Consider the following 121,896-nt stretch of genomic DNA (forward strand, 5'->3'; position numbering starts at 1 on the left):
TATAGAATTCTTAAGCATTCTGTGTATGTTTGTTAGCAAAATCCATTTTGTCAATTTTTTGCAAAATGGCGACAAGTATTAAAATTCAATCACTTATAACTCAGTAGTGTTGAATTTCGTCAAAAAAGTCTCTATACATGAAATGTTCAGAAGCCTAAAGTTCATCAGAATAAAATATAAAAAATATATATTTTTGCTTGAAAACAAGCGATGTATCAGTTCGATCGTACCCCCATACTAGCCATTTTGAGACTTTCGGAAGAGTTAACGCTCTTAACTGTTTGGTTTTTAAGATAAAAATTTAAATTTTGAGTATCGCATAGAACTAACGTGCAGCCCCTATACGTTATGTTTAAAAAAAATATATAAAATTTTTTTTCAAAATGGCGGCTAATGTAAAAATTCAAAGTGTCATAACTTTGCTAAATCAAATCCTACTAAAAAATGTCTAATGCAAAAAGTGTTTGGAATTTTATTTTGCATATAAAAACAATTTTTAATTATTTTTTTTTTAATAAAAACCGAGTCTTACCATATATTGACCGAGACCTCGAACGAGCTTTTATGCGACTCTGCATATAGTTAATGCTCGTACGAGGTTTCTATTTAAGAAATCGACTTGAATTTTTAATACAAAATAGAGCTTTCGACTATACTTACGATACTATAAAAAAAAATTAAAAATTAAAAAATAAAAGTATTTTTTTTTCAAAACACGTTTAGTGTGATGAGTCGATCGACCCACCATACATACGCTCATAAGATTTTCAATATAGTTAAGGTCAGTGTGAGCTTATTTATACATATTTAAATTTTAATTTTTGTGACAGTATAGAATTCTTAAGCATCCTGTGTATGTTTGTTAGCAAAATCCATTTTGTCAATTTTTTGCAAAATGGCGACAAGTATTAAAATTCAATCACTTATAACTCAGTAGTGTTGAATTTCGTCAAAAAAGTCTCTATACATGAAATGTTCAGAAGCCTAAAGTTCATCAGAATAAAATATAAAAAATATATATTTTTGCTTGAAAACAAGCGATGTATCAGTTCGATCGTACCCCCATACTAGCCATTTTGAGACTTTCGGAAGAGTTAACGCTCTTAACTGTTTGGTTTCGAAGATAAAAATTTAAATTTTGAGTATCGCATAGAACTAACGTGCAGCCCCTATACGTTATGTTTAAAAAAAATATATAAAATTTTTTTTCAAAATGGCGGCTAATGTAAAAATTCAAAGTGTCATAACTTTGCTAAATAAAATCCTACTTAAAAATGTCTAATGCAAAAAGTGTTTGGAATTTTATTTTGCATATAAAAGCAATTTTTAATTATTTTTTTTTTAAAAAAACCGAGTCTTACCATATATTGACCGAGACCTCGAACGAGCTTTTATGCGACTCTGCATATAGTTAATGCTCGTACGAGGTTTCTATTTAAGAAATCGACTTGAATTTTTAATACAAAATAGAGCTTTCGACTATACTTACGATACTATTAAAAAAATTAAAAATTAAAAAATAAAAGTATTTTTTTTTCAAAACACGTTTAGTGTGATGAGTCGATCGACCCACCATACATACGCTCATAAGATTTTCAATATAGTTAAGGTCAGTGTGAGCTTATTTATACATATTTAAATTTTAATTTTTGTGACAGTATAGAATTCTTAAGCATCCTGTGTATGTTTGTTAGCAAAATCCATTTTGTCAATTTTTTGCAAAATGGCGACAAGTATTCAAATTCAATCACTTATAACTCAGTAGTGTTGAATTTCGTCAAAAAAGTCTCTATACATGAAATGTTCAGAAGCCTAAAGTTCATCAGAATAAAATATAAAAAATATATATTTTTGCTTGAAAACAAGCGATGTATCAGTTCGATCGTACCCCCATACTAGCCATTTTGAGACTTTCGGAAGAGTTAACGCTCTTAACTGTTTGGTTTCGAAGATAAAAATTTAAATTTTGAGTATCGCATAGAACTAACGTGCAGCCCGTTATGTTTAAAAAAAATATATAAAAATTTTTTTCAAAATGGCGGCTAATGTAAAAATTCAAAGTGTCATAACTTTGCTAAATGAAATCCTACTTAAAAATGTCTAATGCAAAAAGTGTTTGGAATTTTATTTTGCATATCAAAGCAATTTTTAATTATTTTTTTTTTAATAAAAACCGAGTCTTACCATATATTGACCGAGACCTCGAACGAGCTTTTATGCGACTCTGCATATAGTTAATGCTCGTACGAGGTTTCTATTTAAGAAATCGACTTGAATTTTTAATACAAAATAGAGCTTTCGACTATACTTACGATACTATAAAAAAAAATTAAAAATTAAAAAATAAAAGTATTTTTTTTTCAAAACACGTTTAGTGTGATGAGTCGATCGACCCACCATACATACGCTCATAAGATTTTCAATATAGTTAAGGTCAGTGTGAGCTTATTTATACATATTTAAATTTTAATTTTTGTGACAGTATAGAATTCTTAAGCATCCTGTGTATGTTTGTTAGCAAAATCCATTTTGTCAATTTTTTGCAAAATGGCGACAAGTATTAAAATTCAATCACTTATAACTCAGTAGTGTTGAATTTCGTCAAAAAAGTCTCAATACATGAAATGTTCAGAAGCCTAAAGTTCATCAGAATAAAATATAAAAAATATATATTTTTGCTTGAAAACAAGCGATGTATCAGTTCGATCGTACCCCCATACTAGCCATTTTGAGACTTTCGGAAGAGTTAACGCTCTTAACTGTTTGGTTTCGAAGATAAAAATTTATATTTTGAGTATCGCATAGAACTAACGTGCAGCCCCTATACGTTATGTTTAAAAAAAATATATAAAATTTTTTTTCAAAATGGCGGCTAATGTAAAAATTCAAAGTGTCATAACTTTGCTAAATGAAATCCTACTAAAAAATGTCTAATGCAAAAAGTGTTTGGAATTTTATTTTGCATATAAAAGCAATTTTTAATTATTTTTTTTTTAATAAAAACCGAGTCTTACCATATATTGACCGAGACCTCGAACGAGCTTTTATGCGACTCTGCATATAGTTAATGCTCGTACGAGGTTTCTATTTAAGAAATCGACTTGAATTTTTAATACAAAATAGAGCTTTCGACTATACTTACGATACTATAAAAAAAAATTAAAAATTAAAAAATAAAAGTATTTTTTTTTCAAAACACGTTTAGTGTGATGAGTCGATCGACCCACCATACATACGCTCATAAGATTTTCAATATAGTTAAGGTCAGTGTGAGCTTATTTATACATATTTAAATTTTAATTTTTGTGACAGTATAGAATTCTTAAGCATCCTGTTTATGTTTGTTAGCAAAATCCATTTTGTCAATTTTTTGCAAAATAGTGACAAGTATTAAAATTCAATCACTTATAACTCAGTAGTGTTAAATTTCGTCAAAAAAGTCTCTTTACATGAAATGTTCAGAAGCCTAAAGTTTATAAGAATAAAATATAAAAAATATATATTTTTGCTTGAAAACAAGCGATGTATCAGTTCGATCGTACCCCCATACTAGCCATTTTGAGACTTTCGGAAGAGTTAACGCTCTTAACTGTTTGGTTTCGAAGATAAAAATTAAAATTTTGAGTATCGCATAGAACTAACGTGCAGCCCCTATACGTTATGTTTAAAAAAAATATATAAAATTTTTTTTCAAAATGGCGGCTAATGTAAAAATTCAAAGTGTCATAACTTTGCTAAATGAAATCCTACTAAAAAATGTCTAATGCAAAAAGTGTTTGGAATTTTAATTTGCATATAAAAGCAATTTTTAATTATTTTTTTTTTAATAAAAACCGAGTCTTACCATATATTGACCGAGACCTCGAACGAGCTTTTATGCGACTCTGCATATAGTTAATGCTCGTACGAGGTTTCTATTTAAGATATCGACTTGAATTTTCAATACAAAATAGAGCTTTGGACTATACTTACGATACTATAAAAAAAAATTAAAAAATAAAAGTATTTTTTTTTCAAAACGTGTTTAGTGTGATGAGTCGATCGACCCACCATACATACGCTCATAAGATTTTCAATATAGTTAAGGTCAGTGTGGGCTTATTTATACATATTTAAATTTTAATTTTTGTGACAGTATAGAATTCTTAAGCATCCTGTGTATGTTTGTTAGCAAAATCCATTTTGTCAATTTTTTGCAAAATGGCGACAAGTATTAAAATTCAATCACTTATAACTCAGTAGTGTTGAATTTCGTCAAAAAAGTCTCTATACATGAAATGTTCAGAAGCCTAAAGTTCATCAGAATAAAATATAAAAAATATATATTTTGGCTTGAAAACAAGCGATGTATCAGTTCGATCGTACCCCCATACTAGCCATTTTGAGACTTTCGGAAGATTTAACGCTCTTAACTGTTTGGTTTCGAAGATGAAAATTTAAATTTTGAGTATCGCATAGAACTAACGTGCAGCCCCTATACGTTATGTTTAAAAAAAATATATAAAATTTTTTTTCAAAATGGCGGCTAATGTAAAAATTCAAAGTGTCATAACTTTGCTAAATATAATCCTACTAAAAAATGTCTAATGCAAAAAGTGTTTGGAATTTTATTTTGCATATAAAAGCAATTTTTAATTATTTTTTTTTCAATAAAAACCGAGTCTTACCATATATTGACCGAGACCTCGAACGAGCTTTTATGCGACTCTGCATATAGTTAATGCTCGTACGAGGTTTCTATTTAAGAAATCGACTTGAATTTTTGATACAAAATAGAGCTTTAGACTATACTTACGACACTATAAAAAAAATTAAAAATTAAAAAATAAAAGTATTTTTTTTTCAAAACACGTTTAGTGTGATGAGTCGATCGACCCACCATACATACGCTCATAAGATTTTCAATATAGTTAAGGTCAGTGTGAGCTTATTTATACATATTTAAATTTTAATTTTTGTGACAGTATAGAATTCTTAAGCATCCTGTGTATGTTTGTTAGCAAAATCCATTTTGTCAATTTTTTGCAAAATGGCGACAAGTATTAAAATTCAATCACTTATAATTCAGTAGTGTTGAATTTCGTCAAAAAAGTCTCAATACATGAAATGTTCAGAAGCCTAAAGTTCATCAGAATAAAATATAAAAAATATATATTTTTGCTTGAAAACAAGCGATGTATCAGTTCGATCGTACCCCCATACTAGCCATTTTGAGACTTTCGGAAGAGTTAACGCTCTTAACTGTTTGGTTTCGAAGATAAAAATTTAAATTTTGAGTATCGCATAGAACTAACGTGCAGCCCCTATACGTTATGTTTAAAAAAAATATATAAAATTTTTTTTCAAAATGGCGGCTAATGTAAAAATTCAAAGTGTCATAACTTTGCTAAATGAAATCCTACTTAAAAATGTCTAATGCAAAAAGTGTTTGGAATTTTATTTTGCATATCAAAGCAATTTTTAATTATTTTTTTTTTAATAAAAACCGAGTCTTACCATATATTGACCGAGACCTCGAACGAGCTTTTATGCGACTCTGCATATAGTTAATGCTCGTACGAGGTTTCTATTTAAGAAATCGACTTGAATTTTTAATACAAAATAGAGCTTTCGACTATACTTACGATACTATAAAAAAAAATTAAAAATTAAAAAATAAAAGTATTTTTTTTTCAAAACACGTTTAGTGTGATGAGTCGATCGACCCACCATACATACGCTCATAAGATTTTCAATATAGTTAAGGTCAGTGTGAGCTTATTTATACATATTTAAATTTTAATTTTTGTGACAGTATAGAATTCTTAAGCATTCTGTGTATGTTTGTTAGCAAAATCCATTTTGTCAATTTTTTGCAAAATGGCGACAAGTATTAAAATTCAATCACTTATAACTCAGTAGTGTTGAATTTCGTCAAAAAAGTCTCTATACATGAAATGTTCAGAAGCCTAAAGTTCATCAGAATAAAATATAAAAAATATATATTTTTGCTTGAAAACAAGCGATGTATCAGTTCGATCGTACCCCCATACTAGCCATTTTGAGACTTTCGGAAGAGTTAACGCTCTTAACTGTTTGGTTTTTAAGATAAAAATTTAAATTTTGAGTATCGCATAGAACTAACGTGCAGCCCCTATACGTTATGTTTAAAAAAAATATATAAAATTTTTTTTCAAAATGGCGGCTAATGTAAAAATTCAAAGTGTCATAACTTTGCTAAATCAAATCCTACTAAAAAATGTCTAATGCAAAAAGTGTTTGGAATTTTATTTTGCATATAAAAACAATTTTTAATTATTTTTTTTTTAATAAAAACCGAGTCTTACCATATATTGACCGAGACCTCGAACGAGCTTTTATGCGACTCTGCATATAGTTAATGCTCGTACGAGGTTTCTATTTAAGAAATCGACTTGAATTTTTAATACAAAATAGAGCTTTCGACTATACTTACGATACTATAAAAAAAAATTAAAAATTAAAAAATAAAAGTATTTTTTTTTCAAAACACGTTTAGTGTGATGAGTCGATCGACCCACCATACATACGCTCATAAGATTTTCAATATAGTTAAGGTCAGTGTGAGCTTATTTATACATATTTAAATTTTAATTTTTGTGACAGTATAGAATTCTTAAGCATCCTGTGTATGTTTGTTAGCAAAATCCATTTTGTCAATTTTTTGCAAAATGGCGACAAGTATTAAAATTCAATCACTTATAACTCAGTAGTGTTGAATTTCGTCAAAAAAGTCTCTATACATGAAATGTTCAGAAGCCTAAAGTTCATCAGAATAAAATATAAAAAATATATATTTTTGCTTGAAAACAAGCGATGTATCAGTTCGATCGTACCCCCATACTAGCCATTTTGAGACTTTCGGAAGAGTTAACGCTCTTAACTGTTTGGTTTCGAAGATAAAAATTTAAATTTTGAGTATCGCATAGAACTAACGTGCAGCCCCTATACGTTATGTTTAAAAAAAATATATAAAATTTTTTTTCAAAATGGCGGCTAATGTAAAAATTCAAAGTGTCATAACTTTGCTAAATAAAATCCTACTTAAAAATGTCTAATGCAAAAAGTGTTTGGAATTTTATTTTGCATATAAAAGCAATTTTTAATTATTTTTTTTTTAAAAAAACCGAGTCTTACCATATATTGACCGAGACCTCGAACGAGCTTTTATGCGACTCTGCATATAGTTAATGCTCGTACGAGGTTTCTATTTAAGAAATCGACTTGAATTTTTAATACAAAATAGAGCTTTCGACTATACTTACGATACTATTAAAAAAATTAAAAATTAAAAAATAAAAGTATTTTTTTTTCAAAACACGTTTAGTGTGATGAGTCGATCGACCCACCATACATACGCTCATAAGATTTTCAATATAGTTAAGGTCAGTGTGAGCTTATTTATACATATTTAAATTTTAATTTTTGTGACAGTATAGAATTCTTAAGCATCCTGTGTATGTTTGTTAGCAAAATCCATTTTGTCAATTTTTTGCAAAATGGCGACAAGTATTCAAATTCAATCACTTATAACTCAGTAGTGTTGAATTTCGTCAAAAAAGTCTCTATACATGAAATGTTCAGAAGCCTAAAGTTCATCAGAATAAAATATAAAAAATATATATTTTTGCTTGAAAACAAGCGATGTATCAGTTCGATCGTACCCCCATACTAGCCATTTTGAGACTTTCGGAAGAGTTAACGCTCTTAACTGTTTGGTTTCGAAGATAAAAATTTAAATTTTGAGTATCGCATAGAACTAACGTGCAGCCCGTTATGTTTAAAAAAAATATATAAAATTTTTTTTCAAAATGGCGGCTAATGTAAAAATTCAAAGTGTCATAACTTTGCTAAATAAAATCCTACTTAAAAATGTCTAATGCAAAAAGTGTTTGGAATTTTATTTTGCATATCAAAGCAATTTTTAATTATTTTTTTTTTAATAAAAACCGAGTCTTACCATATATTGACCGAGACCTCGAACGAGCTTTTATGCGACTCTGCATATAGTTAATGCTCGTACGAGGTTTCTATTTAAGAAATCGACTTGAATTTTTAATACAAAATAGAGCTTTCGACTATACTTACGATACTATAAAAAAAAATTAAAAATTAAAAAATAAAAGTATTTTTTTTTCAAAACACGTTTAGTGTGATGAGTCGATCGACCCACCATACATACGCTCATAAGATTTTCAATATAGTTAAGGTCAGTGTGAGCTTATTTATACATATTTAAATTTTAATTTTTGTGACAGTATAGAATTCTTAAGCATCCTGTGTATGTTTGTTAGCAAAATCCATTTTGTCAATTTTTTGCAAAATGGCGACAAGTATTAAAATTCAATCACTTATAACTCAGTAGTGTTGAATTTCGTCAAAAAAGTCTCAATACATGAAATGTTCAGAAGCCTAAAGTTCATCAGAATAAAATATAAAAAATATATATTTTTGCTTGAAAACAAGCGATGTATCAGTTCGATCGTACCCCCATACTAGCCATTTTGAGACTTTCGGAAGAGTTAACGCTCTTAACTGTTTGGTTTCGAAGATAAAAATTTATATTTAGAGTATCGCATAGAACTAACGTGCAGCCCCTATACGTTATGTTTAAAAAAAATATATAAAAATTTTTTTCAAAATGGCGGCTAATGTAAAAATTCAAAGTGTCATAACTTTGCTAAATCAAATCCTACTAAAAAATGTCTAATGCAAAAAGTGTTTGGAATTTTATTTTGCATATAAAAGCAATTTTTAATTATTTTTTTTTTAATAAAAACTGAGTCTTACCATATATTGACCGAGACCTCGAACGAGCTTTTATGCGACTCTGCATATAGTTAATGCTCGTACGAGGTTTCTATTTAAGAAATCGACTTGAATTTTTAATACAAAATAGAGCTTTCGACTATACTTACGATACTATAAAAAAAAATTAAAAATTAAAAAATAAAAGTATTTTTTTTTCAAAACACGTTTAGTGTGATGAGTCGATCGACCCACCATACATACGCTCATAAGATTTTCAATATAGTTAAGGTCAGTGTGAGCTTATTTATACATATTTAAATTTTAATTTTTGTGACAGTATAGAATTCTTAAGCATCCTGTGTATGTTTGTTAGCAAAATCCATTTTGTCAATTTTTTGCAAAATGGCGACAAGTATTAAAATTCAATCACTTATAACTCAGTAGTGTCGAATTTCGTCAAAAAAGTCTCTATACATGAAATGTTCAGAAGCCTAAAGTTCATCAGAATAAAATATAAAAAATATATATTTTTGCTTGAAAACAAGCGATGTATCAGTTCGATCGTACCCCCATACTAGCCATTTTGAGACTTTCGGAAGAGTTAACGCTCTTAACTGTTTGGTTTCGAAGATAAAAATTTAAATTTTGAGTATCGCATAGAACTAACGTGCAGCCCCTATACGTTATGTTTAAAAAAAATATATAAAATTTTTTTTCAAAATGGCGGCTAATGTAAAAATTCAAAGTGTCATAACTTTGCTAAATGAAATCCTACTTAAAAATGTCTAATGCAAAAAGTGTTTGGAATTTTATTTTGCATATAAAAGCAATTTTTAATTATTTTTTTTTTAATAAAAACCGAGTCTTACCATATATTGACCGAGACCTCGAACGAGCTTTTATGTGACTCTGCATATAGTTAATGCTCGTACGAGGTTTCTATTTAAGAAATCGACTTGAATTTTTAATACAAAATAGAGCTTTCGACTATTCTTACGATACTATAAAAAAAAATTAAAAATTAAAAAATAAAAGTATTTTTTTTTCAAAACACGTTTAGTGTGATGAGTCGATCGACCCACCATACATACGCTCATAAGATTTTCAATATAGTTAAGGTCAGTGTGAGCTTATTTATACATATTTAAATTTTAATTTTTGTGACAGTATAGAATTCTTAAGCATCCTGTGTATGTTTGTTAGCAAAATCCATTTTGTCAATTTTTTGCAAAATGGCGACAAGTATTAAAATTCAATCACTTATAACTCAGTAGTGTTGAATTTCGTCAAAAAAGTCTCTATACATGAAATGTTCAGAAGCCTAAAGTTCATCAGAATAAAATATAAAAAATATATATTTTTGCTTGAAAACAAGCGATGTATCAGTTCGATCGTACCCCCATACTAGCCATTTTGAGACTTTCGGAAGAGTTAACGCTCTTAACTGTTTGGTTTCGAAGATAAAAATTTAAATTTTGAGTATCGCATAGAACTAACGTGCAGCCCCTATACGTTATGTTTAAAAAAAATATATAAAATTTTTTTTCAAAATGGCGGCTAATGTAAAAATTCAAAGTGTCATAACTTTGCTAAATGAAATCCTACTTAAAAATGTCTAATGCAAAAAGTGTTTGGAATTTTATTTTGCATATAAAAGCAATTTTTAATTATTTTTTTTAATAAAAACCGAGTCTTACCATATATTGACCGAGACCTCGAACGAGCTTTTATGCGACTCTGCATATAGTTAATGCTCGTACGAGGTTTCTATTTAAGAAATCGACTTGAATTTTTAATACAAAATAGAGCTTTCGACTATACTTACGATACTATAAAAAAAAATTAAAAATTAAAAAATAAAAGTATTTTTTTTTCAAAACACGTTTAGTGTGATGAGTCGATCGACCCACCATACATACGCTCATAAGATTTTCAATATAGTTAAGGTCAGTGTGAGCTTATTTATACATATTTAAATTTTAATTTTTGTGACAGTATAGAATTCTTAAGCATCCTGTGTATGTTTGTTAGCAAAATCCATTTTGTCAATTTTTTGCAAAATGGCGACAAGTATTAAAATTCAATCACTTATAACTCAGTAGTGTTGAATTTCGTCAAAAAAGTCTCTATACATGAAATGTTCAGAAGCCTAAAGTTCATCAGAATAAAATATAAAAAATATATATTTTTGCTTGAAAACAAGCGATGTATCAGTTCGATCGTACCCCCATACTAGCCATTTTGAGACTTTCGGAAGAGTTAACGCTCTTAACTGTTTGGTTTCGAAGATAAAAATTTAAATTTTGAGTATCGCATAGAACTAACGTGCAGCCCCTATACGTTATGTTTAAAAAAAATATATAAAAATTTTTTTCAAAATGGCGGCTAATGTAAAAATTCAAAGTGTCATAACTTTGCTAAATCAAATCCTACTAAAAAATGTCTAATGCAAAAAGTGTTTGGAATTTTATTTTGCATATAAAAGCAATTTTTAATTATTTTTTTTTTAATAAAAACTGAGTCTTACCATATATTGACCGAGACCTCGAACGAGCTTTTATGCGACTCTGCATATAGTTAATGCTCGTACGAGGTTTCTATTTAAGAAATCGACTTGAATTTTTAATACAAAATAGAGCTTTCGACTATACTTACGATACTATAAAAAAAAATTAAAAATTAAAAAATAAAAGTATTTTTTTTTCAAAACACGTTTAGTGTGATGAGTCGATCGACCCACCATACATACGCTCATAAGATTTTCAATATAGTTAAGGTCAGTGTGAGCTTATTTATACATATTTAAATTTTAATTTTTGTGACAGTATAGAATTCTTAAGCATCCTGTGTATGTTTGTTAGCAAAATCCATTTTGTCAATTTTTTGCAAAATGGCGACAAGTATTAAAATTCAATCACTTATAACTCAGTAGTGTCGAATTTCGTCAAAAAAGTCTCTATACATGAAATGTTCAGAAGCCTAAAGTTCATCAGAATAAAATATAAAAAATATATATTTTTGCTTGAAAACAAGCGATGTATCAGTTCGATCGTACCCCCATACTAGCCATTTTGAGACTTTCGGAAGAGTTAACGCTCTTAACTGTTTGGTTTCGAAGATAAAAATTTAAATTTTGAGTATCGCATAGAACTAACGTGCAGCCCCTATACGTTATGTTTAAAAAAAATATATAAAATTTTTTTTCAAAATGGCGGCTAATGTAAAAATTCAAAGTGTCATAACTTTGCTAAATGAAATCCTACTTAAAAATGTCTAATGCAAAAAGTGTTTGGAATTTTATTTTGCATATAAAAGCAATTTTTAATTATTTTTTTTTTAATAAAAACCGAGTCTTACCATATATTGACCGAGACCTCGAACGAGCTTTTATGTGACTCTGCATATAGTTAATGCTCGTACGAGGTTTCTATTTAAGAAATCGACTTGAATTTTAATACAAAATAGAGCTTTCGACTATTCTTACGATACTATAAAAAAAAATTAAAAATTAAAAAATAAAAGTATTTTTTTTTCAAAACACGTTTAGTGTGATGAGTCGATCGACCCACCATACATACGCTCATAAGATTTTCAATATAGTTAAGGTCAGTGTGAGCTTATTTATACATATTTAAATTTTAATTTTTGTGACAGTATAGAATTCTTAAGCATCCTGTGTATGTTTGTTAGCAAAATCCATTTTGTCAATTTTTTGCAAAATGGCGACAAGTATTAAAATTCAATCACTTATAACTCAGTAGTGTTGAATTTCGTCAAAAAAGTCTCTATACATGAAATGTTCAGAAGCCTAAAGTTCATCAGAATAAAATATAAAAAATATATATTTTTGCTTGAAAACAAGCGATGTATCAGTTCGATCGTACCCCCATACTAGCCATTTTGAGACTTTCGGAAGAGTTAACGCTCTTAACTGTTTGGTTTCGAAGATAAAAATTTAAATTTTGAGTATCGCATAGAACTAACGTGCAGCCCCTATACGTTATGTTTAAAAAAAATATATAAAATTTTTTTTCAAAATGGCGGCTAATGTAAAAATTCAAAGTGTCATAACTTTTCTAAACGAAATCCTACTTAAAAATGTGTAATGCAAAAAGTGTTTGGAATTTTATTTTGCATATAAAAGCAATTTTTAATTATTTTTTTTTTAATAAAAACCGAGTCTTACCATATATTGACCGAGACCTCGAACGAGCTTTTATGCGACTCTGCATATAGTTAATGCTCGTACGAGGTTTCTATTTAAGAAATCGACTTGAATTTTTAATACAAAATAGAGCTTTCGACTATACTTACGATACTATAAAAAAAAATTAAAAATTAAAAAATAAAAGTATTTTTTTTTCAAAACACGTTTAGTGTGATGAGTCGATCGACCCACCATACATACGCTCATAAGATTTTCAATATAGTTAAGGTCAGTGTGAGCTTATTTATACATATTTGAATTTTAATTTTTGTGACAGTATAGAATTCTTAAGCATCCTATGTATGTTTGTTAGCAAAATCTATTTTGTCAATTTTTTTCAAAATGGCGACAAGTATTAAAATTCAATCACTTATAACTCAGTAGTGTTGAATTTCGTCAAAAAAGTCTCTATACATGAAATGTTCAGAAGCCTAAAGTTCATCAGAATAAAATATAAAAAATATATATTTTTGCTTGAAAACAAGCGATGTATCAGTTCGATCGTACCCCCATACTAGCCATTTTGAGACTTTCGGAAGAGTTAACGCTCTTAACTGTTTGGTTTTGAAGATAAAAATTTAAATTTTGAGTATCGCATAGAACTAACGTGCAGCCCCTATACGTTATGTTTAAAAAAAATATATAAAATTTTTTTTTTAAAATGGCGGCTAATGTAAAAATTCAAAGTGTCATAACTTTGCTAAATCAAATCCTACTAAAAAATGTCTAATGCAAAAGGTGTTTGGAATTTTATTTTGCATATAAAAGCAATTTTTAATTATTTTTTTTTTAATAAAAACCGAGTCTTACCATATATTGACCGAGACCTCGAACGAGCTTTTATGCGACTCTGCATATAGTTAATGCTCGTACGAGGTTTCTATTTAAGAAATCGACTTGAATTTTTAATACAAAATATAGCTTTCGACTATACTTACGATACTATAAAAAAAAATTAAAAATTAAAAAATAAAAGTATTTTTTTTTCAAAACACGTTTAGTGTGATGAGTCGATCGACCCACCATACATACGCTCATAAGATTTTCAATATAGTTAAGGTCAGTGTGAGCTTATTTATACATATTTAAATTTTAATTTTTGTGACAGTATAGAATTCTTAAGCATCCTGTGTATGTTTGTTAGCAAAATCCATTTTGTCAATTTTTTGCAAAATGGCGACAAGTATTAAAATTCAATCACTTATAACTCAGTAGTGTTGAATTTCGTCAAAAAAGTCTCTATTCATGAAATGTTCAGAAGCCTAAAGTTCATCAGAATAAAATATAAAAAATATATATTTTTGCTTGAACACAAGCGATGTATCAGTTCGATCGTACCCCCATACTAGCCATTTTGAGACTTTCGGAAGAGTTAACGCTCTTAACTGTTTGGTTTCGAAGATAAAAATTTAAATTTTGAGTATCGCATAGAACTAACGTGCAGCCCCTATACGTTATGTTTAAAAAAAATATATAAAATTTTTTTTCAAAATGGCGGCTAATGTAAAAATTCAAAGTGTCATAACTTTGCTAAATGAAATCCTACTTAAAAATGTCTAATGCAAAAAGTGTTTGGAATTTTATTTTGCATATAAAAGCAATTTTTTATTATTTTTTTTTTAATAAAAACCGAGTCTTACCATATATTGACCGAGACCTCGAACGAGCTTTTATGTGACTCTGCATATAGTTAATGCTCGTACGAGGTTTCTATTTAAGAAATCGACTTGAATTTTTAATACAAAATAGAGCTTTCGACTATTCTTACGATACTATAAAAAAAAATTAAAAATTAAAAAATAAAAGTATTTTTTTTTCAAAACACGTTTAGTGTGATGAGTCGATCGACCCACCATACATACGCTCATAAGATTTTCAATATAGTTAAGGTCAGTGTGAGCTTATTTATACACATTTAAATTTTAATTTTTGTGACAGTATAGAATTCTTAAGCATCCTGTGTATGTTTGTTAGCAAAATCCATTTTGTCAATTTTTTGCAAAATGGCGACAAGTATTAAAATTCAATCACTTATAACTCAGTAGTGTTGAATTTCGTCAAAAAAGTCTCTATACATGAAATGTTCAGAAGCCTAAAGTTCATCAGAATAAAATATAAAAAATATATATTTTTGCTTGAAAACAAGCGATGTATCAGTTCGATCGTACCCCCATACTAGCCATTTTGAGACTTTCGGAAGAGTTAACGCTCTTAACTGTTTGGTTTCGAAGATAAAAATTTAAATTTTGAGTATCGCATAGAACTAACGTGCAGCCCCTATACGTTATGTTTAAAAAAAATATATAAAATTTTTTTTCAAAATGGCGGCTAATGTAAAAATTCAAAGTGTCATAACTTTGCTAAATAAATCCTACTTAAAAATGTCTAATGCAAAAAGTGTTTGGAATTTTATTTTGCATATAAAAGCAATTTTTAATTATTTTTTTTAATAAAAACCGAGTCTTACCATATATTGACCGAGACCTCGAACGAGCTTTTATGCGACTCTGCATATAGTTAATGCTCGTACGAGGTTTCTATTTAAGAAATCGACTTGAATTTTTAATACAAAATAGAGCTTTCGACTATACTTACGATACTATAAAAAAAAATTAAAAATTAAAAAATAAAAGTATTTTTTTTTCAAAACACGTTTAGTGTGATGAGTCGATCGACCCACCATACATACGCTCATAAGATTTTCAATATAGTTAAGGTCAGTGTGAGCTTATTTATACATATTTAAATTTTAATTTTTGTGACAGTATAGAATTCTTAAGCATCCTGTGTATGTTTGTTAGCAAAATCCATTTTGTCAATTTTTTGCAAAATGGCGACAAGTATTAAAATTCAATCACTTATAACTCAGTAGTGTTGAATTTCGTCAAAAAAGTCTCTATACATGAAATGTTCAGAAGCCTAAAGTTCATCAGAATAAAATATAAAAAATATATATTTTTGCTTGAAAACAAGCGATGTATCAGTTCGATCGTACCCCCATACTAGCCATTTTGAGACTTTCGGAAGAGTTAACGCTCTTAACTGTTTGGTTTCGAAGATAAAAATTTAAATTTTGAGTATCGCATAGAACTAACGTGCAGCCCCTATACGTTATGTTTAAAAAAAATATATAAAATTTTTTTTCAAAATGGCGGCTAATGTAAAAATTCAAAGTGTCATAACTTTTCTAAACGAAATCCTACTTAAAAATGTGTAATGCAAAAAGTGTTTGGAATTTTATTTTGCATATAAAAGCAATTTTTAATTATTTTTTTTTTAATAAAAACCGAGTCTTACCATATATTGACCGAGACCTCGAACGAGCTTTTATGCGACTCTGCATATAGTTAATGCTCGTACGAGGTTTCTATTTAAGAAATCGACTTGAATTTTTAATACAAAATAGAGCTTTCGACTATACTTACGATACTATAAAAAAAAATTAAAAATTAAAAAATAAAAGTATTTTTTTTTCAAAACACGTTTAGTGTGATGAGTCGATCGACCCACCATACATACGCTCATAAGATTTTCAATATAGTTAAGGTCAGTGTGAGCTTATTTATACATATTTGAATTTTAATTTTTGTGACAGTATAGAATTCTTAAGCATCCTATGTATGTTTGTTAGCAAAATCTATTTTGTCAATTTTTTTCAAAATGGCGACAAGTATTAAAATTCAATCACTTATAACTCAGTAGTGTTGAATTTCGTCAAAAAAGTCTCTATACATGAAATGTTCAGAAGCCTAAAGTTCATCAGAATAAAATATAAAAAATATATATTTTTGCTTGAAAACAAGCGATGTATCAGTTCGATCGTACCCCCATACTAGCCATTTTGAGACTTTCGGAAGAGTTAACGCTCTTAACTGTTTGGTTTTGAAGATAAAAATTTAAATTTTGAGTATCGCATAGAACTAACGTGCAGCCCCTATACGTTATGTTTAAAAAAAATATATAAAATTTTTTTTCAAAATGGCGGCTAATGTAAAAATTCAAAGTGTCATAACTTTGCTAAATCAAATCCTACTAAAAAATGTCTAATGCAAAAAGTGTTTGGAATTTTATTTTGCATATAAAAGCAATTTTTAATTATTTTTTTTTTAATAAAAACCGAGTCTTACCATATATTGACCGAGACCTCGAACGAGCTTTTATGCGACTCTGCATATAGTTAATGCTCGTACGAGGTTTCTATTTAAGAAATCGACTTGAATTTTTAATACAAAATATAGCTTTCGACTATACTTACGATACTATAAAAAAAAATTAAAAATTAAAAAATAAAAGTATTTTTTTTTCAAAACACGTTTAGTGTGATGAGTCGATCGACCCACCATACATACGCTCATAAGATTTTCAATATAGTTAAGGTCAGTGTGAGCTTATTTATACATATTTAAATTTTAATTTTTGTGACAGTATAGAATTCTTAAGCATCCTGTGTATGTTTGTTAGCAAAATCCATTTTGTCAATTTTTTGCAAAATGGCGACAAGTATTAAAATTCAATCACTTATAACTCAGTAGTGTTGAATTTCGTCAAAAAAGTCTCTATTCATGAAATGTTCAGAAGCCTAAAGTTCATCAGAATAAAATATAAAAAATATATATTTTTGCTTGAACACAAGCGATGTATCAGTTCGATCGTACCCCCATACTAGCCATTTTGAGACTTTCGGAAGAGTTAACGCTCTTAACTGTTTGGTTTCGAAGATAAAAATTTAAATTTTGAGTATCGCATAGAACTAACGTGCAGCCCCTATACGTTATGTTTAAAAAAAATATATAAAATTTTTTTTCAAAATGGCGGCTAATGTAAAAATTCAAAGTGTCATAACTTTGCTAAATGAAATCCTACTTAAAAATGTCTAATGCAAAAAGTGTTTGGAATTTTATTTTGCATATAAAAGCAATTTTTTATTATTTTTTTTTTAATAAAAACCGAGTCTTACTATATATTGACCGAGACCTCGAACGAGCTTTTATGCGACTCTGCATATAGTTAATGCTCGTACGAGGTTTCTATTTAAGAAATTGACTTGAATTTTTAATACAAAATAGAGCTTTAGACTATACTTACGATACTATAAAAAAAAATTAAAAATTAAAAAATAAAAGTATTTTTTTTTCAAAACACGTTTAGTGTGATGAGTCGATCGACCCACCATACATACGCTCATAAGATTTTCAATATAGTTAAGGTCAGTGTGAGCTTATTTATACATATTTAAATTTTAATTTTTGTGACAGTATAGAATTCTTAAGCATCCTGTGTATGTTTGTTAGCAAAATCCATTTTGTCAATTTTTTGCAAAATGGCGACAAGTATTAAAATTCAATCACTTATAACTCAGTAGTGTTGAATTTCGTCAAAAAAGTCTCTATACATGAAATGTTCAGAAGCCTAAAGTTCATCAGAATAAAATATAAAAAATATATATTTTTGCTTGAAAACAAGCGATGTATCAGTTCGATCGTACCCCCATACTAGCCATTTTGAGACTTTCGAAAGAGTTAACGCTCTTAACTGTTTGGTTTCGAAGATAAAAATTTATATTTTGAGTATCGCATAGAACTAACGTGCAGCCCCTATACGTTATGTTTAAAAAAAATATATAAAATTTTTTTTCAAAATGGCGGCTAATGTAAAAATTCAAAGTGTCATAACTTTGCTAAATAAAATCCTACTAAAAAATGTCTAATGCAAAAAGTGTTTGGAATTTTAATTTGCATATAAAAGCAATTTTTAATTATTTTTTTTTTAATAAAAACCGAGTCTTACCATATATTGACCGAGACCTCGAACGAGCTTTTATGCGACTCTGCATATAGTTAATGCTCGTACGAGGTTTCTATATAAGAAATCGACTTGAATTTTTAATACAAAATAGAGCTTTCGACTATACTTACGATACTATAAAAAAAAATTAAAAATTAAAAAATAAAAGTATTTTTTTTTCAAAACACGTTTAGTGTGATGAGTCGATCGACCCACCATACATACGCTCATAAGATTTTCAATATAGTTAAGGTCAGTGTGAGCTTATTTATACATATTTAAATTTTAATTTTTGTGACAGTATAGAATTCTTAAGCATCCTGTGTATGTTTGTTAGCAAAATCCATTTTGTCAATTTTTTGCAAAATGGCGACAAGTATTAAAATTCAATCACTTATAACTCAGTAGTGTTGAATTACGTCAAAAAAGTCTCTATACATGAAATGTTCAGAAGCCTAAAGTTCATCAGAATAAAATATAAAAAATATATATTTTTGCTTGAAAACAAGCGATGTATCAGTTCGATCGTACCCCCATACTAGCCATTTTGAGACTTTCGGAAGAGTTAACGCTCTTAACTGTTTGGTTTCGAAGATAAAAATTTAAATTTTGAGTATCGCATAGAAATAACGTGCAGCCCCTATACGTTATGTTTAAAAAAAATATATAAAATTTTTTTTCAAAATGGCGGCTAATGTAAAAATTCAAAGTGTCATAACTTTGCTAAGTGAAATCCTACTTAAAAATGTCTAATGCAAAAAGTGTTTGGAATTTTATTTTGCATATCAAAGCAATTTTTAATTATTTTTTTTTTAATAAAAACCGAGTCTTACCATATATTGACCGAGACCTCGAACGAGCTTTTATGCGACTCTGCATATAGTTAATGCTCGTACGAGGTTTTTATTTAAGAAATCGACTTGAATTTTTAATACAAAATAGAGCTTTCGACTATACTTACGATACTATAAAAAAAAATTAAAAATTAAAAAATAAAAGTATTTTTTTTTCAAAACACGTTTAGTGTGATGAGTCGATCGACCCACCATACATACGCTCATAAGATTTTCAATATAGTTAAGGTCAGTGTGAGCTTATTTATACATATTTAAATTTTAATTTTTGTGACAGTATAGAATTCTTAAGCATCCTGTGTATGTTTGTTAGCAAAATCCATTTTGTCAATTTTTTGCAAAATGGCGACAAGTATTAAAATTCAATCACTTATAACTCAGTAGTGTTGAATTTCGTCAAAAAAGTCTCTATACATGAAATGTTCAGAAGCCTAAAGTTCATCAGAATAAAATATAAAAAATATATATTTTTGCTTGAAAACAAGCGATGTATCAGTTCGATCGTACCCCCATACTAGCCATTTTGAGACTTTCGGAAGAGTTAACGCTCTTAACTGTTTGGTTTCGAAGATAAAAATTTAAATTTTGAGTATCGCATAAAACTAACGTGCAGCCCCTATACGTTATGTTTAAAAAAATATATAAAATTTTTTTTCAAAATGGCGGCTAATGTAAAAATTCAAAGTGTCATAACTTTGCTAAATGAAATCCTACTTAAAAATGTCTAATGCAAAAAACGTTTGGAATTTTATTTTGCATATAAAAGCAATTTTTAATTATTTTTTTTTTAATAAAAACCGAGTCTTACCATATATTGACCGAGACCTCGAACGAGCTTTTATGCGACTCTGCATATAGTTAATGCTCGTACGAGGTTTCTATTTAAGAAATCGACTTGAATTTTTAATACAAAATAGAGCTTTCGACTATACTTACGATACTATAAAAAAAAATTAAAAATTAAAAAATAAAAGTATTTTTTTTTCAAAACACGTTTAGTGTGATGAGTCGATCGACCCACCATACATACGCTCATAAGATTTTCAATATAGTTAAGGTCAGTGTGAGCTTATTTATACATATTTAAATTTTAATTTTTGTGACAGTATAGAATTCTTAAGCATCCTGTGTATGTTTGTTAGCAAAATCCATTTTGTCAATTTTTTGCAAAATGGCGACAAGTATTAAAATTCAATCACTTATAACTCAGTAGTGTTGAATTTCGTCAAAAAAGTCTCTATACATGAAATGTTCAGAAGCCTAAAGTTCATCAGAATAAAATATAAAAAATATATATTTTTGCTTGAAAACAAGCGATGTATCAGTTCGATCGTACCCCCATACTAGCCATTTTGAGACTTTCGGAAGAGTTAACGCTCTTAACTGTTTGGTTTCGAAGATAAAAATTTAAATTTTGAGTATCGCATAGAACTAACGTGCAGCCCCTATACGTTATGTTTAAAAAAAATATATAAAATTTTTTTTCAAAATGGCGGCTAATGTAAAAATTCAAAGTGTCATAACTTTTCTAAACGAAATCCTACTTAAAAATGTGTAATGCAAAAAGTGTTTGGAATTTTATTTTGCATATAAAAGCAATTTTTAATTATTTTTTTTTTAATAAAAACCGAGTCTTACCATATATTGACCGAGACCTCGAACGAGCTTTTATGCGACTCTGCATATAGTTAATGCTCGTACGAGGTTTCTATTTAAGAAATCGACTTGAATTTTTAATACAAAATAGAGCTTTCGACTATACTTACGATACTATAAAAAAAAATTAAAAATTAAAAAATAAAAGTATTTTTTTTTCAAAACACGTTTAGTGTGATGAGTCGATCGACCCACCATACATACGCTCATAAGATTTTCAATATAGTTAAGGTCAGTGTGAGCTTATTTATACATATTTGAATTTTAATTTTTGTGACAGTATAGAATTCTTAAGCATCCTATGTATGTTTGTTAGCAAAATCTATTTTGTCAATTTTTTTCAAAATGGCGACAAGTATTAAAATTCAATCACTTATAACTCAGTAGTGTTGAATTTCGTCAAAAAAGTCTCTATACATGAAATGTTCAGAAGCCTAAAGTTCATCAGAATAAAATATAAAAAATATATATTTTTGCTTGAAAACAAGCGATGTATCAGTTCGATCGTACCCCCATACTAGCCATTTTAAGACTTTCGGAAGAGTTAACGCTCTTAACTGTTTGGTTTTGAAGATAAAAATTTAAATTTTGAGTATCGCATAGAACTAACGTGCAGCCCCTATACGTTATGTTTAAAAAAAATATATAAAATTTTTTTTCAAAATGGCGGCTAATGTAAAAATTCAAAGTGTCATAACTTTGCTAAATCAAATCCTACTAAAAGATGTCTAATGCAAAAAGTGTTTGGAATTTTATTTTGCATATAAAAGCAATTTTTAATTATTTTTTTTTTAATAAAAACCGAGTCTTACCATATATTGACCGAGACCTCGAACGAGCTTTTATGCGACTCTGCATATAGTTAATGCTCGTACGAGGTTTCTATTTAAGAAATCGACTTGAATTTTTAATACAAAATATAGCTTTCGACTATACTTACGATACTATAAAAAAAAATTAAAAATTAAAAAATAAAAGTATTTTTTTTTCAAAACACGTTTAGTGTGATGAGTCGATCGACCCACCATACATACGCTCATAAGATTTTCAATATAGTTAAGGTCAGTGTGAGCTTATTTATACATATTTAAATTTTAATTTTTGTGACAGTATAGAATTCTTAAGCATCCTGTGTATGTTTGTTAGCAAAATCCATTTTGTCAATTTTTTGCAAAATGGCGACAAGTATTAAAATTCAATCACTTATAACTCAGTAGTGTTGAATTTCGTCAAAAAAGTCTCTATTCATGAAATGTTCAGAAGCCTAAAGTTCATCAGAATAAAATATAAAAAATATATATTTTTGCTTGAACACAAGCGATGTATCAGTTCGATCGTACCCCCATACTAGCCATTTTGAGACTTTCGGAAGAGTTAACGCTCTTAACTGTTTGGTTTCGAAGATAAAAATTTAAATTTTGAGTATCGCATAGAAATAACGTGCAGCCCCTATACGTTATGTTTAAAAAAAATATATAAAATTTTTTTTCAAAATGGCGGCTAATGTAAAAATTCAAAGTGTCATAACTTTGCTAAATGAAATCCTACTTAAAAATGTCTAATGCAAAAAGTGTTTGGAATTTTATTTTGCATATAAAAGCAATTTTTTATTATTTTTTTTTTAATAAAAACCGAGTCTTACTATATATTGACCGAGACCTCGAACGAGCTTTTATGCGACTCTGCATATAGTTAATGCTCGTACGAGGTTTCTATTTAAGAAATCGACTTGAATTTTTAATACAAAATAGAGCTTTAGACTATACTTACGATACTATAAAAAAAAATTAAAAATTAAAAAATAAAAGTATTTTTTTTTCAAAACACGTTTAGTGTGATGAGTCGATCGACCCACCATACATACGCTCATAAGATTTTCAATATAGTTAAGGTCAGTGTGAGCTTATTTATACATATTTAAATTTTAATTTTTGTGACAGTATAGAATTCTTAAGCATCCTGTGTATGTTTGTTAACAAAATCCATTTTGTCAATTTTTTGCAAAATGGCGACAAGTATTAAAATTCAATCACTTATAACTCAGTAGTGTTGAATTTCGTCAAAAAAGTCTCTATACATGAAATGTTCAGAAGCCTAAAGTTCATCAGAATAAAATATAAAAAATATATATTTTTGCTTGAAAACAAGCGATGTATCAGTTCGATCGTACCCCCATACTAGCCATTTTGAGACTTTCGGAAGAGTTAACGCTCTTAACTGTTTGGTTTCGAAGATAAAAATTTATATTTTGAGTATCGCATAGAACTAACGTGCAGCCCCTATACGTTATGTTTAAAAAAAATATATAAAATTTTTTTTCAAAATGGCGGCTAATGTAAAAATTCAAAGTGTCATAACTTTGCTAAATGAAATCCTACTAAAAAATGTCTAATGCAAAAAGTGTTTGGAATTTTAATTTGCATATAAAAGCAATTTTTAATTATTTTTTTTTTAATAAAAACCGAGTCTTACCATATATTGACCGAGACCTCGAACGAGCTTTTATGCGACTCTGCATATAGTTAATGCTCGTACGAGGTTTCTATATAAGAAATCGACTTGAATTTTTAATACAAAATAGAGCTTTCGACTATACTTACGATACTATAAAAAAAAATTAAAAATTAAAAAATAAAAGTATTTTTTTTTCAAAACACGTTTAGTGTGATGAGTCGATCGACCCACCATACATACGCTCATAAGATTTTCAATATAGTTAAGGTCAGTGTGAGCTTATTTATACATATTTAAATTTTAATTTTTGTGACAGTATAGAATTCTTAAGCATCCTGTGTATGTTTGTTAGCAAAATCCATTTTGTCAATTTTTTGCAAAATGGCGACAAGTATTAAAATTCAATCACTTATAACTCAGTAGTGTTGAATTACGTCAAAAAAGTCTCTATACATGAAATGTTCAGAAGCCTAAAGTTCATCAGAATAAAATATAAAAAATATATATTTTTGCTTGAAAACAAGCGATGTATCAGTTCGATCGTACCCCCATACTAGCCATTTTGAGACTTTCGGAAGAGTTAACGCTCTTAACTGTTTGGTTTCGAAGATAAAAATTTAAATTTTGAGTATCGCATAGAAATAACGTGCAGCCCCTATACGTTATGTTTAAAAAAAATATATAAAATTTTTTTTCAAAATGGCGGCTAATGTAAAAATTCAAAGTGTCATAACTTTGCTAAATAAAATCCTACTTAAAAATGTCTTATGCAAAAAGTGTTTGGAATTTTATTTTGCATATCAAAGCAATTTTTAATTATTTTTTTTTTAATAAAAACCGAGTCTTACCATATATTGACCGAGACCTCGAACGAGCTTTTATGCGACTCTGCATATAGTTAATGCTCGTACGAGGTTTTTATTTAAGAAATCGACTTGAATTTTTAATACAAAATAGAGCTTTCGACTATACTTACGATACTATAAAAAAAAATTAAAAATTAAAAAATAAAAGTATTTTTTTTTCAAAACACGTTTAGTGTGATGAGTCGATCGACCCACCATACATACGCTTATAAGATTTTCAATATAGTTAAGGTCAGTGTGAGCTTATTTATACATATTTAAATTTTAATTTTTGTGACAGTATAGAATTCTTAAGCATCCTGTGTATGTTTGTTAGCAAAATCCATTTTGTCAATTTTTTGCAAAATGGCGACAAGTATTAAAATTTAATCACTTATAACTCAGTAGTGTTGAATTTCGTCAAAAAAGTCTCTATACATAATATGTTCAGAAGCCTAAAGTTCATCAGAATAAAATATAAAAAATATATATTTTTGCTTGAAAACAAGCGATGTATCAGTTCGATCGTACCCCCATACTAGCCATTTTGAGACTTTCGGAAGAGTTAACGCTCTTAACTGTTTGGTTTTGAAGATAAAAATTTAAATTTTGAGTATCGCATAGAACTAACGTGCAGCCCCTATACGTTATGTTTAAAAAAAATATATAAAAATTTTTTTAAAAATGGCGGCTAATGTAAAAATTCAAAGTGTCATAACTTTGCTAAATCAAATCCTACTAAAAAATGTCTGATGCAAAAAGTGTTTGGAATTTTATTTTGCATATAAAAGCAATTTTTAATTATTTTTTTTTTAATAAAAACCGAGTCTTACCATATATTGACCGAGACCTCGAACGAGCTTTTATGCGACTCTGCATATAGTTAATGCTCGTACGAGGTTTCTATTTAAGAAATCGACTTGAATTTTTAATACAAAATAGAGCTTTCGACTATACTTACGATACTATAAAAAAAAATTAAAAATTAAAAAATAAAAGTATTTTTTTTTCAAAACACGTTTAGTGTGATGAGTCGATCGACCCACCATACATACGCTCATAAGATTTTCAATATAGTTAAGGTCAGTGTGAGCTTATTTATACATATTTAAATTTTAATTTTTGTGACAGTATAGAATTCTTAAGCATTCTGTGTATGTTTGTTAGCAAAATCCATTTTGTCAATTTTTTGCAAAATGGCGACAAGTATTAAAATTCAATCACTTATAACTCAGTAGTGTTGAATTTCGTCAAAAAAGTCTCTATACATGAAATGTTCAGAAGCCTAAAGTTCATCAGAATAAAATATAAAAAATATATATTTTTGCTTGAAAACAAGCGATGTATCAGTTCGATCGTACCCCCATACTAGCCATTTTGAGACTTTCGGAAGAGTTAACGCTCTTAACTGTTTGGTTTCGAAGATGAAAATTTAAATTTTGAGTATCGCATAGAACTAACGTGCAGCCCCTATACGTTATGTTTAAAAAAAATATATAAAAATTTTTTTCAAAATGGCGGCTAATGTAAAAATTCAAAGTGTCATAACTTTGCTAAATATAATCCTACTAAAAAATGTCTAATGCAAAAAGTGTTTGGAATTTTAATTTGCATATAAAAGCAATTTTTAATTATTTTTTTTTTAATAAAAACCGAGTCTTACCATATATTGACCGAGACCTCGAACGAGCTTTTATGCGACTCTGCATATAGTTAATGCTCGTACGAGGTTTCTATTTAAGAAATCGACTTGAATTTTAAATACAAAATAGAGCTTTCGACTATACTTACGATACTATAAAAAAAAATTAAAAATTAAAAAATAAAAGTATTTTTTTTTCAAAACACGTTTAGTGTGATGAGTCGATCGACCCACCATACATACGCTTATAAGATTTTCAATATAGTTAAGGTCAGTGTGAGCTTATTTATACATATTTAAATTTTAATTTTTGTGACAGTATAGAATTCTTAAGCATCCTGTGTATGTTTGTTAGCAAAATCCATTTTGTCAATTTTTTGCAAAATGGCGACAAGTATTAAAATTCAATCACTTATAACTCAGTAGTGTTGAATTTCGTCAAAAAAGTCTCTATACATGAAATGTTCAGAAGCCTAAAGTTCATCAGAATAAAATATAAAAAATATATATTTTTGCTTGAAAACAAGCGATGTATCAGTTCGATCGTACCCCCATACTAGCCATTTTGAGACTTTCGGAAGAGTTAACGCTCTTAACTGTTTGGTTTCGAAGATAAAAATTTAAATTTTGAGTATCGCATAGAACTAACGTGCAGCCCCTATACGTTATGTTTAAAAAAAATATATAAAATTTTTTTTCAAAATGGCGGCTAATGTAAAAATTCAAAGTGTCATAACTTTGCTAAATGAAATCCTACTTAAAAATGTCTAATGCAAAAAGTGTTTGGAATTTTATTTTGCATATCAAAGCAATTTTTAATTATTTTTTTTTTAATAAAAACCGAGTCTTACCATATATTGACCGAGACCTCGAACGAGCTTTTATGCGACTCTGCATATAGTTAATGCTCGTACGAGGTTTTTATTCAAGAAATCGACTTGAATTTTTAATACAAAATAGAGCTTTCGACTATACTTACGATACTATAAAAAAAAATTAAAAATTAAAAAATAAAAGTATTTTTTTTTCAAAACACGTTTAGTGTGATGAGTCGATCGACCCACCATACATACGCTCATAAGATTTTCAATATAGTTAAGGTCAGTGTGAGCTTATTTATACATATTTAAATTTTAATTTTTGTGACAGTATAGAATTCTTAAGCATCCTGTGTATGTTTGTTAGCAAAATCCATTTTGTCAATTTTTTGCAAAATGGCGACAAGTATTAAAATTCAATCACTTATAACTCAGTAGTGTTGAATTTCGTCAAAAAAGTCTCTATACATGAAATGTTCAGAAGTCTAAAGTTCATCAGAATAAAATATAAAAAATATATATTTTTGCTTGAAAACAAGCGATGTATCAGTTCGATCGTACCCCCATACTAGCCATTTTGAGACTTTCGGAAGAGTTAACGCTCTTAACTGTTTGGTTTCGAAGATAAAAATTTAAATTTTGAGTATCGCATAAAACTAACGTGCAGCCCCTATACGTTATGTTTAAAAAAAATATATAAAATTTTTTTTCAAAATGGCGGCTAATGTAAAAATTCAAAGTGTCATAACTTTGCTAAATGAAATCCTACTTAAAAATGTCTAATGCAAAAAGTGTTTGGAATTTTATTTTGCATATAAAAGCAATTTTTAATTATTTTTTTTTTAATAAAAACCGAGTCTTACCATATATTGACCGAGACCTCGAACGAGCTTTTATGCGACTCTGCATATAGTTAATGCTCGTACGAGGTTTCTATTTAAGAAATCGACTTGAATTTTTAATACAAAATAGAGCTTTCGACTATACTTACGATACTATAAAAAAAAATTAAAAATTAAAAAATAAAAGTATTTTTTTTTCAAAACACGTTTAGTGTGATGAGTCGATCGACCCACCATACATACGCTCATAAGATTTTCAATATAGTTAAGGTCAGTGTGAGCTTATTTATACATATTTAAATTTTAATTTTTGTGACAGTATAGAACTCTTAAGCATCCTGTGTATGTTTGTTAGCAAAATCCATTTTGTCAATTTTTTGCAAAATGGCGACAAGTATTAAAATTTAATCACTTATAACTCAGTAGTGTTGAATTTCGTCAAAAAAGTCTCTATACATGAAATGTTCAGAAGCCTAAAGTTCATCAGAATAAAATATAAAAAATATATATTTTTGCTTGAAAACAAGCGATGTATCAGTTCGATCGTACCCCCATACTAGCCATTTTGAGACTTTCGGAAGAGTTAACGCTCTTAACTGTTTGGTTTCGAAGATAAAAATTTAAATTTTGAGTATCGCATAGAACTAACGTGCAGCCCCTATACGTTATGTTTAAAAAAAATATATAAAATTTTTTTTCAAAATGGCGGCTAATGTAAAAATTCAAAGTGTCATAACTTTGCTAAATCAAATCCTACTAAAAAATGTCTAATGCAAAAAGTGTTTGGAATTTTAATTTGCATATAGAAGCAATTTTTAATTATTTTTTTTTTAATAAAAACCGAGTCTTACCATATATTGACCGAGACCTCGAACGAGCTTTTATGCGACTCTGCATATAGTTAATGCTCGTACGAGGTTTCTATTTAAGAAATCGACTTGAATTTTAAATACAAAATAGAGCTTTCGACTATACTTACGATACTATAAAAAAAAATTAAAAATTAAAAAATAAAAGTATTTTTTTTTCAAAACACGTTTAGTGTGATGAGTCGATCGACCCACCATACATACGCTTATAAGATTTTCAATATAGTTAAGGTCAGTGTGAGCTTATTTATACATATTTAAATTTTAATTTTTGTGACAGTATAGAATTCTTAAGCATCCTGTGTATGTTTGTTAGCAAAATCCATTTTGTCAATTTTTTGCAAAATGGCGACAAGTATTAAAATTCAATCACTTATAACTCAGTAGTGTTGAATTTCGTCAAAAAAGTCTCTATACATGAAATGTTCAGAAGCCTAAAGTTCATCAGAATAAAATATAAAAAATATATATTTTTGCTTGAAAACAAGCGATGTATCAGTTCGATCGTACCCCCATACTAGCCATTTTGAGACTTTCGGAAGAGTTAACGCTCTTAACTGTTTGGTTTCGAAGATAAAAATTTTAGTTTTGAGTATCGCATAGAACTAACGTGTAGCCCCTATACGTTATGTTTAAAAAAAATATATAAAATTTTTTTTCAAAATGGCGGCTAATGTAAAAATTCAAAGTGTCATTTCTTTGCTAAATGAAATCCTACTAAAAAATGTCTAATGCAAAAAGTGTTTGGAATTTTAATTTGCATATAAAAGCAATTTTTAATTATTTTTTTTTTAATAAAAACCGAGTCTTACCATATATTGACCGAGACCTCGAACGAGCTTTTATGCGACTCTGCATATAGTTAATGCTCGTACGAGGTTTCTATTTAAGAAATCGACTTAAATTTTTAATACAAAATAGAGCTTTCGACTATACTTACGATACTATAAAAAAAAATTAAAAATTAAAAAATAAAAGTATTTTTTTTTCAAAACACGTTTAGTGTGATGAGTCGATCGACCCACCATACATACGCTCATAAGATTTTCAATATAGTTAAGGTCAGTGTGAGCTTATTTATACATATTTAAATTTTAATTTTTGTGACAGTATAGAATTCTTAAGCATCCTGTGTATGTTTGTTAGCAAAATCCATTTTGTCAATTTTTTGCAAAATGGCGACAAGTATTAAAATTCAATCACTTATAACTCAGTAGTGTTGAATTACGTCAAAAAAGTCTCTATACATGAAATGTTCATAAGCCTAAAGTTCATCAGAATAAAATATAAAAAATATATATTTTTGCTTAAAAACAAGCGATGTATCAGTTCGATCGTACCCCCATACTAGCCATTTTGAGACTTTCGGAAGAGTTAACGCTCTTAACTGTTTGGTTTCGAAGATAAAAATTTAAATTTTGAGTATCGCATAGAACTAACGTGCAGCCCCTATAGGTTATGTTTAAAAAAAATATATAAAATTTTTTTTCAAAATGGCGCCTAATGTAAAAATTCAAAGTGTCATAACTTTGCTAAATGAAATCCTACTTAAAAATGTCTAATGCAAAAAGTGTTTGGAATTTTATTTTGCATATCAAAGCAATTTTTAATTATTTTTTTTTTAATAAAAACCGAGTCTTACCATATATTGACCGAGACCTCGAACGAGCTTTTATGCGACTCTGCATATAGTTAATGCTCGTACGAGGTTTTTATTTAAGAAATCGACTTGAATTTTTAATACAAAATAGAGCTTTCGACTATACTTACGATACTATAAAAAAAAATTAAAAATTAAAAAATAAAAGTATTTTTTTTTCAAAACACGTTTAGTGTGATGAGTCGATCGACCCACCATACATACGCTCATAAGATTTTCAATATAGTTAAGGTCAGTGTGAGCTTATTTATACATATTTAAATTTTAATTTTTGTGACAGTATAGAATTCTTAAGCATCCTGTGTATGTTTGTTAGCAAAATCCATTTTGTCAATTTTTTGCAAAATAGCGACAAGTATTAAAATTCAATCACTTATAACTCAGTAGTGTTGAATTTTGTCAAAAAAGTCTCTATACATGAAATGTTCAGAAGCCTAAAGTTCATCAGAATAAAATATAAAAAATATATATTTTTGCTTGAAAACAAGCGATGTATCAGTTCGATCGTACCCCCATACTAGCCATTTTGAGACTTTCGGAAGAGTTAACGCTCTTAACTGTTTGGTTTCGAAGATAAAAATTTAAATTTTGAGTATCGCATAAAACTAACGTGCAGCCCCTATACGTTATGTTTAAAAAAAATATATAAAATTTTTTTTCAAAATGGCGGCTAATGTAAAAATTCAAAGTGTCATAACTTTGCTAAATGAAATCCTACTTAAAAATGTCTAATGCAAAAAGTGTTTGGAATTTTATTTTGCATATAAAAGCAATTTTTAATTATTTTTTTTTTAATAAAAACCGAGTCTTACCATATATTGACCGAGACCTCGAACGAGCTTTTATGCGACTCTGCATATAGTTAATGCTCGTACGAGGTTTCTATTTAAGAAATCGACTTGAATTTTTAATACAAAATAGAGCTTTCGACTATACTTACGATACTATAAAAAAAATTAAAAATTAAAAAATAAAAGTATTTTTTTTTCAAAACACGTTTAGTGTGATGAGTCGATCGACCCACCATACATACGCTCATAAGATTTTCAATATAGTTAAGGTCAGTGTGAGCTTATTTATACAAATTTAAATTTTAATTTTTGTGACAGTATAGAACTCTTAAGCATCCTGTGTATGTTTGTTAGCAAAATCCATTTTGTCAATTTTTTGCAAAATGGCGACAAGTATTAAAATTCAATCACTTATAACTCAGTAGTGTTGAATTTCGTCAAAAAAGTCTCTATACATGAAATGTTCAGAAGCCTAAAGTTCATCAGAATAAAATATAAAAAATATATATTTTTGCTTGAAAACAAGCGATGTATCAGTTCGATCGTACCCCCATACTAGCCATTTTGAGACTTTCGGAAGAGTTAACGCTCTTAACTGTTTGGTTTCGAAGATAAAAATTTAAATTTTGAGTATCGCATAAAACTAACGTGCAGCCCCTATACGTTATGTTTAAAAAAAATATATAAAATTTTTTTTCAAAATGGCGGCTAATGTAAAAATTCAAAGTGTCATAACTTTGCTAAATGAAATCCTACTTAAAAATGTCTAATGCAAAAAGTGTTTGGAATTTTATTTTGCATATAAAAGCAATTTTTAATTATTTTTTTTTTAATCAAAACCGAGTCTTACCATATATTGACCGAGACCTCGAACGAGCTTTTATGCGACTCTGCATATAGTTAATGCTCGTACGAGGTTTCTATTTAAGATATCGACTTGAATTTTCAATACAAAATAGAGCTTTGGACTATACTTACGATACTATAAAAAAAAATTAAAAAATAAAAGTATTTTTTTTTCAAAACGTGTTTAGTGTGATGAGTCGATCGACCCACCATACATACGCTCATAAGATTTTCAATATAGTTAAGGTCAGTGTGGGCTTATTTATACATATTTAAATTTTAATTTTTGTGACAGTATAGAATTCTTAAGCATCCTGTGTATGTTTGTTAGCAAAATCCATTTTGTCAATTTTTTGCAAAATGGCGACAAGTATTAAAATTCAATCACTTATAACTCAGTAGTGTTGAATTTCGTCAAAAAAGTCTCTATACATGAAATGTTGAGAAGCCTAAAGTTCATCAGAATAAAATATAAAAAATATATATTTTGGCTTGAAAACAAGCGATGTATCAGTTCGATCGTACCCCCATACTAGCCATTTTGAGACTTTCGGAAGAGTTAACGCTCTTAACTGTTTGGTTTCGAAGATAAAAATTAAAATTTTGAGTATCGCATAGAACTAACGTGCAGCCCCTATACGTTATGTTTAAAAAAAATATATAAAATTTTTTTTCAAAATGGCGGCTAATGTAAAAATTCAAAGTGTTATAACTTTGCTAAATGAAATCCTACTAAAAAATGTCTAATGCAAAAAGTGTTTGGAATTTTAATTTGCATATAAAAGCAATTTTTAATTATTTTTTTTTTAATAAAAACCGAGTCTTACCATATATTGACCGAGACCTCGAACGAGCTTTTATGCGACTCTGCATATAGTTAATGCTCGTACGAGGTTTCTATTTAAGAAATCGACTTGAATTTTTAATACAAAATAGAGCTTTCGACTATACTTACGATACTATAAAAAAAAATTAAAAATTAAAAAATAAAAGTATTTTTTTTTCAAAACACGTTTAGTGTGATGAGTCGATCGACCCACCATACATACGCTCATAAGATTTTCAATATAGTTAAGGTCAGTGTGAGCTTATTTATACATATTTAAATTTCAATTTTTGTGACAGTATAGAATTCTTAAGCATCCTGTGTATGTTTGTTAGCAAAATCCATTTTGTCAATTTTTTGCAAAATGGCGACAAGTATTAAAATTCAATCACTTATAACTCAGTAGTGTTAAATTTCGTCAAAAAAGTCTCTTTACATGAAATGTTCAAAAGCCTAAAGTTCATCAGAATAAAATATAAAAAATATATATTTTTGCTTGAAAACAAGCGATGTATCAGTTCGATCGTACCCCCATACTAGCCATTTTGAGACTTTCGGAAGAGTTAACGCTCTTAACTGTTTGGTTTAAAAGATAAAAATTTTAATTTTGAGTATCGCATAGAACTAACGTGCAGCCCCTATACGTTATGTTTAAAAAAAATATATAAAATTTTTTTTTAAAATGGCGGCTAATGTAAAAATTCAAAGTGTCATAACTTTGCTAAATGAAATCCTACTAAAAAATGTCTAATACAAAAAGTGTTTGGAATTTTAATTTGCATATAAAAGCAATTTTTCATTATTTTTTTTTTAATAAAAACCGAGTCTTACCATATATTGACCGAGACCTCGAACGAGCTTTTATGCGACTCTGCATATAGTTAATGCTCGTACGAGGTTTCTATTTAAGAAATCGACTTGAATTTTTAATACAAAATAGAGCTTTCGACTATACTTACGATACTATAAAAAAAAATTAAAAATTAAAAAATAAAAGTATTTTTTTTTCAAAACACGTTTAGTGTGATGAGTCGATCGACCCACCATACATACGCTCATAAGATTTTCAATATAGTTAAGGTCAGTGTGAGCTTATTTATACATATTTAAATTTTAATTTTTGTGACAGTATAGAATTCTTAAGCATCCTGTGTATGTTTGTTAGCAAAATCCATTTTGTCAATTTTTTGCAAAATAGCGACAAGTATTAAAATTCAATCACTTATAACTCAGTAGTGTTGAATTTCGTCAAAAAAGTCTCTATACATGAAATGTTCAGAAGCCTAAAGTTCATCAGAATAAAATATAAAAAATATATATTTTTGCTTGAAAACAAGCGATGTATCAGTTCGATCGTACCCCCATACTAGCCATTTTGAGACTTTCGGAAGAGTTAACGCTCTTAACTGTTTGGTTTCGAAGATAAAAATTTAAATTTTGAGTATCGCATAGAACTAACGTGCAGCCCCTATACGTTATGTTTAAAAAAAATATATAAATTTTTTTTAAAATGGCGGCTAATGTAAAAATTCAAAGTGTCATAACTTTGCTAAATAAAATCCTACTATAAAATGTCTAATACAAAAAGTGTTTGGAATTTTAATTTGCATATAAAAGCAATTTTTAATTATTTTTTTTTTTCTAAAAACCGAGTCTTACCATATATTGACCGAGACCTCGAACGAGCTTTTATGCGACTCTGCATATAGTTAATGCTCGTACGAGGTTTCTATTTAAGAAATCGACTTGAATTTTTAATACAAAATAGAGCTTTCGACTATACTTACGATACTATAAAAAAAATTAAAAATTAAAAAATAAAAGTATTTTTTTTTCAAAACACGTTTAGTGTGATGAGTCGATCGACCCACCATACATACGCTCATAAGATTTTCAATATAGTTAAGGTCAGTGTGAGCTTATTTATACATATTTAAATTTTAATTTTTGTGACAGTATAGAACTCTTAAGCATCCTGTGTATGTTTGTTAGCAAAATCCATTTTGTCAATTTTTTGCAAAATGGCGACAAGTATTAAAATTCAATCACTTATAACTCAGTAGTGTTGAATTTCGTCAAAAAAGTCTCTATACATGAAATGTTCAGAAGCCTAAAGTTCATCAGAATAAAATATAAAAAATATATATTTTTGCTTGAAAACAAGCGATGTATCAGTTCGATCGTACCCCCATACTAGCCATTTTGAGACTTTCGGAAGAGTTAACGCTCTTAACTGTTTGGTTTCGAAGATAAAAATTTAAATTTTGAGTATCGCATAAAACTAACGTGCAGCCCCTATACGTTATGTTTAAAAAAAATATATAAAATTTTTTTTCAAAATGGCGGCTAATGTAAAAATTCAAAGTGTCATAACTTTGCTAAATGAAATCCTACTTAAAAATGTCTAATGCAAAAAGTGTTTGGAATTTTATTTTGCATATAAAAGCAATTTTTAATTATTTTTTTTTTAATCAAAACCGAGTCTTACCATATATTGACCGAGACCTCGAACGAGCTTTTATGCGACTCTGCATATAGTTAATGCTCGTACGAGGTTTCTATTTAAGAAATCGACTTGAATTTTTAATACAAAATAGAGCTTTTGACTATACTTACGATACTATAAAAAAAAATTAAAAATTAAAAAATAAAAGTATTTTTTTTTCAAAACACGTTTAGTGTGATGAGTCGATCGACCCACCATACATACGCTCATAAGATTTTCAATATAGTTAAGGTCAGTGTGAGCTTATTTATACATATTTAAATTTTAATTTTTGTGACAGTATAGAATTCTTAAGCATCCTGTGTATGTTTGTTAGCAAAATCCATTTTGTCAATTTTTTGCAAAATGGCGACAAGTATTAAAATTCAATCACTTATAACTCAGTAGTGTTACTTTTCGTCAAAAAAGTCGTTATACATGAAATGTTCAGAAGCCTAAAGTTCATCAGAATAAAATATAAAAAATATATATTTTTGCTTGAAAACAAGCGATGTATCAGTTCGATCGTACCCCCATACTAGCCATTTTGAGACTTTCGGAAGAGTTAACGCTCTTAACTGTTTGGTTTTGAAGATAAAAATTTAAATTTTGAGTATCGCATAGAACTAACGTGCAGCCCCTATACGTTATGTTTAAAAAAAATATATAAAAATTTTTTTCAAAATGGCGGCTAATGTAAAAATTTAAAGTGTCATAACTTTGCTAAATCAAATCCTACTAAAAAATGTCTAATGCAAAAAGTGTTTGGAATTTTGCTTTGCATATAAAAGCAATTTTTAATTATTTTTTTTTTAATAAAAACCGAGTCTTACCATATATTGACCGAGACCTCGAACGAGCTTTTATGCGACTCTGCATATAGTTAATGCTCGTACGAGGTTTCTATTTAAGAAATCGACTTGAATTTTTAATACAAAATAGAGCTTTCGACTAGACTTACGATACTATAAAAAAAAATTAAAAATTAAAAACTAAAAGTATTTTTTTTTCAAAACACGTTTAGTGTGATGAGTCGATCGACCCACCATACATACGCTCATAAGATTTTCAATATAGTTAAGGTCAGTGTGAGCTTATTTATACATATTTAAATTTTAATTTTTGTGACAGTATAGAATTCTTAAGCATCCTGTGTATGTTTGTTAGCAAAATCCATTTTGTCAATTTTTTGCAAAATGGCGACAAGTATTAAAATTCAATCACTTATAACTCAGTAGTGTTGAATTTCATCACAAAAGTCTCTATACATGAAATGTTCAGAAGCCTAAAGTTCATCAGAATAAAATATAAAAAATATATATTTTTGCTTGAAAACAAGCGATGTATCAGTTCGATCGTACCCCCATACTAGCCATTTTGAGACTTTCGGAAGAGTTAACGCTCTTAACTGTTTGGTTTCGAAGATAAAAATTTAAATTTTGAGTATCGCATAGAACTAACGTGCAGCCCCTATACGTTATGTTAAAAAAAAATATATAAAATTTTTTTTCAAAATGGCGGCTAATGTAAAAATTCAAAGTGTCATAACTTTGCTAAATAAAATCCTACTATAAAATGTCTAATACAAAAAGTGTTTGGAATTTTAATTTGCATATAAAATCAATTTTTAATTATTTATTTTTTTCTAAAAACCTAGTCTTACCATATATTGACCGAGACCTCGAACGAGCTTTTATGCGACTCTGCATATAGTTAATGCTCGTACGAGGTTTCTATTTAAGATATCGACTTGAATTTTCAATACAAAATAGAGCTTTGGACTATACTTACGATACTATAAAAAAAAATTAAAAAATAAAAGTATTTTTTTTTCAAAACGTGTTTAGTGTGATGAGTCGATCGACCCACCATACATACGCTCATAAGATTTTCAATATAGTTAAGGTCAGTGTGGGCTTATTTATACATATTTAAATTTTAATTTTTGTGACAGTATAGAATTCTTAAGCATCCTGTGTATGTTTGTTAGCAAAATCCATTTTGTCAATTTTTTGCAAAATGGCGACAAGTATTAAAATTCAATCACTTATAACTCAGTAGTGTTGAATTTCGTCAAAAAAGTCTCTATACATGAAATGTTGAGAAGCCTAAAGTTCATCAGAATAAAATATAAAAAATATATATTTTGGCTTGAAAACAAGCGATGTATCAGTTCGATCGTACCCCCATACTAGCCATTTTGAGACTTTCGGAAGAGTTAACGCTCTTAACTGTTTGGTTTCGAAGATAAAAATTAAAATTTTGAGTATCGCATAGAACTAACGTGCAGCCCCTATACGTTATGTTTAAAAAAAATATATAAAATTTTTTTTCAAAATGGCGGCTAATGTAAAAATTCAAAGTGTTATAACTTTGCTAAATGAAATCCTACTAAAAAATGTCTAATGCAAAAAGTGTTTGGAATTTTAATTTGCATATAAAAGCAATTTTTAATTATTTTTTTTTTAATAAAAACCGAGTCTTAATATATATTGACCGAGACCTCGAACGAGCTTTTATGCGACTCTGCATATAGTTAATGCTCGTACGAGGTTTCTATTTAAGAAATCGACTTGAATTTTTAATACAAAATAGAGCTTTCGACTATACTTACGATACTATAAAAAAAAATTAAAAATTAAAAAATAAAAGTATTTTTTTTTCAAAACACGTTTAGTGTGATGAGTCGATCGACCCACCATACATACGCTCATAAGATTTTCAATATAGTTAAGGTCAGTGTGAGCTTATTTATACATATTTAAATTTCAATTTTTGTGACAGTATAGAATTCTTAAGCATCCTGTGTATATTTGTTAGCAAAATCCATTTTGTCAATTTTTTGCAAAATGGCGACAAGTATTAAAATTCAATCACTTATAACTCAGTAGTGTTAAATTTCGTCAAAAAAGTCTCTTTACATGAAATGTTCAAAAGCCTAAAGTTCATCAGAATAAAATATAAAAAATATATATTTTTGCTTGAAAACAAGCGATGTATCAGTTCGATCGTACCCCCATACTAGCCATTTTGAGACTTTCGGAAGAGTTAACGCTCTTAACTGTTTGGTTTAAAAGATAAAAATTTTAATTTTGAGTATCGCATAGAACTAACGTGCAGCCCCTATACGTTATGTTTAAAAAAAATATATAAAATTTTTTTTTAAAATGGCGGCTAATGTAAAAATTCAAAGTGTCATAACTTTGCTAAATGAAATCCTACTAAAAAATGTCTAATACAAAAAGTGTTTGGAATTTTAATTTGCATATAAAAGCAATTTTTCATTATTTTTTTTTTAATAAAAACCGAGTCTTACCATATATTGACCGAGACCTCGAACGAGCTTTTATGCGACTCTGCATATAGTTAATGCTCGTACGAGGTTTCTATTTAAGAAATCGACTTGAATTTTTAATACAAAATAGAGCTTTCGACTATACTTACGATACTATAAAAAAAAATTAAAAATTAAAAAATAAAAGTATTTTTTTTTCAAAACACGTTTAGTGTGATGAGTCGATCGACCCACCATACATACGCTCATAAGATTTTCAATATAGTTAAGGTCAGTGTGAGCTTATTTATACATATTTAAATTTTAATTTTTGTGACAGTATAGAATTCTTAAGCATCCTGTGTATGTTTGTTAGCAAAATCCATTTTGTCAATTTTTTGCAAAATAGCGACAAGTATTAAAATTCAATCACTTATAACTCAGTAGTGTTGAATTTCGTCAAAAAAGTCTCTATACATGAAATGTTCAGAAGCCTAAAGTTCATCAGAATAAAATATAAAAAATATATATTTTTGCTTGAAAACAAGCGATGTATCAGTTCGATCGTACCCCCATACTAGCCATTTTGAGACTTTCGGAAGAGTTAACGCTCTTAACTGTTTGGTTTCGAAGATAAAAATTTAAATTTTGAGTATCGCATAGAACTAACGTGCAGCCCCTATACGTTATGTTTAAAAAAAATATATAAAATTTTTTTAAAATGGCGGCTAATGTAAAAATTCAAAGTGTCATAACTTTGCTAAATAAAATCCTACTATAAAATGTCTAATACAAAAAGTGTTTGGAATTTTAATTTGCATATAAAAGCAATTTTTAATTATTTTTTTTTTTCTAAAAACCGAGTCTTACCATATATTGACCGAGACCTCGAACGAGCTTTTATGCGACTCTGCATATAGTTAATGCTCGTACGAGGTTTCTATTTAAGAAATCGACTTGAATTTTTAATACAAAATAGAGCTTTAGACTATACTTACGATACTATAAAAAAAAATTAAAAATTAAAAAATAAAAGTATTTTTTTTTCAAAACACGTTTAGTGTGATGAGTCGATCGACCCACCATACATACGCTCATAAGATTTTCAATATAGTTAAGGTCAGTGTGAGCTTATTTATACATATTTAAATTTTAATTTTTGTGACAGTATAGAATTCTTAAGCATCCTGTGTATGTTTGTTAGCAAAATCCATTTTGTCAATTTTTTGCAAAATGGTGACAAGTATTAAAATTCAATCACTTATAACTCAGTAGTGTTGAATTTCGTCAAAAAAGTCTCTATACATGAAATGTTCAGAAGCCTAAAGTTCATCAGAATAAAATATAAAAAATATATATTTTTGCTTGAAAATAAGCGATGTATCAGTTCGATCGTACCCCCATACTAGCCATTTTGAGACTTTCGGAAGAGTTAACGCTCTTAACTGTTTGGTTTCGAAGATAAAAATTTAAATTTTGAGTATCGCATAGAACTAACGTGCAGCCCCTATACGTTATGTTTAAAAAAAATATATAAAAATTTTTTTCAAAATGGCGGCTAATGTAAAAATTCAAAGTGTCATAACTTTGCTAAATGAAATCCTACTAAAAAATGTCTAATGCAAAAAGTGTTTGGAATTTTATTTTGCATATAAAAGCAATTTTTAATTATTTTTTTTTCAATAAAAACCGAGTCTTACCATATATTGACCGAGACCTCGAACGAGCTTTTATGCGACTCTGCATATAGTTAATGCTCGTACGAGGTTTCTATTTAAGAAATCGACTTGAATTTTTAATACAAAATAGAGCTTTCGACTATACTTACGATACTATAAAAAAAAATTAAAAATTAAAAAATAAAAGTATTTTTTTTTCAAAACACGTTTAGTGTGATGAGTCGATCGACCCACCATATATACGCTCATAAGATTTTCAATATAGTTAAGGTCAGTGTGAGCTTATTTATACATATTTAAATTTTAATTTTTGTGACAGTATAGAATTTTTAAGCATCCTGTGTATGTTTGTTAGCAAAATCCATTTTGTCAATTTTTTGCAAAATGGCGACAAGTATTAAAATTCAATCACTTATAACTCAGTAGTGTTGAATTTCGTCAAAAAAGTCTCTATACATGAAATGTTCAGAAGCCTAAAGTTCATCAGAATAAAATATAAAAAATATATATTTTTGCTTAAAAACAAGCGATGTATCAGTTCGATCGTACCCCCATACTAGCCATTTTGAGACTTTCGGAAGAGTTAACGCTCTTAACTGTTTGGTTTCGAAGATAAAAATTTAAATTTTGAGTATCGCATAGAACTAACGTGCAGCCCCTATACGTTATGTTTAAAAAAAATATATAAAATTTTTTTTTAAAAATGGCGGCTAATGTAAAAATTCAAAGTGTCATAACTTTGCTAAATGAAATCCTACTAAAAAATGTCTAATGCAAAAAGTGTTTGGAATTTTAATTTGCATATAAAAGCAATTTTTAATTATTTTTTTTTTCAATAAAAACCGAGTCTTACCATATATTGACCGAGACCTCGAACGAGCTTTTATGCGACTCTGCATATAGTTAATGCTCGTACGAGGTTTCTATTTAAGAAATCGACTTGAATTTTTAATACAAAATAGAGCTTTCGACTATACTTACGATACTATAAAAAAAAATTAAAAATTAAAAAATAAAAGTATTTTTTTTTCAAAACACGTTTAGTGTGATGAGTCGATCGACCCACCATACATACGCTCATAAGATTTTCAATATAGTTAAGGTCAGTGTGAGCTTATTTATACATATTTAAATTTTAATTTTTGTGACAGTATAGAATTCTTAAGCATCCTGTGTATGTTTGTTAGCAAAATCCATTTTGTCAATTTTTTGCAAAATGCCGACAAGTATTGAAATTCAATCACTTATAACTCAGTAGTGTTGAATTTCGTCAAAAAGGTCTCTATACATGAAATGTTCAGAAGCCTAAAGTGCATCAGAATAAAATATAAAAAATATATATTTTTGCTTGAAAACAAGCGATGTATCAGTTCGATCGTACCCCCATACTAGCCATTTTGAGACTTTCGGAAGAGTTAACGCTCTTAACTGCTTGGTTTCGAAGATTTATATTTTAATTTTGAGTATCGCATAGAACTAACGTGCAGCCCCTATACGTTACGTTTAAAAAAAATATATAAATTTTTTTTTAAAATGGCGGCTAATGTAATAATTCAACGTGTCATAACTTTGCTAAATAACATCCTACTGAAAAATGTCGTATGCAATAAGTGTTTGGAATTTTAATTTGCATATAAAAGCAATTTTTAATTATTTTTTTTTAATAAAAACCGAGTTTTACGACATATTGACCGAGACCTCGAACGAGCTTTTATGCGACTCTGCATATAGGTAACGCTCGAATGAGGCTTGTATTTAAGAAATCTATCAGAATTTTTAATACAAAATAGAGCTTTCGACTATACTTACGATACTATAAAAAAAATTAAAAATTAAAAAATAAAAGTATTTTTTTTTCAAAACACGTTTAGTGTGATGGGTCGATCGACCCACCATAAATACGCTCATAAGATTTTCAATATAGTTAAGGTCAGTGTGAGCTTATTTATACATATTTAAATTTCAGTTTTTGTGACAGTATAGAATTCTTAAACATCCTGTGTATGTTTGTTAGCAAAATCCATTTTGTCAATTTTTTGCAAAATGGCGACAAGTATTATAATTCAATCACTTATAACTCAGTAGTGTTGAATTTCGTCAAAAAGGTCTCTATACATGAAATGTTCAGAAGCCTAAAGTTCATCAGAATAAAATACAAGAAATATAAGAACTTTGCAAAATGAAATTCTACTAAAATATGTCGTATGCAAAAAGTGTTTAGAAACTTAATTTGCATTTGAAAACAATTTTTTATTATTTTTTTTTTAAAAACCGAGTTTTTTGGTATATTGACAGGGACCCTAAACGAGCTTTTATGCGACTCTGCATATAGTTAACGCTCGTATTTGGTTCCTATTTCAGATATTGACTTGAATTTTTGAGACAAAATAGAGCTTTCGACTATACTTACGATACCTTTAAAAATAATTAAAAATTAAAAAATTAAAGTTTTTTTTTTTCAAAACACGTTTAGTGTTAAGAGTCGATCGACCTACTATACATACGCTCATAAGATTTGCAATATAGTTAAGGTCAGTGTGAGCTTTGTTATACATATATAAATTTTAATTTTTGTGACAGTATAGAATTCTTAAACACCCTGTGTATGTTTGTTAGCAAAATCCAATTTGTCAATATTTTGCAAAATGGCGACAAGTATAAAAATTCAATTACTTATAACTCAGTAGTGTTGAATTTTATCCAAAAGTTCTCTATACATGAAACGTTCAAAAGCCTAAAATACATCCAAATAAAATATAAAAAATATAGATTTTTGCTTGAAAACAAGCGATGTATCAGTTCGATCGTACCCCCATACTAGCCATTTTGAGACTTTTGGAAGATTTAACGCTCTTAACTGCTTGGTTTCAAAGATTTAAATTTAAATTTTGAGTATCGCATAGAACTAACGTGCAACCCCTATACGTTATGTTTAAAAATAAATATATAAATTTTTTTTTCAAAATGGCAGCTAATGTAAAAATTCAATGTGTCATAACTTTGCAAAATAAAATCCTACTAAAAAATTTATAATGCAAAAAGTGTTCAGAAACTAAATTTGCATTTAAAAACAATTTTTTTTTTTTTTTTTTATAATAAAAACCGAGTCTTACGGTATTTTGACCGGGACCCCGAAAGAGCTTTTATTCGACTAGTAAACGCTCGTATTCTGTTTCTATTAAAAATATTGACTTTAATTTTTTATACAAAATAGAGCTTTAGAATATACTTACGTTACTGTTTAACACGTTTAGTGTTATGAGTCCATCGACCCACCATACATACGCTCATAAGATTAGCAATATACAATAGTTAAGGTCAGTGTGAGCTTATTTATTCATATTTAAATTTTAATTTTTGTGACAGTATAGAATTCTTAAGCACCCTGTGTATGTTTGTTAGCAAAATCCAATTTAACATTTTTTTGCAAAATGGCGACAAGTATTGAAATTCAATCACTTATAACTCAGTAGTGTTGAATATCGTCAAAAAGGTCTTTATACATGAAATGTTTAGAAGCCTAAAGTTCATCAGAATAAAATATAAAAAATATATATTTTTACTTGAAAACAAGCGATGTATCAGTTCGATCGTACCCCCATACTAGCCATTTTGAGACTTTTGGAAGAGTTAACGCTCTAAACTGCTTGGTTTCGAAGATTAAAATAGTCTTACGGTATATTGACCGGGACCCCGAAAGAGCTTTTATTCGACTAGTTAACGCTCGTATTCTGTTTCTATTAAAAATATTGACTTTAATTTTTTATACAAAATAGAGCTTTAGAATATACTTACGTTACTGTTTAACACGTTTAGTGTTATGAGTCCATCGACCCACCATACATACGCTCATAAGATTAGCAATATACAATAGTTAAGGTCAGTGTGAGCTTATTTATTCATATTTAAATTTTAATTTTTGTGACAGTATAGAATTCTTAAGCACCCTGTGTATGTTTGTTAGCAAAATCCAATTTAACATTTTTTTGCAAAATGGCGACAAGTATAAAAATTCAATCACTCATAACTCAGTAGTTTTCAAATTTAACAAAAAGTTCGATAAACATGAAACGTTTAAAAGTCTAAAATACATCCAAATAAAATATTAAAAAAGTAAATTTTGCTTCAAAACAAGCGATGTATCAGTTCGATCGGCCCCCATACTAGCCATTTTGAGACTTTCAGAAGAATTAACGCTCCTAACTGCTTGGTTTTACAGATTAAAAATTAAATTTTTAGTATTGCATAGAACTACTGTGCACCCCCTATACGTTTCGTATGAAAAAAATATATAAAATTTATTTTAAATGGTGGCCAATGTAAAATTTTAAAGTGTCATAACTTTGCAAAATGAAAGCCTAGGTAAAAATGTCGTATTCAAAAAGTGTTTAGAAACTTAATTTGCATTTAAAAACAATTTTTTATTATTTTTTTAATAAGAAACGAGTTTTACGGTATATTGACCGGGCCCCCGAACAAGCTTTTATGCGACTTGGCATATAGTTAACGCTCGTATTTGGTTATTTTTAAATATATAGACATGAATTGTAGATACGAAATAGAGCTTTCGAATTTACTTACGATATTGTTAAAAAAAAATTAAATTAAAAAAAAAAAAAAATTCTAAAACACGTTCAGTGTTATGAGTCGATCGACCCACCATACTTACGCGCATAAGACTTGCAAGGTCAGTATATGCTTGTTTATAATTAATTTATTCATATTTACAGGGGCCCTTAGGGACCGGGAGTCGAAACTGGAACTGAGGCATCACGAAAGTAATGTTCAAGGATGAAGCATAGAAATGTAGAAGCATGCGCGGCTAATGTTATGCAAAACCTAAGCAACAGATTGCTGGTGATCAGGAGAGCGTTTTCCAATAACACTCGGGAGAAATAACGTAGTACTACGGGGGGTTGTTCCTGCTCATCTAGCCCTTAAAAGTTGAATGCCACATATTGGGATGGACTTGTAGGGCCTTATTACCGGTAACGGCAGTGGTTTAAGCACGGATCAGTTAGTAACACTCTCTGTGACCAGAAAAACCAAATTGTGATTTTTGCAACATTGAAAGTTTCTTGCACATTGAATCCTGTTTAAAGCACTACCGAAAATTTACAAAGCTTAAACTTTTAACTAGTTTAATTTTTGAGTAATTAAAAAATAAAAATTATAATTCCGAATTTTTGCGAACAAAATGAATTACGATTTTAGCTGCCTCTCCATTTTTGTGCTAGATTAAGCATTAAAAATTACGAATTCTTTAAGATTGAACAATTGGCAACAAATCCTCATTTAAAGAATCTGCAATTTAATTTTAAATATAGCATTTGGCGTTTGCAAAACAACTGAAAGATAACGCTTTAACTATATATATATAATATTTAGAGGTGTGCCCAGAAACACCGAATGGTGAGTTTTATATTTTATTTCGATGCAGGTTTGGCTTTTAAACGTTTTATATCATGTGATCTCTTATGTAGGACTTTAACTTACGGAGGTATGAGTACTTAAGTTTTTAAATTTGCCGCAATTTTTTAGCAATTAAAACAAAGGAATTAAAAGCGTTAATTTTATTTCAAGTCTCAAAAAGGCTTTTATGGGTGTCCGATTGATCTGTTACATCGCTAGTTTTGAGGAAAAAGCTATTTTTTATATTTTATTTCGATGCGGGTTTAGCTTCTTTACGTTTTATATGTGGATATATTTTACGTATGATATTAACCTACGGAGTTATGAATGTTTGTTTTTAAATTTGCCGCTATTTTACAAAAAATTGCCATGTTGGATTTTGCTAGTGAACATATACAGGTGCTGAAGAATTATACATTATCAAAAAACATATATTTTGTCGTTATAACGAAGCATATACTGACTTTAACTATAATGCAAGTCTTTTAATCGTTTGTATAGTGAGTCCATCAACTCTAAGCTTGTTTCGAACAAAAAACTATTTTTATTAGATATTATATATTTTTCTGGTTAATTTCATAAGGGGTAAAAATTCAAGTATTAATATTTAAAACGAACAAAATAACAGCGTTAACTATATGGCAAGTCGCATAAAAGCTAGTATGGGGGGTCTGATCAATTTTACATAAAACTTGTTTTAAAGCAAAAAACTATTTGTTTTATATTTTATTTCAATTATACTCATCCTTTTTTTTCTTCAGCCCACATACATATATTTGTAAAGTTACGCGGGCCGCAACACTATACTGGTATCACGAAAAAATCATGAAACCCATCCTTTTTTTAGAAAACATTTTTGAGATTAAAAAAATTATAAGCTAAAACAGAATAAAAATAGTACATATCGCTTATCAGCATACTGTTCGACAAAAATTACAATAATGAAAAAAGTAAAACTCAAAAGTAACGTGTATCCAAGTGCTTATTTAAAAATCAGTGTGGTTTTTGATATAGAGATAAATTTTCAACAATTTTAGACAGATCGGGTTTACAATTGTTGTATGCTATCCCCAATACGTCTTCAAGGCGAGAATCAGTAAGTTGATTCCTGTATACTTTTTTGCATATTTCATTTTGGAATACGATGATTCACAAAGATATGTCGATGCAAACAATGCGAGGAGCAGGAAGGCACAATTTTATACAGTCTTGTATTTTTCAGAAACTAATTTCTAAAAATCGATGTACTCCTTTCCCTCTTTTTTCTTAAAAATAGCTTCCAGATTAGTATCGTTCTTAAATTCGATAAATTCATCAAAAAGCTCTGCCTAATCATATCCCAGTGCAGCTAAATGTGTTATAGTTGCTATTTCTAGCTGCCAGGGATTTTTTATAAGTAACAAATAATTCTTGATACAACGTAAGTCCTGAAATCTGCTCTTACACTCCTGAGCTAAGGCAGCTAAATAATTTTAAAATATCGTATAGTTTTCTTCAGAAACATATATACCATATTGTTTAGTGTTATGCAATACTTGTGGTAGATGTTTAGTTTCTCTTCAAAATCAAATACTTTATTCGCCATCTGCGAAATGATTTTATTTTCGCCCTGTAAGCCATAATTGAGTTTATTAAGTTTTTCTGTGATGTCACACAGAAAAGCTAAAAGACACCACCATCTATCATTATTAAGTTTGCTGTAAATTTTATTATTTTGCTGTAAAAACAAAATAATATCATACCTCTAGGAATTAAACGGTTCCAGAACTTTTCCTCGACTTAGCCGACTCACCGAAGTATATAAAAGAACTTGACTATAGTTACTGTTCAGTTCTTGCGCTCTAATATAATTTAGTATACTTATTACAGTCTTCATCACGGCGTCTATTTCGGTACAGTGAAATGATAAGAGATTTGTTAAATTATATTTCTTTTTCCATACAGTAACAAATCCTTTTTCGGATCCGATCATTAAAGGAGACATCTATCCGTGCTTACACAAACCAATTTTGTTAATATCAATATCATTGTTTTCCAAAAATGTACTAATAGTATAGAGATAGTTCGTGCCTCTGGTTTGCTTTATCATAGGAAGAAATTTCAGAAAATCATGAATTGAATTTTGTCCGGTACAACACCTAACAAAAAAGGAACATTGTGATGTTGCTGAAATATCGGTGCTAGAATCAAAAGGCAAACTAAAATATTTGCAATTTTTCATATCTTCTATGATGGGATTAAATGTGTTTTGCAATATCTAGCAAAGGTAGAATAAAAGAGCTGCATACTTTTGATCTGAGATATTATTTTATTTTTATTGTTAAATTTATCAAATAATACGTTGGACGCATTGAAGAAACATTCTTTCACAACCTCTGCGTCAGTAAACGGCTTAATATATTTACCGAGTATGTAACAAATTTCATACGACATAATATATTGATATAATATTTTGTTGATGTTGTAAGGACTGGTTGAAGAAAAATGAAAAAAAACTTTTCACGTCTTATTAAAGAGCCATGAGGAAACATATCATTAAGCGTTTTGTGCTTCGTGGTATAATGACGAAGAATGTTATATTTTTTTAATATAACACTCTCACGACAGATCAAGCATGTGGTCGAACCATGTTTATTTGCAACAACGAAATATTCTTTTTCTCATTTGTCTTGAAAAACTCTCTTTTCGTCATTTTGAAGACACTCCTGCCATTGTGGATAAATTAATTATAACAAAATTAAAAAAATTAATTATAAGACTTTACTTGAAATAAAGCCACAACACTGTAACGCGTTCGACTTTGGACCTGTCAAACATGTACATATGTGTTGCCACAAGCAAAATTATTTGTATTTGTTTTTTGGAATAAAAACCTAGCGTGTGCAATAGCAACACTCTTATACTAAATCTGATGTGGACCATAATGACAATCCTCTCGTTTCCAATCACTGGGATAAGATACTATATCTTATTTTTTTATTTTGTGGATTGCATTTAGATTTTCTATTCGTTTCGATCCATGTATGAATATTTTTACTTGATACTAAAATGAATTGCTTCGACTAGATCGCTTTCTTTTTTATTAAGGAATTATGTAATACTTTTAATCAATTTTATTTTTAATTTAAATTCACACACGAAATGAAGCAATAAAAGCGTCACACTATCAGATGTGACGATTCATTAAAATAAATTATTTAAAAATCTCAATTAATATCTTTATATATAAATTACAATAAAAGAAATTCAAATATTTTATAACACAAATATAATGTATTCTTATTTATTATTATTGTCAATACATTATAAGAGATCGAAGGACGTACCACTCGATCGAGGGTTAATTATTTTTAACCTAATCTATTAGTATTTGTATATTATACAAATATTTTTCGTCGAATAGTCGCAATATATAATACACTTTACAAAACGTCGACCTCTATTTAAACTTCATATTATTTATCGCCGTTTCCAAAATTGTACACCCTATCAGAAGGGCCTGGTCGGCTACAGTCGGACTCGGGTGATAAAATCGACATCTATCCTTCTTTGAACATCTCTTGCCGTACATACACAGTTTCGGGTGATACCAGATACACGCAGGGTTGTCGCAAAGTGGATGAAATTTACACACGGTGCTAGAGCTGGGAACATCGTTGGAGGAAGCTAAAATCAAAAACGATCCATCGTTAGATATGACCCGCTCAAAAAATACATAGACAGCGACACTCACTCGCGGACGTAGTCTTCTGCTTGTGCAAAAACTGACAAGCGCTTTTGGTGCACCCCGTTCCAAATTTACACAAGGCGGGAGACCGTGCGTGGCGACCGGCGGCCGAAGACGCTAAAACGTTAAGCAATCGACCGTTATGCGTTAGCTACGCTTGGTTTAAATTCATTCGAGGATGTTCACCCGAAGATGTCGAAGGTGCACTCGTAGCTTTTTTTTCGTGACGAAACGGGCATTCTAATTTGTTGCAAAAGTCTCCAAACTTGCAGGAGGGGGGACTCTTTGTCGGCTTCGCTCGCTGCACGGGAACGAAGACGAAGGAATCTAAAACCGAAAGCGAATCATCGTCGAGTGCTAGTTACGCATTAGCGTAAACGCTGGACGCGACGATGCTCACCGGTCTCGGGTGCGGGCCGAGTCTTCTTCGGACAGTCGGCGCCGGGACGCTTCTCGCCGATCTGCAAACAGACGTTAGAACAAAACTTAAAAACTGCGTTTTTAAATTTCTATCGCATCCGGAAGATCAGATTTAGTAATTTATAAACATCGAGAAGATTAATTCACTGCACTATATGCATATTTTCTCTGGGAAAGGGTACACTTTTCGGTACTCGTTCGTATAATTGTATTGCGTAATCTGACTCGTAAGGATCAGTATCAGTATTCAAAATGGAAAATTGAACGAAACAGAATGCTCAATTAAATGACAATTTCATCAAACTTTACAGAAATAGGCATTAAACATTAAGATTTTTTTCTCAAACTTTCGTCTATTTATTTAAAAATAAGCAGAACTTTGAGGTAAAAATCTTTAAACACATTTCTAAACATAAAAATATAAAAATGCATAAAAACTAAATTTTGTAAAAAATTAAAGGTACATGTTCAGTAACATAATAAAAACATAAATTTAATATTAGAAAAATGAAAAAATATTTTTTTGTGAAAAACGATTTTCTCCTTTTTCTTTCACGGTGCTACAACCGGTGATCGGTTTCAGCCTTTCCGATTCGTTATGATATAATCTAATAATTTCATTGGCATATTTTTCTAGTCTATATATGTTTGAGAATATTTTGCATGAGATGCTCAGTAGTGAGATCCCTCTATAGTTATTACAAGTTAGCTTATCTCCCTTTTTTATAAGGGGACAATGATTGTCGCCGTCCAGTCTTTATGTATGTTGTTTCTTGTCGTAGTCTAAGGGGCGGGCTGGCTAGCAAGCTGTCTTGCGCAGTCGATATGCATGCGTCACGCTGCCACGCCTAAACCTTCGTTTACCCTGGAGTAGGATCAGTTTCCTGCTTTACGGCCAGTAAAACCGACGTTAGAAAAACCATCCGTCGCCCCAAAATTCGCATGAAGCAAAACGCCACTGAGGCCACCAACCAAGAATTCCGAAGAAACCACTGCTGAACCCATGTCCACATTGGATCTCCGTAAGATGCTGATGGTGCTCCAGGAGATTAGGGTGAAGGCCAGCAGGTGCGCCAGTAAAATGGAAATCGCCATCATGATGGTAGAATATCTTGATGTCCTCTTCTAAACTGGACAGGGAATTCCCGTGGAGTCCGAAACAAAATCGGTGAGCTGGAGCTATTAATCAGCGAGCATAATATTGACATTGTCGTAGTTACCGAAACTTTCCTTAAGCCCCACATAAACGTTTACATACCGGACTTTACCTGCCTCCGGAGGGACCGATTCTCAAGGCCGGGTGGAGGTGTCGCGATATTTGTTAAAAAATCTATTAAGCGCGCGCGAATTTGCCTTAACACTATTAACCTAGAAAGCGTCGCGATAGAAATTAAAAATAAAAATAAAATAATAATGATTGCCGCCGGGTATAATTCTCCCGGAGATGAGTTGCTTCGGAGTGACCTCGATGCTGTGTTTGAACAGGAGAATTCAGTTATACTAACTGGAGACTTCAATGCCAGGCACTCGCATTGGAGTTGCTCTGGCTCGAATCGATCCGGGACGACAGTTTTTAATTACTTAAATAATACCGATACAGTAGTATACTTTCCAAACTCACCAACGCATCACCCGACCGATAACATGACGCCGTCAACTCTTGACATCGCATTGGTCAAGGGTAACTCTCGAATATCCAAAATGCACTGTATCCAGGCTCTGTCTTCGGACCACCTCCCAGTGTTTTTTACTCTGGAGGGTGAAGTCGAGATAGTCTCTGAGATCTCATTCGATTATGCAAAAGCTGATTGGAAAGGTTTTAAAAATAATATTAAAAGACGCATTCCGTTAATGCGCGAAAACTATAAAATTTCAGAAACTAAAATAATAGACGACGATATAAATAGCCTTTTATCCGTAATCGAGCAGGCAAAAATTGCCTTTGTCCCAACGCGTAAATTCATATTAAATAAAATCGTATTTAATTTAAAAACAAAATACGAAAAATGTGGCAAAAAACTAAAAAACCGCACCTAAAAACATTAATAAATAAAGTAACCCACTTAATTCGCATTAAAATCCAAAAATTAAAAAACCACAACTGGACGCGTAAACTTGAAAAATTGCACCCCGCGGATAATTTCCTTTAGAAAACATCGAAATCGATTAAAAATAAACATTCAGAAATTCCCCCGTTTAAAACTGGAAACAGCGTGGCCAATATTTGCCAGGAGAAAGCGGATTTGTTGGCGAGCGCTTTTGCCACAACATTTGTGCTCACACGTGACCTCAGTCACACAAACACAGAAAGAAGAGTTAAGAGTGCAATTGAAAAAATTTAAAAATCAGATTTAGATATAAATTTAATTAACAATGTTACTCCTTTAGAAATTTTAAATATCGTCAAACAGCTTAAAACATTTTTAATGCGTGCCTATCTTTAGGGTATTTCCTAGCGATCTGGAAAACAGCAAAAATTCATCCCATTAAAAAGCTGGTAAAGACCCGACTATTCCAATTAATTATTATTAATTATTATATAAGCTTACTTTCATCAATTGGTAAAATTTTCAAAAAAACAATATTGATAAAGTTCGGCTTCTGAGCACATATTTGCCAACTATAATATGAAAAAAAGTACAGGCTTAATAATGGTGGACTTATATACAAGTTGTCCAAGTATGAATCTTCTCCACGTTATCCGCTCATACCTGAAGATAAACAGAAGCTATGTTGTTTCACTAAATAATGAAATATTGTCTCCGCGTAAAATACCAGCTGAAGTACCACAGGGAAGTTTGCTCGGGCGGTTTCTATTCATATTGTATACAAACGACATTCCCATTCTAAAAAACACCCACCTCTCCATGTATGCTGACGATACAGCCATACTTTCTCAACTTTCAATTAGATTACAAATATCCCTGAAAAAGTTAAATAAAAAATGTAAAATTAAAATAAACGAAAACAAAACAGAAAAAAAAACCTGGACTCGAAGCTTAAATTTAACCAACACGTAAAAGAATATTTAATAGAAAATAAAATTCTTCTTTATAAACAGTTAATTAGGAGCAATAAAAATAATATACAACACTGAAAAAAGTTACATAAAAAATATAGAATTCCAACAATAATTATCACACGGATAAATATTATAAAAACTAATTAAATCCAGTATCGGTAACACAAAATGCTTTAGGACATTCAAACGCAAACAGTAACAGCTTCAGTTGGCTGATTTATTTCATATGTATGTGTTTTTCCTCGAATCTTTACTTTATTACTCTTAGGGATAGCTTATTATTATTTTTTAATTGTGAACAATGAAAATGGTTATAAACCAGTATTGTAAAATTATTCTTTTGTAATTATTAGAAGATAATTTGTCGTGTTTTTCTTAGTCGAAAATGAAATGAAATGATTTTACAATAATAGAAAAAATGATAACGTTAACGTTTCTATGATATGATTTTCGTGACGTCATCATTAAACAATATATTGTAGATAAGTAAAAAAAAATGCTGACGTTATCATGTTAATTGGAAGAAAAGAAAAGTTTCGCTTAAGTTTAGTGCCTTTCTTTTTCTTTTTTCTTTTACTCCAAATGAAGATTATTTTATATTCCATTAGAGATTTGAAATTTTATAATGATATAGAGAAACGATTTACGGTGTGCGAGATGGCCTCCAGGCCGAAATTCCTCTGATCGGTCATGGGCTCCCGACACTGGGGACACTTTCCCCCGGGGACGGAGTGCCTGCAGGGGGCGCACAGATTGTGACCCGTGCGGCACATGAAGATAGGCGAGACCATCGTCTCGAAGCATACGGGGCAGTCCAGCATCTCGTGCACGTCCTTCAGATGGTCTCTGTAAAAAGGCAACATGTGTACTTAGTTCAAGTCGCAGATGCAGTTTCGCACATACTGAGAGTCGTCCGAGTCCGGACGGGAGGGATTCCGGGACCTCGGGGGCCTTCTCCTGGGGGCCGCGGCGGGCTTCCGAGACGTCTTGGGGTTGCTGGCCATCGCGGAGACGCTGTTGTTGTCCGCTCGTCTACACTTTAATTAACTGCAATCGCTATGACACGATTCAGCGCTGTCCAACTAGCGGCTGCGAAAACTTTCAAATAAAAACGTCATTGTATTTAACGTACACATACATAAACAAAAACGCTCAGAAGCCAATGGTTATCCATATTTTTTCTGCTTTTGGCCGTAACGTCTGTGAAAGTGGCCAGCAACGTTCAAATTTATAATCTTATTTATTCATTAAAATGAGCACCATCGTTACACCGACAGGTTAACTTAGGCCTAATACGCCGGCTCAAAAACGTAGGCAACTAGGCTAGGCGGCTAAGCCGAGCGACTCGAATTCGCGAAGAAATTGCAATATTCATTTTAAAGAGAAAAAAATATTATTTTAATTTCAATATAATATTCAATTTGTCCGTATGAAATATCAATTTATATATCTCACGCAATTTTGGGAGATATATCATATATAGATTTAAATTTAATATGTTTATTATTATTCACACGAGGAGTGACTTTCGAGGCCTTGTATAATAGATGCCGACGCAAAATGTGTCATAAAACTTATATTTTAAAACAATACTTACGTTATGTCCCTTTTTGAAACACCGCTCTCACTACGAAAATAAATAATATTTTTAAAATATCAATGCATGTAGTGTTTAATTTTTCATAAAACTTTTGATTAAAAATTGTTATCAACAGAAAAACTATCAGTAAATTTGATATACAATTAATATTAATTACTAAATAATTAATATGACTTTAATTAAATCCTTTTAAATATTTTTTATAAATAATAGATTTAAAAGTTAAAAGATTAAAGATGTATAGGCGTATAATTAGCTTAACAAAACATTGTTATTTACCATAATATAAGTCAGAAGGAATTGTTTACAATATTTTTATGTGAATATTGATAACGAAAATTAATTTATTGTAAAATAATGTGTATAATTATACTACATTTTTTCTTGCTTCTTGAATTAAATGAATTTGCTTAACATAATACAAATACATTTATAATTGCATTTGGGAAACAAAAAAATCTCATAATACATTATTGACAGCAGAACGTGCTTCTCCTATGAGTCAAAGGATTAACAGAAACGACTGAAGTGCCGATCATTGTCAACTTTCGAGGATTTTAAACTTGAAAGCGTCATAAAATTATATATTCTTTTATTTATAAATCACCTAATTGTACATTCAAAATTTGCTCTACTCATATTTGCAGATGCCGAAACGAAAAAGGTCATAAAACTTAGATTATGAAACAATTCTTTCAATAATAAATTGAAATTAAAATAATATTCTTTTCTCTTTAAAATTAATATTGCAATTTCTTCGCGAATGTACTACCCGACCTCGAGTCGCTCGGCTTAGCCGCCTAGTCTAGTTACCTACGTTTTTGAGCCGGCGGCCGCTAGTCGCCGGCGGCTAGCCGACAGTGCGTATGGGCCCTAAACCCATGCTTTTATAGGTTGTCACGACAGGCAAGTCGACTGTGCATCACCTCTGCACAGGATCGCGCCTGACGCTCCGCCGACTCGGCGCCTGCGTGCGTATGCACCCATTTAAAACCATATAAAGTTCAGTCGCCGGCGGCTAGCCGACAGTGCGTATGGGCCCTTAATGCGTCGCGATGACCAAAAGCATAAAATAAATTTAAAAATACATATACGCACACACGCATACAACTAACACACATACATGAAAACGTGATAAAAGGACAGACACAAATCACCTCAACAGATATGCATTTTCTCATAGGAACTGAGTCAAAAATGGGGGCTGCCGTACAGGATAGTACGCAATAAACTGAGCGTCCTGAACGAAGATCACTACCTGAACAACCATGAAAACGTGGAGGCGGTGGTCGACGGACTGTTCCCACGGAACCCCACGACCCGCAACCAGCGACCCAGCCGCAGAGCCTGAAAATGAAGTCCTCCCGTTCACTAAAGAAGAGCTTCAAGGAGCCGCCAAACGCATTAACTCCGCAAGGGCGCCTGAACCCGACGGCGTCCCCAACGCTGTCCTCAAGCGCATCGCGGAGATAGACCCAGAGCTGCTTCTTGCAGCCCTCCAGCTGCTTCTTGCAGAGCTGCTCCAACGCCAGCTTCTCCGAGGGAGCCTTCGACCTGGAAGCGCCAAAGACTCGTCTTAATTCCGAAGGGCACCAAGGCGACGCCCGGTCCCTCAGCATACCGCCCACTCTTCATGCTAGACGGCCTGGGCAAAATTCTGGAGAGGCTGATCCTCGAACGGCTTCAGACAGTCTTGGAGGACGCCGACAAAGAGCTTTCACCACAACAGGGCGCTCGACTATAGGCGCCATCGAGCAGGTGATCGGAACCGTCCGCCAAGCCTGGCAAGGAAGCGTCAAGCGCAGCGCGAACGTCGTGTTGATCGCGCTCGACGTTCGAAACGCGTTCAACTCGGCGCGCTGGAGCTCCATCCTCGTCGCTCTGGCGAAAATCGGCACTCCAGCATACCTGATCCGATTGATCGAAAGTTACTTTTTGGACAGGGTGCTGCAGTACGAATGCATAGGCAAGAGCTCTCAGCGAGCGGTCACGGCAGGCGTTCCCCAGGGTTCGGTCTTAGGACCCGCTCTCTGGAACGTCATGTACGATGGACTGCTGAGAGCGCCCATGCCCGACGAAGCCAGAATGGTCGCCTTCGCGGATGACGTCGCCATTCTCATCACCGAAAAGTCTACGACTGCAATCAAAATTGCCGGCGAAGCGGCCCTGCGGAGCGTCAAGAGCTGGCTCGACGATGCAGGTCTAGAGCTTGTGGTTCAGAAGACTAAAAGTGTTTACGATCTCTTCTAAACTCTCCAAACTATGCGGACACGCTGTAGTTTCCCGATAATAACCGCTATTGCAGCGCAGGTAGAAACAAAAACAACACACAATCGTATTTTTGTGCGACGTATACGACTTTATTCTTGTGACTGGGCTCTAGCACGCGCGAATGTGTGTGTGTAAAAATTGGATAGCACGACGTTCACTGCACTATAGCTTGACTTGAGCGGCTACAGTAGTATTTTAATGAAAAGCTTATAATAGTTTACATTTTACAATATGAAAGTCCACCAAGTGAATGTGTCGCCAAGTTTTGTCCATAATAAAGCTCATACCCAATAAAAATGAAAAATTTACGATTGCTTTAACCATCGTACGACATTGCGAGAGTTACCTATTTAGTTGGAAAGTTTCTGGCAACACTCGTTTCTGGAGTTGGCGAAGATCGCTTCCGCGATGGCCAGCAATCCCAAGACGAACTGGAAGCCTCGGGGAAAGCCTCCGGCTGCTGATAAGCAAGCATGCCCCCCGAAGCCCAAGCCCAAGCAGACTACTCCTGCTTTCGAACGGAACTTCTCGGAACTTAAATTAGGCCCTTCGGTATTGAATATTTTTATATTATATGCCATTTCAAACATATTCATATCACTTTACACAAGTCTAAAGTGACCAGATGTCATACAATGGAATGTGGGACGCTCGCAAAAAAAATTGCGCACCAAGTAATAAAAAGTCAACATTTTTTGTGATATATAATTCCAAAATTGCACTCAATTTTTTTGGTCCAACCATTCTCTTCCAAATTTTCTATTTCTAGAACTACTCAACTAAGTAACTTTTTCGAAACTTGTAAAACATATCGTTCTTTGTCTGCTTGCAGGTCAATAAACATCACTCCGGCGTTCACCATCAGAAGAAGACTTGGAACACGTCTAAAGATGGTGAGTATCGTAACGTCTAGCTTTTGGCTTGTTGGTGCCAATCGTTTGTTTTCTATTTTAGCGTCTTTCGTCGCCGCCGCTAACGCTCGCAATGTCCAAAACGTAGTCCACCATACCACCACGTACAGAAACTGTCAAATTTTGCAGACTGCATCCCGGGGTGAGTATCCGGGTGAGTTTGTAGTCTCGAATAGTTGGCATCTGACGGTCGATCGCTTTCGATTTTAGGCCACTCCGTCGCTCCCCAGTCGCCTCCCGCTCGCACCGTCGTCGTGAAGGGTTACGGTCCGGCCTCTAAGCCTACGGTCGTTATCAACAAGAAGGCTCCTGCTAAAATCGTCCATTTGCACATTCATAATAATATAGTGGTGGATAAAAGAAGTTGATCGTTTTGCAAAAAATTATATATACAATTGAACTTGAAATATTTAAGCTTTATTGAAAACCTTTAAGCTGCGGTTTAATTTGTTTCTTTTTCAATCTTGTTCATTTTCTTAACAGACCTAATAAACCAATAAAATGAGATTTAAATGTAATTATTTATTTAAATATTAATTTCGAGGTGGTCGTCGACGTATGCCAGTGGCCTTTTAAACTTTTTATTGAATTGGTAAAATATTATATTTACTTACGAGGACAACGGTCATTAAATAGTTTGCTATCTGTGTTTAAGCGAAAAGTTGGCAAAAATCTATTGACAATGTTATCATTATTTATAAACTTACTATTGCTAAATTTGAGTATATATGTATATGAATTAAATAAATACAATTCAAGTTCAATTAAAATGACATGAATTGAATTGTGTTGAATAATTCATTCTTTTCTATTTCATTGTTGCATTTATTTTTTTATTTAATTATACTTCTCTTTTTATGCAGTTTATATTTCAAGAGGCATTTTTTTTTAAATAACTATCTTGTTCACCATTTTGACATGTTAAAAGGGTAAGAAATGAAACCAACCAAACGTCGACAGTTTTAGCTGAAATAATTTCTTTAGCACATGAAATTGGTGGGGAAGGTTTTGAAACATATACCGAAAACGATGTAGAGGAATAAGTACGTGAGGATAATGTCACGAATGACAATGATATCATTGGTAAAACTCTTGATACCGTTGAAGAACAAGAAAACAAAAGTGAATCGGAAGAAGATGAAACATCAGTCACCCTCACTGCAAGTGTGATTCGAGAAGATCTTCAACTTTCGAGTAAATTGGCAAACCGTTTCATTGAAAAAGATGATAATTCTGAATGAGCATTCAAGTTTCAACCCGAGCTTCCAAATTGCATTCTGGATATAAAGAATTGTACAAAAAATTAGCATAGCCATCGCAAAGTTTAATCACTGATTATATTGTCAAAGGGAAAAAATCAATATGCATAGTTGAGGCTAATTTTACTTGTGAAGAATCATTATCTTCAGGACATAGATCTGATGCGCTGACTATCTCTTCTACTGATGAAAGTGATTTCGAACCAGTTCGCAAGTTATGCCAAACGCAAATTATAGGGATGATAATTCTAAGAAAAAAAATGTGAAAAAACTATTGTTAGTGTTTTTATAAAAATATGAATCAATATTTTAGAAGGAATACGGTAATACTATATTTTTCTGAAATTTAATAAACGTTTTTTTATGCGATTTTCGGTATATTGTAACCAGGGCTGTGGAGTCGTTAAAAAAAAACACGACTCCGATTCTGATATTTACCAACAACACGACTCCACTCCGACTCAAAAAAGTTTAATTTTACAGGTATTTTTGGTGTTCTTCTACACGTTTAATATTCATAAGCTATACACATTCATTATTACGCAATTAAAATTTCATAAATTTCATAATTTAAAAAAATGGTCGGAGTCGCTCATTTTTCACGACTCCGACTCCAACTCCGGCCAAAACACCACGACTCCAGCTCCGACTCCGACTCCACAGCCCTGATTCTAACTCGTTGATTTAGTTATATATGGTGTTTTAAAAAATGATGGACTGTATCCTTAATTTTTATACCTGTGTCTAGTATTTTTTATGCGTTTTACTAAATGTCATTCAATTTTTTAGAATTTAATTTAAACACTATATAAATTTAACTTTTCTTGCTTTTATCTTCCACAATCGTCCGAGTTTAATATGGTTTACAGTATCGACGGAAATATGCATGTTTTTTTAGGCAGCCCTTGGCTCTCCGCTCTTGTCAATTGAAAGGTAATTAAAATGTATCGCAATTGTGCTACCCGCACCCGATGTTTTTTTTTTTTAAATTGTCTCTTAAGTGAATTTATGACCTGGGCCATTTCCAAAAAAGAAAATTTCGAAAAAAGTGTGAAATAATCGCAATTTTCAAATTGACATATTATTAAAAATAACACTACTGATAATTATAAAAGTTGATTTGGGTACTTACCAAATACAATATCAATAAGAAATTTTTGGTCGTAAATATTCAATATACGCAAAATATTTGTCGGTTTTTGCAAAATGCCATAAGTCATAAAATGATAGTTTAGAATACGAACACCACATGTGTGACTATCCTAGAATTTATCGTCATCGACTTTAAATGAGAATTCATTATGGTATGACATTTATGTAAACCAATTTAGGGTAATATAAAACGATATTCGAAAGCAAAATCTCGAATCGACTTCTGTTATCGATTATATTATCGACTTCTGTTAGAAGAATATACTATGTAATTATATGTAATTAATCAATTTTGGTGCAGTAAAATAATCAAAGATGTCAGTAAGAATCTGTTAAAAATCGAGTTTCAGAAAAGCATGTTAACATGCGTCCGGCTGTGGGATCAGTCCTCAAAAAGCATGTTAATCAGATTCCAGCGCTTTAAGTGTTAATACACTGCATGGGCAATTTGTATAATATATATATACATTTTCTACAAATGCAAAATGGCGGTTGAAAGTAAAATTTCAGTGCAGCAAAATAGCATCGTTTTCTAATGTATTACTGCATATGTTTTTAACATTTTTATCTACAATTTAAAATGAACATTTGGATTTAGATATTTACAGCCAATCGAACATTCTTTGATTGGGTTTAACAGCTGATCGACGAGCACTATATTTTTTTTAAATAAAATACATTTTATTACAAAATAATACAAATTATGGTAATTATTGACAAATCCTCTCTCTATATATATTTATATATATATATATATATATATATATATATATATATATATATATATATATATATATATATATATATATATATATATATATATAGTATCTGCATTTAAACACTATGTACATTTATTATACTAATTGGCACGCACGTCGTTCATTGTGACGAGTTTTGTAGGAAATTGCTCCTAGGCGGCGGCTCAGGTGTCACCGGCAGTTCGGGCTGAAAAGTGCTGCCTTGAAAACCGAGCATAGCCTCGAAGGACGCCGCACTCTCGGTCCCCGTCTGCGGTCGGAGGTTCGCTCCCAGATTCCGCGGTCCATTGAGAGTGGCGTAGTCTCTCTCGCCACCTCCTCCCTGAATAGTCGCGTACATGTCGTCCGCCTGAAAACAAAAAAGACGTCACAAATGCGCATCTCCACCCAAGCGCCAGTGGAGAAAGACGACGTACGCCGACTGGAGGCAACTCTCGCTGATGATTGTACGCTTCCGCGTTCTCGCCAAACACGTTCATCGTCAGCTCTTGCTCTTCGTACAGACGCAGCTTGTGCTCCGCCCAGAGCGGGTTCTCCGTGCTGCTCAGCTCCTGCAGCAGTCTCCTGCTTCGTTCTTTTGCCGAACCCTTTTCTTTAAAGCCGTTCTCGCCAGGAAGAGGCAGCACCCTGCGAATGAAAACGTTCAAGCGACAGTTCTCTACGGACATATTCTCATCGTACCGACCATTGCTTCAGACAGCTGCACACCACGACGAAGGTGACGATCCCCGTAAACAGTACGATCAAGAGAGCGACGAGGGCAGCTAGCGCGGGGTCGAAGGTCTCTGGGTTTCCTGCGAACGAAGCGTTCATTAAGTTCGGGTTTAAAATTTGACTGGCGAACGTTCTACCTTTAGTGGATGCATCGGCGAACTCCACCAGATCCAATATACCAGTTTCTTCGTACAGTTCTTTGAGTTGATCGTACTGCTCGTCGATTCTCTTTATCGCTTGATCCGCCGGAAGCACCGAGTATGCGTCGGGGTCGACCATGTGCATGTACAAGTCGCACCTAAAAATAAACAGCATGGAGACGGAGAACTCGAGGAGACGGCTAACTCGCGACTAACCCGTCTCGATGATCGGAGCGCGCGTAGTGCTTCATGGCCGCGATCACGACTATGGAGCCAGTGAAGTTGGACAGGCCGGAAGCGATTCTAGACTGCTGCTCGTTCACCCGAGCACACGACTCGGAAAACTCCATTTTGATCAACTGCTCGGGTCTCACAATCCACACCTGCGAACGCGGAAAACATTTGCAAACAATAAAGGGACGGACGTTTGAATCGAACCACTCACGTAAACGTCGGTGTCGGCTTCTCGGTGCGGCGGCCGTGCTTCCCTCGCCACTACGTTTAGGACAAACCTATCCTGATTATATTCGGCCACAAAGCCGGCGGTCACCAACAAACCTGCGGAAAGCAAGAGCGGTGTAACTAAGGTTGGATTAAAAACAGCATTCTCTTCAATGAGATACCTTCGTTTGTGATGTTGAATGGCGAAGGAACTACCGAGCCGCTGGAATGCGTCTCGCCGAATTTGTACACGTTGGAAGCCTTTATTGCGTACTCTATCTCTCCGTTGGCCTCCGAGTCGGGATCTTTAGCTTTCACCGGCAGTATTAATTCGTTAACTTTGGCGGTAGACTTGACTCCTGCATGGTGCGACAGATTTAATAAGGAGGACTATCGTCGCCGAAATCGACAACGAAGATCATTCTTTCTCACCTGCGTAGTACGCTGATCTTTCGAATCGAGGAGGGTTGTCGTTGAGGTCCAGAATTTTGATTCGAACATTAGCAAAATCTCCTTCCTCGCCATCTGAAGCCCCGAGTGGAGCCTCCGGCTGATTTTTGGCTAGTCGTAGCGCTGGATCATTACTGGCACGTATCACAAGAGAGTACTCGCTCTCCTCCTCTCTAAAACAACGAAAGAGATGTTCTGCACTCGATCGACAGGCACGACAGTTCGAAAAACTCACCTGTCTAGGGATCGGTCGGCACGTAGGATCCCTTGCGTTTTGTCAACGGTGAAGTATTCTTTATCGTTTCCTTTGATAATGTAATAGTAAACTTTTCCATTTTCTCCGGTGTCTTTGTCGGTGGCTTTAATCGTTCCTGAGAAATGTTACATATTTTTATAGTCCTACAGTAAAATTTACAGGGTGATCCAACCCGAGTTTCCTATGTTGGCAGCACTGTAAGTCAGATGGCTGTCAATAATCACGCGTGTTCAAAGTGTCAAACGTTAGTTAGCAACAACACATTTACGAAATGGATCGCTTAACCACCGCTCAATTGTTCTACAGAAATAAAAATTCTGTACAAACTGTGTATCGAAATTTACGAGAAGATTATGGTCAATTTCTTCATCCTACTGAACAAACAATTCGCAACGTAGTAAAAAAAATTAAATTGGAAGCGTTGGAGATAGTCTAAGGCCTGTGCATCATCGTGGCGCCCGTTCAGTCGTGAATATTGCTGATGTGGCCGATTCCTCGAGGCTTACAGCCTTTGGGCTTTTCTTGTGGCTTCCCTTGGCGCAATTTGCATCTGAACTCGTATAAAATTCAGATAACACTAGAACTGAAGTCTAGAGACTACGGACAACGAAGAATTTATGCAGATTGGGTGTTGATCCTGATTTTTAAAGAAAATCTTATTCTCTGATGTGGCACATTTTCACCCCTCTGAGTATGATAATAAGCAAAATTGCCGCATGTTGGGCGAGAAAAATCTGAATGTGCTTTACTTTTTTGGGCTTATGTCATTGGGCTTTACTTTTTTGAAAACAATGACGGTCGGACTGTAACAGTAAATAGCGAGCGCTATAGGCGCATGATAACCGATTATTTTTGACACGAAATCGAAGATATTGATATGGTTCCAACAAGACAGCGCAGCTTGCCACATCGGGTGAACGTTAGATGTTTTACGTGAAAAGTTCTCAGGTCGCATTATTTCAAGTTTTGGTGTCGTCAACTGGCCGTAATGCAATTTAATGGATTTTTTTGCGAGGCTATGCTAAGATTCGTGTTTACAGCGACAAAACCGAAACGTTGTAGCACCTAAAAACCAACATCTCTCAATTTATCGCCGAGATATCGCCCGAAATGTACGAAAAAATCATCGAAAGGATCGGCGGCCATTTAATTGATATTATTTATCATAATTAATGAAATACAACAAATGTTTCATTAATAAAAAAATACGAAGATATCCTTAAATGTGTGGGTTTTTCTAAAATAAAATCAGAAACTAAAATTGGATCACCTTTTATACGACCGATACTCACCGATCGTAGTTCCTGAAGGTTGATTTTCTTCTATGTAAAAATCATACGACGCCTTCGCGAAAAACGGTCTGTTGTCGTTGGAGTCGTTCAAATTTATAGTGAGGAATTTTATAACTTCCAGCCGAGAAGGAGATCCGCGGTCGGTGGCCACCAGCGCTAGCTACAATTTTAATCGTGTCAGTCGACAGTCAGACCCCCGAAATTCAACAGAACTCACCTTGTAAGTGTCTCGCTGCTCCCGATCTAGAAACGCTTTGGTGCGCAACTCTCCAGTGTTCTCATCTAATGCGAACTCGTTCGTCTCGTGCACGTTCTTGTTTCCTACTTTAAGATAGTAAGAGATGCGGCCATTTTCGCCGGAATCTTCGTCGGTGGCCCGAATCGTAATCAGCACCTCGTCAGCTCGGGCTAGGTTCTACAAGGGAATGGAAAAACCAAGAATTAAGAAACAAAAATTATGATTTTGTAAAATTTACACTCCTTTTTAAATTTTCGCTCTAAATTAAAATAATTTAGAGCTCAAAACTTAAAAATGTAATATGTATCATAGGATATTAATATTAATCATAAAAATGCAATTCAAAAATTTTACTTATAAAAACACCAGATGTTGAAAGTTTAAACTGCCATTAATAATTTTTGTAACACGTCGATTTTACTATTAATACGGTCTGCTGTACCATAAACTGATTATTTAATATGAACGTTTTTAACAGAAACAAACTAAGCATGCTAAAATAAAACTCACAACTGATTTTGTTTTAAATAAACGCTTTAAAATATAAACGACGATATCTAAAAGTAGATAGGGCAAATTTTATTATGGCAAAAAAGGTGTAACTATTACCTCGGGGATGTTCAAAACGGGTTGATTATCCAGGGGAGCGACCCAAACGGGGCTGTGCTGATTGACGCTCTCGACGTTTATGTCAACGTAAGCCGCGTCGGAATGTGGGCCACTTCCGAAGCCGTCGACTGCGGTGACCGTCAAGCGATGAGCGGTGTTGCCCCGCAGCGGGCGAGCCGGGTAGAGGATTCCAGTGGTGGAGTTGAGTGCGAACGCTCCCTCTTCCGTCTGCTCCGTAATAGCGTATTCAATTTGCCCATTGACAGACACGTCCTTGTCTTCAGCTCTGACTTGCAGGATCGGAGTAGGAGGGTTCAAAGACAGGTTTTCGGCGACTGAGGCTTTGTAAGTCCTCTGTCCGAACACAGGAGGGTTGTCGTTCACGTCCGTCACTTCGATGTGAATCTGCAAACGAGAAGTAATCGTCATCAAGAGTCTAATCGCATATCAAATTCCAAAAAGGGAGAGATTTTTCACCGGCACGTTCGCCGTCTTTCTCGCTTGCACCGGAGCATTGTCGACGGCCCTCGCTTGAAGCCAGACGTCGTCAACGCTCTCGCGGTCTATCATCGCCCCGGTGGCTACTCTCAGTTCTCCAGTGATGGAGTCCATAACGAACAGTTCGGCCCTCTCTCCCGAGACGCTGTAGCGCACCTCTCCGAAGACACCTGAGCGATATTGTTAAGAAAAACGTACGAATGGAAAGAAAGAGACGGAGACGTATGCGAACCTTCATCTTTGTCAACCGCGCGAACCGTCAGCACTAAGGCGCCGGCCGGGGAGTTCTCTTCGAGCTTGGCGTCGTACATGGACTCGTCGAAGACGGGTACTTCGTCGTTGACATTGCCGACGTTGACCGTGACCGGCACCGACGCCGACAGCTGGGGAACGCCCGCGTCATAGGCCACCACGGTAAAGTTAATTTGGTGAACTCGCTCGTAGTCTATGCGCTGTTTCGACCGCACCGTACCTGCGGATGAAATGTCGTAAACGACAGGTTCGGGAACGTCACGGTCGATTTAGACCTCACCTGTGATATTGTCTATCTGGAAGTACTGGTTGGGCGGAGAGATGGAGTAATGAGATACGGCAGAGTCGTCGTCGGTGGCATGGAACGTCGTCAGCACTGCGTCGATGGGTTGTTCTTCGGAAAACCTCTCTACGAAGCTCGTCTGCCTGAAGGACGGCGGGGAGGCGTTCACGTCCACGACGGTGACGACCAGAACTCCTGCAATGAGCGCCGTACAGTTGTAACGTTCCGAACGATTCGAAATTCACTCCTGAACTCACCTTGAGATTCCTGCAAGCCGTCGGCGGAGAGATCCCGAACGCTGACCGGTAGCGACACTATCGCAGCCGCATTGCGATCAAGAGACTCAGCCACCAGCACGCGCCCGTCCGTCTCAACCGTGAACCAGCGGCGAAACGCCGAATCATCCGAGACCTATCGACGAATGGGATTTTATCGACTCTGTGCTTTAGTAATCTGATACAAATGAGAGAGACTCGCCTGCTTGCCGTTCTTATCTACGGCGGTGATGGGACGATAGCCAACGCGGAATTCGAGATCTTCGGGAGAGCGCGCGTCGGGATCGGCCGCAATCAACTTGTGCACTGCGGTGCCGATTTCGGCATCAACGGAAACCTGAAATGATAACGGGCGGTCAAGGGGAGATCTTTCTCAAGCACCGACGACAGGCGAGTCGATTCCGTCGCACCTCCGTCCTCTGAATCTGCGGCGCGAAGTACGGAGTCTTGTCGTTCTCGTTCAGAACGGTGACCATGAGAGCGGCGGTCCCAGTCAACGCGGGCACCCCTGGAACGTAACGGAAGCGTTAAGAGAGAGAAAGTGACGGCGATAAGTTACTAAAGAGGGAAAATCGAACCCAGGTCCGCGGCGACGATTTGCATACGGTAAGACTTCCTCCTATCGTAGTCTAGCTTGGACGCTATCCTGACGACGCCGGTGTCCGGCTCGACAGAGAAGTCGTCGAAGGCGCCCGCCTGGATCGAGTACTTGATCTGCGAGTTGACTCCAGAGTCCGCGTCGACGGCGGCAACTCTGGCCACGCTGGCGCCCAATGGAGAGTTCTCGGAGGCGACCGCCTCGTACTGATCCGTTTCGAACACTGGCGGATTGTCGTTCACGTCCCTGATGGCGATCTTCACTTGGCAGTCGACATCGTGCTCGCCATCGGAGGCGCGCACGGTCAGCACGACGCGATCTTGGGCATAGATCGTCGCATCCAATCCGCCTCTCTGGCGCACGCTCATCTTGCCAGAAACGGGGTCCACAACGAACAAGTCGTCCTCGGTCGCGTTCACAATCGAGTACGTCACGGTCGAGGTCTTGTCCGGGTCGACCGCCTCCACGCGTAGCTCGGGGTCAAACTCCGTAGCACCCTCGTCAACGGAGGCGACGTAGACGGGCGCCAGGAAGCGCGGGGGGTTGTCGTTGGTGTCGTACAGCGAGATCTTGAGCGGAACGACGGTGCTCAAGCCTTCGCCGTCGTCGTCGGTGGCCTTATAGTTGAGGAAGTAGTCAGGACGGGTCTCGTAGTCCAGGCAGGGAGGCTCGCCGGGCGTGGGACAGAAGGCGACGACGACGGTCCCCGTCCTGTTGTCCACCAAGAACAAATCCGCTCCGTTGCCAGATATCTCGTACACGATACCTTCCGTGCCGGACCTGAAACCAACGAACTTTGTGAATGACCATTCGATAGTTATGTTTTGGGAAAAAATTATCTTTAATGCGGCTCCACAAATAATTTAAAACTTCAAAGATAATGAAGCTTATTCGAATCATTTTGACAGTAGGTAATCAGATACTATGACACTGAAAGAACTAGATGACACTATGACACTAAAGAAACTGATGAAGTCTCTGGAGAAGATATTTCAGTGGTAGAAAATGTGGTAGAAAATGTGGTGGTTCACGAGAGTGGCTGTCAGAAGAACGAAGAAAACGAAAACCCTCCTACTATATCTTTCAGGTTTTAGTCAATACTGGTTTCAGAAATGACCATGTATGTCAAGTATATTAAGCCTATCGCCACAATACATAATGTGTCCACAAATCTATACATTTCGTCAAACATAATAAAAAATTCCACATCTCACGATATTTATTTTCGTTTTTGAACATTTTAAACGTTTAATTGTAACGCCGAAAGACAAGGAAAAATTCATTTGACAGCTGCAAATGTTTGACTTGTAACTTTCTTTTTGACACTTTATTTATAATATTTTGTGTAAAAATTATTTGGGACCAGAATTGGAAATAATTATTTTTTTGGTTTAATGGGGTTTTACTGTATACATGTAATTTATACATATTTTTATCATGTATATTACGAAAGGCTAAAAAGTCGTTCGAACCTGGCATGGTCTCTATCGGTAGCGACGATCGAAAGCACGCGCGTCCCTGGAGCGGCTCGCTCCGAAGCCGTCGCACTGTACGACGTCTGCTTGAACACGGGCGAGTTGTCGTTTGCATCGGTCACGGTCACCCTCACGGTGGCAGTGGAGGACAACCTGGGCTCGGTGTGCAGCTCTTCGGCGATCACCAGCACGATAAACTTTCTCTGGTTGGGATTCTCGTAGTCCAACGTGAAGTCGCCGAGTCGAATGCTCACCTGTGTGGATCCGACCGCACGGACAGGCTCCACGCGGAACGCTCCAGAGACGTCCGACAGTCGTAGCGAGAACTCGGAGTTGGCTCCCTGAAAAGAACCGCTCGGTCACGACGAAAAGAGAACAGCTGTGAGTGTAAGAGGCAGAAGAGGCTCACAACGTCGGCGTCGGAGACGAACATGTCCAGGTTTGGCAGTGGCGTCCCGAACGGCACGTTCTCGGGAATCTCGACCGAGTACTCTTTCCTGTTGAAGCGCGGCGGCTCGTCGTTTACGTCCCTGATATTGACGGTGACCGTCGCAGTCGCGGACGTGAGCGGCCCGTCCGCCGGTCTGTCGTCGATCACTTCGCGAGCCTGAAACGAAGGCACACCGGCATTATCTCCACTGATTCACTGTCGCAAATTTTAAGTAAATACAAAGGTTTATTTCCATCGTCTATTGAGTATTTGATTTTAACATCCATTACGAACCTATTCTTTTTGTAGAATAATCTGCAAATTCGAGTGACCGGCGTTTGATTGAAATTACTTTTCCGTTATTTTATTTGTATAAAATTAATTCAATTATATATATATATATATATATATATATATATATATATATATATATATATATATTTATATATTATTACATATGTACTTATTAGACTAGTAGTCAGTGAACCACTAATGATCCTCGAGAGAATTTTGATGGTCATCAATTTTCGTGTTTATTAAAATGTTTCATTATATTCTTATTTTTATTTTAGATTCTTAGCTTATAAAATAGCGTGTTCATTGAAGGCCAAGTTCAATATCAAGTTATTTTTATTATATTCTTTCAGCTATAAAATAATTTTAGATTCTAAGATTTCTTCTTGGACGATTATTTTTTTAATAAAATTGCAGGGTCTACAGTGACTATATGTAAGTCAACCAGTGTACATCGGCAAATCCAAACGAGAGCAGTTTCAAAAGCTTTTATTGAAATTGACACCCTGTCTTCCTTTAAAGGTCCATCAATCCATTTATCATTTTTTATGTCGGCCAGTGCGGGACCGTACGTGACAATAGACGGAATAAACTAAAAGCATCATAATGGTCATTTGATACTCGATGCGAGTGTTATTATCATATAACAAATAACAGAACATTTGGATACCAATGTGCTGCTATTTGCATTGCAGCTCCCTCAGGCTGGCTATGTATATAAAATCGGATACAGAGCCCAAATCAACAAATATGGTTCGAAACTTCCGACAACACTTCCACTCGAGCTTTCCGATTTGGACACACGAGGGTTCGTACGGACTTGAACCAAGAGGAGCAGCTGATCAACAGACAAAATTGAGAAAGCAGCCGCTTCCTTCTTCTCGTCAACCCTGATCGAGTATCTAGAGTTCAACTCACTTTGCAGACTACTAGATAAATAACTTTGCATATACGTTAACATAATTATACAACTTTACGCGAATGTGACTAAATTTTTTGAACAAACATCAGTTATAAACAAAAATAACATCTTTAAACACAATATAAAATTTAAAATGCTTTTTTTTTAATTTTTAAAGAATGTATGTATATATCTGATTATTTATTATTATACCTTTTTATAATAGAGTCATTTTATCAATAATTATATGTCCAGTAATGATATAAATTATTGCTTTGAGTGCAAAACAAGAACCATTTCAAATTTAGAATGTTACTTGTAAGAAAAAATCATAGTAGTGGTCCGAAAGGATGGCGACCGCTGTAGTAGACTATGCCTACTAATAAATTTGGTCTGTATTGTAGAATAAAATATCATTCGACAGGTACAGCTGTGGCGAATGGAAAAAATATCAATTCACAACGAAAACTGGTTTAGAGCACGAAGAAGCAAGGACGTCATTTCGGAGGGGCTGGTGCATTTGCCCCCCCTTAAATTTGGTCAGAAAAAAGCATGACATTTAATTAAATACTATGAAAAGCTATAAAAAGCTGAAATAACGTTTCTGATTATAAACCAGAAAGTTTCAAATCTATCCTGAAAATATTTTTTTAAATATGTCATTTCAGTGAAATTATCTCAGAATATTGCTCCATAGTTTGTCTGCACTTTGATATCACACTTTGTTTCAAAAATATGATAGCTATCCTTACCGATATTACTACGAATTTCTGATATGATAGTATTGGGCATAGTATCGGCGCCGTCGCAGTGGGAATGGCGACGGCACGATTTTATTGCTTTTGATGTGAATTTTTGATTTCTGAGAAGGGATAATTGATTATTGCACTCTCCTATTGGTCAAAATTCGGTTTAGATATGTTTCGTTCGATTCTCGCTTATTGTAAGTCGTAATATTGTTATAAAAAGTCATAATATGAATGCTAGATAACTGAGCGTTTCCACCATGACAGCGACGGCACGATTTTAGTAACTCCCTTAAATTTAGACACAAAAATGCATGGCATTTAATGAAATACAATGAAATTTAATGAAATGGAAATATTAAAAAAACGACCAATAATTAGTCAACTTTTGCCCCACCCTAGAAAAAGCTGAAATTTATTTATTTTTTTTATTCATTTGGTTATTAAAATTATGACCATCCTGACCTGACGGGTTAACCTAATACATCACAATTGCCAAAAGTATGACGTCCCAGCGAAGAATCCATCGCTTGTGGAAAGAAATTGGCGATCTAGCATCACAACAAAGCGCTTTTACTTTAGGAGTATTGTGAATCAAATAATAAGAAGGCAATGTCGAACATCTTATTTAGAAGATTGCTCATAGAAAATTTAGCGTGTACAATATTAATTTATTCATAATAATTCACAATATTTTCGCATAAGGGGAAAATTCTAGCGAGCGTTACACTATAAAAATGTACAATAGTTAATAAGTATAATAATGTATTCAACAGTGAAATTTTAAAAATAAAATAAATCTAGAGGTAAGTATCAGGTAAGCGAAACAAGGAGACGATACCTACCCTGATGACGAGCTCGAGTGGCGAAGACGCATCAGGGAGCGACTCTCTGTCGAGCGGTTTTCCGGTCCTCAGTTCCCCGGTGGCGGCGTCTAGGACGAAGTAGTCATGCGGATCTGTCGAAAGAGAGAGAGAGAGGCATCAGAAGACGGGCGAAGAACATGGGTCGAGAGCAAGAACTTACTGGTCAACAGGTCGTAAACGATGCCCCGGGGGTGAGCTCGGTCGCCGTCCTTAGCCTGCACGGTGAGGACCTCGGTGCCAATGGGAGCATCCTCGGATAGCACGGCAGCCAGCGAGCCAGAGAACACGGGAGCCCTATTCTGCACGTCGACTACTCGCACCTCCACATTGGCGGTAGAATTGAGCAGGCCGTCGTATGCGTACAGTCGGAACAGATACGAGTGTTCCGCGTTGTAGTCGAGCGGCGACTTTAGCACCAATGCCCCTCTGTATTCGTTCTGTGAGGACTGTTTCGCGACTATCTCGAAAGCTGCGCAGGCGTCGCTGCGCCGCGCCGATGACGAGTTCGCCTGTAGGGCCATAAGCATTCATTTATGAAAATTAAAATACAAAATGGAAATCGTACGATAAGCGACTTATCACCGAATCGTTTAAAATTTAAGATTAAAGAACCAGTATTTGCAACTTTTAGCAATGAATGTCTTATAATACATATTATCATTCATAAAAATTGAAATTTTAACGAGCGTTTATAATAACAACTAGATATAATATATATAAAATCACAATAGCACGGAAAATTGGGGGCGTGATATTTAGGTGCCCGTTACTTTATGTGTGAGCGAGCCAAAGGGAAGATATCTCACCACACGTGCCTGATTCGTACGTACGTATTGCAAAAAAATGTATGAGTATTTTCTAGTCCCCTAACTACAACGCGCACCTAAATAGCACGTTCCCAATTTAATAATAAAATACAAACGTTGAATTAACAGGGATATAGTATTTTCACGACAACTAAGCAAACTTGATTAACAAAACAAGCAGCACAGCTATAATATAGTAACAAAGTACATAAACATATGTACATAGATTGATAATTTAGCTTGGCTCCAACTTTAAGTTTTAAACGATCGTTCGATTCGAGAAGCAGCCGAAAAGCTCGTCACCTGCGAAGAAGCGACGCAAGCCACTTCCAGTGTTTCGCCCACTGTGTCTCCGTCTTCAGCGCGTATGTCATCCAAGATGGTAGTTCCCACGGGAGAGTCTTCTCGCACGTCCACCTCGTACGGACTCTGGAACGATCGGGAACGTTACGATTAGCTCGGAGAGAAGCACAAAGAGGGAGAAGACATGATTCGTTACGTTTTTGAACACAGGGGCATTGTCGTTTTCGTCGAGCACGATGACGGTGAGGGGCACAGTGACGACATTGTCATGCGAGCCGGCGACCACGTCTTTGACAGAGGCAAAGAATTTGAGCGTCTCGTCCTTCTCGCGGTCCAAGGGTGCAGCCAGAGTGACGACGCCCGTGTGCTCGTCCACCGTGAACACGTCAGTGCCGCTGACGCCGAACTTGACTGGCAGGCCCTCGGGATCCTGCCCCCGCAGGGTGTACACTGCGCTACCTACGGGAGTACTCTCGGACAGCGCCAGATTGTCCATGTCAGCTATGAACACCGGCGGCAGGTTGCCGGCTTCTGTCAAAAGCAAACTTAATATTATTCTATTCTTTATTTATTACAACTGGAAGAAACAGAACATAAAGAGACCGTACTGTGAAAAAACTGAACTTAAAACATTTATTTTTGTCACATCTATTTATTAATTAAATATATATATACATATACATAATCACTGCAGGTTGGCTATTCGTCGACCTGTATGGACATCGTTTAATAACAATCGCTGGCAAGCTACATCTCATGTTAATCCATCTAATAGATCGGAATGGTTCTGTATTCTAATTGGAAAGAGAGCTAATCTTTTTGCAACTCCTTTGACATAGGTTGTGTTTATCTTTATCTGGAAATGTGGCAGATATTCGTTCAAAGGCAGGGACTTCATTACTATGATGATATAAAATAAATTAAAATACATATTTAAATAAACTTATTAAACGCATTATTTCATTGTATTCATCCGAGCATTTTGAACATATAGATGGATTAAGATGAGATATAGTAACTTATCAGCGATTTTCCAATGTCCAAACAATACAAATTAATGTTTTTATGCCGAACGGTAAACATACACTGACTAATGATCTATACGACATGTAGAGATACGATAGTAATAAATGTTATGTTTTTCTCCTCTTCTGTTTTGTCAGAGATCTGTTTCTTCGTTGTTCTATTTTTTCGTGTTATGTCTTATTATGTTCTGTTTTCAAATTTTCAAATTCGCTCTGTTTTAAAACGCGAAATGGTACAGGCACGTCGACGTTCGATAAATTATTGTCAATTTATTAATTAAAATTTATTATACACTTTGATATAAAAATAATCGTCCTAGATACTTGTGTATTATTGTGTTCTAACGAGACTTTTTTTCAGGCCGCGCAGCGCAAAAAATGTGATATTGTATAAATAAACTATTTGGAAAATGAAAGTTAGCGGTAACCACAAACACAAAAACTGATGCGAGCGAACGGACATATTTTATGGACAAAATAGTTATCTTTAAAACTACTAAGATATTTATCTAAAATTGAATCTGAATGCAAGAGAACGCATCCAACATGAACAATAGTATTTATTAAAAAAGACGAAAAATAATATGTACTAAAATACGACCAAATTTATATTGCCATATAAATTTGGTCGTATAGAATACAAACATTATATTTGGGATGTTATAATGACGATGATAGTAAATACACCGTAGAAAACTATCGATAAAAAAATATCCCCTAAGTAAAATATTGTATCCTGAAAAAATTATTTTAATACGAACTTTTCGCTAGAAGTAACGGAAATAATTATATTTTATTTTATCATACCATAATACATAGCTTTGTAGTTGAAAAAAAGTGAAATCAAATATCTCGACATTAACGCGAATATAATAATAAAATTATCAAAAAATGATAAACTGCAGGTCCAAAAATTTTATTTGTATGGTATTATATTTATCATGTATTAAGGCCGAATATTAAAAAAAAAGCGATCAGATTCAAATACATCCCAACATTTTTAACGCACAGAAAGATTTTGGCCAATATTGTATTATTTTAAATCATCCCAACTCAAAACTTTTACCCATTTTATTATTAAATTAGTCGTCTAAATCCAGCCCCGCCGGCTGTTTCTACAGCTATCTACAGCTTGTAAAGTAATTTTAAAATGTTGCTACCTTAAACTGCACATATAAAATGTAAAAATTGAATAAATATAAATTCATCTACAAATTACGAGTATTTTTTCATGGCCAGAAAAACGCATGTAATTTAATTAAAACTGAATCTTAATAAAATGGATACAATAAAAAAGTTACAAAAAGCTGAAATGACGTTTCTGATTCTAAATTTTCGGGTTATCCCTTTAATAAAATCTAAAAAAGTCTTGATCTCGAAAATATGTTTTAAAATATGTGATTTCAGTCAAATCATATCGGAATACATTTCCATCGGTAGATATACATTTTTACAAGTGAAAATATAATTTATCTGGCAGGTGCTAGTAAATAGTAATAGTATATGCATTCAAATACTTATCATTATTTATTTACATGCGATGTATAAATGTTACAATGAATGTGTATTTTTCAGTAAAGTTGATATACATTTTAACCAGCGAAAAAATAATTCAACTGATAAGTGCTAGTGAAATTGTATCTCTAGAATGTCTGTGAAACTTAATTTGACGTTGCGAAACGTGCATTTGCTGTTCAAACGCAAACATAACCTACACGAATAAAACAAACTCAATTTGACATAATGAAAGTTCTTAAACTAATTATAGTTTTACAACTTTCATTAGGTCAGCTCGAAAATACAAACCAAACCAACTCGTCTCTCAGGAGGAAACAAGCGGAAGAAGAAGTACAGAGAGATGTCGCATTTCGCATATTGCTCCATAGTTTGTCTGCACTTCGATATCACACTATGTTTTAATTATGATGGGAGACTATTGGTCAAAGTATGTTCAAACTGAATTTTGGTCAATATGTCGGCGCAAAAGCAATTATTCCTTCTCACAAGTAAAAAAATCACGTCAAAAGCAATAAAATCGTGAGAAGAAATAATTGTTTTTTGCGATCTTCTGTTGGTCAAAATTCGGTTTAGATATGCTTCATTCATAAGTGTAATATCCAAGTACAGACAAATCATGAAGCAATATGAAAGATGCGATGTCTGTCTGTATTTCTACTTCCGCTTATTTTCCCCTGAGCGTTAAGTTGCTTCGTTGGCCTTAATGTTAATAACAATATATGTAAAAATTATTGACCATAAATTCTTATTATCTGGACATTCATTCTTGCCAAATGATCGCAATTTTGGTGTTGTAGAAATGGCTATTCAAAAAACCAATTTTCAATTCCCTCATCAATCAATCTTTAAATGGAAAAACTAGGTCTATTATTGAAGATAAATATAAAGATATGATGGATTTATTGCCTAATATACCACCCATACATCATGGGTACTTAAAAATTTGCACCATCTTAATTAATAAAATTTAATAGTAATATTCCTTTAGGTATTTTGTTATGTTGTACCTATTCGAAAAAAGTATGAAGTGTTGAAATAAAATAGAAAAAGAAATAAATAAACTATTATAATTAAACTCTTGAAAACAGGAAAAAATTAAACATTTTCATAAAATCATTTCATTCTAAAGTGAGATAGTATTAAAAACACATTTTTTGTTTAAATAACGCGAATATAATTATTGCATATGAATTTTTTATGAAAAAAGATCGTAAATAATATTAAATTAGTCTATTATTGCTTACTAATAATTTTAAAACAGTTCAAACGCAAACCATTAATTATTCAACAATAACAAAATATGGACTTGTCCCACTTTCAAAATCACCGGTTCATATGTATACCCAAAAGGTTGGTGTTTAAGATATATGTAGTTAGAGATTGAACAAAGGAGTCAAAACATTCCGATGTTTCACTGAAATGACATATTATAAAAAAGGTTTTAATATTTAAATTTCATTAAAATTCATAAGTTTTCATTAAAAGACATGCATTTTTCTGGGCAAATTCAAGGGGGGCAGATACCCCCCTGCCCCCGTCCCAAATGACGTCACTGACTATCGATAATGTTATAATGCACTCTTGATGAAATACAAAAATTCTAAAAAATAAGTAACATGACAAAAATTGTCTAGTTACTTATTTAGTTGTTTTTGTTACTTTTAAGATATTGTTATTAAGTATACTTTTAAGGATACTTTTTGTTCAGTTCGATTTTAGTTACATATAAGTTTGATAATATCAGATTGCGGACCTTCTTAAAAAATATTTCGCCGAATCCCCAGAACAGAAAGCATAAATTTGTTTTTAACGTACAGTTAGCTTATATGCAATTTTGCTCTAGGTAGTAGTTTTAATTATTGCGGGATTTGGTGGGTGTTTTGGCAATCTAGGATTTATAATTATCGACATAGAACTCACCGGCCGCAGCCAGAAGACACAGCAGCAGCAGCAACAACATCTCCGACGGAATACTGCGCTGCGACCCGACTCGGACTAATCCAATTGACCCCGTTGATTGATTCTTCGCTTCGACCGTTTATCGCCGCAATTGACATCACCTTCGACCGATACCGTTAGGCGCTGCTACCTGTTCCGAGCCTTTGCGGAATTTAGATAGTCACACTTGCGAAAAAACGTGAGAAAGGCCGAGCATTGTCGTCGTCGCTGCTATTCGAAATCGCTATTATGTCACGCGGGGGCCGAATTCCGCGAAGAACGCGTCATCTCAAGGAACGTCAAGCACTTTCGAAGGAACCCGACCGGACTCGACTCGGGGAGAGACAAACGAGCGACGTCGTCGACGACTCGGCTCGACTGGTCGTTCGGAGAGTGAAAGGCCGCAGGTTCCGTTAGTCACTCGACGCGAGCGACCGACGACTCGACAGTCGGACGGCATAACGCAATGCCTTCGTAATCCGAAGGCGCCCGGTTCGATTCCCACCGTCGAGATTCGATCGTATCTTCCGGTGCCGCCCTCCTTCGTCTGTTGACGGTCGTATTTTTTCAGTCGCCGCATCCGTCGAATACAAGTATTCCTCACTAACGACCAAACTCAAGGTGATACTGTTTTTTCTTCTTCTTCTTCAGCTTTAGAAAACAATCAAATTTAAATTGATCAATTAATATATTTACCTTCAAGATGTTTTTGGTGATTCCACTTCGCGAATCTCCAAAACAACTCGCTTGGTTATCCTGCACGGGAGCATGCAACGTATAATTGACCATGAGAAAAACATGGAACGTTTAAATAATAATGAGAATCATTAATATGCTTGGAAACAGCACAATCTTCTCATTTCAATTTCAGCCAGTTAAAATTGTTGCGTCGGTGACATTTTTTAACAATTTATTGACTGTCAATCTGGTACCATTGCAAAGACGGGATGGATCAACATTTCTAAGAACAATAATAGGAACGCCAATCTTCAAAATTATAACGTGTGGTGGCAATCCAGCTAAATCAAGTGAATTAAAGAATTTAGTTGAATAATTTACTGCTTTATCTTGATGTTAATAACGTTTAAATCTAATATTGCGCGTTCATTTAACCATTGATTAGTTTTGTAATGTGTGATATCTTGAAATACGCATTAAATCGATTTTTCTGTTGATTCATAAATCGTAATTTTGCCATTTCCCATATCCAATAAATGTTTTACAGACACATCGTTTTGCAATTGAACAATAATGATTGTCATCATTTAAATGTATCAACACGTCTCCACAAATTTGATGCTTTTAAATACCCATTCGTGGTATAGCAGGTAACGTTTGATGAAAATTTCCTGCTTATAATATTAGCGCACCACCGAATGGCTGTTTGTTTTCAACTAAATCTTGCAATGTTCGATCCAATGCAATTGATATTTGTGCGACGACCAATATTTTGTCGTTTTTGTTGCATTTTTATGCAACGCTAACAAAACAGAATATCAAAAAATGTTATATAATATTATTTCATGAAATATACTTTTAAAATCAGAGTGTTTTGTTCAATTTATTACTAAATTGTTAAATTGTTTGCAATAATTATTCATAGATATGTCTTTAATCATTTTCGATAACTTTCGTGTGTTTCCAACAGCATGAGTTTCGACCCGCCCGTTCCACTGTTACTAACTTTCTGTCTTTCACCAAAACGTTGACAAATTTCTCGATGTGGGAATTCAAGTAGCCTTTGTCATTGGTTATTATTAAAAAAATTGTCGAACCTCGGTTGCTCGGATGATTTAACTCGGTTATTAGATCGTAGATAGTTTGTAACCTATGATGACCGATTGTCGAAAGAATATTTCACCCCTTCGGGGGTTCCTCAAGGGTCCAACCTGGGCCCTCTGCTCTTTATGTTATTTATTAATGACATAAATACAGCAGTTACAAATTCAAGTTTTCCTCTATACGCAGATGATTTAAAATTGTATAAATGTATTCGATCTGTTACGGACTCCTTCTCTCTACAGACTGATTTAGACTCTCTATGGAGATGGGCTTCCGTTAACTGTCTGCCCTTTAGTGTCGGAAAGTGCCATACTGTATCATTTTATCGATCCAGTTCGCCATCAGTTTATTCCTATGATCTCGGTGGGAACATTTTGATTAGAGAAACTTCCACTAAATATCTCAAAATCACTTTTGAGAGCAAGTGGAGGTTTTCCCTACACATACACGTCTGTGATAAATCTTCCAAGATGCTCGGCTTTGCTATGAGGAACGCCTTTCAGTCAGTTATTCGTGCCCTCTATAACAACTTAGTTTGTTTTACAAAAGGACATTTGGTTATTATCCGTTCTTATATCACAGTTCCTTCCTTTTAGGAGCGTTGGGGTACGATTCGCTGAGCTCTCGCCGAAGGTTGTATGTCGCTAAGCATGTTTTTCAAATGACTGAAAGATGCTGTCGACAATCCAGCTGTTCCCGGAGAATTCCAGGTTTTAGTTCCGAAACATTTTCGAGAATCACGATCGCGTCCTCTTTTGATGACCGTTGGAGCTAGGACGTCCGCACTTGCCGACTCGCCTATGGCTGTGGCTAACCGGCTCCTTAATACGCTGATATAACACATTGACCTGCTTAATATTAGCTACGAGGAGCTGGTCCAGTTCGTATCATTTAATTTTGATATTTTTTGTGTATTATTTTAATTATGTATGTATATATATATATATATATTTTTAGTAATAAAATAATATAATTATTGTTTTCGACCATCGTGATGCATTGGGGTAACTTGTTCGGTTACGATGGTCTTAATTTAATCTAAATAAATAAATTAGGCTAGGTTTGGGTTTGAACAGCAAATTGCGTTTCATAGACACCATAGAGCAGCATACAATTTCACTAGCGCAGCTTAATTATATTTTCGCTAGTAGAAATATATGTATATCTACAGGTTAAAATATATTGGGACTTAATTAGTGAAAAATTAACTTCTCCAAAAAATATACTCACTGTAACATTTATAATATAATATTTTTTGGCACACTTTCTAGTAAGATTTATTATATAATCTATTTTTTTCGATTAAAAATCGCTTTGTTTTAGCAAATTTATAATGCATTTTGAAGTTGGGTAAAAACTTTCCTGTACACTATTTTTACAGTTAAATATAATACAAGGACGTCTCTCCACAAAACATGAATTGTTCCAAATTCCTGTTTACAATCGCAGCAAAGACTCTGCTGGCAAATATAGTCCAGGTATAGGAAAAATAATCTGTATAGTAAGTAAATTACCCGGTGAATATTCCAGCCATTTCAAACACATTGCAATTATAATTGAATTGCGATTCTGTCCACCGAAACCGTCTGCATTCAGTCATAGCGCTTTAATTATTTGTTTTATGCCTGATATTGACGGATCTGTTTGGTTTTAATATTACACTCTAGTAGATTTAATTTTTCTTTTTATTTTAGCATTAATAACTTGAAAATGTCTAGTTTTGATACTAAGCATCACACATAGATGTGTACACATATATAATTTTTATATATTATGTATACTCTAAAAAGAGTAATCAAATAAATATTTAATAAAAATAAATTATCAGTTTTTTAAATCCCATGGGAAATTATAGAACTTCGGCAAATTAAACATTTTTATTTAATGTAAATTTATATTACTATTATAAATATATATAAAATAGGAGGGAGGCATTTGGATAGTTTGGTGTCCGGGTACACCAAATCTCCAAATCACCAAAACCTTGCAGAGGCTAAGACGCGAGAGTCTACACATATGTATGGAAATATTTATATGATGTTCGGCTGCGAATTTCTGTGTCGATGTAACTATTTTTAATAAAATTACGTAGGTAGATACTTAAATAGCTATTTAAATTACAACAATATGGTATAATAGATAGGCTCATCATCATTATGAACTGAAACAGGGACAAAATGCCACAACGACTGGGATGCTAGGAGCAATGTGTCGTCAGTCCCGGTCAAACCGAGTCGTATGGTAAGCCTAGCTATAGGGCTTTCTAAACACCTTTAATTTGTCTTTGTTAATCTTTTTGTTATATCTTCCTTATCAGTGTAAAATTAAGCAATTTATCGATCGATGTGATGATGCTGTTGCTGCAGCGGATACGTTTTACTCAATTGACAAGATACGGACAAAGAACAAGCGACCAGTTATCCACTTGACTTATTGAATTCTATAAATCGACGCTCACAAACTAACCCCCAAGGTTGGCTGCCCTATTTTACTATTAAGGAGTTCGTATTCAAAACTAACTTCACAATAAAAACACCAAACGTATATTTGCTCCTGACTGCCACCTTTAAAGGAGTTAAGAGCGGAGTATCCGAAGCGCTCGTAGATATACATCGTCTACAGAAAGCTATATTATTTACAATAGAACATAACATGTCCGCAGGCGGTTGTGTAGCAAGTTGCAGCTGTAAATTAAAACTACATAAATATTTTTCGAAGATTTTTATTGTCATTTTTTTATATTACAAGAGTACTATCTAAGAGGAGGTTTCCTTCGATTTTTGCTCTGCCGGCTGCACTGCCGGCTGCTGGGGCGGATTCTCCGAGAGGCCGAGAATGCGCGTCAGCTGCAGCACGACCACCAACGAGGACACGTACTCTTTCACGTCTAAGGGGCTGAGAGCCTTCAGCTGGGCTGTAGCGCCTCGGTACAGTCTGCGAGCCGCCTTGTTGGACAGTCTTCCCACGGTCTGGACGGTGTGAAGAACGGGGTCCTCGACGGCCGAGATGGGTCCTGTACAGACAGATTACAAAACTACAGCTCCAGACAATACAAACGTAGATCTTAACTTTAAATGCAAACATTCACATTAGCTTTGTAAAACCACTATCGATCATATCCAATAATGACAGTTCGCTGAGCTCGCTCGGACTAAAAATAACAGTAACATTGCATAGATGCGACCGGTCCCCGTTTATTGGTGCAAATTAATATTTTTCTGAATAATATAATCCAAATAAATATATATTATAATATAAAAATAAAGTTTTTTTTTATTTTTTAACGCAGATCTCTTTCGGATAAACTGTATTCGCTATTAATATTCATTTCCATTTCTAAATATATTGTACGTTTAATATTAAAGAAAATATTCGATAAGTAATGAATATAAAATAAAATATTTAAGACTACCGGAATAGTAAAAGAAATCATTCAATGAACTTCGGTCCTGGCGAGGTTGGCTTTTAACGTCTCGAGTGAACGAACTACCGACCATATCTGTAAGTTAATCTAACATGACCCCGCAATTACATTATCTTCAGTTTTTACAGCTCACTCTATCTCCACTTTTATGTAACAAATTCCACTAAAAGACTCATTTTAATCGCTACAAAGATACAATAGCGTGACTCATATATAAAATTACAGGCTGATACAAAATATTGAGATTAATTCGTTATGATCGATTTTAATATCGAAGAATTGCAATTCTTTTAGGACAAAATAATCGAAAAATATTGTGATTATTTTTTATCATCGATTATGATGAATTATGACACAAAGCGCGTATTGCATCAGTTTAAAGTCAAGTTTTTTCTTCTAGATTAAAATTATGAATCTTCTGAACAAATTTTTGAAAATATTACTATCGGAAGTTGGGACGAGAGATTTGGTCGTTATTGTTGATTATTTAAATATCGTTGAAAAAATCTACACATGCAGAAAGAAAATTAATCACAGATATAATATTGGCCGGTTCGATAAATACATAATTATGGTGAATTTTATCAATCAATTAATCGGCGAGTATCGAATTGAGTATTTTAATAAGCATAAGTATTGCAAAATCTATGGAGTAATATTGTTAATTTCTTGCGTCTAACCGTCTTCGTTGGCCTCCTCTTCGGTCGCGGGGAAGTAGCGATCGATCAGTCTTTCGGTGAGGGTCGTGGCAGAGTCGATTCCCGTGACAGCCATCTGACCGCATTGCGTGCTCAGCAGCTCGTTGGCTTTGTTCCACGACAGCTCTTTCAGGGTGAGCGCCGTCTTCTCTCCGTACGTTTTAGCAGCGCACACCTAAGGAGGGAACTAGAGAGTGAGAAGATTCATATTGGTAAGCGGTAGGTATAGAACGAACCTTGTCCATGGTGGGTTTGACGGCGTTGGTGACCATGCTGATGGCTTCGTCGTAGATCACCTGCGGCTCCTTCTCCACGATCGGGGCCTTCAAACGCAGCATCTGAATACCTTTTATTAGTCCTTGGTCCACCATCTGAATGGGCTTGTCCAACTTGAGAGCATACGGCGCCGCCGTCTCCAGAGCCTTTTGCACAGTGGTCTCCGCAGTGGTCAAGGCCCATGTGAACATGTAGTTTGCGCCTGAAACGAGAGACAATATTTTAATTGAAAAAATTGTAATACCCTATTTGACAATATGAACAAAATGGTAATTTTATATAAATCGATTCGATTTAGACAAATCTAAATATTTTAAAAACACCATTAGCCACTTTTCACGAGTAATCGTAAATGTAAATCGCGTAACACGCGTTTTAGAAGTATACATCCATCGAAATGATACACATTTTCACTCTAGTACCAGCTTTTGAAAATATCTCGGAAATTCTTGTTCGAGGAAAACAAAACGGGATTAATAATAAAGGTCATCACGTAATTTTTATTCAAAGGCCATCTCCGATTTTTTGCTTTTGTGAGGAAAATTGCTACGAGCTTAAAAAAATGTCGTTTTGTAAATTTTTGAGGACAATCCTCCACAAAGGAGGTCATTTGGAAGGTTTAGAATTACGACGTGTGTATTTTTCGTTCTCATGTAATCGGATAACAACATTATCGTTCTCGTAAGTTCGGCTTAATATATCTAGATTCTAGATCGAGTCGCAAAATATGCAAGATAGGGCAATTTCGCAACGTTGCGTGAGATTGTGCAGAATCGTCAAAGAAGGCGACAATAATAGACCTTTGATCTTGTCGTAGGCTGAGGCGCCCTGGCGAAAGGCCGCCTCGACCACCGGAAGCTGCATAACGCAGTCGACGGACTCGAGGCGCAGCGGCGAAACTTCCTCCTTGGTCTCTGCCATTGTGTGTGAAGCGACGAAACGAGCGAACGAACCGGAGACGAACTGTCGACTGACGAGAGCGACCGGCGGACTCTGCACTTTAACGCTGAGATAACCCGGGAACGCCCTGCGCTCGCTGATATAGGTACCTCGTTTTGAACTTTTGCCTTCGCGCCTCGCGCTAATCCGTCAACACGTCATCGCTTAATCACCGTTATGATATTAAACAATGAAATAGCGCACATTAATTGTCACCTTACATATTTAATTAATACCTCAATGCGTCATGGTGAATTTTACACCTATATTAGTATTGTTCTAAAGCAAAAATTCTCTGAGAAAATCTAAAAAAAAACAATCTCGAATCTATCCCGAAAATATTTCAGTTACATTTTCACCGATAGATATATACTTTTACCATTGAAAATATAATTTATTCAACTTTTCCATATGTAGTATAATATACAATAGCTTTACATACTAGATGTATAACTGTTACAGTGAATGTATATTTTTCACTAAAATTATATTTTCCCTAATCAAGTGCAAATACATTTCCACCAGTAGATACATATCCAGATACATTCTACTAGCAAAACTTTCATTTAACTGAATTTATATGCTGCTCTAAAATGTCTATGAAACTTAATTTGACAGTTACTGTTCAAACACAAACCTAACAAAATGAATATTCTAAAACAAATTATAGCTTTAGAAATTTTATTAGGTCAAGTCCAAAATACAAACTAACCCAACTCATCTTTACAAGTGGATCTCATATACGCAGATTTTGAAAAAGCGTTCGATAAAGTTGATCACTATTTACTTGTAAGAATATATTTAATTTCGGGTTTTCTAAAGGTCTCATAAAGCTATTCTCAAATCACATGACCAATAGATATAAGTTGGTCAAATATGAAAACTCATATAAGACCTCTACTGGAGTACCGCAAGGTTGCAACTTGGGTCCATTGTTGTTTCTATCGTTCATTAATGACAGAAGCAGCCATAAATCGTTCATTTTTTTACTATATGCGGACGGCTTGAGAATTTTCAAGAAAGTGCAGTCCATTTCTGATTCCCTCGACCTGCAGGAGAATCTCAATTCTTTAGGAAAGTGGAATTGCTACAACTGATTGCCTTTTAGTGTAAAGTAATGTCACACAATTTCATTTCCAATCTCCTCGATGCCGGCGGAATATTCTTACCATCTCGGCGGATGTATTCCAGACGGGCCTTCCATTACTAAGGATCTATGTGTGACTTTCGAAAAACACTGTAAAATCAGCCTGCATATTGTCGGTCGATAAAGATGCTCGGTTTTATCTTAAGAAATGCGCACTGCTTCAGGAATATTTTAGTTTTGCGCACTTTTTATAATGTCCTAGTCCGCAGCATATTAGAAGCTGTCTCTATTATACGGATTTCGAGCGTAATGAGCCAATGTAATGAATTGCGGCTAGAAAAATTACAACGTATATATATATTCGGCAGTGGAAAATAACTTAAAATGGATCTCAACGTGACAACCAACATACTGGCCAACTGACCAAAAAAAAATTACCTGACTTGATTGACTTTTGCATTGTCAAGTGAATATATGTAAAACGAATTCTAGCCGAATCATGATTCGAGCTGTCATCAGACCATTCGCCTATAATAGTAAAATAACAAACGAATTTAATTGACAAACAACAAACTCCGACTTTATATAATTATAAAAATTTGTTCAGAGAAAACTTTGACCAAATTACCGAATTGAACAATTCCTTGAAAACTAATGATAAATTCCTTGATGAACAATTATCGTGAATTTTTGACTTCTGAGAAGTGATAATTGTTTTTGCGCCCTCATATTGACCAAAATTCAGTTTGTTGACGCCCGTTTCGCCTCTTGTATGCGTTCGCAAACGCCGTCATACAGCGTTCGGGAGTGCCCCCGAATTGGACAGCAGTCGGCTCCGATCGTCGATACGAAGCGATCGGATCACGCCGAGTTCAATAAAGCTTTTACAGAAGCACGCGTGTTTTTGGATTCAGACCTAAGAACTAACCAGCACGCGTATCCCTACACGCAACACAGTTTGAATATATTTTGACCAATACTCTCATATTAGAAATCCGTAGTAAAATCAGAAGGATGTATATTATATTTTTAAAATGAGTGCAGACTAACTATGGAGTAATATGGGAGATGTGTCATCTCTGTACTTTTTCTACTTTTTCTTTTATTACCCTGAGATTTGAGTTGGCTTAGTTTATATTTTGGACTAAAATGTATTTTGCCCTAACTGAAAAATACACATTAATGAATGTAAATAATTAATGATTAGTATGTAAATGTATGTATCACTACGTATGAAAAAGTTGAAATTATACAATATTACTAGCACCTGTCGGGTAAATTATATTTTTACTTATAAACATATAAATTTACCGGTGATTTAATTTCCCTGAAATGATATACATATTTAAAAAAATATTTTCGGAATAGATTCAAGATTGTATTTTTTCAGATTTTTCTTGAGGGATTACCTGATAATTTCTGGTTTAGTATTAGGGACGTCATTTCAGCTTTTTCAGGGATAGGGGTGGGGGTAAAAGTTGGTCAGTCAGTTGTCGTTTTTTAAATATTTCGATTTCATTAGGTGCTGACGCCCATTTCGCCTGTTGTATGCGTTCGCGAACGCCGTCTTAAGGCGAATACATATTACGGTAGACCAGACCTGTGCAGGTTGACTCTCAATTAATTGTCAGATGGTATCGTTGACCTCGCATTTATCAAAGTCTTATGCACCTGAACAGTGTTTTTACCGAGAAGATACGACTTGCTGGATGGGATAATTAGCAGTTGTGAATATAAGCATGTTAACTCTAACATAAACGCGGCAAAAATGTAAGGGAAAACTTGATGAACTACTTTGTCAACGAGGGCAGCGTACGATGGCAAAATAATTTTATTATTTAAATATAATATGTGTTTTGGTCAGAAACGAAGCTCAGACGTAATAAATCGTAATACTACAGTTTTGGCCGAAAAACATCGTCTGACGATACCCCTGATTTCATAGAATTGGCATTTTTTTTGTTTCTTACGTTACTCCTTAAATTATTTTGTTTTTTACAACTGCATCTTTATTTGCACGTGGCTCAATTTGTTTCAACTTTTCGATTAATCTCTTCTTTTGGCCGGACATGATAGTCTTTATGGTAGTCAATTGGCATATTTCGATAAATTATTCAATAGTTTTGTACTTTGAATGTCTCGCGTCGACGCGACGCCCAAACAGAAGAAGAGAGAACCTGTCCATGTTTTGACAAACCGAACTCGATAAAATAATTATTGCACAATTGATGTAAATTCATTACTTTACAACTTTTTTGTCGAGTGGCAACACGGAACGATTCGAACTCGGAGCTGTCATCGCGATGGTCGTCGAAACTTGCGCTTCTCGAGGTTTCCGGGGGCTGAACGAGTGGGCTGACGCCCGCCCGGACGTCCACCGGGCCTACTATTTGAGCGGGGCTAATGCCGACGGGGGCAGGTTCGCATGCGCCGTCGCCTCCGTGTCGCTGAGCAAAATCGATGCCGGCGAGTTCCTGTCGCTCCATCTATACAGCGCGGCCACCGAGGAGGCGGCGCTGTTGCCCGTCGAGTTCGATGGGGGCGCGATCCGATCGAAGGCGGCCGTGCGCTGCCCCGGAGTGCGCAGGAGAGCCCCCGAGGAGATCCCCAAAAGGGGACCGGAGCCCGTCGAACCCAAGCCGGAGATCGTAAAAAAGAAGCCCTGTTTCTTCCAGCTGCAGTCGAAGCCCAAAACGGAGATCGTAGAGAACGAATCTCCGAAAGAAGAGAAGAAGACGAAAGTTAAACGCGACTCACCGCCGGAGAAGCGGAAGAGGCAACGGATCGTCCGGCTGGAATCCGACTCGGAATCGGAATCGGAAGCGGAGACGCATTTCGAGCCCCGAGTGGACGAAGACGTCATACCCCCGACGCCGCCACCGGCCGTCGCTCGTCCCTCCACCAAGAAGACCAAGAAGGACGTGGTCTACCGCGACGAAGATGGCTATCTGCGCACTGTGAAAACAGATGAAACCGTCGTCGAAGAGCCGGAGCCGGAAACTAAATCTACGTCGCCACCCAAGATTGTCGTTCCCGATAAACCTAAGAACCCGGCGCCCGACAAACCCAAAACTTCTCCGCCCACCAAAAAGAGCAAAAAAGCGGCAGCGGCCGCTACTCGGTCCAAACACCAGCCCAACATAATGAGCTTCTTCAAAAAAGCCAACTAAATAAATAATCAATATGGCCGCATATTCATATTACTCGATGCATCGTTAAGAATATCCATTCTGTTGCCTATAAAAATATCCAACTGATTTTTATTATACTACAAAAATTTAGGAATAAACACGTATTAATGGCGTTTTTCAATTGTATTATTTCAAGTATTCAATTAACCATGTTTTTACGACAATTTACATGAGCATTATATAAAGTAATTTTTACATAAATGTTTTTATTTAAATACACATCTCTTAAAATAATTCCATGTTAAATCACTCATACGAAGACTTCTTCTCGGCTTAATAAAAATACTATTCGAGGGTACTGCTAGCCTTTCGCTCGCTAAAAATCCCTTTTTTAGGGCTCCGTTTAAAAGATGTCACCATTTTTTTTAGTTCACCAAAGTCCCGCGTTCCAACCTAGCACGTCTCAAAATGCAAGAATTTCATTTAGCTTCATAAATATGGTAAGCCTAATAAATACCTATTTCCAATCACATACTATATGTAAGGGCTTACCAAACTTTACCTGTGAGGGAACGCATCATAAATCCTAAAATTTTAATAAAACATACAAATATTACTTAATTATTTGAAAAAAATTCTTGATGACTTAAAGTTGAATCCTTATATTTGGTGTGGCGTTGAGCCTGTTCCTGGACTTTGACTTGATGCGAGATGCGGATTTATCCCACACCGTAAAAATCATAATACATGCACATACAAAAAAAATTCTAATATTATATTTTTTTATTTGTATTTTTCCAGATAAAACTAGGAAAATTGTTGCATTATTTTCCTGATTTTATCTGGAGATTTTTTTATAATTTTTAATAAATAATTGTTAAAAACATTTATATATTTTTTTCCTTTTCCCCTCATTTTATCACTTTTTACTTTTTTAAATTCAATTCTGAAGGTGAATAAAGACGCAGCAGAGAATGACCATAAACATAAAAAAATCACAATCATATCTTAAACTTTTTTTCTTAGTTGATAATTGACACATTTCCTGACTTCTGATGAAATTTAATTCCGCACATAAAGGGTTAAGTCATGCAAATGTTCTAAAACTTCTTTATCTACGTTTAAATTAAAAATTGTTTATTTCTTTTTTATCTTTTGTATTAAAAATTATTATTTTATTAAATCTTCCGTTATAATCTTACAGGCGTAAGCCCAATGCGTCACAATGGGGGTAAACCTGTACCAACTGAGTAAGCTAATCAGATATATAATGAATACCTACAAGTAAGTATTAACCACCAAACAAAGTCTGGGAATCGGTGACATCTACATATATTAATAATTATAAATTATTACATGTAATATAATTTATAACCAATAGATGTCACTCATAATACATTCTTTACTCTATGATGTCACTGCAGCTGGGGCCGTTTTTTTTTAATAATAGCGCATTTTTTTTTATAAATAAAAATTCTACTAGCTCAGAGTTACTACTCTTTTTTTGTAATAACAAGTTAAATTTATTAGGTTGTAAAATATCTGCCAGATACGCGATATTTATCAACCATGAAGGATTAGTTAAAAATTCAGTCCTGAATTATTTTGTGCTTTAAAGAATACCAATAACTCACATTTAAGCTCATAAAACCTCATTAGTGCTTTTTCATTAGTATTCGAAACGCTTCTTTGTTTTATTAAAATACAAAAACTCCATCGCTCTTTGGTGAATGTTATCGCTTTTATCCACGACGCAAAAAGGTTAAATTAAATTGGATTAAATAAGGCGTTAAATAAATAAGAAAGTTTATTCGGTCAAAAAATATAACAGGCGTCGGTACGATCGGTTATGACTTTTTCGATCCCACTGCCGACAGCCAGTCGGGGCCGTAGTGCGACGTCACCACGTGAAGACACTTGCAGTCGAACGCGGCGGGAGAGGAGTCCGAGTTCGAGCCGCTTCTGAAAGCGAAAGAGACCGACGTCAAACAAAGGCGGAAAAATCTATTCACCGAATATAGCTGCGCTCACTTGTAAAAGTGAGAATCCCACAGTCGGACGGTGGAGTCCGCTCCCGTCGACAGCAGCGCTCCGGCGTCGCCGCTCTTCGGTCCGTCGAAGAAGCCGTCGTCCGTCGGAGACCATTCCAGGTGCGTTATCGCGCTCTGGTGGCCTTTCAAGTCGTGCAGGCACGTCCCGTTGGCGATGTCCCAGATCTTCACGCGCTTGTCTTCGCCTGCAACCGAACGGAACGTATTTTCGTAACCGAGGTCTGCTCCGCGAGCGACTCGGAACGACGCTCACCGGCGCTGGCGATGGACTTTCCGTCGGGGCTGAACGCCACGCTGTAAACCGGCCCCCTGTGGCCCGGAAACAGCCTCACCTGCTGGCCCGTCGACACGCACCACAGCCTGACGGTCTTATCTGCGCTCCCCGTCGCCAAGTAATTGCCATTAGGGTGAAAACATACAGTCTGAAAGAATCGAGGTTTAACGTTTTCGATTGTATTATCATATTTTTCTAATAAACTTGAATGAGAATAAAAATGAATTTTCATTTATTGAAAATACTAGCACTCGTCGAAAGAACACCGTTGAACATGTAAAAGTAGTATATTATTTCACACTTGAAATTTTTTTATTAATTATAATGCAATAGTATTACGATTAAATGTCATAATTACTTTTATTTAAAGGTTGTTATGTATATGTTGTTAATTAAAGAATCACAGCCTAGTAGTTTAAAATCGATCGGAAGTGAGCGATTAGATTAGAATTTTACACACTCGAATAGTTTTGTCGTGTAGTAATACCTAAATAAACATTACATTACAAATAAGAAAACTTATATTTTATTTTTATAAAATCAATTTCACTTATATTTTGTTCAAGAAAACCTGCATATTTTAGGCATTACATAAAGAAAAACCTAAAGGTAGGGCTGTTAAAACTATATAATTAATCTTACATGTACATATGTTACATCAAATCCGTGAAATAGCCAAAAAATATTGCCCAATTCATGAAAAGTTCAAACCCGTTGCTTCATTTATGAATTAAGCAAATTATCTACCGAATCCGTGAGTTGAGCAAGAATTGTTTTGCTTATTTTGTGCATTGTTATAATGGGGACCATTTTTATAAGTGTCCCTCTGACAGAAAAGTTGCTAGCGCAATCAACGCATCATACCGGAACTTAGCCAAACGCAATAAAAAACTAATCCGTGTCGCAATACACTCGGAAGGATTGGCGATTTCTTCAAAAATTTCAGTGTCAACAGAGACGACGAATCGTCGAGGAAACAGTCATAAAACCCAAAATAATAAAATCGTGTCTGGAGTTGATTATCACGATCAACTGTTGGCATACTATCCATGCAGAAGGAAAACTTTGAGGTGGTATAAAAAAAATAGGAATCTGAGGCTAAATTCATTTTATACGTATAATTCCTAAAATGAGAGGAAGATGTCTCTCTATGATTTTAGACTAAGTGTAATTGGACAATTAGTAACCTCCTCCCCCCCCCCCCGCTTCTATTACAAAAAGTTATAAAAACACATCTTCACAATTTTTGTGAGAAAGATGTTGGAGTGAAAGAAAATATTTTTTTGTCATCCAGAATGTCCAGATAAGCCAGGTTTGTGTATCCATGCTTTCGAGCATATCGCGATAGTTTAGGTAATGTTTAATTTTTTTCATTTCTATATTCATTATTTTATTTTCCAATATTCATAAATTTGCCACTTATAAATTAGAAATATACAAACAAACAATTTATAGGATACAAAAATGTAATAATTTTATTTACAAATTATAATATTTCCATAATACAGTAATAGATAATTCTAAAAATTAGTAGAAAAATAGGTAAATTATCTAGGATGAGAAATGTGTAAAGTATTAATATAAAAAATACTTACAATAATATTATTTTGCTCCACTTCATTTACTATGCAACAATATTATATATGTTTAATAAATTAGATAAAATGACGTTGCAAAAATACAAAGTAGGGCAATGAGAGTAGATTTATTTGTTGTAGAAATATGTTTTATAAATTGGAATGGTTGGATATTCAAAAAATATTGTAGATGAAAGCTTCATAGGCAATATTTCACGAATTCTATAATTAAAATGTATTCTTTCCTAAAAACTTGTTATATTGTATTTTTTTATGGTCAAGTGTATCTGTGGTAATTATTTACAAGATCCTTTACTTGTAAAGCCTCGGTTATAGTAAAGACTCTCATCGACATCTTTGAATATTTTAGGGTACAAAAAGGGATTAATTATATTTTATATAATATATTCTTCTAGCAGATGTCGTTATTATATTTTTTTCCATACAAAATTAAAAAAATAATTAGTGGTTCGATATTTTGTCAAAAAAAAACTTTTCGAATATCCTTATATATTATTCTAAATCGGTTTATATAAACGTCACACCGTAACGAATTCTCGTTTAGAATCGATGCCGACAAATTCTAGGATAGTCACACATGTGGTGTTCGTATTCTGGAGTATCATTTTATGTATTATAGCATTTTGCAAGAGACAACAAAAGGATTTTGCGTAAATTGAATATTTTTATAATTATCAGTAGCGTAGTTTTAGTAATATGACAATTTAAAAATTGCGATTGTTTGGCACTTTTTTCGATCGCGTGCGTATTTGTGTTTTTTCGTGCAAAAGTGCGGCACATTAAGTGTTAAGGCAAATCATGGAAATAAAAAAAAAAAAACAAATGCATTGAATTATATCAAACATTATCCACAACCACTGGGAAGCCTTTAAGCAGATGGAAAAAATGTTGTATATAAATATCCACTTGAAAATTACAACAAAATAAATAGCACAAAATAGCGAAACACCAGTAAGCAAATACGCAAAGACTAACACTAACTTATTTTAAGAAAATAACATATTTTATGCTAGCCTTGGTGCTTTCAACTGTTCTGAATAAAATGAGTGTTTTATTAATTACAAATAATTCCATGTGATTCCTGGCAAAATCAAATATATTGTTTGACAATGAATTATTACCCCCTCCCCCTACTCTACGGCCCTGTTCCTAGGACAATCCACAAAAATAAAAATGTAGAGGGTTTCCTTAATGTAAAAATTAGAAACACTTTTGCGTGCATTAAGAAATAAATTACAATATTAAGTCTTTTTTATATTTTGTTTATGTTTTATGTATAAACAATTAGCTATAATAGATCAATAAATTAATAAAATAAATAACAAAATAATAATTTTTCAGCCACGCATGAATGTTCTCAATAATTTGGTCGCATTGAATGTGTTAAATTATAATATATTTGCCAATCTCCCGACATCAGTTACACAACCAGATAAAGTATAAGCGGTCAACGAACATTGGTCACGGAAAGGTTGCTTACACGAAAATTGTTCACAAATCTTATCACTCACAAGACGATTACTTATACGAATATTGCTCACACAGAACATCACTCACACGGTTTATGGAGAATTAATGTCTTATTTCAATAGAATTTTTTTTCACTTTTGGTCCTTTTAATTTTTAAATTAAATTATTTGGAAAACATGATTTTTTACTTAGATAAATTTCAAATATTGCGCTGAAACAGTTTTTAGAGTAGTTGCGAATTAACCGTTTACCTGTGTATTTTTAGATTTAAAAAAAATATATATGTCAAGTGTCAAGATACAGATCGGTGACCTTTATACCCCATAAGGACCTCTGGGCGACGTTCCCGGTGCATTTGATCTCTATTCTTGGCAGTTAAAAATCGAAATGCTAGGGTCGTCACAACTAGGGATTCCAATCCCGGGATCCCGAACGATTTTCAATACCCGATGAGTCCCGGGATTATAAAACATAATCCCGAATTTTTCGAATTGGTTGATTTATCAAACACAATCGAATTATTATTGACAACATCGTTATATTTCGTGTACAAACTTGCTTTGCACGTGTCATATGTGAATCTTTGAGGCTGTGAGTCTGAACTTGCTTTTTTAGCAGCAGGCTGCTTAGGAACCAAAATCGGATCAAGGCTAAATGATAAAACACTTGATGCTTTGATGTTACTTCGTGAGTTTTATTCAAAATAGTGTTTTCAATTAATTGTGTATGAATGTACATACCTATGTGCATACATTGTCAAAAGTTCATTTTTTTCTTCTCAAATAAATATATAAGACCTTCCCTTTTTTATTTTTATTATATTATTTTCTATTTTAAGTCCAAGACTAAAATTATACGTACTTCATACATTGTACGTTATAAAAAACAGATGTAAAAATATATTGTATTATTCATTTTAAATTATTTTTATCGATAAAATAGCATGAAAATTATCCCGGGACTGGTCCCGGGATCGACTAATTGCAATACCGAAATCCCGGGATCAAAATTTTGGCCCGGGATTGGAATCCCTAGTCACAACTAAACAATTATGAATTATTTTTTGCTCTATTATCAAAATAAATTTTGTTATAAAGTATTAACTGTCAATATAACAATAATAAAAAGAACGTTGATAATAATAATAACCGTGTTCATTCCAGCTTAACGGGGCGGGGTGCAACAATTTCATATTACAAACCTAAAATCCGAGAGGCATCCCTACGTTTCACTTTTTTTATTCGTTAGCTACTAACACAAATCATATCAGTCAAGTTTCACATAAATTATCGGTTGTTATTTATATAGCAACCCTGGCGACGTTGAAAAGAAAAACATTAATTTTAGCCGTCACTATATATCTAAATATACTTTTAATATTATTTATAAGTGTGTTTTTTTGTGAATGGCACAAAAGTGGTCTGAAAAGTGGCTCGCGGCAATATAGCGGTTAAGGCGGGAGTTGAAGAAACATATTTGCTATATAATAATTAAATACGTTGCATTATATTTATATCTATCACCGTTCATTGATATATTTTGTTTAACAAATCAGCAGCTTTCATAAATAAAATTATCAATACGCTTTCGATTTTTAAATCAAAAATACCTAAGTGTATGAATATTTATTAATATTTTATTTCAATCGATTGAATATTTTTTCGTTTAATGTCCTGATAATATTAAAATTAAATAAATTTCCTTAACCCGTGCGGGCAATATTGGTATGAGCGAGTTGCGCAATAATCGTAGAACTGTCAAATGACATTAGGCATAGTTCCAAAGAGCACTACTATCTTATTCTGCAGATAATTGACGAATAAGGCAACGGGCGTGTAATTTTCATGAATTAAGCAAATTTTTGTTTATTTTCCGCAATAAGAATTGGGTTGTTTCAGCGTAACATATATATATATATATATAACTTAGACGAGCACGGAAGAGAAACAAAAGTTAAGGCTCTCACGTTGACGTCTAGGTTGTGGCCTGCGAATATCCTCAGAGGGAATGTCCTGTCCAGGGACCAGAGTTTGGCCGTCCTATCCATGGAGCCCGTCGCCATGTGGACTCCGTGCTTGGCGACGTCCAAGCACCAAATCGGATAATTGTGTCCCCTGCGAAAGAGTGGTGCGAGTCGTCGAAAAAATGGCAAATTATATCACAGCGTACCTATAAATAGCCGCGCAGCTTCCGTCGGACAGTCGCCACGCCCTAACGCCGGCGTCTCGGGAAGCGGACACCAGCACGTCGGCGGATTCTATCAGTCTCAAAGCTTGCACGGAGCCGCTGTGTCCGCGCAGACAGGCGCCTTCCGAGGGATCGCTGAATAGAGGAGCGACGCGGATTAGAGAAGCGTCGATATCGCGTATATAAAAGGTAATAATAAGAATCACAAGCTTCTCTCTTGGATTGCGTTCTCGTCGTCGATATCGTCGCACGCCAGCCTGACGTGCGACACGTTGCCTCTGATGGAACGGCGCTCGTTCGCCGCCTCGTCGCCTCCGATTTTCCATATTCTGATCTCGGAGTCGGAGAAGCCGCAGTAGAGATTTTTACTCGCGGAGTCTAGGGTGGCGCACGATAAGCTGCAAACGGCGAAGGGTCAACGGAGATCTTCCAACGGACCGAACCGTGAAAACGAACCTCGCTTCGGCCGTCGAAACGGCGTACAGCTTGAGGGGAGGCGCGCTCTCTCTCACCCGCCGAACGGCTTCCCGCAGTTCCCTCAGCTCGTTCTCGTTCTCCATAAAATCGGCGTGTCCGTTGCACAGCCTCCCGCCATCTGCGGACGGAAAAGAATACGGAACGAACGTGTCGAGCGTTTAAAAATTATCAACTCACCGTTGAAGTCCGAGTTGTTGGGCGCGTCTTCCGAGTCGTCGTCGTCCTCCGGCAAGTCTACGGAGTTCTGTAAACGCAAAAGTCAGAAGAGGAGAAGAAAAATTGGCAACCTAAGCGAAACAACGCAAGACCTGATCAGCCGGATCTTTGCTGACTATGTCGAAGTGGAACCAGGTCTGCAGCAGCTGTATCAGCACGACGTGGCCGTGCTTGGCCAGGTATCGCCTGAGACGGGACACGGCGTCGTGGGACATCTGCAGTTGAAACTTGCAGGATCTGAAGGCGGCCAGCGAGGGCCTGGAGTCGACCTCCTGCAGCGAGGAGACGCCGCCGAGCTCCTCGAGCACGCGGTAGACGAAGTCCTTCTCGGGCGCGTCGTTGTCGATGGTGCCGTTCTGCAGCGAGTGGAACAGCTGCTCCAAGCTGCTGGGGCGGTAGAGCGCGGACGGCAGGTTGCCGTCGCTCGTCTGGTGGTCGTAGTAGGCGGAGTCGAAGTCTTTGTGGGGCAGATGCGCGGACTGGCGCTTGAGAAAGATCTGAGCGGGGTTGCGGTGGCCGCCGCGCAGCATCTCCAGGTACATGTGGCACAGCAGCGGGCACAGCAGGTTGGACAGCTCTTGCTGCACGCCGCCGGGCTCCACGGTCTTGATGTAAGCGGCCAGCCTAGTCGGCGGCGTCGATTTCATCGTTATATATTGACGTTACCAAATTGAAATATTCAAATATACCGTCGCTCACTTGGTGAACTGCCTATCGCACTGGTGCGGGTCGCTGTTGATGCAGGAAAAGAGCACGGAGTTGGCGCGGCCGGACTCTCCGTCCACTATGGCCGCCACGGCCATCTGTTCGGCGCTCATGCATAGCGCGCCGTCGGATTTCACGTACTCCTGCAAAACGTCAACTTAGAGACGAACGCGAAATAAGAACAACAGATCGTAACCCACGGTGTAGTTGCGACGCTCCAGGTACGACAGCAGAGCCGCGCGCACCGCTTCGCTGCGAGAGCGCTTCATCGCCCGCTGTCAAACCGCATCTGTCAAACACCATCTGTGTTGCCGTTCACCAAAAATACCGTCTACCGTTTTGGCCTTGCAAAATTTAAAATTAGTATACTTGTATCGTTCTGAAAATGAATTTACACACTTGACGAACTGACATCTATCGGTCGAGTAATTGACAATAACTTATTATTTATACCTATATATTTATTTATTTTAACTTTGCGCGACTCTGGCGTTCACTGTATATTTATACAAATAACGTGCCATTCGTCACCTCCTGTCCTCCACCAAAACACCTTCAGAAAACCCGATATTTTTCAAAATCTGATCATATAACGTTTACTTATATACCAGAGTCCAATAATCTCGAAACAAAGTTAGAAAAAACATTAAATTAATGACGATGGCGATGTTCAAAAAGTATACAATCCGCGATGACCCATTGAGAACAAAATCATAAAATACGATCATATACATTATTATTCGAGAATGATATGTTGCGTTTCCCGTAAATTCCTTTCGTTATATTGTTAATAAATAGTAAAGTAGTTGTCTTCGTTCTTCCCGATTTAAACTTTTCAAACTTGAAACCAGCACTGTTTGTTCTATAAATGTATTTGCACGTAACGCAAACGAGATGGGGGAGGAGGGGGACTAGCCGATGCAAATAATCGGAACTGGGTCATAAAGGGACCCGGATAATTTTTTCAAGTGAAAAAATATTTTTAATTCTGCCGATCGATTGATATATTTTTACTTTTTATGTAAATAGAATAATCAGAGAAAAATAATAATTTGTCAAGAGGATACAGGATATGCAAATAACCCGATCGTAATATTCGATTATATAAATAATATATCTATACATTTTAAAAAGTTTGGCGGATTAGTATTTTATCGAGGCATAGTTTAGTTTACATATTATTATTATAAAAGTGAACAGTGGACGAAGCACCGCTGCCGCTGTCTATCCGTCCAAGTCCACCGAAAGAATGTGCCGCCGCTGCATAGACGCGTATTCGTCGTTGTACGCCTGCTTGCTGAGTACATATAAACTAAGGAAACACTGTCGACGGAGCTGCATGCAAGCTTCATGACGACAGTAGTCAAGCATGTCAGACGCCCGAGCGTATCGAACTGCGTGAACGTGTAGAAAACAATGGCAATTTCAGCTGCTAAAACTGTTCATATCGTCGAAAGGTACCAGTGTCTTTATAATAGTAATCTTGCAGATTATGCAAGAAAGGATATTACTGAGAAAGCTTGGAGTGAGGTGGGAAGTCAAATAATGTTTCGTTAGTTTATATGTACTCGGCAAGCAGGCGTACGACAAGCGTACAATGACGAATACGCGTCTATGCAGCGACGTCTCCGTAGCCAGTGGGCCTTCGTGGATGTGCCTTTGTACGTCAGGCTGCAAGGGCTGCACGCTATTTTTTGAAGCGTCTATGCAGCGACGTCTCCGTGTTATAAGGGCCTTATTGTTATTGTTAAGAGTGCTGCCAATTTCTGGCTATAATAAAATAGATTCTCACAAAAGTATAGCTTGAAACTTGTTTACATTTCATTATATACAAAAAATTAGGTAATTTTCTTAGAAATTATTTGTAACAGTTCATTTTTACCCACTTTCTTTAACACAACACTCGAGTCCTTAAACAAATATGTCTTATTTTTCAAATATTTGAAAAATTTAAACCAAGTTTTTCTGGAAAAAATGCGAAAATTTTATTCAAATCTCGAGCGATTGATTTATATGAATAAAATAAATATTAAGACAAAGACAACGAGTCTGCTAGTTTGTGACTCACTTGACCAAACATTTAAACGACATCTAAATTAGATCAGAAAGTGTTTAAGTGTTTGTATGCAGCAACAATGAACAACAAAATAAGTGCGTTTCTAATAGCCTTTCTCAACATTGAAGTTATTACAGCTTTCTTTTTTTCGGTGTTATTTTTATTCGCTTGGAATTTTCTATATTTTATGTAAGCCTACTTTAAGATCACGTCCCTATTAGAATAAATCAAATCCATATACCCGAACCTGTCTTCTTTCCGCGACTTTGCATATATACATTTTTACAAATCGATAATAAAAGAAATTTTATTTTTAACAAATATATTTAAACATTTTACAATAGGAATGTCTCTCGAATTTTTTTGTATATGAACAAATTTTAATTTCATAAATCGCATTCCGTTTTAACGACACTAATTATTTAATCGATTAGACATAGAAATAAGTCAGTTTGTTCTTTGCACGATATGATGAATGTTTTTTAATTGTAGAAAAACTGAAAAACCTCGCATAAACCTATTATTTACACACAAGCGATTAGTGATGATAAAACTTGAAATTAAATGCATTTTAAGCTTCCGATAGAGATATTGGCATTCTTAAAATTAGGTATTTTTCCACACGTGGACAATTTATTTTTTGAATTGAACGATCAACAACTAACGAATATATCTATACATGTATGTACATTTGCACTAGGATTAATTTCACAATAAATTAAAAGCAAACAGTTAATAATACTAATAATTTGGGTTTGCAACTAATTTTCCTTCTTCATGCGATTACTCGTCATGCGGTAGATGATGGAGTCCCTGCCCGGGTCCATGTCTCCGATGACGTAGGAAATGGCGATGAGCGCCAAGATCATCACGACGCTGAACCAAAATATTATGTTAAAGACGACCGGATAGTCGGCCGAGTACGTCTTAGCGATGTTTAAGAGATGAATCTGAAAACGATAAATAATAATAGATTTTGTGGGAAAATAGTCGGAATCGGGGAGCGGAAATTACATTAGAGGCCGACGATTCGTCCAACACGCTTCGGGCTCTTCTAGTGTGAGAAGAATCGCTGGTGACGAGCGTCACTAGAACGTTTCCGTCGTACGCTCGGTAAAAGGCGTCGGCGAGTTTTGAGACGGCTTCTCCTGCAAAAATAGGAAATTTGATTTAGTCGGGTTCGGTTTAGACTCGAACTCGACGGCCGACTTACCCAACAGGGCTTTGGCTTCGGCGGCCGCGGCAGAGTTTTCTCCGTGCAGATCGGACAGAGCGTGGAGCGACGGGAAAGTGAAGAAGAAGTAGTCGACTTTGTTGTCGGGGACGACGGCGCCGGCCAGGATCTTGTCGGCGACGGACTTGAGCAGCTCCAAGTCCTGGACGAACTGGTAGTCCTCGTCGTCGGTCTTGGGCTTGAGCGCCTTGTAGGAGGCCTTGCCGGAATACTCGTCGATCTTACCGAAAATGTCGCCGTACTCGTCGATCGCCTCGGGCCCCTCGGACAGGTTCACGTCCACCAGCCTGTTGCCGCCCTCGGGGAAACGCTGGGCGATGCGCCGCCGGAGCGCCTCCTTGGTGCCGAACTCGCTGTAGTCGGTGAGCAGCGGATACTTGCGGCCCTTGAGGTGGGCCTTGGCGCCCAGCGACGCCACGCCGTCGACGAACACCTCGACGACGGCCTCGGGGCAACCGAAGGGGTCGTCGACGAGCAGGCCGGACCAGCCGGGGCCGTGCTCCGCCGAGAAGCCCAGCGCCGCCGAGTACACCTCCTTGACGAGGCTCTCGGGCAGCGGCTCCCGACCCGTGAACTTGAGCGAGTCGGGGCTGCGCACCACCGAGAACTCTCCGGAGGCCGCGCACGACGCGAGCAGCGCCGCGAAAGCGAGAGCGCACGACCAACTGTTTTTCGCCATTCTAGCCGAGCTCACGTGACTTCGCTCCGACATCGACCGAAGGCGACAGCTGACTCGTGACCCGAGGTGTTGAGGTGTTGAGGTGTTGCCCGCAAACAAAAACAGTAACATTTGAATTTCATTTCATGTTGTGATAATCAAAAATAGTACAAAGAAAATCTGAAATCATATACCCCGTACTTTGTAAACTTCATAAATCTTCAAAAAAAATATTACTGCAGTAAAATCTCAATCTGTGTCTAATTGCCACCCGTCACCCAAAATCCCTTCTCAGAATTCAAAAATACATTTTCTTTACCATTTTCTTCCACAGGGACATAATGTTATGGACAATTCCCGTTAGAAAAAACCCGTCAACGCAATTAGGCCACAGTTTTCTTTGAGAAGAATTTAGAGTTCTCTTTGTAACCCCTCACCCCAAGCTTAATAATCGACAGTTTTGTAGCTTTTGACTTCTGAGAAATGATAAATGTTTTTGCGCCCTCCTATTGACCAAAATTTAGTTTAAATATACTTTGACCGACACTATTATATAACAAATCTGTAGTAATATCGGTATCTCTATATAATATCCAAGAGATGAGTCGGCTTAGTTTGTATAACTATAAATAGTTGTAGAATTTTCATTAGGTTAAATACGTTAGTTTGTATGACCATAATTAGTTTTAGAGTATCCCCTCCCCCTAAATAACTTCCCTGTTTGTTTGTTTTTTTTTACAAATAAGACATAATATGGTAATTTAAGTATTTGTGTTTTTATGAAGTTTCGATTATTTTTTTTAAATATTTACTTTTAATAACATAAGGCGTCATTTACCTATCATATATATTGAATAGTAATTAATAAAATTGAATAATCATTTTTTGCTGAATTTTCGAAAAAATGATATGTTTTCAAAAAGTATAATATTAGTCGACATATACGGTATGCATATAATTTAATTTTATTATTTTAATAAACCGTTGACTCTCTTTTTCTATTTACTGGCAGCACTCAAATTTACGTTCGCTAACTGTCATCCACTACGGCGGATTTGACGTGTAAAATGAACTCGAAACAAATATAAAACAACAAAATATCTAAAATTATCGAATTAGTTGTCTGAGCATCTTTTCAGTCATTTTTTCAAGCCGATGCTCTATAACGTTGGACGAAAACGCAGACGTTAACCTTTCCTTTACTGTGATTTGTATTTACTAGAACTCGACAATAAAAATGTGAATATCTATATGAAAAATAATAGATATGGGGTTCAGAATTTATATATTACTCCGTTATATTATTATGAAGTACATCAAATTATTATAATATGTAATTATTTATCTGGAGCGACGGAAAAAAATGATATGTCGAAAAATCGGGTCTAGTCACCAATTCACAGAAATATTTGCCATCGGCCCATCTGTGTGCGAGTGAGTGTATGCCGTTATGATATCAGTTCAGTTGCGTTTACTCGGCGGAGTTGACTGTGTGCATAGTGACCGATTTGCAGGGGCTCTCAAGCGATTAGTGATTATCATTTTTTTCTCGTAACACGTAATTCGTATGTTTTTTATATATTATATTTTATTGTGTTTTATTTGTATTCAATTTTATTTATATATTCAAATTCTCCCCAATACAGAAAAAATAAATTTACGAATGAGGAGGATTATAATAGCGACACTGACGACATCGTTGATGATCTTGACAATGTTCGTGAGAATGGTGATAGAGAAACCAGTGATAATTAAGACGAAAGTCTGGTATTTAGATCGCAAAATGGATATGAATGGAATTCACTACCATCACCATCCTCAAGACGTCGGATGCACAATATCGTCATAGAGAATTCTGGCCTTATAAATAGTAGTGCCAATGTGAACACAATGAAAGAAATGTTTGTAACTCCGGATATGGTAAAAGAAATATGTCATGAAATAAACATTCAATTAAATCGTTGACCTGAAAATGAAAAGAAGCCAATTTCTGAAGAGGAATTATACTATTTTTTTGGAATAATACTTGCATTGGGTAGAAATCTATCACGAAAACAGAGTTTACATGAACTATGAAGTACTGACGGTCTTTTTACTCAACCATTTTTCATGGCAGCTATGTCTCGAGATAGGTTTATCACCATATATAGCCATATTCAGTTCGACGATAATGAAACGAGGCAAGGGAGATTTAACATCTCTTCAGACAAATTACAACTGATAAAGTCAATTTTTGACAAATTTGTAGTTGCTTGTCAAAAAAATTACTCACCAACTACAAATATAACCGTTTAGGGGAAATTGTCCATTTCGTGCATACATGAAATCTAAGCCTGGGAGATATGGAATTCAAATTTGGGTGGCTGCTGATTCTTCAACGTTATATATAACTAATCTACAAATTTATGCAGGAATGGTTAACAATCGTAGGGAAATCGAGTGGTTATGGACTTAGTTCGACCACAATACGGCACCAATAGAGAGATAACAGATAATTATTTTACATTGGTACTATTATCGGATAACTTGTTGGAAAAAAATTTTACTCTGACCGGACCCTTAGAAAAAACAAAAGAGAAACCCCTAAAGTATTTTTGCCATCTCACCATCGGGAACTACACAGTAACACCCACCATGACCCTCGTCTCATACGTGCCGAAGATAAACAAAGCGGTGTTACTTTTAAGCACCCAATTTCATGATGGTGAAATAAGTGAACATCATGAAAAAAAGCCAGAAATTATATTGCACTATAATAAAACCAAAGGTGCCGTAGACACGGGTGACAAGATGACGGCAGAGTATTCGTGCGTAAGGTTGACCAGAAGATGGCTTTTTCGGATCTTCTTGAAGATTTTAGATATTGCAGCTTTAAAGCATATCTACTGTTAAAGTATCCTGAGTGGCAGAAAAACAATACAAGTCGCCGAAAATGCTTTATCAGAGAGCTCAGTTTGGATTTGGCCGAACTTAATATTACAAAGAGAAAAAAACAGCACAATCAAATTTCACAAGCCCCAACAAGATTGACATCGCAATATCATATTACCAGAAAAATTCACCCGAAACTACCGAAATAGCAACAAGCAATTCACCGGATTCACCTGCATCAATATCTACAGCATCCCAAGCATCAGTGAGAAATTACAGATTTTACCCTTATCCAACAAAAAAAAGAGCACGCTAGTTTGCAATATTTGCAAGAAATCTGTGTGTACAACACATAGAAAGAAATTTCATATCCTAATTGTGAAAGAACGGACGCAAACTAGATATTTCATTTATATATTTAGTTTAAGTTTATATTCTATTTATGTACATATGTCAATTACATTGTTTTTATACATATATTGTCTTTATACCTTTTTTTATTTTCAATATTTTATTTTATATTTAAATTTATATTATATTTAGATGTATATTTGCTTATTAGATATTTAATAAATGTATTTACATATTTGAGGTGTTCGCGTGCATTCTGTCTTTTTATTCAAAAAAATATTATTAAGAGATTTATAACCACTGATCAATTTCCGGCGCGTGTTTCACTCACATGCGTGAGTCATCCGCTGTAGTGGTTTAGCTGACTGTTTGTATCGTTTTTAGACAATTCGGCGTTAATATTACAAAAATTACTATATTTTAACTTCAATTATAATCAATAAAAATAATATTTATGATTATTCATTCTTTTGCGATTTTTAAAGCACTTTATCGTCTGTACAAGATACATGTCACCTAAGATGTACAAAATACATATCGCCGTAACGCGCGGTATTTTTAGCACAGTAAAGGAAAGATTAAACTCGCGCACTTGGACAATTATAAGGAAGAACGTGACAAAATACTGTAACCGAACGAACCACCACAATAACCCTCGTTACTTACAGAAAAAGGAAACCAGTAAACAGTAATAATTACCATTCGATGCATAGAATTTTTCTTTGTTGCGTAACGATTGTATAAACAGTACACCATCGGACAAGAAAAAGCACCATTTATGAACTTGATAGACATCTTCGAAAGATGTCCATCGAGTAAATGTCACTTTCTAGAGGCGTGGACATATTTCGTTGGTCGAATAAACGAGTGCAATAATTGGCTGCGTGATTATGATTCGTCACAGCTTTCTAAACTTATGACACTTGGCTTGAAGAAAGAGCTATCTATACCAAAATAAATTATTACCAGTTTTCAGGGCTAAAACCCGAAAGAATCGTATCATATTATTCCTACTAGCTAAGTCTTCTCTGCTTTTCATTATTAATGAAAAGTATGCGGGAGCGTTGAAAAAAATAAAACCAATCGCACGTAAGGGTTAGTGTTTTTTTTTTATTTTTTTTGTAAATATAAATGTTAATTTTCAAACATTAGTCGTCTACGATATCTCTCAGCGTATGTTCAAAAACGAACGAATACGACTTTGTTAAAACTTCATTATATCAAAAATGTACTCTAATAAAATTGACAAAAACTCAACAGGCGGTTAAATAATTTCGATTAAATATAAGATCTGTTAAATACGAGGTCGACAGAATCAAGCCGCGGCCTTTTTGGGGGTATTCTCGTGGGCGCGCCTCAACCGCCTTCTGAACTCGTTGGGGAACTTTTCGTAGCACCTCTTGCAGACCGGCTTCTCGTCGCACTCGTAGAACTTGGCTTTCAAGTTGAGTTTGATGTCGCAGACGGTGCAAGCGAAGTGGTTCACGCACCAGGCCTTGTTCATCGCCGTGAACACTGAAATAGAGCGATTTAGAAACGTCAGTCCGAAAGGCGCAGACTCGATATTGGTATAGTATGAGCAACGCACCGTCGCCGACGATCACTTGATTGCAGACGAAGCAGAGATTGCCGAAAAGCAGATGGTAGTGCGTCTCGCAGTACGCCAGGCCCTTCTTCTCGTAGTGACGGTGTCCGTGGAACGGCTTCTCGCACTTGGCGCATACAAAATGCTGAAAAGGGAGGAATTGTGGTAAAAAATTGCAATTAATTATTATCGAGATGACTCACCTCGACGTGCCAATGCTTGCCGAGCGCGGTCACGACTCTCTCCTCGATGGGGCGACGGCACGCGCCGCAAATCGGTATGCCCATCTTATCGTGACACCTCAAGCAGTACAGTTCGTTCTGGAAAGAGCAGGTGCTTAGAAGCGCAGGGAGAAGAGGAGACGGGAGCCGAGGACTCACCATGTCGTTGGACGCGTAACCGGCCCGGCTCTTCACCTCCCTGGCGGTGTGATCGAGTTCGATGTTGCACGTGGTGCAGTTGAAGTGGTAGCCGTGGTAGACTTCGCCTCGAAACCGTAGCGGCTCTCCGTCGACGGTGCCGCTGAAAAGTTTCTCGTCGAGTCAACGGATTCGAAGCGCAACGTCAGAAAAGTCGACTCACTGGCACTTGTGGCACACGTAGGTGTCGCTCTGGGCGGCCCTGGCGCGGGCGTTGCACGGGTGGCACAGAGCGCGGCCCGAGTAGCGCACGAAGCCGGCGTCGGCCAGCAGCGTTCCGCAGTCCGCGCAGCCGAAGCAGTCGGCGTGCCAGCTGGCGCCCATCGCTTTGATCACCCTGCCGATGATGAACTCGCCTAGACGTTACAACAACGTTACAATACGATCGATTCAAATCGACTCGGGAGACTAGATATTTACCGCATTTTCCACAGCACGGCGCGAACAGCACCTGGAAGTCGTGCTCGCAGTACTTGCGGCCCTCGAACTCGTAGAACACTCCGTCCGGAAACACTCGGAAGCATTGGGCGCACCTGCGGGGAGGGATCGGTTAAGCGTTTTCAAAGCGTTTTAGGGTGGAATCGCACGAAAGAGACGCTCACACGAAGCACTGCGCGTGCCACAGCTCCCCGTTGGTGTTGACGATCTTCTCTCCCTGCTCGAAGCCCTCGTCGCACCTGGTGCAGAACATGTAGTCGAGCGACGCCATTCCGCCGACCCTGCGAGACGATCGAATAACAATCTAATCGAATTCGAAGCTAGACGTCAACCTACCCTGGCATCGTCCGAAGAGACAGAGCCGCGCCCGACGCCCACTACCCGCTCGCTACTTCGGACCGTCTCCGAGTAGCGAGTAATTGAAATAATAATTGAAATTTAATTACTAAAAATAAATACATCATCGGTAAAAATAAGTCATCAATAAATCATTTTTAACACAAATTCGAGTTTTAGTTTAGTAGTGTTGACGCCCGTTTCGCGTGGTGTATGCGTTCGTGAACGCCGTCAGCTTGCAACAACACATTTACGAAATGGATCGTTCAACCACCGCTCTATATTATCGATCGCGTAACTATTCTTAGTCGCCCGCTTCTTTGATATATATATGTATATACATCTAAGAATCAGCTACTAAGCGCACGTGCTACAGAGACGACACGCTACAAAGACGACAGTCTTTTATTAACAAGAGTTGACTTGTAGATTGCATACGTGTGTTTCGGGTTTTCGAAGTGACACTCCGCTATAATCGGCTATCGTTCGCTTATCGGCTATCGTAGGCATAAGTTCAGCTTTAATTACCATGATTTTTTATTTTATTGAAAATTTAAAAAAATTATTTCAAGAAGCCGAAAATATATCACTATAATGACGAAGGAAAACAGGATTTTTTTACATTTCTTCATTTCATTTCATGACACAACAGCCACCATGGCCTCATTCGAGATAGCTAAAATTTGATTAAAACATATTATATCAAAATTTTAAAAATAAATCTGAAATGAAACGCCACTGTCGCGAAACACCCTTATGCGTAGAACAGAAGCGATGAGTAAAAATTTAGAAGGGTTAAAAATTGACTAATGTGGCGACATTACCTATCCAAGGTAATAAGAGACTCGATTTAGGTGCAAGTTTAAAAATGAAAAAAAATGATATTATCATAGTTTATTTTGAATAAAGTTTTGCATCCACCTATATTTATGCAGGTAGGTAATAAAAAAAAAAAGAGTAAATTAAGTGGAATTGCGTTTTCGGACGGCAACACTGTGCGTCTGCGCGGCGTCTGTGCAGCTTTTCCTCGACATGTTCTCGAACGGGGGCGGAGGCTCCGGCGACGCCTGCGTAGTGAAACTGCGCGGCATGCCCTTCAGCACTAACGAGAGGGACGTGCTGGACTTTCTCGGGGGGGCGCAGGTGCTCAACGGCGAGGGCGGTGAGCGTCGTTCCCTTCCCGTTTCCCGTCCCCCGCCCCCCGTCCCTCGTCCCTCGTCTGACGCTTTCGTCGTTTCGCGTTGCAGGAGTGCACCTGACGGAGGTGCGGCCCGGCTGGCTGAGCGGCGAGTGCTTCGTGGAGCTGGCGTCCGACGCCGACCTGGAGGCGGCCCTGAAGAAGCACCGGGAGCACATGGGTCCTCGCTACATCGAAGGTCCATACATACAGCTACGTCATAATATTGCTTTCCGAGTCGAGTCGCGTCGCTTTAACACGGTGTCGATCGTCATCGCCAGTGTTCAAGTCTAACCGGCAAGAGATGCAGTGGGCGCTGAACCGTTCGCAGCCGGGCGGCGGACGCGGGGGCGGGGGCGGAGGCGGAGGCTACGACGGAGAGGGGCGCTCGTACGTGCCCAACAGCCGGTCGGTGGTGAAGCTGCGCGGCCTGCCCTTCGGCTGCTCCGACGGAGAGATCCTCGACTTCTTCGACGGTAATTGGCCGAGCTCTCTCGCTCGGGAGCGGCGAGCGGATCGCCCGGATTAACCAAACCCAAACGTGTTGTTTTGAGAGTGGCACTGATTTTCTCATATGTTTCCCCTCCATTTGATCGTGTCTTTGGGGCGCGACGGGCTCGGGGGGACAGGATTGCCGGTGGCCGCGGACGGGGTGATGTTGCTTTCGGACCGCTCGGGCCGTCGCACCGGGGAGGCATTCGTATTCTTTGTCGACAAGGAGTCTGCGGACAAGGCACTCGACAAAGACAGGGAGAAAATAGGACACAGGTGGGGAGGGCAAATTTAACATAACGTTTAGAGGTTTCCGCGTCTCCCTCGTCGCTCGACGGCGGGGGCCGCGTTGCGCGAGCGTCCGAGAGCCCGTCGCTCGCTCGCTTCATCGTTCTCTCTCTCCGCGTCCAGGTACATAGAGATCTTCAGAAGCTCCGTGTCGGAGGCGCGTCAGTACATGGTCGACGAGCTCGGAGGAGGAGGCAACCAGGGCGGCGGAGGCGCCGGGGGAGGTCCGCGCCCGTCGAGGGTGAGGCCTTACGACCGTTTCGACAACCGCTACGGAAACGGGGAACGGATGAGGCCGCCGCCGATGCGCGGATTCAGAAACAGTGAGTGCCGTCGTCGCTGAATCCATTTTCGTCCGACTCCGTGACCCCCGACCCTTCTCTTTTTAGACTTTGACGACGGAGGCGGCTATTGGCAAGGAAACAACAGAGGGGGAGGCGGAGGCGGCGCAGGGCCGTGGAGGCACAACGACGGCGGCAACAACGGGGGCGACGGCGGCAGGCACTGCGTACACATGCGAGGACTTCCTTTCAAAGCCACTCCCGCGGACATCGCATACGTGAGCGGAGCGATATATACCAGTCCTCGACGGACCGATTGACGCTCTTTTTCGTTTCAGTTCTTTAAACCGCTGCGGCCCATGGATATAACCATAATATTTGACAACAACGACCGACCCTCGGGCGAAGCCGACGTCGAATTCGAGTGTCACGACGACGCCATAGCGGTGAGCGATATTTTTACATTCAATCTGACCAAACGTTTATTTTGCAACGATAGAGCGAGGTCAAATTTGTTCTAAAAAAATATTTATTCATTCGGTATACAATTATAAATGACATTTTTTTTAATAAGCTGATGCTCGTTTTTATACGTATTTATGTAGCAAAAATTTTGCGTAAAATATACTTGATTACAAATCCCTGTAACGTTGATCCCAAGCAAAATTAAATGAAAGAGGACTTACCACTGATAAATAAATCATAGAATTATGATTATAAATGAATGGAAAAAGTGTATTAACACTTGACCGACGGGCCGGGTAGTATCTACCGGCTTCCTCCTCTGATGTTAGGCGACGGGACGGGTAGTGACTACCTTTTATGATTTCTGACTTTTAACGACGGATCCAGTAGTATCTACTGGCAAAAACTAAAGCGTTTCGTGCTGCATTCTATGAATGAATGTTTATACTTTAAGAAAAAAAATATTTCAATGCATAATTATTTTTATTGCCCTGGCTGACTTCCAATGTGAGGGACAATCAAAGGGCTCTTTGTATAAACAAGAGATGATAATAATATAAGACCGAAATATAATTTATATATGATAATTCACATAGTGCATTTTATTCACATAATTAATTATTATCTAATTTTTAAACTAGAGATGTAATAAAGTAGAATAAAGCAAATTTTATGATATTAATTATTATTTTATGCAACTCACAGATTGAAAACCACTGATAAAATAATTTTAACATATGAACCAATACAATGCAGAACATTTGATAAATTTTAGTTTTTTAATTCCGTTTAATTCAAAAGCTATCATATTTTTTTGTTATAAATCTGTGTTGCGCAAAGCTCTCACGAAACAACCCGTTTTCGCAGATCATGCGGGAAAAAAACGACCCGTCTGCCAAGTGTTAATACTGTACTCTTTTTCATATTGTAGTTGGCAGATATGTACTCAGTCAGTCTGATAAGTTGGTGAGTGGTTGAGTGCTTTTCGCGAAAGCCAAACTGTTTAACCCGGAAGTTGTATTTGTGTCAATTTCTTTGCTTTCTGAACTTTCTATGAGTATAAACTCTGGGTTTGTTTCGAATAGTAGCAATAAAACTACATTCGGATTCATATTCCTTATTACAATCGGCACTACTCGCAAAATCTTTCAGCAAATCGTCATCATTTTCAAATGTTTCAGTTGTTTTGTTATCTTCAGAAAATTAAAATAAAACGGTAACCAAAGTGTGCATAGAAGATCGACAAGGTGCAGAGAATGAAAGATGTGAATGTCATCGACTTAAATTTGTCGAATAAAAAATTCACCAACCCACAATTCGTAGAACGGAAAGTTCACCAATTATACGCTTGATCGCCGATGATTTATTTATTAAAAACCATAAAATTTCAATTAACGTATTTAATTTATTATTTTATCCGTCAAATACATATGATTTTTTTTAATATTTCCATAACTATTGAATCAATTTAATGAAGTCGATGTAGGTCGATGTATTATTTTATATTAATTCTGCAAATTTTAATAGTTCAATAAGAGTAATTTCTTTATTAAATATTTTTGACCAAAATATATTTATTTTTTAAGTACTCATCAATTCATTATAAGGATTATGATATTAAATTTCAAAATTGTATTTATGGATTTTTTTTTTTAAAAATATTGACAGGAAATATTTTTATTAGCTATTAAAATTAAAAATGGTGAAGATTATTAAAAAAATGTTACTTTTCTGGTTTCTTAAGAAAGTTCGTGATTATTTTTTACTTACATACATAACAATTTAATATTAGTATCAAATATCTTTTTTAATCTTACAATATGTAGGACTAAATTAATTCATAAATATAATAACGATAAGTAGGATGGTTATATAGTAATATTTTAAAATCAGCTTCTTGAGATATTTGACAAATAAAATAACAAACTAAGAAATTAAATACTTTAACTGATGTTTCGTGGTTTTTAATAAATAAATCATCGTCGATCAGTTGTAAAATCGGTGAACTTTCCGTACGGCGAATTACAGGTCAGTGTATTTTCTATTCGATTAATTTACCAATCGGTGAACTTTTTTAGAACTACTAAAAGGGGAGCTAAAAAGTAGTTTTTTCTCCTTGACCAAACTAACATTAAAAAAATACCATTAAATTTCATTGCAATTCATCTTTAATGAATACAAAATTATTATCTATTTTGAAAAGTTGTTACAATATATTTTACACTTTTCAAATAATAAAAATGGCGATTTTAGAACCTCAGTAATTTGACGTGTTGTCGAAAATAATTTATAAGTTCAACCTAAAATGTAGGAGTTTTAGCATTTATAAGTTTAAATTAATAAAAGTTATTTTCAAATATCATCCGCTAGTTGTACGAAATGATTTTAAATATTCTCTAATTCTTGGCGGTCTCTGATTGTGTACGTGTGATTGCGTACACTTACCGAGCAATTTTTGTAGCAAGATTGTTTAAAAATAATTAAAAGTTTGTTTGTTTTAATTCTTTTTATTATTATTTTATTCAATTTTTATAGTATTATATTTAAATTAAAAATTGCCTTTTAAGCGCAACGGCGGTAAGCTGTGAAGCTCTGCATATACTTCTACTAAAATACCTAGATCTCTTTTTCGCGATTACGGACATAAATGAGTTTTTAATTTCAAGTGAGTGTGCTTGTCATCTTGCACTTGATTTTCCTCCAAATTCTAGTACAATCAGTATATTTTTAAGAGTGACGTACGTTTCGGTATATGCTATCGTTATAAATCGATTTCTGTATAATAACAGACGTACGTACGATAATACTTCTGGCACTTGATCAACATCTGGTGATCGGTTTTTATGAATTGTAAATTTATACAATTATCGGGCGACTACCATAGTTCAGTATTTGAATTGATAGTTTATGTTTAATCAGTAAAAATGGACTGAACCGCGGTCGGGTGTTCGCGACGATGGTTATATTTAACATATTCTTCCGCAGGCCATGCACAAGGACAAGAGCATAATGGAGCATCGATACATCGAACTGTTCCTGAACTCCTCTCAACCGGGCCGAGGAGGCTTCGGCGGCGGACGACCGCCCAGGAGGATGATGTTCTGAGTCGGAATCGGTCGAGTGCGTATTTTATGAAAGCGACGACGGAGATGATCACTTCGCCGTTGTCGATCGCGTACCGTGAGAACGTTTGTCATATTTAATCTTGTACCATAATTGAAATATAATTTTTGAAATAACTGTATGAGTTTTATTAGCGAGGGGACAGAGAGAGAATGACACAAATCAGTCGCATCAATTGCTCTCACCGAGCGTATCGGGTAATTGTTTGATCTCTATATCCTTGTTAGGTATCGTTAGATCGGAGGACGGCGAGATTAGCTAAATCGGTTCAAGGTGAAAAGCACTGCTTGCGGCGTGTCATTTTTTAATACGATTCCGTTTCGGAGAAAACGGACAGTTTCCTAAACTAAAAGATTCGAAATGCGCCACAGATCAAAGTGCAGTAGATAGTCGCACCTCATTAAAATATCGATTGTTAGGGGAGCTTAATCGTTCTGTGGCACCTTTTGATTTGTGTCAGTACTGCGCGGTCGTCATGAACGTTGACACGCTGTTGTATATAGCGGTCGCGCTCTTTGCGTACGGTGAGTGAGATGGGACAATTTCGATAGTTCGGAAGAGGCCAAAGAAAGATAAACCGATTAATCCGTGAATTTAAATTGTTTTATTATATATCAAATAAATATAGCTAAAATTTTTACAATCGATTGTTCTCAAAATAATTATAAACAAATGAATGGACGGTGCTTATTTTAAACTGTTTTCCTTTTATTTTGATGTCGACTCACGAAGAAGTAAGCAAGTTTTCTTGGGAAACGAGTCAGTGTAGTGGTTTCTCTCTGCCTTCCTTGCTGGATTTGATGATCAGATAAAAAATTATCTATATACTTATATATTATGTTATATTTGCTATAACAATTTTTGTGGAAACAAGCGATACAACATAACCCTCTTCATCGATAACATTTCAGTTAAAATTCATCCTTTGACAAGTTTTCTTTTCTTAATTGACTTGTTTAGTATGAATTTTGTGTTCAGAACCAATTTTTCTAAATATTCTAAAAAGGCAATAAAAAAACTTGAATGGCTATAAATGTATTAATTGCTTTTTTCATTTTTTGCGATTATAATAGGAATTTTCGTGATTTATCATTTATTATATAGAGAAGTGTATCGACAACGTTTACGCTAACTTAATATCAAAGTGCTCGGATTTGTTAATATGGGGCAATATAATTTGTCATTCACAATCACTATGATACATTTATATTTTAACATCTCAGCATGTTTATCATACGAGCCCTATGATATGATTCAAAGTTCCCGCATAAATATTTACCTAAAGAGTAACATGTTTATTCTTTGATTCTCGCCGAACTTTAGAGATTCGCACGAGCAGTCGATGCGATAGGAGCATATTGACGTTTGCCTCTAACGAGAGCGATCTGAGTTCTTAGCGAGATGAACGAAAAGCTTACCGATTGCTGAATTTTAATGAGACAGCTTGTCAAACTGAAAAGTCTTCGAGCAATTTTTACGCGTTAATCATATATTGACATAAAGTGAATTAAAATTAAGACAATGAATTATTTCTTTAACACTTGATAACTTTTATAATAAGAGGTAATCGTTTTAATTGAATCCATATTCTATTGAAATTTATCTAGCTTGATATTCACAATTTTGCTCAAATTAAAGTCATTATTTTAATTATTAAAAGAAAATTATCGTTTTTAACAAATTAAGAGAAAAGATTGTAAAACAGGTCACGCCGAGAGTTCAAAGTCGGACAAGAGTTCGCACGGATGGCACTATAGTAGAAAAGGTGAGCGTTCCTTCTGACTGAAAACGTTAATGCGTCTTAGCATCAACTAATTATGCTCGTCTACAGCGGGCGAAGAGAAATGGCCCGGAAGATGCGGAAGCGGAAAGAGGCAGTCTCCTATCGACATCGCAGATTTTGACACCGACGTGGAGAAATCCTTCGGCATCAGATTTTATGATTACGACAGACCCGTTAAATTCGAGACGGAAAATAATGGACATACAGGTATATTGAATTGATTTAACAGGATATTGGTTCGTTCGAAACTATTCGAATAATTCAAACGATCACTAAAGGTGAAGTGTAAACTGGCTACAAAATAAATATGATTAAAAAAAGGTCACTAAATATAAAATAATATTATTTTAATTTTCGACAAATATAGATAATTTTAATTCGAATTGATCGAATAAACTTAATGCTATAGTAACTGTCGATTTTCAGTCACTCTCAAAGTGGACTCGGCTCGACGTCCTCGCGTCCGCGAAGGAAACGCAAAGGCGGAGTACCGGCTGCTTCAAGTACACTTCCACTGGACGTCCGAGCACACATTCGAAGGGAGGAGATATCCCTTGGAAGCTCACTTCGTCCACATGTCTGAGAAATTTAGCAACGTATCAGAGATTCGCGAAGAGAACGGCCTGCACGTGATCAGCGTTTTGTTTTACGTAGGCATACTGACGCTTACTCGTCTCTGTCTCCTGCGTTATTTTAATTATCGTCGATTATAGATCCACAAAAACGACAATGCTGCTCTGAACGGGCTGTTCGAGGCGATGGAGAAGACATCGAGCGTCGGAAGCGCCGGAAACGTGCTGCTCGCGCCCAGGTAGTCATTTATTTTATTTATTTATTTATTTATTAAAATTATGACCATCATGACTTGACTGGTTAACCTGATGCATCACAATTGCCAAAAGTATAAAATATATGAAAATTTTAAAATACATACATACAAATTCATATAAGCACACACAGATGCACATATAAGTAGAAACACGAAAACAAGATAAAAGAACAGACACAAATCATCTCAACAGAAAACTTCATATGTGCACGAGAAGATATCAATATCTCTATGCACAGTATTGAGCAGACGAATGGCCTTTGCCAGAGAAGAGTTTGCAAATGCCCTAGTTCTAGACTTTACAGGCAAGAACAGTGGACGCGACCGAGAACTATAACCTTCCGGAGTCCACATTTGGAGCTTCAGCACCGAAAGATCGTCTACGATGCCTTTGGGAAATTTCCAGAAGTGTTTAATTATATAAACATTTCTGCGAGTTAACAAAGAAACATATCCCAGCGCTCCCAAAATAAAAGCATTGGAAAACGAGAACAGATAATACCCGTATTCCATTAAGTACAAATATCAAAGTAATTTACGCTGTATTTTTTCCAGCTTCAATTCATTACACCTGCAATCCAAATAATGGAGCTAGTTTCTAGTATGCTGTGAACTAGAGCATCATAAAGAGTGTGCAATACTAAGGTATTCCTGAAGTAGCTCTGCCATGTGCTGGCTAAATTTCCAACGTTCTTCGAAAGTCACACCTAAATCCTTAGTAAAAGGCCTGTCTAGAATATATCCACCGAGATGTTAGGAATATTTCGCCGGCATCAACGACCTTGAAAATTAAATTGTGTGATATTTCTTTACATTGAAAGGCAATCGGTTATAGCAAGTCCACTTCCATAAAGAATTGAGATCCTCCTACAGGTCGAGGGAATTTGAAATTGACTGCACTTTCTTGAAAATTTTCAAGTCATCCGCATATAATAAACAATTTGAATGATGCATTGCTGTTTCTATGTCATTAATGAACAATAGAAACAGCAATGGACCCAAATTGGATCTTTGAGGTACTCCAGTAGGTCTTATATCGTTCTGAAAAAGAGTTTTTACACTTGACGAACTGATATTTATTGGTCAAGTAATTTGAGAATAGGTTTATAAAACCTTCAGAAAATCCAAAATTAGATCATTTTTTCACAAGTAAAGCATGATTAACTTTATCGAATGCCTTTTCAAAATCTGCGTAAAATTAGAAAAAACCATAAAATTAGTGAAAGTGATTGAGATTGACGGAAATTATGTTGCTGCTCAAGAAGCACACACAATCAATGATTAAAAATGTATTTATGCAATACAATTTCAAATAATTTTGCAGATGCTGAAATCAACGCTATTGGCCTGTAATTGTCAATGTGAGACTTGACACCCTTTTTATGAATCGGGGTGACCTTAGAGCATTTTCACAACTCTGGAAGACAAAAGGATCTCAAAATTAAATTAAATATAAATTCAAAATATAAAATAAAAAGTCCGGACAATAGTCTGACATATCCAAACAATATAAAAAATTGAATATATTCAACGTGTCTTTTCAGTCCAATAATTGTAATACAGTCAACTCCCGTTAATTCAAATCTATTTTTATTAACTCATAGTACAATTTTAATAAATTGAAATATTGTTTTGAAACACTAAAACAAAATAAAAATCGAAATTTACGATGGGATGGAAAGGGATGAAATGCATTTACTACCAAGAAATTCTTAAAACGAGTATCTTGAAATTTGTGATGGTTTCGTGTATATTGTGACGATGGAACGGAGGTGAGAAAATCTTATTTCGTTGGGCGATTTTATCGTTCTCGATAAAACTAAATTTTCGCATCAAGGCAAGCATCGCATGTACCATAAAAAAAAATAATGTCAAAAACAAAATATATAAATGAACCACAAAGATAAGTGAGATCTATCGATTTACATGTAAAATTACATGCGGATTTCTCGGGTATCGCAAGTACTTATTTAGATATTAAAAAATATTTGATGTTCAAAATTGATATTAAAAAGGAAGTCATAAATGAAAAACGTTAAACATCTGCAGCTGTTATATAAATCTTTCAATTTTTTTCTATAAAAGTCTGGGGATCGGTGAAATCTATATTATTAATTATATAACGTGTAATATAATTTATAATCAATAGATGTCACATTGCATCAGGGGACGGTTATAATAATTGCGCATTTTTATAAATAAAAATTCGAATCTGCTGCCGCCGGGGTTTGAGCCCGCAATTTCATGGTTACTAGTCCATTGTTTCGGTGGCTACGGATGCGATCCAAATTCTAAGAAAATCGTCAATATTCATGTAGTAAATTTAAAAAACTTAAAAAAAAAACGTTCCAAATCATTTCATTTTTGCGACGATTTTCAGAGCCATGCTGCCCTTGCATCTCGGCGAATTCTACAGATACGGAGGATCTCTGACGACCCCCGGTTGCGACGAGATTGTGCAATGGACAGTGTTCCGATCTAAAGTCCCGATCTCCGCCAGACAGGTTCGATCGATCGAAGCGGCCTAGGCGTCGTGCGCAATTTTCACGTCACCTTTGTCTTTCAGTACGGCATCGTCGAGAGAGTGGAGACAAACAACGGGTCTCGCAGCATCAACCATCGGCATGCCCGTCCTCTCAACGGAAGAAAGGTCTCTCTGGTGTATGCCACGGATTCGCAGCCGCGGACGACCGGCTCTCTCTGGACGGTCGCGCTCGTTGCAGCTTTGCGTTACTCCTCGTTTAATTAAATATGTAAACGGACACTATTTTTAATAAATTTATTCTACTGTAAAATTAATTAAACAGTTTTTGTACATGATTATTCACAAACGATAGCTTTTAATTTCTTTTCTAAAAATTGCACTCTGTACACTAGTTTATCTTGAACGTTGAACTCCGAGTACGGCACCAGCGCTACTCTGTAACCCTGAAACGGAAAACGAAAGTTGACGATTTGCGAAAGACGTCCGTCGAGCGGACTCATCGGACTCACCTGGCTTTCTAATAATCGCTTATATAATTTAATATATCCTAGAGGCTCTGAAGTGTTTCTACAAAAGTCATGGTAGTCCAAGGCGAGGACGGCCACCCGCATCAATCTGAAACGGAACGAACGAGCATATAAAAGTTTCATTTCTCTATTGGATCTTTTCACTCACTTTTTGCCTTTGACGTTCAAATCCGAGTCCACCGGATAGGGATTGCACTTGTCGTCGAGCACCATGGAAGCGTCTGAAAGATTATAACAAAACGGTCAAAGCGCGACGTCGCACATCGAAGCGAAACCGCTCTCACCGAACAGAAAGCCCATGTCCGAGTTGCAGCTCTTTTTCACGTTGATCTCGGACGACAGCAGGCTCTTGAGCGCATCCATCAGGGCGTCCACGAAGCGGCGCTTGTCTTTGGAGTAAGTGGACTGCAGAGACTCCGTCGTTTCCTTGGAGAGCGACGCGCCTTCGTAGCCTTTCATCCGGGCGTACCCGCTCACGTTGCACAGCCGTTTGTGGGACGCGAAAGGAATCGCTGCAACGAAAGCGCTCGGATCAGAAACGTCCGGAACCCAGACGGGGGAGAACGCACCTTCGTCCGTCTTCAGACTCTCGACGAAGTCCGAGGTCAGGACTCTCCGTATCTGCGCTTCGGAGGCGCAGTCGAGAATCACCAGTGCCCACACGTACTCCAAGTAGCACGACGGTTTGACGAACTCCAGGGGAGGAATCTGCAAGAGAACGTAATGGAGACAAAGCTAGGATTCGTGTCGATCGAACGGACGCACTTGTGAGAAACGAGAGCAGTCTCGGAGGTCGTGACCGAGCGTGGCGGCCGTCACTACTAGTGCCGCGACATCCTGCGTCCTGCAGACCCGCTCGTGCGCCACCATCCAATCGCCGAGGAGGTCCAGCAGTTTTTCGTCCTTGTATTTGAGCATACCCAGACTGGTGGCGACGGACCCGACGGTCGCCGACTTGTCGATGACGCCTTCCAAGTTCACTCGGACGTTGCTGGATATTTTCGAGTATTTAAATGAATTAAAAATAAAAATTGCAAGACATAGAACGGAACGTTACCTTTTTTAACCGCTTCCCGATCAAGGTACTTTTTAAAAAATGACAACCATTTGAACGCCAGCGACTCACCAGTGCATCCTGCGATGATTATTTTTTATTAATTATTAAAGATTTATTGCACTAGCTTCATTATTCAGTAAACCAAGTATTTTATATTTATATCAATGATATAAAATATGCAGCCATTGTAAAACATTATAAAATACAGTACAATACAGAGTTAACTCGATCATGATCGGGAAGAGGTTAACACAATTAATTCTCAAAATGCAGCCACGGAGCGGGGCTTATTTGCGAAAATTAATACCTAAATTTTTTAAGCAATCATAACTTTCTAATTAATTAACATTTTAACATCAAGTTTAAAATACAGTTTCGTTAAAGATTGTTTTTTTTATATTCACAGTGGTAAAATCAGTAAACATTAAACCGTGGAACGCATATCAATAAAATAAAAATGATACAAATTATTATAAAACAACGTCATTCAAGGGGGGAGGGAGCAGGTGGGTTGCCCCTTGAATTGGGGCAGAAAAATGTATTATTTAATAAAAGATTGCAAATTGTAATATAAGGAAAAGTCTTTAAAATAGTTTTTGAATTTTAAGTTTTTTTACTTAAATTTATAATTTTATGTGTACATTTTTAGTTTTATATGATTTTGAAGGCGCTAGTGACGTTGAAACCCAAACCTAACCTAATGAAAGTTGTTCGAGTAATTCTAGTTATCTTACCGATATTAGTACAGACTTGTGATATAAAATTTTTGGATTATGAATATATGAATTTGAAACGACGAAACAGTACCTGCATATCTTTTCGATGAGGGTTAAGTCGGGGTAATTGAGCAGCGCCAGCGCGTACAGTAGATCAGAGCATTTCTTCAGGTCCAGAGGTTCGGTTTCGCGCAGGATGTTAAGCGAGAGCGTTTTGATGAGGGACGTTGAGCGACGTCTCTTTTGCGCAAGTGAAGTCATCACCTGGCAAAATCGGTACGATCGATAATTGAGTTGCAATAGATAATTGTGCGCGTGCGTTACCTTGATGCTCTGGGGCCCGTTGAGCTTGTTGACGAGACGCGAGGCTTCGTAGTCACCGGTGACGGCTAGGACGGTGGCGAGGTCGCCCGCGTGGCCGACGTTGCCGCCGAGACTCTTGCACAGCCGGTCGAAGCGCTTGTCGCGCTCGAAGTCGGCCAGCTTGATCTTGCCGGTGGACAGCCAGTCGGAGAGCTTGGAGGTGATGCGCAGCAGGTTGAGGCGAGAGAGGCGGCGGTCGGCCAACGCCAGCAGCTGCGGCACGTTTTCGGCCGCCTCGATTTGCTTCAGCAGCCGCTTTTCCGGTATCGCTTCAGCCTCCGACTCTCCGACGCCCGCTTCGGATTTGTTGAGCGAGGCGAAGGCGGCGGCCACGAGGCTCCCCCCGCGGACAGAGCGGTCTTCGGCCGGTCGGCTCGAGTGCAGCCGCGCCAGCAGCGGCGTCCACGATCTCAGTTTCAGCATCGTGGACGAACACACGTAACGACGAGTGACAGCCGGCAGTCGCCGTCGCGCATGCGCACGAGCAAGAACTCATTTTTTTTACAGTGCTGCCATCCTTCTTATTTTTCATAAATGTTCCCAATTTGGGGATCGTAACATATGATGTAAAATAAAAGTATAACAAATTTTATTAAATATTCTGTCCGTTTTCAAACAATCACACCGTTAATTGTTTTGTCAAAAAAAAAAGAGGGATTTCCATGAATTTATCCTTGGACATTGTTAGCGAGAAGTTAAGAAGCAGCTCCCTATTCTCCTTGGATCATAAATACAAAGCTTTCAAGCTTTCATACAAAATTGCTAGAAAATCCTTTAATTGAACTTTTGTAATTATTTATTACTATTTAAGGACTTTGCATGCCTCTGTTTCAGTGCAAAATTCTACATAATCCATCATACAATTG

General features: G+C 35.0%; 9 protein-coding genes and 1 long non-coding RNA gene across 16 annotated transcripts; 3 read left to right on the forward strand and 7 right to left on the reverse strand.

Moving 5' to 3' along the window:
• Positions 1-48,966: 48,966 nt before the first annotated feature.
• Positions 48,967-53,942, reverse strand: LOC148234686 (uncharacterized). Its single transcript, XM_088185309.1, has 6 exons — positions 53,786-53,942; positions 53,530-53,728; positions 49,841-49,901; positions 49,627-49,767; positions 49,447-49,557; positions 48,967-49,379 (listed from the first exon to the last, which is right to left on the reverse strand). Exons 1-6 carry the CDS (start codon positions 53,884-53,886, stop codon positions 49,153-49,155), a joined length of 840 nt encoding a protein of 279 aa, XP_088041435.1. The 5' UTR covers positions 53,887-53,942; the 3' UTR covers positions 48,967-49,152.
• A 3,167-nt stretch (positions 53,943-57,109) lies between these two features.
• LOC148234687 (uncharacterized) lies at positions 57,110-58,171 on the forward strand. Its single transcript, XM_088185332.1, has 4 exons — positions 57,110-57,305; positions 57,586-57,646; positions 57,708-57,806; positions 57,875-58,171. The coding sequence occupies exons 1-4, from the start codon at positions 57,162-57,164 to the stop codon at positions 58,030-58,032; spliced, it is 462 nt and encodes a 153-aa protein (XP_088041458.1). The 5' UTR covers positions 57,110-57,161; the 3' UTR covers positions 58,033-58,171.
• A 2,697-nt stretch (positions 58,172-60,868) lies between these two features.
• Positions 60,869-77,886, reverse strand: Cad87A (cadherin 87A). 2 transcript variants are annotated; one of them, XM_088185335.1, is made up of 26 exons: positions 77,164-77,886; positions 72,897-73,228; positions 72,701-72,826; positions 71,752-72,100; positions 71,571-71,683; positions 68,764-68,961; positions 68,352-68,695; positions 66,860-67,659; positions 66,692-66,789; positions 66,484-66,618; positions 66,264-66,417; positions 66,004-66,201; positions 65,704-65,943; positions 65,451-65,641; positions 64,974-65,378; positions 64,344-64,541; positions 64,127-64,286; positions 62,814-62,949; positions 62,561-62,751; positions 62,311-62,487; positions 62,133-62,245; positions 61,904-62,070; positions 61,685-61,845; positions 61,519-61,627; positions 61,250-61,460; positions 60,869-61,182 (listed from the first exon to the last, which is right to left on the reverse strand). In XM_088185335.1, exons 1-26 carry the CDS (start codon positions 77,201-77,203, stop codon positions 60,955-60,957), a joined length of 5,574 nt encoding a protein of 1,857 aa, XP_088041461.1. In that variant the 5' UTR covers positions 77,204-77,886; the 3' UTR covers positions 60,869-60,954. The 2 variants fall into 2 exon arrangements, with proteins under 2 accessions (XP_088041461.1, XP_088041460.1); XM_088185334.1 differs by having other exon boundaries at positions 72,897-73,231.
• Positions 77,468-78,728, forward strand: LOC148234689 (uncharacterized). The gene is made up of 2 exons (XR_015809485.1): positions 77,468-77,802; positions 77,885-78,728. It is a non-coding gene; the product is annotated as an uncharacterized LOC148234689 (long non-coding RNA).
• A 2,943-nt stretch (positions 78,729-81,671) lies between these two features.
• On the reverse strand, positions 81,672-84,333 carry LOC148234690 (lipid storage droplets surface-binding protein 2-like). The gene is made up of 4 exons (XM_088185336.1): positions 84,162-84,333; positions 83,322-83,563; positions 83,068-83,260; positions 81,672-81,976 (listed from the first exon to the last, which is right to left on the reverse strand). The coding sequence occupies exons 1-4, from the start codon at positions 84,280-84,282 to the stop codon at positions 81,720-81,722; spliced, it is 813 nt and encodes a 270-aa protein (XP_088041462.1). The 5' UTR covers positions 84,283-84,333; the 3' UTR covers positions 81,672-81,719.
• Positions 84,334-90,312: 5,979 nt separating this feature from the next.
• Positions 90,313-97,801, reverse strand: wda (will decrease acetylation). Of its 2 annotated transcripts, XM_088185337.1 has the most exons (11): positions 97,697-97,801; positions 97,491-97,639; positions 96,884-97,415; positions 96,753-96,819; positions 96,555-96,693; positions 96,305-96,496; positions 96,081-96,233; positions 95,878-96,025; positions 90,823-90,991; positions 90,550-90,754; positions 90,313-90,480 (listed from the first exon to the last, which is right to left on the reverse strand). In XM_088185337.1, exons 1-11 carry the CDS (start codon positions 97,763-97,765, stop codon positions 90,366-90,368), a joined length of 1,938 nt encoding a protein of 645 aa, XP_088041463.1. In that variant the 5' UTR covers positions 97,766-97,801; the 3' UTR covers positions 90,313-90,365. The 2 variants fall into 2 exon arrangements, 1 of the variants encoding a protein (XP_088041463.1); XR_015809486.1 differs by lacking the exon at positions 95,878-96,025.
• A 2,056-nt stretch (positions 97,802-99,857) lies between these two features.
• ATP6AP2 (ATPase H(+)-transporting accessory protein 2) lies at positions 99,858-101,523 on the reverse strand. The gene is made up of 3 exons (XM_088185345.1): positions 100,766-101,523; positions 100,567-100,700; positions 99,858-100,502 (listed from the first exon to the last, which is right to left on the reverse strand). Exons 1-3 carry the CDS (start codon positions 101,496-101,498, stop codon positions 100,314-100,316), a joined length of 1,056 nt encoding a protein of 351 aa, XP_088041471.1. The 5' UTR covers positions 101,499-101,523; the 3' UTR covers positions 99,858-100,313.
• A 4,233-nt stretch (positions 101,524-105,756) lies between these two features.
• On the reverse strand, positions 105,757-107,511 carry stck (LIM zinc finger domain containing stck). The gene is made up of 8 exons (XM_088185346.1): positions 107,445-107,511; positions 107,273-107,389; positions 107,091-107,203; positions 106,834-107,026; positions 106,632-106,773; positions 106,455-106,571; positions 106,255-106,396; positions 105,757-106,181 (listed from the first exon to the last, which is right to left on the reverse strand). The coding sequence occupies exons 1-8, from the start codon at positions 107,450-107,452 to the stop codon at positions 105,982-105,984; spliced, it is 1,032 nt and encodes a 343-aa protein (XP_088041472.1). The 5' UTR covers positions 107,453-107,511; the 3' UTR covers positions 105,757-105,981.
• Positions 107,512-108,436: 925 nt separating this feature from the next.
• Positions 108,437-118,713, forward strand: LOC148234694 (heterogeneous nuclear ribonucleoprotein H2-like). Of its 5 annotated transcripts, XM_088185339.1 has the most exons (13): positions 108,437-108,606; positions 108,692-108,820; positions 108,903-109,097; positions 109,251-109,389; positions 109,525-109,724; positions 109,791-109,960; positions 110,021-110,128; positions 114,976-115,035; positions 115,102-115,260; positions 115,480-115,703; positions 115,767-115,864; positions 118,263-118,386; positions 118,449-118,713. In XM_088185339.1, exons 1-10 carry the CDS (start codon positions 108,477-108,479, stop codon positions 115,684-115,686), a joined length of 1,497 nt encoding a protein of 498 aa, XP_088041465.1. In that variant the 5' UTR covers positions 108,437-108,476; the 3' UTR covers positions 115,687-115,703; positions 115,767-115,864; positions 118,263-118,386; positions 118,449-118,713. The 5 variants fall into 5 exon arrangements, with proteins under 5 accessions (XP_088041465.1, XP_088041467.1, XP_088041469.1 ...); XM_088185341.1 differs by lacking the exons at positions 114,976-115,035; positions 115,102-115,260; positions 115,480-115,703; ... (1 more) ...; positions 118,263-118,386; positions 118,449-118,713 and adding an exon at positions 113,133-113,386; XM_088185343.1 differs by lacking the exons at positions 109,251-109,389; positions 114,976-115,035; positions 115,102-115,260; ... (2 more) ...; positions 118,263-118,386; positions 118,449-118,713 and adding an exon at positions 113,133-113,386.
• Positions 118,650-121,524, reverse strand: LOC148234695 (FAST kinase domain-containing protein 4). Its single transcript, XM_088185338.1, has 8 exons — positions 120,992-121,524; positions 120,759-120,931; positions 119,660-119,885; positions 119,464-119,602; positions 119,179-119,406; positions 119,043-119,115; positions 118,877-118,982; positions 118,650-118,810 (listed from the first exon to the last, which is right to left on the reverse strand). The coding sequence occupies exons 1-8, from the start codon at positions 121,451-121,453 to the stop codon at positions 118,703-118,705; spliced, it is 1,515 nt and encodes a 504-aa protein (XP_088041464.1). The 5' UTR covers positions 121,454-121,524; the 3' UTR covers positions 118,650-118,702.
• Positions 121,525-121,896: the final 372 nt, after the last annotated feature.

Source organism: Plectrocnemia conspersa, unplaced genomic scaffold (genome assembly GCF_051122295.1).
Source record: "Plectrocnemia conspersa isolate PC_06_02 unplaced genomic scaffold, ASM5112229v1 ptg000005l, whole genome shotgun sequence".
NCBI classification, from domain to species: Eukaryota; Metazoa; Arthropoda; class Insecta; order Trichoptera; family Polycentropodidae; genus Plectrocnemia; species Plectrocnemia conspersa.

What these genes read in the sequence shown, in the direction of transcription:
- LOC148234687 (XM_088185332.1), top strand. Translation starts at nt 57,162, where the DNA reads ATGGCCAGCAATCCCAAGACGAACTGGAAGCCTCGGGGAAAGCCTCCG. An exon ending in TTGGAACACGTCTAAAGATG is followed by an intron (nt 57,647 to 57,707) that starts GTGAGTATCGTA and finishes TTTCTATTTTAG; the next exon opens with CGTCTTTCGTCGCCGCCGCT. An exon ending in TTTGCAGACTGCATCCCGGG is followed by an intron (nt 57,807 to 57,874) that starts GTGAGTATCCGG and finishes TTTCGATTTTAG; the next exon opens with GCCACTCCGTCGCTCCCCAG.
- ATP6AP2 (XM_088185345.1), bottom strand. Translation starts at nt 101,498, where the DNA reads ATGTCGGAGCGAAGTCACGTGAGCTCGGCTAGAATGGCGAAAAACAGT. An exon ending in CGAAGCCAAAGCCCTGTTGG is followed by an intron (nt 100,701 to 100,765) that starts GTAAGTCGGCCG and finishes CTATTTTTGCAG; the next exon opens with GAGAAGCCGTCTCAAAACTC. An exon ending in ACGAATCGTCGGCCTCTAAT is followed by an intron (nt 100,503 to 100,566) that starts GTAATTTCCGCT and finishes TATCGTTTTCAG; the next exon opens with ATTCATCTCTTAAACATCGC.
- stck (XM_088185346.1), bottom strand. An exon ending in TGGCACGCGCAGTGCTTCGT is followed by an intron (nt 107,204 to 107,272) that starts GTGAGCGTCTCT and finishes CCCTCCCCGCAG; the next exon opens with GTGCGCCCAATGCTTCCGAG. An exon ending in GCAAGCATTGGCACGTCGAG is followed by an intron (nt 106,397 to 106,454) that starts GTGAGTCATCTC and finishes CTCCCTTTTCAG; the next exon opens with CATTTTGTATGCGCCAAGTG.
- LOC148234694 (XM_088185339.1), top strand. Translation starts at nt 108,477, where the DNA reads ATGTTCTCGAACGGGGGCGGAGGCTCCGGCGACGCCTGCGTAGTGAAA. An exon ending in GGGTCCTCGCTACATCGAAG is followed by an intron (nt 108,821 to 108,902) that starts GTCCATACATAC and finishes CGTCATCGCCAG; the next exon opens with TGTTCAAGTCTAACCGGCAA. An exon ending in GGAAAATAATGGACATACAG is followed by an intron (nt 115,261 to 115,479) that starts GTATATTGAATT and finishes GTCGATTTTCAG; the next exon opens with TCACTCTCAAAGTGGACTCG.
- LOC148234690 (XM_088185336.1), bottom strand. Translation starts at nt 84,282, where the DNA reads ATGGCAGAGACCAAGGAGGAAGTTTCGCCGCTGCGCCTCGAGTCCGTC. An exon ending in TCAAACCCACCATGGACAAG is followed by an intron (nt 83,261 to 83,321) that starts GTTCGTTCTATA and finishes TTCCCTCCTTAG; the next exon opens with GTGTGCGCTGCTAAAACGTA. An exon ending in AGAGGAGGCCAACGAAGACG is followed by an intron (nt 81,977 to 83,067) that starts GTTAGACGCAAG and finishes CTGTCTGTACAG; the next exon opens with GACCCATCTCGGCCGTCGAG.
- LOC148234686 (XM_088185309.1), bottom strand. Translation starts at nt 53,886, where the DNA reads ATGGCCAGCAACCCCAAGACGTCTCGGAAGCCCGCCGCGGCCCCCAGG. An exon ending in TGGAGGCCATCTCGCACACC is followed by an intron (nt 49,902 to 53,529) that starts GTAAATCGTTTC and finishes GTCTGTTTGCAG; the next exon opens with ATCGGCGAGAAGCGTCCCGG. An exon ending in GCAGAAGACTACGTCCGCGA is followed by an intron (nt 49,380 to 49,446) that starts GTGAGTGTCGCT and finishes TTTTGATTTTAG; the next exon opens with CTTCCTCCAACGATGTTCCC.
- Cad87A (XM_088185334.1), bottom strand. Translation starts at nt 77,203, where the DNA reads ATGTTGTTGCTGCTGCTGCTGTGTCTTCTGGCTGCGGCCG. An exon ending in CTTGCGTCGCTTCTTCGCAG is followed by an intron (nt 72,101 to 72,700) that starts GTGACGAGCTTT and finishes ATGGCCCTACAG; the next exon opens with GCGAACTCGTCATCGGCGCG. An exon ending in TGCAGCTGTCTGAAGCAATG is followed by an intron (nt 61,461 to 61,518) that starts GTCGGTACGATG and finishes TTTCATTCGCAG; the next exon opens with GGTGCTGCCTCTTCCTGGCG.
- wda (XM_088185337.1), bottom strand. Translation starts at nt 97,765, where the DNA reads ATGAAGCGCTCTCGCAGCGAAGCGGTGCGCGCGGCTCTGCTGTCGTAC. An exon ending in TGGAGCGTCGCAACTACACC is followed by an intron (nt 97,640 to 97,696) that starts GTGGGTTACGAT and finishes GACGTTTTGCAG; the next exon opens with GAGTACGTGAAATCCGACGG. An exon ending in AAAGTCCATCGCCAGCGCCG is followed by an intron (nt 90,755 to 90,822) that starts GTGAGCGTCGTT and finishes GTTCGGTTGCAG; the next exon opens with GCGAAGACAAGCGCGTGAAG.
- LOC148234695 (XM_088185338.1), bottom strand. Translation starts at nt 121,453, where the DNA reads ATGCTGAAACTGAGATCGTGGACGCCGCTGCTGGCGCGGCTGCACTCG. An exon ending in CTCATCGAAAAGATATGCAG is followed by an intron (nt 119,886 to 120,758) that starts GTACTGTTTCGT and finishes GAAAATATCCAG; the next exon opens with CAACGTCCGAGTGAACTTGG. An exon ending in TTGAACGTCAAAGGCAAAAA is followed by an intron (nt 118,983 to 119,042) that starts GTGAGTGAAAAG and finishes GTTCCGTTTCAG; the next exon opens with ATTGATGCGGGTGGCCGTCC.